General features: G+C 46.1%; 1 protein-coding gene across 4 annotated transcripts; it reads right to left on the bottom strand.

The window, feature by feature from the left end:
- Positions 1–11,795: 11,795 nt before the first annotated feature.
- LOC109886819 (SH3 and multiple ankyrin repeat domains protein 3) lies at positions 11,796–95,455 on the bottom strand. Of its 4 annotated transcripts, none has more exons than XM_031815369.1 (25): positions 95,343–95,455; positions 87,168–87,389; positions 80,653–80,856; positions 80,031–80,102; positions 79,727–79,835; positions 79,406–79,557; positions 79,159–79,326; positions 59,443–59,559; positions 59,024–59,101; positions 58,849–58,915; positions 57,923–58,160; positions 56,267–56,442; positions 54,501–54,614; positions 53,988–54,063; positions 53,756–53,838; positions 49,659–49,783; positions 41,939–42,071; positions 41,752–41,832; positions 41,637–41,660; positions 39,875–40,005; positions 39,095–39,200; positions 36,761–38,742; positions 27,437–27,639; positions 26,891–26,920; positions 17,072–18,320 (listed from the first exon to the last, which is right to left on the bottom strand). In XM_031815369.1, exons 2-25 carry the CDS (start codon positions 87,360–87,362, stop codon positions 17,726–17,728), a joined length of 5,259 nt encoding a protein of 1,752 aa, XP_031671229.1. In that variant the 5' UTR covers positions 87,363–87,389; positions 95,343–95,455; the 3' UTR covers positions 17,072–17,725. The 4 variants fall into 4 exon arrangements, with proteins under 4 accessions (XP_031671231.1, XP_031671229.1, XP_031671230.1 ...); XM_031815372.1 differs by having other exon boundaries at positions 18,210–18,320; positions 26,872–26,920; XM_031815371.1 differs by lacking the exon at positions 26,891–26,920 and having other exon boundaries at positions 11,796–18,320.
- Positions 95,456–103,363: the final 7,908 nt, after the last annotated feature.

Consider the following 103,363-nt stretch of genomic DNA (forward strand, 5'->3'; position numbering starts at 1 on the left):
TGTACACTTTGCAATAAACAATACATTGGAGAAACCAAACACACCATAGAAACCAGACTCAAACAACACCTGTATAACATTAAAAGGGCACACCTACAAACGGAACTCATAACCCACTTCCAGGAGCACCCCATCACTCACCTTACCATATCAGGGTTACAGTCACATATAGGCTGGACCTGTGGGCAGCGAAAGAGGGTAGAACGGAAGTGGATCCAGCACCTACAGACAATAACGCCAAATGGCCTGAACGAGAGGTTTTAGAAAATGGGTTTTAACAGACAGGAAAATGGATGGAGAAGAACATGGTTTTATTCATATTTTATTTTTTACTCTCTATATATTTATGGTTTGTTTGGTTTTAGTTTGGTATTTCCTCTTTTAGGTTTTTCCTTTCCTTTAACAAAACAATAAAACCATTTAAATGCACAATATGGCGTTTATGTTCAAATTTAACAACACTATGGTTGAATGAATCTCTCACCACATTGACTTCTGCACTGCCACCCAGAAAAAGAGGCAACTTGGAGCCTATCTCAGTTTAATTTATGATCCTAGGAGGACATCTACAGGCCTTTTTAAGTACTACACCTAATTATATTAGATCAGCAGAAAGGGGAGGGATAAACAGGAGATAGGCCTGTGCACCGTAAAACGAACTAGTTGAAACGAAACACATTTATATTCAAAACCTAACCCCTAACCCCTAACCCTAACCCCCCTAACCCTAACCCCAACCTTAACCATTCTGAAAAACTATACCTAACCCTAACACCTAACCTTAACCACTCTAAAAAACCCTTACCTAAACCTAACCTTAACCTCTCTAAAAAAAACTATTCCTTACCCTAACCTTAAACCTAACCTTAACCACTCTAAAAACTATACCTAAACCTAAAACCTACTGACAGACAGTCTTTTAACCCAACCAACGGGTTAATCTACAAGTGGGCAACCATGGGGCCTACTACTTTGGCCGGCCGCGCCCGGACCCACCCGGACCGCGCGTATATGATGTGGAGTGCACACCCCTCCCTTCCCCCCCTTCGGCTTCCACGTGTCAGAGATGGAAGTGGATCAACCGACTCAAAACTAGCCAAACAAACACTTGCCAGTCACCGTTGCATTGCCTGACGGGGGATCTGGACGCAGCAAGCCAAGGACATTTTTATCCCTTTAAATTACCCGGGATCATCTCAAATCAGGCCTTTTCTAGGGGTGTTGATTTTACGCCCAGTATACTCCTTTGGGAAATGGTTTGATGGTGAATAGGTTAAAAATAATCATTAGATTATATACCAACTAAAATAACCCTACTCTACTCCTGACCCCTGGATGTACACTACCTACTCTACTTTTTTTCAACTCAAAAGCGTTTTTTACTTTTTATTTCTTACTTTTTACTAAAGAACCTGGACTCTACTACAACATACTCAAAACCTTTTTTTTGATGAACACTACCCCCTCCATTTTTTCAACGAAAGAAGACTTCTTCTCCAAGATTTTACCTTTTTCAACTAAAGAGGATTTTCTCAAAGATACCACCTTTTTTTTACTCAAGACAAAGGTTATTTTTCTCAAGACACTACCCTTTTTCAGCTAAAGGGAAATACTTTTTTTCAACAAAGAACTGGACTTACTACACTGACACAGGTGTAAGATACTTTTTACCCATCCTGACGAACGTATCTCCCACTTAGGAGCAAAATGATACAAATTACATTATAGGCCCACCACACTCACACCCCTGCACCATACACCCACATACCAAAAACCTAGGTAAGACCCCCACCCATATTTAAAAAAAACTGGAAACAGCATAAAAAAGCTTTTTCGGATCCGTACATCCCATAATCCAAGTGGACTTGAACACCGCAAAACAGCCAAATCTACCGCATATCCCTGAACCCAAGTGGACACGAACGCGATCAAAGCTAAAACTCCGCTAAAAAGCGCCAACTAGAAAAGATAAAAACAACACCATTTTCGATCCGGGTAAAAGGAACACCCCCCTAGTTATCCTATCTGCCACTACCCCTTATTAAAGAAACAAGGTGCATGCCCTCTAACACCACAAAAATACCTAAAAACCACGGCCACTACTTTTCCCTGCACATCGCACCTTACTGCATATAAGCAACGTGACTCAACAAAAATCGGAGGAAAAATAACTCAACCACATTCAAAGACCTATCACCAGACCTATGGGTTACCCAGAACCCCAACTAAAAATTCTATAGGAACCCACAGATGTCCACTCTACCCTCTACCTTTCCTGGACCCACAGAACGTTACCTTTGGGTACTTCCAACCCCAAACCCCCTACCAGAGCAGACCGCTCCCAACGCTAACACACAAGTCAATGGTGACACGTAGGTCAAATACACACTTTTCACAGGAGGATCTATTATACTTCTACACATCACAGGAACTCCACGTATGGCTCCTCTTGACCCCCAGGACTTCTAGTCCTACTTAAAATTCACCTGGTACCTCTTGGACACCCACAACCCAAACAGCACCCCAAAAGCAAAGAGTCTACTTCTCCTATACAATTCCCCACAGGGATCCACGACAGAGGCCTTCCCAGAAATAAAACCTCTCTCACACGGGCAAAACACCAAAATATTCAACACTGAACCTAACCTTAGCCTTCTTACTTTGACCTTAACCCTAACCTGAATAACTCCAACCCTAACTGTAACTATTCCAACCCCAACCCTAACCTTAACCCTCACCTTAACCATCCTACTCTAAATCTAGCCCTGACCATTCTTATTTAGACCTCAACCTTAGCCTTAAACCACTCCAACTCTAACCTTGGCCAATCCAACCCCTACCATTCTTAATACCGTCTCTGACCTTAGCCCTGGCCCCTAACCCGAACTGCAACCCCAGTTCCAACCCCTCTGTGTATGTCTGTGTGTGTACATGTATCTGTACCTGACCTCATGTTGTTAACCCTGTCTGTCCCTTACAATGTATTGTGTCTCCTGTTTTGTCACACTCCACTCTTCATTCATACCAAATAACATTTGAAAAGCTTGTGTCACTACAAGGTTGAACATTTATCACATTGGGTCTCCATGGTATTGTTATTAGATGTGCTTGCCCATCCACTTTACTGCATCCCCATTCCACTCTCACCTTTATCTGATTCCTCCACACCACAACCTGTTAGCGGCTATCCTACCTAGTAACAGTACAGACCAATCGAAATAACCCTAAGCCATATTCCCACACGCATGCACACACCTGAGAGTTAGCTCTCCTCACAACTTTAGGAGGAGACCACCGGACAGTAAACATTTCGCTCCACACATCCAACCAGGACTACATTCAAGACAAGTAAATTGCACAGTACACCCTACTGTACATGTAGATATATATACATACATTTTTACTACTTTTTGCACCTTTTACTTCAATGTTATTTATATATTCTCCTCCCTGCTACCTGATGAAGCCGAGTAAGGCAGAAACGCGTCGTGGCTGGGCTGCCCCTAGACCTGTGTGAGACTGTGAGGAAAGCAGATTCCACATGGACTTCGGGGGTAGTTCCTTTTGGCTACTCTTTTATTTGTACACTTTACTTTCCTTAATTGGATTTTTACACTGCTCTCATATATATGCACACACTAGGATGTAGTGGAGTGTGACGTTGTATGCTATCCCTCACACCACTCAGTCTCAGGACCATTCGGGTCGAAACACTTCTTGGAGACACTTCACCTGGACAAGATGGAAGCTGGACCTCTACAAGAGAACTTCATCAACGACGACCATTCCTGCTGAACGACTAGACCCCAGCTCCATGCTACACCCTAGATACACCTCACCTGGACCAACCCGCCAGCTGGTACTCTACAAGAGAACTTCATCAACGACGACCATTCCTGCTGAACGACTAGACCCCAGCTCCATGCTACACCCTAGATACACCTCACCTGGACAAGATGCAAGCTGGACCTCTACAGGAGAACTTCATCAACGACGACCATTCCTGCTGAACGACTAGACCCCAGCTCCATGCTACACCCTAGATACACCTCACCTGGACCAACCCGCCAGCTGGTACTCTACAGGAGAACTTCATCAACGACGACCATTCCTGCTGAACGACTAGACCCCAGCTCCATGCTACACCCTAGATACACCTCACCTGGACCAACCCGCCAGCTGGTACTCTACAAGAGAACTTCATCAACGACGACCATTCCTGCTGAACGACTAGACCCCAGCTCCATGCTACACCCTAGATACACCTCACCTGGACCAAGCCGCCAGCTGGTACTCTACAAGAGAACTTCATCAACGACGACCATTCCTGCTGAACGACTAGACCCCAGCTCCATGCTACACCCTAGATACACCTCACCTGGACCAAGCCGCCAGCTGGACCTCTACAAGAGAACTTCATCAACGACGACCATTCCTGCTGAACGACTAGACCCCAGCTCCATGCTACACCCTAGATACACCTCACCTGGACCAAGCCGCCAGCTGGTACTCTACAGGAGAACTTCATCAACGACGACCATTCCTGCTGAACGACTAGACCCCAGCTCCATGCTACACCCTAGATACACCTCACCTGGACCAAGCCGCCAGCTGGTACTCTACAAGAGAACTTCATCAACGACGACCATTCCTGCTGAACGACTAGACCCCAGCTCCATGCTACACCCTAGATACACCTCACCTGGACCAAGCCGCCAGCTGGACCTCTACAAGAGAACTTCATCAACGACGACCATTCCTGCTGAACGACTAGACCCCAGCTCCATGCTACACCCTAGATACACCTCACCTGGACCAAGCCGCCAGCTGGACCTCTACAAGAGAACTTCATCAACGACGACCATTCCTGCTGAACGACTAGACCCCAGCTCCATGCTACACCCTAGATACACCTCACCTGGACCAAGCCGCCAGCTGGACCTCTACAAGAGAACTTCATCAACGACGACCATTCCTGCTGAACGACTAGACCCCAGCTCCATGCTACACCCTAGATACACCTCACCTGGACCAAGCCGCCAGCTGGTACTCTACAAGAGAACTTCATCAACGACGACCATTCCTGCTGAACGACTAGACCCCAGCTCCATGCTACACCCTAGATACACCTCACCTGGACCAAGCCGCCAGCTGGACGTCTACAAGAGAACTTCATCAACGACGACCATTCCTGCTGAACGACTAGACCCCAGCTCCATGCTACACCCTAGATACACCTCACCTGGACCAAGCCGCCAGCTGGACCTCTACAAGAGAACTTCATCAACGACGACCATTCCTGCTGAACGACTAGACCCCAGCTCCCTGCTACACCCTAGATACACCTCACCTGGACCAAGCCGCCAGCTGGTACTCTACACTCCCTACGAATATTTCATCTCCAAAGTCTACTCCTTTTGAACAAAAGTCCCCTAAAGCTTCATGCTACACCCTGAATCTGGACCACTCCGAGCCCCTTTTAAATCCTTGCGATTTCTTCCCTAATCCAGGTACTCCTATATCACGGAACCCACCTCCCAGAGAATCAACGCCCTTTTTGGCCTTTCTTCAACGGACCTTCATCGACCCACAGACCATCGAGCCTCAACTACACATATACCCACCCACACACCCCATTGTTTCCGGTCCAAAATACGGCCATTTTACCGTACTACGACCGAGTGCACTTATTTGCACCTTTTTCTCCTCCCTGAGTTGAAAGTATTTTTTTTTACTGTAATCCCAATCTGAATTCTGACCTTAACCCATAGCTCCTAAATCCTTACCATAATTCCTAACCTTATATCCCTAGACCCCCATATCTAATCCGAACCCCTGACTCCCTATATCTATTTTAACCCCTAGATCCTCATACCGAACCTTTCCTCCTAGACCACCGCTCTGACCTTGGCACTTGGCCTCTATTCTTAGTTTGGAATCTCTGGTTCTTAACCTAAGCCCTATTTTAGTATCTGATTCTGGTCTTCTTTTATAGCCTTTTTTAAAGTCATTTAAAGTATGAACTACACAAGTCTTACCATTTATCTTAAAGGGGTTGCCTGTGCCAGTGCACATCAGATTCGTCTGTCATTCATTGAACATAACCCTAACCCCCTAACCCTAACCCCTAACCCTAACGCCTAACCTTAACCTTTCCCTTAACCCCACGCCTAACCTTAACCTCAACCTTTCCCCAAACCCCACGCCTAACCCTAATGTGTACCATTACCCTAACCAGGGTTCTCATCCTAACTTAATCCCTATCTCCCTCCCTCACCCTAATCCTGACTCCCCTATGGGGAGTGATCTGCACCAATCACTAAACCGAAACACTTCCCCTGTCTCTTCTCCCTTGTCATCAATACTCAATCAACAGACAATTATTATCCCCCTAGTAACCACATTTTCACATAGAATTAGATCCCTACATCAATCAATCAAACACAACCTCTCTACAGTTCAGCACACTTACATACCACTCAAACCATACAGAATCATTTCAGCATTTAGGACCTCCTCACCAAAGCAAGATTCAGTAGTAAGCCACCACAGGACCTCAAAACTCACAATCTCCATTTTCGACAGATAAAGTTCATTACAAATATACACAGCCACACCTCAGTTTAATTCATGATCCTAGGAGGACATCTACGGGCCTTTTTAAGTACTACACCTAATATATCAGATCATCAGAAATGGGAGGGATAAACAGGAGATAGGCCTGTGCACCGTAAAACGAACTAGTTGAAACCCGGCACAGCCAGAAGAGGACTGGCCACCCCACATAGCCTGGTTCCTCTCTAGGTTTCTTCCTAGGTTTTGGCCTTTCTAGGGAGTTTTTCCTAGCCACCGTGCTTCTACACCTGCTACGTGCTTCTACACATTGCTTGCTGTTTGGGGTTTTAGGCTGGGTTTCTGTACAGCACTTTGAGATATCAGCTGATGTACGAAGGGCTATATAAATACATTTGATTTGATTTGAAACGAAACGAAACACAATTATATTCTAACCCCTAACCCCAACCCACTAACCCTAACCCATAACCCTAACCCTCTAAGACTAACCCTAACCCTAACCCACACCTCCAAGCTGTGTAAGGGCTATTTGACCAAGGAGGAGTGATGAAGTGCAGCATCAGATGATCTGACCTCCACAATCACCCAACCTCAATCCAATTGAGAAGGTTTGGGATGAGTTGGACCGGAGAGTGAAGAAAAAGCAGCCAACAAGTGCTTGGCAGGGTAGCCTAGTGGTTAGAGGGTTGGACTAGTAACCGAAAGATTGCAAGTTCAAATCCCCGAGCTGACAAGGTACAAATCTGTCATTCTGCCCCTGAACAGGCAGTTAACCCGCTATTCCTAGGCCGTCATTGAAAATAAGAATTTGTTCTTAACTGACTTGCCTAGTTAATAAAGGTAAAATAAAGAAATATGTGGGAACTCCTTCAAGACTGTTGGAAAAGCATTCCTCATGAAGCTGGTTGAGAAAATGCCAAGAGTATGTTAAACTGTCATCGAGACAAAGGGTTGCTACTTTGAAGAATCTCAATATATATTAACTTTTTATGGCTGCAGGGGCAGTATTGAGTAGCTTGGATGAAAAGGTGCCCATATCAAACGGCCTGCTCCTCAGTCAAAGTTGCTAATATTTGCATATTATTGTTAGTATTGGATAGAAAACACTCTGAAGTTTCTTAAACTGTTTGAATGATGTCTGTGAGTATAACAGAACTCATATTGGCAGGCAAAATCCTGAGTTGAAATCAAAACAGGAAGTCAGAAATCTGAGCTTGTGTGTATTCACCAGAGTCCCCAATGAAATCCCCTTGAGATATGAATGATGTTGCACTGCCTAGGGGTTCCACTAGATGTCAACCATCAATAGAAATTATAATGAGGCTTCTATGTTGTTGTGGGAGCAGAATATATCAGCTGTCCATCAAGCAGCCATTTTGTGATCACACTTTTTCCTCATGGTAGTCACTTGCGTTCCATTGCTCACGAAGACAAGAAAGAACACTTCGGTTGGAACTTTATTGAAGCTACATGTTAAAAACATCCTAATGATTGATTCTGTACTTAGTTTGAAATGTTTCTCCGACCTGTAATATCACTTTTTGAAGTTATTGTCCGATATAACGCTGACCAGAATTAACAAAAGAAGGTATTTGGACATAAATAACGGACATTTTCGAACAAAACAAACATTTATTGTGGACCTGGGATTCCTGGAGTGCTTTCTGATGTAGATCATCATTATGTTGACGCCATCTTTGTGGCTGTGGTGTTTTTAAATTGAGCGCCGTCTTTTCCGTAAAGTTTTTTTGAAATCTGACACAGCGGTTGCATTAAGGAGAGGTATATCTATAATTCCATATGTATAACTATATTATCATCTACATTTATGATGAGTATTTCTGTTGAATGATGTGGCTATGCAAAATCCCTTGATGTTTTTGTAATTAGTGAATCTAACGCGCCAATGTAAACTCAGATTTAAAAAAATATATAAATATGAACTTTATTAAACAAAACATGCATGTATTGTGTAACATGAAGTCCTATGAATGTCATTCGATGAAGATAATTCAAGGTTAGTGATTAATTTTATCTTTATTTCTCATTTTTGTTAAGGCTATATTTTGCTGGAAAATGGCTATGCTTATTGTGGTTTGGTGGAGACCAAACATAATCGTTTGTAGTGCTTTCGCTGAAAAGCCTATTTGAAATCGAACACTTTGGTGGGATTAACAACACAAATAGATTTAAAATGATATAAAACACATCTATGTTTTAGGAATTGTAATTATGAGATTTCTGTGGTTTGAATTTTGGCGGCGCCCTCTATTTTCACTGGTAGTTGTCATATCGATCCCGGTATTGGGATTGCAGCCATAACAGGTTTTAACACGCTTTTAGTTACTACATAATTCCATACGTGGTATTTCATAGTTTTGATGTCTTAGCTATTATTCTACAATATATAAAACAGGAAAAATAAAGAAAAAACCCTGGAATGAGTTGGTGTCAACTTTTGACTGGTACTCAAATCAAAGTTTGTATATGCACATGGTGTAGCTCTTGAAAAACATATCAGTTAACATAATGTTTTGTAAAGTCTGGGGTGGGATGTAGAGGGTTTAGTTGTTGAGGTATTCTAATGAAAGTGATATAGCCTTTAGACGAAAAACACTGTGTGGTTCTCTCAATTTAGCACTAGAACAAAAACACTGTGGTTCTCTCAATTTAGCCCTAGAACAAAAACACTGTGGTTCTCTCAATTTAGCACTAGAACAAAAAACACTGTTTGGTTCTCTCAATTTGGCCCTAGAACAAAAATCTCAAATTGTTCAAGTGAAAATGCTCAACAGTAAAATACCCCTAGTAGGATGTTTGTTTGTTTGCTAATGTAAACTGAAAAGAAAACAATAAGTTGGATTCTTTTGATAATTACTATACTTTATGTTGTTGATACTATTACTATTGCAATGAATTACTAATAATCTAAGGAGTCAAATACCACCACCTTTGCTTGTTATAATGATTTTGTTATTTTGTTCCTGAGAATAGTGCACAAATAAATATCCACAGGGTGGGGACATTCTGGAAATAATGACAATTCAGTCCCATGAAGTGGCAGGCGTCTATATTTTCATCGATCAATAGAATTAGACAAAGTATAGTCAGAAAGACTGTTCGCCAACGTGTTGATCACGTGACTACATCCGAGAACTTGTTTTTACCAAACGGCACCCTCGACAGTTGACAAAAAATCATGTCAAGTAGATCAGACACACATTATCCACACTGTTATAACCCTCAGGGACATGTGAATCCATAATGTAATTTCGTTTTAATAGAAACGCATATATATATATATATGGTCTACTTTCCATTATAAAAACTGAAATAACGTCAGATAGGGGGCAGTAATACGCTAGGTCCAGTAAATACAATACATAAATAGACACCAAGATTAGCAGGGTCATTCTACCAATAGTAGCAGGGTCATTCTACCAATAGTAGCAGGGTCATTCTACCAATAGTAGCAGGGTCATTCTACCAATAGTAGCAGGGTCGTTCTACCAATAATAGCAGGGTCGTTCTGCCAAGATTAGCAGGGTCGTTCTGCCAAGATTAGCAGGGTCGTTCTACCAATAGTAGCAGGGTCGTTCTGCCAATAGTAGCAGGGTCGTTCTGCCAATAGTAGCAGGGTCGTTCTGCCAATAGTAGCAGGGTCGTTCTGCCAAGATTAGCAGGGTCGTTCTGCCAAGATTAGCAGGGTCGTTCTGCCAATAGTAGCAGGGTCGTTCTGCCAATAGTAGCAGGGTCGTTCTGCCAATAGTAGCAGGGTCATTCTGCCAATAGTAGCATGGTCATTCTACCAAGATTAGCAGGGTCATTCTGCCAATAGCAGCAGGGTCATTCTGCCAATAGTAGCAGGGTCATTCTGCCAATAGTAGCAGGGTCATGCTGCCAATAGTAGCAGGGTCATGCTGCCAATAGTAGCAGGGTCATGCTGCCAATAGTAGCAGGGTCATGCTGCCAATAGTAGCAGGGTCATGCTGCCAATAGTAGCAGGGTCATGCTGCCAATAGTAGCAGGGTCATGCTGCCAATAGTAGCAGGGTCATGCTGCCAATATCAGCAGGGTCATTCTACCAAAACAGTGCCCTTTGGGTAGTCATTTGATTAAAAAAATAAGATTTTGTACGCCATATGTAAACATTGTCATAAAGAGCAAAAAACATTTTCACGGAACAACCCAGTATTAAAAGATGGATTAATACATATCCACACAGTGACCAATCAGGATCACTCAACACCTCTTGAGAAGCATTCTGGTGTGTCTGCCATAAAAATTTGGGTTATTGTCCCGCTGAAAAATAAAACTATGCCAGGTTTAGGTTTTCAGACGACTGAAGTGGGTTTTCCTCTAACTTTTTACCTGGGCTTTGCTCCTTTCATATTTATTTTTATCCTGACAAACTCCCAAGCCCTTGCTGGTGACAAGCATACCCATAACATGATGCTGCCACTACAATACCTCAAAATAGAAAGAAATATGAAAGCCCAGCTAAAAAGTTAAAGGAAAACCATCCATAGTCCTCTGAAAACCAAATCCTGGTGTAGTTTTATTTGTCAGCGGAACAATTACTCAAATGTCAATGCCAAAGACAGACCACAAGGGGTTTCCAAGATGTGGTGAGTGTTTCTGAACAGTCCAGTCTCAGTCCTGACTTAAATCAAGGTTCTAATATTCATGTCCATCAATGATTCCCAAGCAAATGTACTGAGTTTGAGCGATTTTGACAAAAACAATGGCGACAGTATATTATAGCAAATTCGGGGGGTAGACCCGGGCCGGGACTCAAACCCAGGTTCAGTAACTGTCAAGCCAACACCTTAACCATTATGTCAAAACGTCCAAACCTATATTAGGTCACTACATAACCGCCTCCCTTCAGGAGAGTGTGTCCCCACGCTTCTCTATACAACGTCCTTCACCGATAGCCTACCTGGTGCCGTCCTACTTCTGACACCAATGTAGCAATTTCAGGGAGTAGCCCCAACCGGGACTCGAATCCCAGTCCAGCTACCAGTCCAGCCATCTTAACCGTTATGTCCAAACCTCTTGCCAAGGTTGCTAGGTGTTTGGTTAATGTCGCTACAAAATGCCATAATAGGTTGGTAGAATCTGACTCAAAATGATTCACAGCTATGATGGCTGCTGAAGGTTCTTCCACAAAGTATTAACAAAAACAATGGCTAAAGGAAATTAGACATACGCCATCATTACATATTCATTTTAATGTTTTTATTCATTTGGAACATTCGGAACATTTTCTATAATTTTTCTTTCACTTAAAACATGTGGAGTAGGTAGTGTAGATTGGTGGGGAAAAAATCTAATGTAATCCCTTTTTAGATCACATTTTAAGGCAGCAAAATATGAAAGGGTGTGTATTCTTTCATTAGCGACTGTACATACAGACATTTTTTATTAATCGATTCAATGACACAGACACCATGGGCATTTTCAGTAGTAAATTGTATTATAAACTGTAAAGATTAGTCAGATCTCAGGTGTTCCTGTAAGAATGTCATCAGGCCCCAGAGGAACAGAACACTTACAGAGGAAAACAATGGTATGATACACCTTGATATACATCAGCCAGTTTATTAGGTACAGCACCTAGTTCTCCAAAACGGATCGCTCCAGACAGTGAACAACGTGGCCGTTGCTTGCTATATAAAGCATGCAGATAGGCATTTAGTCACTGTTTGATTGAACGTTAGAATAGGCAAAACGAGAGACCTAAGCAATGATCGTCAGTGCCAGGCACGCCGGATACAGTATCTCAGAAACAGCAGACCTCCTAGGCTTTTCACTTGCGACAGTGTCTAGGGGTTTACCGAGAATGGTTTGACAAACACAAAACATTCAGTCAGCGGCAGTCCTGTGGGAAACAAACAGCTCATTGATGAGAGAGGTTGAAGTAGAATGGCAAGAAACACGCAAGCGGACCACAAACAGACAAATAACAGCGGTGTGCAGAACGGCATCTCGGAACACACAACTCGTTGATCCTTCACGGATAGGCTATTGCAACAGATGACCACACAGGGCTCCAGTGGGCACGCGATCACCAACACTGAACAATTGAGAAGTGTAAAAAATATTGCCTGGTCCGAAGAATCCCAGTTCCTGTTGCGCCATGCTGATGGCAGAGTCAGGATTTGGCATAAACACCATGAGTCCATGGACCCATCCTGCCTGGTGTCAACGGTACAGGCTGGTGGTGGTGGACCGACATCCAATCTGCAGCAACTGCGTGATGCCATTGCGTCAGCATGGACCAACATCCCTGTGGAACGTTTCTGACTTGTAGAATCCATGCCCGAAGAATTCAGGCTGTTCTGGAGACAAATGGGTGTCCGACCCGGTACTAGATGGGTGTACCTAATAAACTGTACATACACCTGGAAATAATACATGTGGATACCCTCACCAAGCCCTTATTGGGTTAGGGGTTAGATAGTGTCATGAGGGAGGAGAATATGGCCCTTAAAAGAGAAAACACGATGTAATACACCTAAATACTCAACAAGCCTTATTGTAATAGACAAATAATAATCTAACCTTAATTAATCATCAAATAGAAATGGGAGTTCCTCCTTCACAACCAGAATAAAATGTACAGTCTTAAATCACAACCAGAATAAAACGTATAGTCTTGACAATCTGTCAAACAAAACTGCCACTTAACACATACAGTAACCTAACCTTAACCCAGTACAGGGGGGAGGGTACTATCCTAACGCAGTACAGGGGGAGGGTACTATCCTAACGCAGTACAGGGGGGAGGGTACTATCCTAACGCAGTACAGGGGGAAGGGTACTATCCTAACGCAGTACAGGGGGGAGGGTACTATCCTAACGCAGTACAGGGGGGAGGGTACTATCCTAACGCAGTACAGGGGGGAGGGTACTATCCTAACGCAGTACAGGGGGGAGGGTACTATCCTAACGCAGTACAGGGGGGAGGGTACTATCCTAACGCAGTACAGGGGGAGGGTACTATCCTAACCCAGTACAGGGGGGAGGGTACTATCCTAACGCAGTACAGGGGGGAGGGTACTATCCTAACCCAGTACAGGGGGGAGGGTACTATCCTAACGCAGTACAGGGGGGAGGGTACTATCCTAACCCAGTACAGGGGGGAGGGTACTATCCTAACGCAGTACAGGGGGGAGGGTACTATCCTAACCCAGTACAGGGGGGAGGGTACTATCCTAACGCAGTACAGGGGGGAGGGTACTATCCTAACCCAGTACAGGGGGGAGGGTACTATCCTAACCCAGTACAGGGGAGGCACCATCCTAACCCAGTACAGGGCGGGCACCATCCTAACCCAGTACAGGGCGGGCACCATCCTAACCCAGTACAGGGGGGAGCTACCATCCTAATCCAGTACAGGGGGGAGGTACCATCCTAACCCAGTACAGGGGGGAGGTACCATCCTAACCCAGTACAGGGGGGAGGTACCATCCTAACCCAGTACAGGGGGAGGGTACTATCCTAACCCAGTACAGGGGGGAGCTACCATCCTAACCCAGTACAGGGGGGAGGTACCATCCTAACCCAGTACAGGGGAGGTACCATCCTAACCCAGTACAGGGGGGAGGGTACTATCCTAACCCAGTACAGGGGGAGGTACTATCCTAACCCAGTACAGGGGGGAGGGTACTATCCTAACCCAGTACAGGGGGGAGGTACTATCCTAACCCAGTACAGGGGGGAGGGTACTATCCTAACCCAGTACAGGGGGGAGGGTACTATCCTAACCCAGTACAGGGGGGAGGGTACTATCCTAACCCAGTACAGGGGAGGCACCATCCTAACCCAGTACAGGGGGGAGGGTACTATCCTAACCCAGTACAGGGGGGAGGGTACTATCCTAACCCAGTACAGGGGGAGGTACCATCCTAACCCAGTACAGGGGAGAGGGTACTATCCTAACCCAGTACAGGGGGAGGTACCATCCTAACCCAGTACAGGGGAGAGGGTACTATCCTAACCCAGTACAGGGGGGAGGGTACTATCCTAACCCAGTACAGGGGAGGTACCATCCTAACCCAGTACAGGGGGGAGGGTACTATCCTAACCCAGTACAGGGGGGAGGGTACCATCCTAACCCAGTACAGGGGGGAGGGTACTATCCTAACCCAGTACAGGGGGGAGGGTACTATCCTAACCCAGTACAGGGGGGAGGGTACTATCCTAACCCAGTACAGGGGAGGGCGCAATCCTGCACAATAAAAAACATTTTGGAAGGAAGATAAAAATAAGACTAAACAAATTTGATTATGAGGTTGAATGTTTTATATGACAATGCATGTTCAAACACTGCAGATGAACCATGCTGGTGCCTTTCCCTACTGGACTAACTGGAACTTCCTGTACCCTGTCATGTGACTATGGAATTTCCTGTATCTGTGGTACACGTGTGTGTGTGTGCGCGTGCCTGCGTGCGCTATTGGACCATGGTAATATCCCAAGGCATTAGTGTTAGCTAGGTTTACATGTAGGTTTAGTTTTAGTGCTAGGTTTAAGCTTAGGTTAAGTGCTAGGTTTTAGGGTTAGGTTTAGGCGTAGGGTTGCTCTGTACAGATGGCTTTAGTGAAATAGCACCGTCTTCTGTGTAAAAATACTGTTCTGAACCTTTTACTCTGCCTTAGAGCATCACAGATAGGTATAAAATCCATACAAACTAGTAGCTAGGGATATTAGAAAACATATACTGGAAACTTTCCTGTCAACATTGCTTAAAATTCATATAAAACATGTATACTAGTGAGGTTCATTCGAGGTCTTCCTGACAGAATAAACTAATTTAGGCCAAAGATTTACACACATAGTAATGTAGCAGACTAACAGGGTAGTGTAGTAGACTAATGGGGTAATGTAGTAGCCTAACAGGGTAATGTAGAAGACTAACAGGGTAGACTAACATGGTAATGTAGTAGCCTAACAGGTTAGACAACCATGGTAATGTAGTAGACTAACAGGTTAGACAACAGGGTAATGTAGTAGACTAACAGGTTAGATAACAGGGTAATGTAGTAGACTAACAGGGTAATGTAGAAGACTAACATGATAGATAACATGGCAATGTAGTAGACTAACAGGTTAGACAACATGGCAATGTAGTAGACTAACAGGTTAGACAACATGGCAATGTAGTAGACTAACAGGTTAGACAACAGGGTAATGTAGTAGACTAACAGGATAATGTAGAAGACTAACAGGGCAGATAACATGGCAATGTAGTAGACTAACAGGATAATGTATTAAACTAACAGGGTAGACTAACAGGGTAGTGTAGTAGACTAACAGGGTAGACTAACAGGGTAATGTAGTAGACTAACAGGGTAGACTAACAGGGTAGTGTAGTAGACTAACGGGGTAATGTAGTAGACTAACATGGTAATGTAGTAGACTAACAGGGTAATGTAGAAGACCAACAGGATAGATAACACGGTAATGTAGTAGACTAACAGACAATAGGGTAATGTAGAAGACTAACATGATAATGTAGAAGACTAACAGGGCATATACCATGGCAATGTAGTAGACTAACAGGGTAATGTAGTAGACTAACAGGGTAATGTAATAGACTAACATGGTATACTAACAGGGTAGTGTAGTAGACTAACAGGGTAATGTAGTAGACTAACAGGATAATGTAGGAGACTAACAGGGCAGATAACATGGCAATGTAGTAGACTAGCAGGATAATGTATTAAACTAACAGGGTAGAATAACAGGGTAGTGTAGTAGACAAATAGGGTAGACTAACAGGGTAATGTAGTAGACTAACAGGATAATGTAGAAGACCAACAGGGTAGATAACATGGTAATGTAGTAGACTAACAGACAATAGGGTAATGTAGAAGACTAACAGGGTAGGGTAGGATACTAACAGGGTAATGTAGGAGACTAACATAGCAATGTAGTAGACAAACAGGGTAAGGCAGGAGACTAACGTTGTAGACTAACATGTTAGACTTACATGGCAATGTAGTACACTAACAGGGTAGACAGCATGGTAATGTAGCGGACGAGCAGAGTAGTGTAGTGGACTAACATGGTAATATAGTAGAATAACAGGGTAGACTAACATAGTAAGGTAGTAGAATAACAGGGAAGATAGGTAGATTAACATAGTAACGTAGTAGACTAACAGGGTAATGTAATAGACTGACAGGGTAGACTAACATGGAAATGTAGTAGACTAACAGGGTAATGTATTATACTGACAAGGTAGACTAACAGGGTAATGTAATAGACGAGCATGGTAATGTAGTAGACTAACACGGTAATGTAGTAGACTGACACGGTAATGTAGTAGACTAACACAGTAATGTGGTAGACTAACAAGGTAATGTAGTAGACTAACAAGGCAATGTAGTAGACTAACAGTGTAATGTAGTAGACTAACAGGGTAATGTAGTAGACTAACAGTGTAATGTAGTACACTGACACGGTAATGTAGTAGACTAACAGGGTAGTGTAGTAGACTAACAGTGTAATGTAGTAGACTAACACGGTAATGTAGTAGACTAACAGTGTAATGTAGTAGACTAACAGTGTAATGTAGTAGACTAACAGGGTAATGTAGTAGACTGACATGGTAATGTAGTAGACCGACACGGTAATGTAGTAGACTAACATGGTCATGTAGTAGACTAACAGGGTAATGTAGTAGTCTAACAGGGTAATGTAGTAGACTAACATGGTAATGTAGTAGACTAACAGGTTAACGATGAAGTCTCATCCACCACTTCTCATCCTTCCCTAAACAGAATAAAGTTGTTATGAAACACAAAATTGTATTTAAATATATCTATTCCTAATAAACATTTATCATCAATTTCATTATTGGAAAATATGTCGACATTGTAGATATTTCGATGGAGGAGGTATTTTCTTGTATATTCATAAAAAGTTCATACTAAATGCTCAACTCCATGTGATGCTGTCTTTGGAAAATAGATGTCTGAAAGCATACTGCCACTGGTGTTGCCAGGTTACAGCCACTGGTGTTGCCAGGTTACAGCCACTGGTGTTGCCAGGTTACAGCCACTGGTGCTGCCAGAATACCTCCAGAGGGTTAGGGTTCAGGTGTGACAGCCCTTCAGTGATATCAGGGGTTAGAGGTTCAGTTGTCCAGCAGTTGTCGGAGTGCTCTCTCAATGTTCATGCGGTGCCCGACTCGTGTCACACCTAGTTCAGCGAAGTCATCCTTGGTGAGGGCAGGGAGGTGGGAACCCTCAATCTCATGCTCCTGGAAGCGGGCACGATGCTCTGCCAAACCAACACTCTCCAGCCAGTCTCCCACATCATACTTACTCCACAGAGCTAGAGGGCGTTGGCGCCACGGCCGCAGGGCGAGCAAGGGGGAGCCCAGTACGGGGGAGGGGCAGGGGGAGGCGTGGGGGGAGGGGGAGGGCGAGCGGGAACGGGTTCGAGCGCTGGCACTCCGCATTACGAAGCGGACCTCTTTGGGCTCCGAAGGCAAGCTGAGGCTAGACGACTTGAGGATGGTGTGGTGGTGATGGGAGGAGCTAAGGCCAAAGCCCCGCCCAGGACTGACCTCTGACCTGTCTGGTGAGGGGACAGGGGCAGGTGAGGGGGAGGGGCTGGGACTGCGGCGAGGTGTGATTGGGTAGCGGCTCCCCGGGCGGACTGTGTAGGTGGTGCCACCAAAACCTCTCTGGGAGATGGTGTGGACATCCCCAAGACTACTAAACAACCTGAGAGAGAGGGAGAGGGACAGGGAGATGGAGGGGGAGAGGGACAGGGACAGGGAGATGGAGAGGGACAGGGAGATGGAGGGGGAGAGGGACAGGGAGATGGAGATGGAGGGGGAGAGGGACAGGGAGATGGAGGGGGAGAGGGACAGGGAGATGGAGGGGGGAGAGGGACAGGGAGATGGACGGGGGAGAGGGACAGGGAGATGTAGGGGGAGAGGGACAGGGAGATGGAGAGGGACAGGGAGATGGAGAGGGACAGGGAGATGGAGGGGGAGAGGGACAGGGAGATGGAGGGGGAGAGGGACAGGGAGATGGAGAGGGACAGGGAGATGGAGGGGGAGAGGGACAGGGAGATGGAGGGGGAGAGGGACAGGGAGATGGAGGGGGAGATGGAGGGGTAGAGGGACAGGGAGATGGAGAGGGACAGGGAGATGGAGGGAAAGAAGGACAGGGAGATGGAGGGAGAGAAGGACAGGGAGATGGAGGGAGAGAAGGACAGGGAAATGGAGGGAAAGAAAGACAGGGAGATGGAGGGGGAGAGGGACAGGGAGATGGAGGGGGAGAGGGACAGGGAGATGGAGGGAGAGAAGGACAGGTAGATGGAGGCAAAGAAGGACAGGGAGATGGACGGGGGAGAGGGACAGGGAGATGGACGGGGGAGAGGGACAGGGAGATGTAGGGAAAGAAGGACAGGGAGATGTAGGGAAAGAAGGACAGGGAGATGGAGGGAAAGAAGGACAGGGAGATGGAGGGAAAGAAGGACAGGGAGATGGAGGGGGAGAGGGACAGGGACAGGGAGATGGAGGGGGAGAGGGAGATGGAGGGAAAGAAGGACAGGGAGATGGAGGGGGAGAAGGAGGGGGAGAGGGACAGGGAGATGGAGGGAAAGAAGGACAGGGAGATGGAGGGGGAGAAGGAGGGGGAGAGGGACAGGGAGATGGAGGGACAGGGAGATGGAGGGACAGGGAGATGGAGGGGGAGAGGGACAGGGAGATGGAGGGAAAGAAGGACAGGGAGATGGAGGGGGAGAGGGACAGGGAGATGGAGGGAAAGAAGGACAGGGAGATGGAGGGAAAGAAGGACAGGGAGATGGAGGGAAAGAAGGATAGGGAGATGGAGGGAAAGAAGGATAGGGAGATGGAGGGGGAGAGGGACAGGGAGATGGAGGGGGAGAGGGAGAGGGACAGGGAGATGGAGGGAAAGAAGGACAGGGAGATGGAGGGGGAGAGGGACAGGGAGATGGAGGGGGAGAGGGAGATGGAGGGAAAGAAGGACAGGGAGATGGAGGGGGAGAGGGACAGGGAGATGGAGAGAAAGAAGGACAGGGAGATGGAGGCGGAGAAGGAGGGGGAGAGGGACAGGGAGATGGAGGGACAGGGAGATGGAGGGGGAGAGGGACAGGAAGATGGAGGGAAAGAAGGACAGGGAGATGGAGGGGGAGAGGGACAGGGAGATGGAGGGAAAGAAGGACAGGGAGGTGGAGGGAGAGAAGGACAGGGAGATGGAGGCAAAGAAGGACAGGGAAATGGAGGGAAAGAAGGACAGGGAGATGGAGGGGGATTCAACACAGGAGAAAGTCACTTCAACACAGGAGAAAGTCACTTCAACACAGGAGAAAGTCACTTCAACACAGGAGAAAGTCACTTCAACACAGGAGAAAGTCACTTCACTTCAAGAATGACTTACAGTTAGTGCATTCATCTTAACATCTACATACCAAGCATATATTAAGTTCCCTACAGGTTATAGTAAAGAGGAGAAGCCCCCAGTCCTACCTACCTACAAAAACACTATTGTAAATACTACAGTATACCACATTCTGCAAAAATGACAGTATACCACAGTCCACAAACACACTACTGTAAATACTACAGTTTACCACAGTCCACAAAAACACCACGGTAAATACTACAGTATACCACAGTCCACAAATACACTACTGTAAATACTACAGTTTACCACAGTCCACAAAAACACCACGGTAAATACTACAGTATACCACAGTCCACAAAAACAGTCCACAAAAACACCACGGTAAATACTACAGTATACCACAGTCCACAGCGGGGGCGGCAGGGTAGCCTAGTGGTTAGAGCGTTGGACTAGTAACCTGAGGTTGTGAGTTCAAACCCCCGAGCTGACAAGGTACAAATCTGTCGTTCTGCCCCTGAACAGGCAGTTAACCCATTGTTCCCAGGCCGTCATTGAAAATAAGAATGTGTTCTTAACTGACTTGCCTGGTTAAATAAAGGTAAAATTAAAAAATATATATATATACACTACTGTAAATACTACAGTATAAACTGGGTGTTTTGAGCCCTGAATTCTGATTGGCTGAAACCCATGCTATATCAGACCGTAACCACTGGTATGACAAACCATTTAGTTTTACTGCTCTAATTACATTGGTAACAAGTTTATAATAGCAATAAAGCACCTCGGGGGCTTGTGATATATATACCGGCACTCCGCATTGTGTCGTGCCTAAGAACAGTCCTAAGCCGTGGTGTATTGGTCATATACCACATCTCCTCGGGCCATATCACTTAAGTATACCACAGTCCTCAAAAACACTACTGTAAATACTACAGTATACCATAGTCTGCAAAAACACTACGAAAATATTCGAGTACTACAATCTGCAAAAACACTACATAAATTATGGTAACACTTTACTTGACACCCAGCAGCATAACACGTTATGACACGGTAATAACCATGTCATAATATGTCATACCAGCTGACATAACTTATCAACCTGTTACAATATGTCATAACAGCTGACATAACTTATCAACCTGTTACAATATGTCATAACAGCTGACATAACTTATCAACCTGTTATAATATGTCATAACAGCTGACATAACTTATCAAAACCTGTTATAATATGTCATAACAGCTGACATAACTTATCAACCTGTTATAATATGTCATAACAGCTGACATAACTTATCAACCTGTTATAATATGTCATACCAGCTGACATAACTTATCAACCTGTTATAATATGTCATACCAGCTGACATAACTTATCAACCTGTTACAATATGTCATAACAGCTGACATAACTTATCAACCTGTTATAATATGTCATAACAGCTGACATAACTTATCAACCTGTTATAATATGTCATAACAGCTGACATAACTTATCAACCTGTTACAATATGTCATAACAGCTGACATAACTTATCAACCTGTTATAATATGTCATAACAGCTGACATAACTTATCAACCTGTTATAATATGTCATAACAGCTGACATAACTTATCAACCTGTTACAATATGTCATAACAGCTGACATAACTTATCAACCTGTTATAATATGTCATAACAGCTGACATAACTTATCAACCTGTTATAATATGGTCATGACACGGTAATAACCATGTCATTATGTCATAACAGCTGACATAACTTATCAACCTGTTATAATATGGTCATGACACTGTCATGGCATATTTAAACCTGTTGTGACATATATTGAGTTATTTTACGGCTGGTTATGACACCTACATAAGAGTGTCAAAACCCACCACACAATACAAAACATTTCATTACGCATTGATGTCAGACATGCAGGGAACCACAATGCTCTGTTGCTGAATGACTGGGGTAAATGTTGCTAATGACTGGGGTAAATGTTGCTGATGACTGGGGTAAATGTTGCTGAATGACTGGGGTAAATGTTGCTGATGACTGGGGTAAATGTTGCTGGGTAAATGTTGCTGATGACTGGGGTAAATGCTGCTGATGACTGGGGTAAATGTTGCAGATGACTGGGGTAAATGTTTCTGATGACTGGGGTAAATGTTGCAGATGACTGGGGTAAATGTTTCTGATGACTGGGGTAAATGCTGCTGATGACTGGGGTAAATGTTGCTGATGACTGGGGTAAATGTTGCTGATGACTGGGGTAAATGTTGCAGGATTACTGGGGTAAATGCTGGGGCAGATTTCAGGAGCAGGACAAGACACCCTCTTATTTAGTTATTTTTTAATACTTTTTGTGTAGTACTTCTTACACCTTTTTCTCCCCAATTTTCAGTCTTGTAACATCGCTGCAATGCCCATATGGACTCGAGAGGGGTGAAGGTTAAGAGCCATGCCGAAACACGACCCTGCCAAGCCGCACTGCTTCTTGACACACTGCTCGCCTAAACCGGAAGCCAGCCACACCAATGTCGTGGAGGAAACATCGTACAACTGGAAACCATGTCAGCGTGCATGCGCCCGGCCAACCACAGGAGTCGCTAGAGTGCGTTGGGACAAGGACGTCCGGCTGGCCAAACCCTCCCCTAATCCGGACGATGTTGGGCCAATTGTCAGTCACCTCATGGGTCTCCCGGTTGTGAACTGGCTGCGACACAGCCCGGGATCGAACCCGGATGCAGTGCGTTAGACCGCTGAGCCACTCGGGAGGCCACACACCCTCTTTTTGACTGATGACTGATATAAGGGCCTGTATGTGATAGGCCTATCTGGCTTATATGATGGTCATAGTGATTTTTGACGGTGTCATTACGTGTATTTTCTACAAGTCATTCAAAATATAATGGAAAAAAACATGAGTAAAGAATTAAGTACAACAACTGATTTAAGAAACAAACTTTCAAAGAAAGGAGACGTCTTGGCAGGGAAAAAACTCATTTGAATAAATGTGGGTTTTGACACTCTCCTGTAGGTGTCATAAAATAACGCAATGTATGTCACAAAAGGTGTAAATATATGGGTCATGACAGTGATATGACATTATTATGACATGTTATGTCAGCTGTTATAATATATTATGACATGGTTATGACTGTGTCATAACATATGACACAGGGTGTCAGGTAAAGTGTTACCTAAATTACTATAGTAAATACTACAGTTTTCTTTAACTACAGTATTTATACTATAGTTAACTGTGAAAACTACAATATACTACAGTAAATATGACAGTATTTATACCAAAGTATACTAAAGTATTTTTTCATGTACGAGAACTGAGCACATAAATGTTTATTGATGTATATGAAATATTTAAAAAAAAACATTGCAAATGGCATTGCAAAATGTCAGTAAAAACGCAGCTAAATCATTGGGGCCGGCGGATATCACAACAACAAACATCACAAAACCTTGGAGGAACTGACTAGAGCACTAGTCTAGAGAGACAGTTATCATTAGGGCACTAGTTAGAGATAGATTATCATTAGGGCACTAGTCTAGAGAGACAGTTATCATTAGGGCACTAGTCTAGAGAGACAGTTATCATTAGGGCACTAGTTAGAGATAGATTATCATTAGGGCACTAGTCTAGAGAGACAGTTATCATTAGATCACTAGTCTAGAAAGGTTATCATTAGGGCACTAGTCTAGAGAGAGGTTATCATTAGGGCACTAGTCTAGAGAGACAGCTATCATTAGGGCACTAGTTAGAGATAGATTATCATTAGGGCACTAGTCTAGAGAGACAGTTATCATTAGATCACTAGTCTAGAAAGGTTATCATTAGGGCACTAGTCTAGAGAGAGGTTATCATTAGGGCACTAGTCTAGAGAGACAGCTATCATTAGAGCACTAGTCTAGAGAGACAGTTATCATTAGGGCACTAGTCTAGAGAGACAGTTATCATTAGGGCACTAGTCTAGAGAGACAGTTATCATTAGGGCACTAGTCTAGAGAGACAGCTATCATTAGGGCACTAGTTAGAGATAGATTATCATTGGGGCACTAGTCTAGAGAGACAGTTATCATTAGGGCACTAGTTAGAGATAGATTATCATTAGGGCACTAGTCTAGAGAGGTTATCATTAGGGCACTAGTCTAGAGAGAGGTTATCATTAGAGCACTAGTCTAGAGAGGTTTTCATTAGGGCACTAGTCTAGAGAGACAGTTATCATTAGAGCACTAGTCTAGAGAGACAGTTATCATTAGGGCACTAGTCTAGAGAGACAGTTATCATTAGATCACTAGTCTAGAAAGGTTATCATTAGGGCACTAGTCTAGAGAGGTTTTCATTAGGGCACTAGTCTAGAGAGACAGTTATCATTAGAGCACTAGTCTAGAGAGACAGTTATCATTAGAGCACTAGTCTAGAGAGACAGTTATCATTAGGGCACTAGTCTAGAGAGGCAGTTATCATTAGATCACTAGTCTAGAAAGGTTATCATTAGGGCACTAGTCTAGAGAGAGGTTATCATTAGGGCACTAGTCTAGAGAGACAGCTATCATTAGGGCACTAGTCTAGAGAGACAGCTATCATTAGGGCACTAGTTAGAGATAGATTATCATTAGGGCACTAGTCTAGAGAGACAGTTATCATTAGGGCACTAGTTAGAGATAGATTATCATTAGGGCACTAGTCTAGAGAGACAGTTATCATTAGGGCACTAGTTAGAGATATATTATCATTAGGGCACTAGTCTAGAGAGACAGTTATCATTAGATCACTAGTCTAGAAAGGTTATCAATAGGGCACTAGTCTAGAGAGACAGTTATCATTAGATCACTAGTCTAGAAAGGTTATCATTAGGGCACTAGTCTAGAGAGAGGTTATCATTAGGGCACTAGTCTAGAGAGACAGCTATCATTAGGGAACTAGTTAGAGATAGATTATCATTAGGGCACTAGTCTAGAGAGACAGTTATCATTAGGGCACTAGTCTAGAGAGACAGTTATCATTAGATCACTAGTCTAGAGAGGTTATCATTAGGGCACTAGTCTAGAGAGAGGTTATCATTAGAGCACTAGTCTAGAGAGGTTTTCATTAGGGCACTAGTCTAGAGAGACAGTTATCATTAGGGCACTAGTTAGAGATAGATTATCATTAGGGTACTAGTCTAGAGAGAGGTTATCATTAGGGCACTAGTCTAGAGAGACAGTTATCATTAGGGCACTAGTTAGAGATAGATTATCATTAGGGCACTAGTCTAGAGAGACAGTTATCATTAGATCACTAGTCTAGAAAGGTTATCATTAGGGCACTAGTCTAGAGAGAGGTTATCATTAGGGCACTAGTCTAGAGAGACAGCTATCATTAGAGCACTAGTCTAGAGAGACAGTTATCATTAGGGCACTAGTCTAGAGAGACAGTTATCATTAGGGCACTAGTTAGAGATAGATTATCATTAGGGCACTAGTCTAGAGAGACAGTTATCATTAGGGCACTAGTCTAGAGAGACAGCTATCATTAGGGCACTAGTTAGAGATAGATTATCATTGGGGCACTAGTCTAGAGAGACAGTTATCATTAGATCACTAGTCTAGAAAGGTTATCATTAGGGCACTAGTCTAGAGAGGTTTTCATTAGGGCACTAGTCTAGAGAGACAGTTATCATTAGAGCACTAGTCTAGAGAGACAGTTATCATTAGAGCACTAGTCTAGAGAGACAGTTATCATTAGGGCACTAGTCTAGAGAGACAGTTATCATTAGATCACTAGTCTAGAAAGGTTATCATTAGGGCACTAGTCTAGAGAGAGGTTATCATTAGGGCACTAGTCTAGAGAGACAGCTATCATTAGGGCACTAGTTAGAGATAGATTATCATTAGGGCACTAGTCTAGAGAGACAGTTATCATTAGGGCACTAGTTAGAGATAGATTATCATTAGGGCACTAGTCTAGAGAGACAGTTATCATTAGGGCACTAGTTAAAGAGACAGATATCATTAGGGCACTAGTTAAAGAGACAGATATCATTAGGGCACTAGTTAAAGAGACAGATATCATTAGGGCACTAGTTAAAGAGACAGTTATCATTAGGGCACTAGTTAAAGAGACAGTTATCATTAGGGCACTAGTTAAAGAGACAGTTGTCATTAGGGCACTAGTTAAAGAGACAGATATCATTAGGGCACTAGTTAAAGAGACAGATATCATTAGGGCACTAGTTAAAGAGACAGATATCATTAGGGCACTAGTTAAAGAGACAGTTATCATTAGGGCACTAGTTAAAGAGACAGTTATCATTAGGGCACTAGTTAAAGAGACAGTTATCATTAGGGCACTAGTTAAAGAGACAGTTATCATTAGGGCACTAGTTAAAGAGACGGTTATCATTAGGGCACTAGTTAAAGAGACAGTTATCATTAGGGCACTAGATAAAGAGACAGTTATCATTAGGGCACTAGTTAAAGAGACAGTTATCATTAGGGCACTAGATAAAGAGACAGTTATCATTAGGGCACTAGTTAAAGAGACAGTTATCATTAGGGCACTAGTTAAAGAGACGGTTATCATTAGGGCACTAGTTAAAGAGACAGTTATCATTAGGGCACCAGTAAAAGAGACAGTTGTCTTTAGGGCACTAGTTAAAGAGACAGTTATCATTAGGGCACCAGTCTAGAGAGACAGTTATCATTAGGGCACTAGATAAAGAGACAGTTATCATTAGGGCACTAGTTAAAGAGACAGTTATCATTAGGGCACCAGTAAAAGAGACAGTTGTCTTTAGAACACTTCTTTAGAGAGGAAAGAGTTTTCATTAGGCTACTGGTGTAGCGAATAGAGAGTTAGTTCATGTTAGTTTATTATGTAGATAGCAAGAGGCGGTGTTTACCCAGCAATCTAAAACCTACGCTTTACTCTCTCCATTGTCTTGGCGACATCTGCAAGAACACAGAGAAATACATGCTAACTCTGTTGTTACCTAGAACACATAAATACATGCTAACTCGATTGTTACCTAGAACACAGAAATACATGCTAACTCAATTGTTACCTAGAACACAGAAATACATGCTAACTCTGTTGTTACCTAGAACACAGAGAAATACATGCTAACTCTGTTGTTATCTAGAACACAGAAATACATGCTAACTCTGTTGTTACCTAGAACACAGAAATACATGCTAACTCTATTGTTACCTAGAACACAGAAATACATGCTAGCTCTGTTGTTACCTAGAACACAGAAATACATGCTCACTGTCCTGTTACCTAGAACACAGAGAAATACATGCTCACTGTGCTGTTACCGAGAACACAGAGAAACCACATGCTAGCTGTGAAATGACCTATGACACAGAGAAACCACATGCTCACTGTGCTGTTACCTAGAACACAGAGAAATACACGCTCACTGTGCTGTTACCTCGTGGAATATATTAATGCAGTGAGGTTACCTTGCTCCGCCCACAGGGGACCTGTGTCCAGGGTCCAGCAGTCCTGCAGGCTCCTCTCCGAGTGAGTGGGAGTCTTTACTGAGTAACTGGAGACGTGAGGCCAGCTCCAGCCCACCACCCCCCACGGCAGTTGGCCTGCCCTCCTCAGGGCTACTCTGCCTGGGTCGAGACTCGGACACCTCCCCCCAAAGTTTAGATCTCCTCTGTAACACACAACAATCAACAAACCAATATCAACAACAACTGGAAAGAAAGAGCAAAGTCATGCGACTGAAATCCATGAACACCAAAAAGTAGTAGCAATGCACCACATTAAAGGAGTATATTACTGGATAATACAGTAGGAAATGGGGTTAGGGCATATCAATGACCCAAGCCCAGTTCATTTAATCCCTACCATTGTGTCGCTGAGTTGTCGTAATGCTGCAGCAAATGTACATTATACCCTTATATGTCCCTCTTACTGCCCTGAATGTCTCTGCTGATCCTACAGCTATTGTATGCAGTAATCATGTATGATTTGTTCAGGGTTCAGAACGACAGATATGTATGTTGTGCTTGGGGATTTGAACTTGCAACCTTTTAGTTACTAGTCCAACGCTGCCGCCCCAATTATAGTCTGCTGCTGGAAAAACGTATGTGCTATAAATAGATAGATAAATAGTTACCTGTAAAACAGAACACAGAGGGTGTTCTTTAATGGAAGCCTCTCCAACATTATCCAGGTAGAATCAGGAATTCCCCAGGGCAGCTGTCTAGGCCCTTACTTTTTTCTATTTAATTTTTTAACCTTTATTTAACTAGGCAAGTCAGTTGAGAACAAATTCTTATTTATAATGATGGCCTACACCAGCCAAATGCGGACAATGCTGGGCCAATTGTGCGCCGCCCTACGGGACTCCCAATCACGGCCGGTTGTGATACAGCCTGGATTCGAACCAGGGTGTCTGAAATGACGCCTTTTGCACTGAGCTGCAGTGCCTTAGACCGCTATGCCAATCTTACTAATGACATGCCACTCACTGGCTTACAGTACTGCAACACTTAAAGAGCTACAGGGTGTTTCAGAAAAGTTGGCAAGAAATAAGTTAGCTCTAAATATTTCAAAAACTAAAAGTATTGTATTTGAGATAAATTATTCACTAAACCCTTAACCACAACTAAATCTTGTTTTCTTGCACCTGGACTACTGTTCAGTCATGCGTTCAGGTGTTCGAGATCCGAGAAACCTCGGAAATTACTATTGGCTCAGAACAGGGCAGCACGGCTGGCTCTTAAATGAACACAGAGAGCTAACATCCTAGCATGTCAATCTCTCCTGGCTCAAAGTAGGGGACAGATTGACTTCATCAATATTTGTTTTGTAAGAAGTATTGACATTCTGAATGCACTGAGCTGTCTGTTTAAACTACTAGCGCACAGCTCGGACACCCATTCATACCCTACAAGACATGCCACCAGAGGTCTCTTCACAGTCCCTAAGTCCAGAACAGACTATGGGAGGGGCATAGTCCTACATAGAGCCATGACTACATGGAACTATATTCCACATCAGGTATCTGATGCCAGCAGAGGTCTCTTCACAGTCCCTAAGTCCAGAACAGACTATGGGAGGGTCATAGTCCTAAATAGAGCCATGACTACATGGACCTATATTCCATGTCAGGTATCTGATGCCAGCAGAGGTCTCTTCACAGTCCCTAAGTCCAGAACAGACTATGGGAGGGGCATAGTCCTACATAGAGACATGACAAATTGGACCTATATTCCATGTCAGGTATCTGATGCCACCAGAGGTCTCTTCACAGTCCCTAAGTCCAGAACAGACTATGGGAGGGGCATAGTCCTACATAGAGACATGGACCTATATTCCATGTCAGGAATCTGATGCCACCAGAGGTCTCTTCACAGTGCCTAAGTCCAGAACAGTGGCCGGAACAATCACTCTGGACCACCAGAGTATGCAGCCATCCTGCACACTCAGCTCAGTTTTGCACTTTGCGTAAGGTCTCAGTCCCTCATCCTCTATGACGGGAGGCCAACCCTGCATAAGGAATCTTTTCACTTGGGCCAGGATAGGATCCCGGTCTGTCCACTGTTTGATCTATTTGGCATTCACATGTGAGTTTAACAATCTTTCCATTAGGAAAATTGTCTCGAGAGGCACCACAGTTGTGGCAGGCATCTCTGGTAGCGGGAGACGGCTGAGTGTGTCTGCGTTTGCATTGTCCTTCCCTTCTCTGTACACTATAATGTACAGGTAAGCTGACTGTGTGAGGGCCCAGTGCTGTATCCTTGCTGAAGCCATTGGAGAAATGCATCTTGATTCACTGAACAGGCTCATCAGTGGTTGCTGGTCAGTGCATATGGTGAAATGACGACAGTAGAGGTACTGATGAAAGCGTTTCACAGCCAAAACTATGGCCAGACCTTCCTTGTCTAACTGTGAATAACTCTTCTCAGAACTCGTCAGCGTGTGTGATGCGAATCCAATGGGTTTCTCCTCCATCTGATGACAGAGTACTGCCCCGACGCCATAGGGCGAGGCGTCACATGACAGAATGATCTCTTTGTCTTGATCAAAATGAACAAGCAGTTTGGTGATTGTAGTAGTGCTTTCACTTCTTTGAAAGCTTTCTCTTGAGCATTTCCATTTACAGTCGTTTTGGAGCAGCTGAGGAACTTAAAACTTTCCACTACTGTCCCGTCGATGTGGATCGGGGGGTGATCCCTCTGCTGTATCCTGAAGTCCACGATCATCTCCTTTGTTTTGTTGACGTTGAGTGTGAGGTTATTTTCCTGACACCACACTCCGAGGACCCTCACCTCCTCCCTGTCAGCAGGGTGGATATGTTGTTTCCTACCCTCACCACCTGGGGGCGACCCGTCAGAAAGTCCAGGACCCAGTTGTACAGGGCAGAGTCGAGACCCAGGGTCTCGAGCTTAATGACACGTTTGGAGGGTTCTATGGTATTAAATGCTGAGCTGTAATCAATGGGTATTCCCATACAGTGTGGTTGCGATTGCATTGTCTGTGGACCTATTGGGGCGGTAAGCAAATTGGAGTGGGTCTCGGGTGTCATGTAGGGTGGAGGTGATATGATCCTTGACTAGTCTCTCAAAGCACTTCATGATGACGGAAGTGAGTGATACGGGGGCGATAGTCGTATAGCTCAGTTACCTTAGCTTTCTTGGGAACAGGAACAATGGTGGCCCTCTTGAAGCATGTGGGAACAGCAGACTGGGATAGGGATTGATTGAATATGTCCGTAAACACATGCTCTGAGGACGCGGCAAGGGATGCCATCTGGGCCGCAAGCCTTGCGAGGGTTGACACGTTTAAACGTTTTACTCACATTGGCTGCAGTGAAGGAGAGCCCGCACGTTTTGGTAGCGGGCCGTGTCAGTGGCACTGTATTGTCCTCAAAGCGAGCAAAGAAGGTGTTTAGTTTGCCTGGGAGCAGGACATTGTGGTTCGCGATGGGGCTGGTTTTCTTTTTGTAGTCCGTGATTGACTGTAGACCCTGCCACATACGTCTCGTGTCTGAGCCATTGAACTGCGGCTCTATTTTGTCTCTATACTGATGCTTAGCTTGTTTGATTGCCTTGCGGAGGGAATAGCTACAGTGTTTGTATTCGGTCATGTTTCCGGTTGCCTTGCGATGCACTTGTTAATAAACTCGCTCACCGAATCACCGTATACATCAATGTTAATGTCCGATGCTATCCGTAACATATCCCGGTCCACGTGATCGAAGCAATCTTGAAGTGTGGAATCTAGGTGGCGTGCTGCTGACTCTGGCTTCATTGCTGTGAACTTGTCCTGCCCAGTCTGTCCACCCTCTGGCTTGCTCCTAGGACGCCTGCATGTTTTAGCTAAATGTCTCTTTTTGTTGCAATTGTGGCAGACAGACTCATTGAACTTACAGTTGTTTAAAACATTCCACTGCTTTTCCCCTTTTTCCTGCTGCCTCTTTTGTCACCTGCACAACTTACACGGTTGGCCTTTTGAATATTTTTGACATTACTGGTGGCCATCTCCATCCCTTGAGATTGAAAGTCGGTGTGGCTTCACCCAGCAAACGGCGCCGTATGCTGTCCTCATTAATGCCACAGGCTAATCTATCACGGAGCATGTCCTCTAACATAGCCCCAAACTCAGTGTTCACAGAGCTCACGTAATTCAGCAACAGATTGACCTGTTTTCTGAAAATGGCAGTTGAATTTGAATCACTGAAGGCATTGGATTGTGGTGAGTCTGAACAAGAGCAACTCCCGGTGTCCGTGGTGTAGCCAAATTCCTCATTAGCTTGTAGGTTTTAGTCCCACACACACACAAGAGAATAAAGCGCTGTTTAGCCTCATCTGTAATTCCATTTGCCAAGAAAAAGTGTCCCAACCATTCCACAAATTCCATCCAGTCCTCATTCTCTTCCACAACCTCAGTGATAGTCCCAAACATTGCCATTATTAAGCCAACTTGTCCTTGATCCTCGTTAGCAATTTCCACATGCTGCTGATTGTCACCGTCAGCGTTTCTCTCCAGCGGTGCCTGCTCTCCGTCGCTCATTTATAAGGATCGGCCCCTTTTAAAAACTGTTTGGCCGAAAATGACATACCAAAATCTAAATGCCTGTAGCTCAGGCCCCGAAGCAAGGATATGAATTTTCTTGGTACCATTTGAAAGGAAACACTTTGAAGATTGTGGAAATGTGAAAGGAATGTAGGAGAATATAACACAAAAGATAATACAAAGAAAAAACCAACCCTTTTTTATATGTTTTTTGTACCGAGAAAGGCCATAATGTATTATTACAGCCCAGATGCAATTTAGATATTGGCCACTAGATAGCAGCATGTGTATGTGCAACGTTCACCTGATCCAATGAACCATTGCATTTCTGTTCAAAGTTTTGTATCAAGACTGCCCAAATGTGCCTAATTTGTTTATTAATAACTTTTCATGCTCCAAACTGTGCACTCTCCTCAAACAATAGCATGGTATTCTTTCTCTGTAATAGCTACTGTACATTGGACACCCTAGATTAACAAGAATTTAAGCTTTCTGCCAATATCAGATATGTCTATGTCCTGGGAAATGTTCTTGTTACTTACAACCTCATGCTAATCACATTAGCCTACGTTAGCTCAACTGACTACCTCCACTGTTTCTTAGCTAGCTAGCACATCGCCCTGTACATGCTGATCAAGTGTTATCCTTCACCAAAAAGATGTAGTAACTTGACAAGGAATGCCCACACGCAATTCAATATTACTTTCCTTGACTTTGAACCTAATAAGTACAAAATACTTAAACATGGTGAAGCCCTCAATGACGCTGTACATATTAAAACAGGCTTTCTGGCACAAGAGCCCTGAATCCATCTATATGGTTTAGTAGGGTTACTGTCATAGTGTGGACACTATATCAATAATGACATTCAATATGTTATTGTACTTAGTATAGTATGTTAGTAGTATGTTAGTATAGTATGTTATTGTACTGCAGTATAGTATGATTACTATTCATGTGTTCATGGTTATTATTGGCCTTGACCTTTCCCCTTTGATGATGTCATCACCCAGAGTTGTACCTGTTCAATGTGACTCTACCACAGGATGAGTGGGCTGTATCGGTTTCCTGTGTTTGTACCGTTTCTACATGGCTGTACACCTTTAATTTATTAGGTTCAAAGTAAAGGAAAGTAATATTGAATTGCGTGTGGGCATTCCTTGTCAAGTTACTACAGTTACCTGGAAGAGGTATCGATGTGGGTTTGGGTCAGGGTTACCTGGAAGAGGTATCGATGTGGGTTTGGGTAACCTGGAAGAGGTATCGATGTGGGTTTGGGTCAGGGTTACCTGGAAGAGGTATCGATGTGGGTTTGGGTCAGGGTTACCTGGAAGAGGTATCGATGTGGGAATGGGTCAGGGTTACCTGGAAGTGGTATCGATGTGGGTTTGGGTCAGGGTTACCTGGAAGAGGTATCGATGTGGGTTTGGGTCAGGGTTACCTGGACGTGGTATCGATGTGGGTTTGGGTCAGGGTTACCTGGAAGAGGTATCGATGTGGGTTTGGGTCAGGGTTACCTGGAAGAGGTATCGATGTGGGTCAGGGTTACCTGGAAGAGGTATCGATGTGTGTCAGGGTTACCTGGAAGAGGTATCGATGTGGGTCAGGGTTACCTGGAAGAGGTATCAATGTGGGTCAGGGTTACCTGGAAGAGGTATCGATGTGGGTCAGGGTTACCTGGAAGAGAGGTGTCAGGGTCTGGTCGTCGCCATGGTGGAACAGGGCTACTCATTTCTCATACCTGAAGATTCTCTTTTCTCCGTCTCTCACCTGTCCATCTCCTCATTTAAATTCCATGTTGTCACTGTCTCCTGTCCACTCAAGCTTAACATTATTGTCATCTATCATCCACCAGGTGCCCTTGGAAAGTTCCTCAATGAGCCTGGAACATTGATAAGCTCATTTCCTGACGATGGCTCACTGCTCTTCGTTTTGGAAACATCAACCTCTCTCTGACTGCCTTCGATGAATTTCTATCCAACTCTTTCTTTCCCCTCCTTGCCTCTTTTGACCTCACCGTTTCCCAGTCCCCTCCCACTTTCCCAGTCACCTCCCACTTTCACAGTCCCCTCCCACTCCCACAAGGCAGGCAATACACTTGACCTCATCTTTACTAGAGGCTGTTCTCCTACTAATCTCACTGCAACACCCCTCCAGGTCTCTGTTCGCCTACTAATCTCACTGCAACACCCCTCCAGGTCTCTGTTCGCCTACTAATCTCACTGCAACACCCCTCCAGGTCTCTGTTCGCCTACTAATCTCACTGCAACACCCCTCCAGGTCTCTGTTCGCCTACTAATCTCACTGCAACACCCCTCCAGGTCTCTGTTCGCCTACTAATCTCACTGCAACACCCCTCCAGGTCTCTGTTCGCCTACTAATCTCACTGCAACACCCCTCCAGGTCTCTGTTCGCCTACTAATCTCACTGCAACACCCCTCCAGGTCTCTGTTCGCCTACTAATCTCACTGCAACACCCCTCCAGGTCTCTGTCCGCCTACTAATCTCACTGCAACACCCCTCCAGGTCTCTGTTCGCCTACTAATCTCACTGCAACACCCCTCCAGGTCTCTGTTCGCCTACTAATCTCACTGCAACACCCCTCCAGGTCTCTGTTCGCCTACTAATCTCACTGCAACACCCCTCCAGGTCTCTGTTCGCCTACTAATCTCACTGCAACACCCCTCCAGGTCTCTGTTCGCCTACTAATCTCACTGCAACACCCCTCCAGGTAACTGTTCTCCTAATAATCTCACTGCAACGCCCCTCCAGGTCTCTGATCGCCTACTAATCTCACTGCAACACCCCTCCAGGTCTCTGTTCTCCTAATAATCTCACTGCAACGCCCCTCCAGGTCTCTGATCGCCTACTAATCTCACTGCAACGCCCCTCCAGGTCTCTGATCGCCTACTAATCTCACTGCAACACCCCTCCAGGTCTCTGTTCGCCTACTAATCTCACTGCAACACCCCTCCAGGTCTCTGTTCGCCTACTAATCTCACTGCAACACCCCTCCAGGTCTGCCTTTAACCCTGGGAAACTATTTTCCATATCCTCCCTCCTTAATCCTCTACCTCCTCCCTCTATGCGGACAACTTTGTCAACCACTTTGAAAAGAAGGTTGACGACATCACTTCCTCATTCACTCAGCCTATAGAGTTCTCTGGTCCCACTCACACAGAACTACTCTACACCTTGACCCCTTTCTCTCCTCTTTCTCTAGATGAAATACTGCGATTAGTGAGGTCTGGCCACCTGACAACCTGCCTGTTCAACCCCATCCCCTCCTCCCTTCTCCAGACCATCTCTGGAGACCTTCTCCCATTCCTCACTTCCCTCTTCCATGACCACCTTCCCCCCTCTGACTTCAAAAGGGCCCTAGTCGCTGTGGAGAGGATCTGTGTTTGCACAATGTACTCTCACTACTGGTGTCCCCCAGGGCTCGGTTCTAGGCCCTCTCCTCTTCTCTCTATAAAGCAAGTCACTCAGCTCTGTCATATCCTCTCATTGGTCTGTCCTATCACTGCTATGAGGATGACACTTAACTATTTTTCTCCTTCCCCCTTCTGACACCCAGGTGGCAACACGCATCTCTGCGTGCCTGGCAGATATCTCAGCTTGGATGTCGGCCCTCCATCTCAAGCTCAACAAAACAGAGCTGCCTTCCCGCTCAAAGACCTCGCCATCATGGGTGACAACTCTACAGTGTCACCCTCCCAGAGTGCAAAGAACTTTGGCGTGACCCTGGACAACACACTGTCGTTATCTGCAAAGATCAAAGCAGTGACTCACTCCTGCAGATTCATGCTTTACAACATCCGTAGAGTATGACCCTACCTCACACAGGAAGCTGTGCAGTTCCTAATCCAGGCACTTGTCATCTCTCGTCTGGACTACTGCAACTCTCTCTCTCGTCTGGGCTCCCTGCTTGTGCCATCAAACCCCAGCAACTTATCCAGAACGCTGCAGCCCACCTGGTTTTCAACCTTCCCAAGTTCTCTGCACCCTCCACTGGCTTCCAGTCAAAGCTCGCATCCACTACAAGACCATGGTGCTTGCCTACAGAGCAGCAAGAGGAACTGACCCTCCCTACGTTCAGGCTACGTGAAAATCCTACACCCCAACTCGAACATTCCTTTCTGCCACCTCAGGTCTCTTGGCCATCCGACCCTTACAGGAGGGCATCTCCCGCTCAGCCCAGTCCAAGCTCTTCTCTGTCCTGGCACCCCAATGGTGGAAGCAGCTTCCCCCTGAAGCTAGGACAGCAGAGTCCCTGCCCATCTCCCGAAAGCCCCTGAAATCCTACCTCTTCAAAGAGTATTTTATATAATCCCACTCACCTCGAATCCCCCCCCCCCCTTATACTTGCACTTGACTCCTTCTCGCTAACTTTGCTGATAGCCAATGTATTGAGTAAACATGTTCTTTCTATGCCTGTGGTATGTGGTTGTCCCACCTAGATATCTTCAGATGAATGCACTAACTGTAAGTCACTCTGGACTGTCTACTAAATAACTCAAATGTAAAATGAAATGTCGGGGTCAGTTACCTGGAAGAGGTAGGGTGGGTTAGGGTCAGGGTTACCTGGAAGAGGTAGGGTGGGTTAGGGTCGGGGTTACCTGGAAGAGGTAGGGTGGGTTAGAGTCAGGGTTACCTGGAAGAGGTAGGTTGGGTTAGGGTCAGGGTTACCTAAAGAGGTAGGGTGGGTTAGGGTTACCTGAAGAGGTAGGGTGGGTCAGGGTCAGGGTTACCTGGAAGAGGTAGGGTGGTGGGCGTCCAGGTCCACAGCCAGATGGAAGCAGATCGCTGTCTGAAGACTGTTTCAGTAGAGGATCCCTGAGAGCAGAGCGACCACGGCCCAGGGGAGAACGCAGCCTGGGCTTCAGGCTCTGGGAGTCTGAGGTGGTGGAGGGCAGGGTTTTCGGGGTGGCAGTGAAAGGCTGTGGGGGTTCTGGGGAGGGCAGGGTGGGGGGCAGGCTGGGGGCCGGGGTGCTGCTGGGGGATAAGATGTTCTCTATGTGAGGGTCTCCCTCCTCCACCCCTGAGTCTGGAGCTGACTCCCCTCCTCCCCTTCCCTCACCTGCCTGGGGTCTCCGTGGTGACAGGCTGAGGGAGGAGGGGGGCTGGGTGGGGGAGGGGGGCGTGGCAAACACCAGGGGAGGAGACACCAGACCAATCTTACGAAGCTCCTCCCTCGTCTCCTCATCACTGGATGACAGCAGTGCAGGGGGCAGGGTCACCGTGTAAGGCCCGCCCTCCAGACTCTTCCTCCTCTCTGATTGGCCCTGGGTTACCGTATAAGGCCCGCCCTCCTCCTCTGAGCTGCCAACGGTCAGACTTCTCCTCCTCTGTAATTGTCCATGCAGCGCCTCAATCAGCTCTTCCCCCAGACCCCGTCCTGCCGGCTGGCTTTCATTGGTTATATTGATGGTCACCTGACTGATGGGAGGGAGGGGCATAGCCTGCCAACGCTCGGGGGAGGGCACAGCAGGAGATGTGACTCCGCCCTCTGTCTCTGGCCGCTCTACGACTGGCCGCTCCAGCTGTCCTTCAAGGAAAATGGGTGGGTTGATACGTTTATGATGGAGCTCAGGGCTGGTCAGGGGAGGAGGGGTTCGTTTGGGCCTGGGCTCGGGGCTGGGTGAGTGTGCGTGTTTCGGCCTGGGCTCGGGGCTAGGTGAGTGTGCGTGTTTGGTTCTGGGTTCAGGGCTGGGTGTGCGTGCAGTGAGAGCTCGTTCGCGGGCAGCGAGGGCCAGGGCGAGGGGGGAGGAGGGGTCCAGAGGCTTGCCTGTCAGTGGGTGGAGAAAGGTGGAGTGGGGGGAGGAGGAGGGGGAGAGGACGGGGATGGGGGGGGGCAGCTCCCCCAGGTCATCTACAGAGTGGGACTGGGTCAGTAGGATGGGAGGGGGCTCTGAACCCCCTCCCTCCACAGACAGGAAGAAGGAGGACCTACGGCCCTGAGGGGGCGTGACCCGTATCTGAGCACGCTCAGTGAGCACCTGCTGCTGGTATAGCTCTGCCCTGCTGGGCCCCTCCTCCACCTGCAGCTGTTTGAGGAGCGGAGACTTGCGGCGCTGAGGCTTGCTGGGGGGGGCAGGCAGCTGACCCACGTTGGCATACGGGTTCTCTACTGGTCGGCCACGCCTCCTGTTGCTGCTGCGCTCCCCTGGAGGGTTAGGGCTGGGGGCAGGGCTGGTTCTGGAGAGGATGCTGGGACTGGGGACAGGGCTGGTTCTGGAGAGGGGGCTGGGGGCAGGGCTGGTTCTGGAGAGGGGGCTGGGGGAGGCAGCAGGGCTGGTTCTGGAGAGGGGGCTGGGAGAAGCAGCAGGGCTGGGTCGGGACAGGCCCAGCCCTACTGTAGCCCCAGAAGGTCGGCCTAGGGGGGCAAACTCTGCAGGTAGATAGCCTGGTACAGGTGAGTCCTGCAGGATGATCATGGAGCGAGCTTTCCTCTGCCGCTCTGCATGGCTCCGAGACGTTGGCGAATCACAGACCTCGTGCAGCCTAGGTTCCGCCCCCGGCTTGAAGCTGGAGTGTGATTGATCGGCTGCTCGCTGCGGGGGAGGTGGAGGGCAGAAGGCCGGTGGCGGGCCAGAGTCCAGGAAGTAGTGAGAGGGGGGAGGAGGGGGGGCAGTCTGGGGAGGAGGAGGTATGAAGCCATCAGTCATCGAAGAGCTCCTTGGAAACCGATGCTCTCCAATCAGTGCAGAGATCCTGTCATCCTCTGGTGCACCTGCAGGGGAGAGACTGGGATATTATAACCTGAATATAACCTTAACCTCTAAAGGTATAAGCCTTGGGTGGGGGGGTTATCAGTCTGCTTATTAAACAGAATCTCTGTATTCCCACGTGGACACATTTTGACGGGAGTGGACCCTCTTGCTTCGCCTCTTCCTCTCTACCATAGGTTGTGTAAGCAGTTTGGTTGTTGTTGCTGGTAACATTATCTGAGCGGGTGCTGTCTATGTGTGAGTAGTGGCCCGTAGCATGGCTCAGCCTCAGGCCTGTTTCATGAGCGCCTAGGTCCAATAGCCATGGTTCACCACTGGATTCTGGTAATAGTTAGAGTAATGTAATTGTCTCACCGAAGGACTTGGTCCGAGACATTCCACGAGGCAGCTGCATGGTGGCTTTCTCCAGACCCAAGGAAACCCCTGGAGGAACAGGCAGGCCCTGCCGCTCAAACAAAGACTACCACACACCACACACCACACCTCACCACACCACACCACACACACACACACACACACACCACACACACACACACACCCACACCACACACACAGTGAGAGAATACCTGGGATCACATGCGTTTTAAAGAAACAGCATTTGTCTGGACCAGTAGTGAATCGTGACTGAGTGAATCAGCAGTAAATCGTGACTGAGTGAATCAGCAGTGAATCGTTACTGAGTGAATCAGCAGTGAATCATGACTGAGTGAATCAGCAGTAAATCGTGACTGAGTGAATCAGCAGTAAATCGTGACTGAGTGAATCAGCAGTAAATCGTGACTGAGTGAATCAGCAGTAAATCGTGACTGAGTGAATCAGCAGTAAATCGTGACTGAGTGAATCAGCAGTAAATCGTGACTGAGTGAATCAGCAGTGAATCGTTACTAAGTGAATCAGCAGTAAATTGTGACTGAGTGAATCAGCAGTAAATCGTGACTGAGTGAATCAGCAGAATCAGCAGTAAACCGTGACTGAGTGAATCAGCAGTAAATCGTGACTGAGTGAATCAGCAGTAAATCGTGACTGAGTGAATCAGCAGTAAATCGTGACTGAGTGAATCAGCAGTAAATCGTGACTGAGTGAATCAGCAGTAAATCGTGACTGAGTGAATCAATAGTGACTCATCCGACTTACGTTGATCTCTTGTTGAGTAATTCGTCTGCTGGTTGGCCGCTGCTTCACGGTGGCCGCTCTGTAGTCCGCCTCCAAGGGGCATTTTCTCATCATAGCCTCCTGGGACCCAGTCAACATCTCGTCCAGCTTTTCTGAAATACAACAAAGTACATAGCACTACACAGTACTACATAGACCTACACAGTACTACAACACAGTACTATAACACAGTACTACAACACAGTACCACATAGCACTACAACACAGTACTACAACACAGTACTACAACACAGTACTACATAGCACTACAACACAGTACTACATAGCACTACAACACAGTACTACAACACAGTACTACAACACAGTACCACATAGTACTACAACACAGTACCACATAGCACTACAACACAGTACTACATAGCACTACAACACAGTACTACAACACAGTACAACACCACACAGCACTACAACACAAGACCAATTAGCACTACACAGTACTACATAGCTCTACAACACAGTACTACAACACAGTACTACAACACAGTACCACATAGGACTACAACACAGTACTACAACACAGTACTACATAGCAATACAACACAGTACTACATAGCACTACAACACAGTACTACAACACAGTACCACATAGTACTACAACACAGTACCACACATAACTACAACACAGTACTACATAGCACTACAACACATAACTACAACACAGTACAACACAGTACTACAATACAGCACTACAACACAGTACAACACAGTACTACAACACAGTACCACATAGTACTACAACACAGTACCACATAGTACTACAACACAGTACTACAACACAGTACCACATAGCACTACAACACAGTACCACATAGCACTACAACACAACAACAACAACACAGTACCACATAGCACTACAATACAATATAACAGAGTACTACATAGCACAGCAACACAGTACAAGACAAAACTACTACACAGTACTACATAGCACTACAACACAGTACCGCATTTCACTACAGATAACTACAACAGTACTACAAGACAGTGCCACATAGCACTACAACACAGTACTACAACACAGTACTACAACACAGTACTACATAGCACTACAACACAGTACTACATAGCACTACAACACAGTACTACAACACAGTACTACAACACAGTACCACATAGTACTACAACACAGTACCACATAGCACTACAACACAGTACTACATAGCACTACAACACAGTACTACAACACAGTACAACACCACACAGCACTACAACACAAGACCAATTAGCACTACACAGTACTACATAGCTCTACAACACAGTACTACAACACAGCACTACAACACAGTACCGCATATCACTACAGATAACTACAACAGTACTACAAGACAGTGCCACACATAACTACAAAACAATACAACACAGTACTACAAGACAGTACCACATAGCACTATAACACAGTACAACACAGTACCTGACATAACTACAACACAGTACTACAACATAGTACTACATAGCACTACGCAGTAAAACACAGTACTACATAGCACTACAAAGTACTACATAGCACTACACAGTAAAACACAGTACTACATAGCACTACACAGTAAAACACAGTATTACATAGCACTACAACACAGCATTACATTGCACTACAAAGTACTGCATAGCACTACACAGTAAAACACAGTATTACATAGCACTACAACACAGAATTACATAGCACTACTACACAACATTACATAGCACTACAACACAATACAATTCCAACACAACACACACTCACCCCCTCGTCTCCTCCTGGCAGAGGCTTACAGGAGAAAGTACAGATCAGGTCACTCACTGTGTGTGTGTGTGTGTGTGTGTGTGTGTGTGTCTCTCTCTCTTTCTCTCTCTCCTACCTATCTCTTCCAGTTCAGCAGTCATAGATTTGGAGCGCAGTGTGAGCGACGTGCTGGGCGCTCTCTTAGGCGGAGGAGGTGCTGTTGGGGGATGTCAGCCAATCAAATGAGTCCCAGCATGACCAAAACCCATCCATTCACCTTTATCACAGAAATCACACAGAAACACACACACACTATCCCGTACCTTTCTTACGGACTAAGTCGGACTCAGGTTTGCGTGTGACTGAAACAACCTTCATCAGCAGCTGACTTCCTCCCTGACGGATCAGCGACACCACCTGTCTATGACCCACCTTCACCACATCACTACCATTTACCTGACACACACACACACACACACACACACATTCAACATAGGGTTAGGGTTACATAGCACTGCAGAGTACAACCTGTCTATGACCCACCTTCACCACATCACTACCCTTTACCTGACACACACACACACACACACACACACACACACACACACACACACACACACACACACACACACACACACACACACACACACACACACACACACACACACACACACACACACACACACACACACACACACACACACCATTCCACCACTGGCCATTGTATTAATAGAATGTACTTCTGCGTCTGTATTTAGTTGTGTGCCATAAACATGTATAGAGGACTCTAGTGCCCAAAAGCATATTTTAGCCCGGGCATTCCAATTACGACTACGACTTTCACCATTTTGAAGTAGTCTGGGTGGGACTTCCTGTGGGTTAAAGAAGGATCATCATCAAATAAAATAAAATAAAATGTATTTGTCACATACACATGGTTAGCAGATGTTAATGGTCACATACACATGGTTAGCAGATGTTAATGGTCACATACACATGGTTAGCAGATGTTAATGGTCACATACACATGGTTAGCAGATGTTAATGCGAGTGTAGCGAAATGCTTGTGCTTCTAGTTCCGACAATGCAGTAATAACCAACAAGTAATCTAACTAACAATTCCAAAACTACTGTCTTATACACAGTGTAAGGGGATAAAGAATATGTACATAAGGATATATGAATGAGTGATGGTACAGAGCGGCATAGGCAAGATGCAGTAGATGGTATCGAGTACAGTATATACAGTGCCGGCCCCCTTGTACTTTGCGACCTTTTGCCAAATTTCAGGCTTCAAACATAAAGATATAAAACTGTATTTTTTTGTGAAGAATCAACAACAAGTGGGACACAATCATGAAGTGGAACGACATTTATTGGATATTTCAAACTTTAACAAATTATTCAGCCCCTTTACTTTCAGTGCAGCAAACTCTCTCCAGAAGTTCAGTGAGGATCTCTGAATGATCCAATGTTGACCTAAATGACTAATGATGATAAATACAATCCACCTGTGTGTAATCAAGTCTCCGTATAAATGCACCTGCACTGTGATAGTCTCAGAGGTCCGTTAAAAGCGCAGAGAGCATCATGAAGAACAAGGAACACACCAGGCAGGTTTTTTTTTAACCTTTATTTAACTCGGCAAGTCAGTTAAGAACAAATTCTTATTTTCAATGACGACCTGGGAACAGTGGGTTAACTGCCTGTTCAGGGGCAGAACGACAGATTTGTACCTTGTCAGCTCGGGGGTTTGAACTCGCAACCTTCCGGTTACTAGTCCAACGCTCTAACCACTAGGCTACGCTGCCGCCCCGATATGAGATGAGTATGTAAACAAAGTGGCATAGTTTAAAGTGGCTAGTGATACATGTATTACATAAAGATGCAGTAGATGATATAGAGTACAGTATATATGTATACATATGAGATGAATAATGTAGGGTATGTAAACATTACATTAAGTAGCATTGTTTAAAGTGGCTAGTGATATATTTTACATCAATTCCCATCAATTCCCATTATTAAAGTGGCTGGAGTTGAGTCAGTGTGTTGGCAGCAGCCACTCAATGTTAGTGGTGGCTGTTTAACAGTCTGATGGCCTTGAGGTAGAAGCTGTTTTTCAGTCTCTCGGTCCCAGCTGTAGCACCTGTACTGACCTCGCCTTCTGGATGATAGCGGGGTGAACAGGCAGTGGCTCGGGTGGTTGTTGTCCTTGATGATCTTCATGGCCTTCCTGTGACATTGGGTGGTGTAGGTTTCCTGGAGGGCAGATAGTTTGCCCCCGGTGATGCATTGTGCAGACCTCACTACCCTCTGGAGAGCCTTACGGTTGTGGGCAGAGCAGTTGCCGTACCAGGCGGTGATACAGCCCGACAGGATGCTCTCGATTGTGCATCTGTAGAAGTTTGTGAGTGCTTTTGGTGACAAGCCGAATTTCTTCAGCCTCCTGAGGTTGAAGAGGCGCTGCTGCGCCTTCTTCACGATGCTGTCTGTGTGGGTGGACCAATTCAGTTTGTCTGTGATGTGTACTCCGAGGAACTTAAAACTTACTACCCTCTCCACTACTGTCCCATCGATGTGGATAGGGGGGTGTTCCCTCTGCTGTTTCCTGAAGTCCACAATCATCTCCTTAGTTTTGTTGATGTTGAGTGTGAGGTTATTTTCCTGACACCACACTCCGAGGGCCCTCACCTCCTCCCTGTAGGCCGTCTCGTCGTTGTTGGTAATCAAGCCTACCGCAAACTTGATGATTGAGTTGGAGGCGTGCATGGCCACGTCGTGGGTGAACAGGGAGTACAGGAGAGGGCTCAGAACGCACCCTTGTGGGGCCCCAGTGTTGAGGATCAGCGGGGTGGAGATGTTGTTACCTACCCTCACCACCTGGGGTCGGCCCTTCAGGAAGTCCAGTACCCAGTTGCACAGGGCGGGGTCGAGACCTAGGGTCTCGAGCTTGATGATGAGTTTGGAGGGTACTATGGTGTTAAATGCTGAGCTGTAGTCGATGAACAGCATTCTCACATAGGTATTCCTCTTGTCCAGATGGGTTAGGGCAGTGTGCAGTGTGGTTGAGATTGCATCGTCTGTGGACCTATTTGGGCGGTAAGCAAACTGGAGTGGGTCTAGGGTGTCAGGTAGGGTGGAGGTGATATGGTCCTTGACTAGTGTCTCAAAGCACTTCATGATGACGGAAGTGAGTTCTACGGGGCGGTAGTCTTTTAGCTCAGTTATCTTAGCTTTCTTGGGAACAGGATCAATGATGGCCCTCTTGAAGCGTGTGGGAACAGCAGACTGGGGTAAGGATTGATTGAATATGTCCGTAAACACACCAGCCAGCTGGTCTGTGCATGCTCTGAGGGTGCGGCTAGGGATGCCGTCTGGGCCTGCAGCCTTGCGAAGGTTAACACGTTTAAATGTTTTACTCACCTCGGCTGCAGTGAAGGAGAGTCCGCATGTTTTGGTTGCGGGCCGTGTCAGTGGCACTGTATTGTCCTCAAAGCGGGCAAAAAAGTTATTTAGTCTGCCTGGAAGCAAGACATCCTGGTCCGTGACTGGGCTGGTTTTCTTTTTGTAATCCGTGATTGACTGTAGACCCTGCCACATACCTCTTGTGTCTGAGCCGTTGAATTGCGATTCTACTTTGTCTCTATACTGACGCTTAGCTTGTTTGATTGCCTTGCGGAGGGAATAGCTACACTGTTTGTATTCGGTCATGTTTCCGGTCACCTTGCCCTGATTAAAAGCAGTGGTTCGCGCTTTCAGTTTCACGCGAATGCTGCCATCAATCCACGGTTTCTGGTTTGGGAATGTTTTAATTGTTGCTATGGGAACGACATCTTCAATGCCCGTTCTAATGATCTCGCTCACCGAATCAGCGTATTCGTCAATGTTGTTGTTTGACGCAATACGAAACATATCCCAGTCCACGTGATGGAAGCAGTCTTGGAGCGTGGAATCAGATTGGTCGGACCAGGGTTGAACAGACCTCAGCGCGGGAGCTTCTTGTTTTAGCTTCTGTCTGTAAGCAGGGAGCAACAAAATGGAGTCGTGGTCAGCTTTTCCGAAAGGAGGGCGGGGGAGGGCCTTATATGCGTCGCGGAAGTTAGAATAGCAATGAATCATGGTTTTACCAGCCCTGGTTGCGCAATCGATATGCTGATACAATTTAGGGAGTCTTGTTTTCAGATTAAAATCCCGAGCTACAATTAATGCAGCCTCAGGATATGTGGATTCCAGTTTGCAAAGAGTCAAATAAAGTTCGTTCAGAGCCATCGATGTGTCTGCTTGGGGGGGAATATATACGGCTGTGATTATAATCGAAGAGAATTCCCTTGGTAGATAATGTGGTTGACATTTGTGAGGAATTCTAAATCAGGTGAACAGAAGGACTTGAGTTCCTGTATGTGGTTGTGACCACACCACGTCTCGTTAACCATAAAGCATACGCCCCTGCCTAATCATATGTTTCCATCCAGGTCATTAGGAGGGATCAGCCAATTAATTAGACTGGTGAGAAAACATTCCATACAGAAGGTGGCAGTAAATCACCAACCTTGTCTTTAAACCTGTTCAGACTACACCCTCCAGGGGGCAGTAAATCATCAACCTTGTCTTTAAACCTGTTCAGACTACACCCTCCAGGGGGCAGTAAATCATCAACCTTGTCTTTAAACCTGTTCAGACTACACCCTCCAGGGGGCAGTAAATCACCAACCTTGTCTTTAAACCTGTTCAGACTACACCCTCCAGGGGGTAGTAAATCACCAACCTTGTCTTTAAACCTGTTCAGACTACACCCTCCAGGGGGCAGTAAATCATCAACCTTGTCTTTAAACCTGTTCAGACTACACCCTCCAGGGGGCAGTAAATCACCAACCTTGTCTTTAAACCTGTTCAGACTACACCCTCCAGGGGGCAGTAAATCATCAACCTTGTCTTTAAACCTGTTCAGACTACACCTTCCAGGGGGCAGTAAGCACCCTTTCAGTTTGTTAACCAACTCGTAGAAGTAGTAGAACAAGAACATCGGCTACTTGGTCTCAATGGCACTGTGGCAGCGGCGGATTTAGGTATGGGAGACATGGGCGGCCTCCCGGGGAGACATGGGCGGCCTCCCGGGGAGACATGGGCGGCCTCCCGGGGAGACATGGGCGGCCTCCCGGGGAGACATGGGCGGCCTCCCGGGGAGACATGGGCGGCCTCCCGGGGAGACATGGGCGGCCTCCCGGGGCGGCATCTTGTCGGGCACCCGCACCAAAAAATTTGGAATGGTGACATTTGCTCGATCGGTTTTCAATCGCTCATTTGCACATCACATCAATTAAATCATGTCACCGTGTGGGAATGTGGGTCAATTAACCTTGTTGGAGTGGGTGACCTGATTCTAGTTTGTGAACTAGGCAGGCTACTGCCTGGGAAGGTCTCCCACTCAGAAGTGCCAGATGGGGAGGGGGTAGGTTAACCTCAGGTCTCCCCACTGGAAGCCCGAGGTAGGGGGGGGGCGGGGGTAGGTTAACCTCAGGTCTCCCCACTGGAAGCCCGAGGTAGGGGGAGCGGGGGAATCTATCAAATAGTGAACCTCTATCTTTGTACAGTACTAATGCAATTAATAAAATCAGACACATTGTGAAATGCTACCAAATAAACCACAATTCATTCATAATACTGTGAATATATCGTTTCAGAGACATATTGTTGCATTTTTTTTCTGGTTTCTGTGAAATGAAAGGTATCAGGCAGCCACGGTGAGAGAGCCACTGAGGTATCAGGCAGCAGCGGTGAGAGAGCCACTGAGGTATCAGGCAGCCACGATGAGAGAGCCACTGAGGTATCAGGCAGCAGCGGTGAGAGAGCCACTGAGGTATCAGGCAGCAGCGGTGAGAGAGCCACTGAGGTATCAGGCAGCAGCAGTGAGAGAGCCACTGAGGTATCAGGCAGCCACGGTGAGAGAGCCACTGAGGTATCAGGCAGCATGAGGTATCAGGCAGCCACGGTGAGAGAGCCACTGAGGTATCAGACAGCCACGGTGAGAGAGCCACTGAGGTATCAGGCAGCAGAGGTGAGAGAGCCACTGAGGTATCAGACAGCCATGGTGAGAGAGCCACTGAGGTATCAGGCAGCCACAGTGAGAGAGCCACTGATTGAGGTGAGGGATCAAACCAAAGACCCTGTGATAAAGATTGAGGCCCAGTCCTTGTCAGAGGAGGTGGGATCATACCGCTTCAGCATCTGTACAGTGGTGTGGCATGACATCTTGAGCCAGATCCAACATGTGAGCAAGCTGATGCCGTCTCCCAGTATGCATTTGGATGTTGCAGTAAGTCTTCTCAGAAAGACAGAGAGAGGTCTCAGCAGCTACAGGGCAACGGACTTTATGACTGCACAAACTTCAACCAAGGATATTTGCGAGGGTATGAATGTAGAGGCCCGTTCTACAACAAAAAAGGCTGAGGTCCACAAAGCAGCACTTTTCATTCAAATCATTTGATGAGTCTTTGAGTGATGCCCTGAAGACTCTTGTGGTGACATTTTTTCAATGTCGTTGTTGACGCTGCAACCTCAGCCCTTTTTTTCCACAATGTGGGAAATGTGGGAGAGAAGTTTGGAGTGCTGTCAACCTTCCAAAGTCTCTCAAATGAGGAGCTGACAGAACATTGTGAGGCCCTGAGTATGACACTGCACTAAAAGAACACTCAGACTTGGATGGCAGAGAGCTTGCACAGGAACGGAAGAACTTGCCATCGAAGATCATGACCCTGCTTGAGCTGCTGATATTTCTACACGAAATGGAGCTCTCAGAAATGTATCCAAATTTGTGGACTGCTCTCAGAATTTGTCTCACTCTTCCAGTGACCGTAGCTGAAGCAGAGAGGACCTTTTCAAAGCTGAAGCTCATCAAATCCTACCTGAGGTTCACCATGTCATAGGAACGCCTTAGTGGCCTTGCTGTCATCAGTATTAACCATATAATTGCTGAGAAGACTTCTTATGATGATGAAATTGATGACTTTGCATCAAGGAAGGCAAGAAAGGTCAGGGTTTAGATGGCATTTGTGCAATTTAGTTTGTTTCTTGTTTGAAGACCAATAGTGTAATAATCAGGTTCTCTTCTTTATAAGTTTGTATTTGTGTGATGTTGTATTTGTGCAATTGTAGTTTTATTTGTGTGTTTTTGTTAGTATTAGTGCAATAATTAGATTATCTTTTTATTTGTATTTATAAACTACAAGTTGTTTCTATTTGTCTTCGTTATTTCCTTTTGATGTTTATGAGTCTTGTTTTTGTATTTATAAACTACAAGTTGTTTCTATTTGTCTTCGTTATTTCCTTTTGATGTTTATGAGTCTTGTTTTTGTATTTATATACGTTTCAATGTTACAATTATTTATTTGTGTTGTTCCAAATGTCTGAATAACAATTACAGTTCGTGAAGAATGGTGATTTATTTTTTGGGGGGGGTTAGGGGGGGGGGGGGGGGTTCGAGCCATACAAGTTAGAACTGCCACTGCTGTCATAATGAGACAGGTGCAATGTTGTGATCTCTATACATCTCTATGGTGAGGAGTATGAGGGAACAGAAACACTGTGATACCTATACATCTCTATGGTGAGTATAATGGAATAGATACGCTGTGATACCTATACATCTCTATGGTGAGTATAATGGAATAGATACCCTGTGATATCTATACATCTCTATGGTGAGTATAATGGAATAGATACCCTGTGATCTCTATACATCTCTATGGTGAGTATAATGGAATAGATACGCTGTGATATCTATACATCTCTATGGTGAGTATAATGGAATAGATACCCTGTGATCTCTATACATCTCTATGGTGAGTATAATGGAATAGATACCCTGTGATCTCTATACATCTCTATGGTGAGTATAATGGAATAGATACGCTGTGATATCTATACATCTCTATGGTGAGTATAATGAACAGATACAACATTGTGATATCTATACATCTCTATGGTGTGTATAATGGAATAGATACGTTGTGATCTCTATACATCTCTATGGTGTGTGTTTACCTCAATGAGGAAGTCCCCAGTGCGAAGCCCTGCCCTCCAGGCCACGCCCTCCAAGTCCACAGACTCCAGGTACTGCAGCGCCGGGAACGCTGGCGTAGGAGCAAACTCCTCTATTGGGGTCTCCGCTACACACACACACAGACACACACACACAGACACACACACACACACAGACACACACACAGACACAATCTATGTGTCTTAAATTTGAGTTATGTTACTGATTTAATATCATTGTCTAGACATTCTCCTAACCTAGATACATTCTTCTAACCCTGATACATTCTCCTAACCCTAGACACTGACAAGTCAGTTAAGAACAAATTCTTATTTTCAATGACGGCCTAGGAACAGTGGGTTAACTGCCTGTTCAGGGGCAGAACGACAGATTTGTACCTTGTCAGCTCGGGGATTCGAACTTGCAACCTTTCGGTTACTAGTCCAACGTTCTAACCACTGGGCTACCTTGCCGCCCCACATTCTCCTAACCTAGATACATTCTCCTAACCCTAACCCTAACCCTAGATACATTCTCCAAACCGTAGATACATTCTCCTAACCTAGATACATTCTCCTAACCCTAACCCTAGATACATTCTCCAAACCGTAGATACATTCTCCTAACCCTAGGTACATTCTCATAACCCTAGGTACATTCTCATAACCCTAGGTACATTCTCATAACCCTAGGTACATTCTCATAACCCTAGGTACATTCTCCTAACCCTAGGTACATTCTCCTAACCCTAGGTACATTCTCCTAACCCTAGGTACATTCTCCTAACCCTAGGTACATTCTCCTAACCCTAGGTACATTCTCCTAACCCTAGGTACATTCTCCTAACCCTAGATACATTCTCCAAACCGTAGATACATTCTCCTAACCCTAGATACATTCTCCTAACCCTAGAGACATTCTCATAACCCTAGGTACATTCTCCTAACCCTAGGTACATTCTCCTAACCCTAGATACATTCTCCAAACCGTAGATACATTCTCCTAACCCTAGATACATTCTCCTAACCCTAGATACATTCTCCTAACCCTAGAGACATTCTCCTAACCCTAGGAACATTCTCCTAACCCTAGAGACATTCTCCTAACCCTAGGTACATTCTCCTAACCCTAGATACATTATCCTAACCCTAGGTACATTCTCCGAACCCTAACCCTAGATACATTCTCCTAACCCTAGAGACATTCTCCTAACCCTAGATACATTCTCCTAACCCTAGATACATTCTCCAAACCGTAGATACATTCTCCTAACCCTAGATACATTCTCCTAACCCTAGATACATTCTCCTAACCCTAGAGACATTCTCCTAACCCTAGGAACATTCTCCTAACCCTAGATACATTCTCCTAACCCTAGATACATTCTCCTAACCCTAGATACATTATCCTAACCCTAGGTACATTCTCCGAACCCTAACCCTAGATACATTCTCCTAACCCTAGAGACATTCTCCTAACCCTAGAGACATTCTCCTAACCCTAGAGACATTCTCCTAACCCTAGAGACATTCTCCTAACCCTAGATACATCCTCCTAACCCTAGATACATTCTCCTAACCCTAGATACATTTTCCTAACCCTAGATACATTCTCCTAACCCTAGATACATTCTCCTAACCCTAGATACATTCTCCTAACCCTAGGTATATTCTCCTAACCCTAGAGACATTCTCCTAACCCTAGAGACATTCTCCTAACCCTAGATACATTCTCCAAACCCTAGATACATTTTCCTAACCCTAGATACATTCTCCTAACCCTAGGTACATTCTCCTAACCCTAGATACATTCTCCTAACCCTAGATACATTCTCCTAACCCTAACCTTAGATACATTCTCCTAACCCTAGGTACATTCTCCTAACCCTAGGTACATTCTCCTAACCCTAGGTACATTCTCCTAACCCTAACCCTAGATACATCCTCCTAACCCTAGATACATCCTCCTAACCCTAGATACATCCTCCTAACCCTAGATACATTCTCCTAACCCTAGATACATTCTCCTAACCCTAGATACATTCTCCTAACCCTAGGTATATTCTCCTAACCCTAGATACATTCTCCTAACCCTAGAGACATTCTCCTAGCCCTAGATACATTTTCCTAACCCTAGATACATTTTCCTAACCCTAGATACATTTTCCTAACCCTAGATACATTTTCCTAACCCTAGATACATTCTCCTAACCCTAGGTACATTCTCCTAACCCTAGGTACATTCTCCTAACCCTAGGTACATTCTCCTAACCCTAGGTACATTCTCCTAACCCTAACCTTAGATACATTCTCCTAACCCTAACCTTAGATACATTCTCCTAACCCTAACCTTAGATACATTCTCCTAACCCTAACCTTAGATACATTCTCCTAACCCTAGGTACATTCTCCTAACCCTAGGTACATTCTCCTAACCCTAGGTACATTCTCCTAACCCTAACCCTAGATACATTCTCCTAACCCTAACCCTAGATACATTCTCCTAACCCTAACCCTAGATACATTCTCCTAACCATAGATACATTCTCCTAACCATAGATACATTCTCCTAACCTAGATACATTCTCCTACCCCTAACCCGAGATACATTCTCCTAACCCTAACCCTAGAAACATTCTCCTAACCCTAACCCTAGAAACATTCTCCTAACCCTAGATACATTCTCCTAACCCTAGATAAATTCTCCTAACCCTAGATACATTCTCCTAACCCTAGGTACATTCTCCTAACCCTAGGTACATTCTCCTAACCCTAGGTACATTCTCCTAACCCTAGGTACATTCTCCTAACCCTAGGTACATTCTCCTAACCCTAGGTACATTCTCCTAACCCTAGGTACATTCTCCTAACCCTAGGTACATTCTCCTAACCCTAACCCTAGGTACATTCTCCTAACCCTAGATACATTCTCCTAACCCTAACCCTAGGTACATTCTCCTAACCCTAGGTACATTCTCCTAACCCTAGGTACATTCTCCTAACCCTAACCCTAGATACATCCTCCTAAACCTAGATACATCCTCCTAACCGTAGATACATTCTCCTAGCCCTAGATACATTTTCCTAACCCTAGATACATTTTCCTAACCCTAGATACATTTTCCTAACCCTAGATACATTTTCCTAACCCTAGGTACATTCTCCTAACCCTAGGTACATTCTCCTAACCCTAGGTACATTCTCCTAACCCTAGGTACATTCTCCTAACCCTAGGTACATTCTCCTAACCCTAACCTTAGATACATTCTCCTAACCCTAACCTTAGATACATTCTCCTAACCCTAACCTTAGATACATTCTCCTAACCCTAGATACATTTTCCTAACCCTAGATACATTTTCCTAACCCTAGATACATTCTCCTAACCCTAGGTACATTCTCCTAACCCTAGATACATTCTCCTAACCCTAACCCTAGATACATTCTCCTAACCCTAACCCTAGATACATTCTCCTAACCATAGATACATTCTCCTAACCATAGATACATTCTCCTAACCTAGATACATTCTCCTACCCCTAACCCGAGATACATTCTCCTAACCCTAGAAACATTCTCCTAACCCTAGAAACATTCTCCTAACCCTAGAAACATTCTCCTAACCCTAGAAACATTCTCCTAACCCTAGAAACATTCTCCTAACCCTAACCCTAGATACATTCTCCTAACCCTAGATAAATTCTCCTAACCCTAGATACATTCTCCTAACCCTAGGTACATTCTCCTAACCCTAGGTACATTCTCCTAACCCTAGGTACATTCTCCTAACCCTAGGTACATTCTCCTAACCCTAGGTACATTCTCCTAACCCTAGGTACATTCTCCTAACCCTAGGTACATTCTCCTAACCCTAGGTACATTCTCCTAACCATAGATACATTCTCCTAACCTAGATACATTCTCCTAACCTAGATACATTCTCCTAACCCTAGAAACATTCTCCTACCCCTAACCCGAGATACATTCTCCTAACCCTAGAAACATTCTCCTAACCCTAGGTACATTCTCCTAACCCTAGGTACATTTTCCTAACCCTAGATACATTTTCCTAACCCTAGGTACATTCCAACCCTCTTTACCTTTAGCTCCACGGAGGACGAAGCCAAATCCTTCACTGTCTCTCTTCTGTAGCACAGAACTCTTCTCCTCGATGACATAATCACTGGGGTCAGAGGGCAAGGATCAGTTATACAATAGAAGTGGACTTATAATGTGTGTGTGTGTGTGTGTGTGTGTGTGTGTGTGTGTGTGTGTGTGTGTGTGTGTGTGTGTGTGTGTGTGTGTGTGTGTGTGTGTGTGCACATTAGCTACCTGTAGGAAGTGTAGTTGTCATAGGAACCCACGGTGTAATGTCTGAAAAGCCTCTTGGTGCGATCCTCTCGTGTTTCTACATACACCAGCCAACGCACATGCACGCAAGCACACACGCACACAAATCACACACACTTCAGTCAAGAGACATGTCCTCATTCTCTGAAACATGTCCTCCTCTTCCATTAGAGGGAGAATGTGGGTTAGAGGACCTGCAATAGGCTAAGCAGAACACACAGTATGATGTGTATGAGGGTTGGTTCTCCTGTCCTTGTGGGGACTTTAAATCCCCAAAATTCCCACACAAGGATAGTAAAACAAGGAAAACTCTCCCTCGTGGGGACATTTCCCAAGTCCCCGTGAGGAAAATTGCTTTGGGGTTAGGTTTAGGGATAGGGGTACAATTAGGACCAGGGTTAGAGTTAGAGTTATATTTAGGGTTTGGGGTTAGGATTTTGGAAGTAAATCACTTTTAGGTCCCCACGAGGAGAGAACAAAACGTTTGTGTGTTACCTAGGCGTGGGTCGTACTGTCTCATCTGGACCTCTTCAACACAGTCAGCAGGAAACCATCCGGTCCGTCCTTTAACTGAACCCTCCCAGAACCCTCCTTCTCCTATACTCAGCACTGGAACAGTAGAATATATTAACATAGGAATATATGCATAATACTATACTGTATAAACTATTGCATTCCCCCCTTCTCCTATACTCAGCACTGGAACAATTTTACATATTAATATAGGAATGTTGGTCCCTGTAACCCTGTCTGTTAGTTCCCTGTCTGTTAGTACCTCTAACCCTGTCTGTTAGTTCCCTGTCTGTTAGTACCTCTAACCCTGTCTGTTAGTTCCCTGTCTGTTAGTACCTCTAACCCTGTCTGTTAGTTCCCTGTCTGTTAGTACCTCTAACCCTGTCTGTTAGTTCCTCTAACCCTGTCTGTTAGTTCCCTGTCTGTTAGTACCTCTAACCCTGTCTGTTAGTTCCCTGTCTGTTAGTACCTCTAACCCTGTCTGTTAGTTCCCTGTCTGTTAGTTCCCTGTCTGTTAGTTCCGTCTGTTGGTTCCTCTAACCCTGTCTGTTGGTTCCTCTAACCCTGTCTGTTACTTCCCTGTCTGTTAGTTCCTCTAACCCTGTCTGTTAGTTCCTCTAACCCTGTCTGTTAGTTCCCTGTCTGTTAGTTCCTCTAACCCTGTCTGTTAGTTCCCTGTCTGTTGGTTCCTCTAACCCTGTCTGTTAGTTCCTCTAACCCTGTCTGTTAGTTCCCTGTCTGTTAGTTCCTCTAACCCTGTCTGTTAGTTCCCTGTCTGTTAGTTCCTCTAACCCTGTCTGTTAGTTCCCTGTCTGTTAGTTCCTCTAACCCTGTCTGTTAGTTCCTCTAACCCCGTCTGTTAGTTCCCTGTATGTTAGTTCCTCTAACCCTGTCTGTTAGTTCCTCTAACCATGTCTGTTGGTTCCTCTAACCCTGTCTGTTGGTTCCTCTAACCCTGTCTGTTAGTTCCCTGTCTGTTAGTTCCTCTAACCCTGTCTGTTAGTTCCTGTAACCCTGTCTGTTAGTTCCCTGTCTGTTAGCACCTCTAACCCTGTCTGTTAGTTCCCTGTCTGTTAGCACCTCTAACCCCGTCTGTTAGTTCCTCTAACCCTGTATGTTGGTTCCTCTAACCCTGTCTGTTAGTTTCCTGTCTGTTAGCACCTCTAACCCTGCCTGTTAGTTCCCTGTCTGTTAGCACCTCTAACCCTGTCTGTTAGTTCCCTGTCTGTTAGTTCCCTGTCTGCAAGTTCCTCTAACCCTGTCTGTTAGTTCCTCTAACCCTGTCTGTTAGTTCCCTGTCTGTTAGTTCCTCTAACCCTGTCTGTTAGTTCCTCTAACCCTGTCTGTTAGTTCCTCTAACCCTGTCTGTTAGTTCCTCTAACCCTGTCTGTTAGTTCCACTAACCCTGTCTGTTAGTTCCACTAACCCTGTCTGTTAGTTCCTCTAACCCTGTCTGTTAGTTCCCTGTCTGTTAGTTCCTCTAACCCTGTCTGTTAGTTCATCTAACCCTGTCTGTTAGTTCCCTGTCTGTTAGTTCCTCTAACCCGGTCTGTTGGTTCCTCTAACCCTGTCTGTTAGTTCCCTGTCTGTTAGTTCCTCTAACCCTTTCTGTTAGTTCCCTGTCTGTTAGTTCCTCTAACCCTGTCCCTGTCTGCTGGTTCCTCTAACAACTGATTGGACAGTGAGGAGGAGACAGCAAATTGGACAGTGTGGAAAGACAGCCGATTGGAGAGAGAGGAGTGTCTGACCTTTGACCCTCTCCCCACGATGCAGGCTGATCTCTCCGGGGCCCTGCGGTGTGTGAGAGCGGGTAGCGATGAACGTCCTCCCCGGCACGGCGCTGTACAGCCTACGTTTCCCATGCTGCACTGGGCTGGGGGGAGATGGGGGCGGGCTGGGGTCCCTCTGTAGCCTGCCACTCGGGCTATACAAACACACATGAAAACACAGACATACACACACGCGCACACACAGACATACACACACATAAGCATGGACACACAGACATACACACACAAGCACGGACACACAGACATACACAAGCACGGACACACAGACATACACACACAAGCACGCAGGCAGGTGTGTATCTCTGTCTGTCTGCCTGTGTGTGTGTGTGTGTATACGTCTGTGTATACGTCATCCTCGGATGGGGCCACAGTGTCTCCTGACCCCTCCTGTCTCAGCCTCCAGTATTTATGCTGCAGTAGTTTATGTGTCGGGGGGCTGGGGTCAGTTTGTTATATCTGGAGTACTTCTCCTGTCCTATTCGGTGTCCTGTGTGAATCTAAGTGTGCGTTCTCTAATTCTCTCCTTCTCTCTTTCTTTCTCTCTCTCGGAGGACCTGAGCCCTAGGACCATGCCCCAGGACTACCTGACATAATGACTCCTTGCTGTCCCCAGTCCACCTGGCCATGCTGCTGTTCCAGTTTCAACTGACCTGAGCCCTAGGACCATGCCCCAGGACTACCTGACATGATGACTCCTTGCTGTCCCCAGTCCACCTGGCCATGCTGCTGCTCCAGTTTCAACTTCCACCTGACTGTGCTGCTGCTCTAGTTTCAACTGTTCTGCCTTATTATTATTCGACCATGCTGGTCATTTATGAACATTTGAACATCTTGGCCATGTTCTGTTATAATCTCCACCCGGCACAGCCAGAAGAGGACTGGCCACCCCACATAGCCTGGTTCCTCTCTAGGTTTCTTCCTAGGTATTGGCCTTTCTAGGGAGTTTTTCCTAGCCACCGTGCTTCTACACCTGCATTGCTTGCTGTTTGGGGTTTTAGGCTGGGTTTCTGTACAGCACTTTGAGATATCAGCTGATGTACGAAGGGCTATATAAATAAATTTGATTTGTGTGCCTGTCTGCCTGTCTGCCTGTCTGCCTGTCTGCCTGTCTGCCTGTCTGCCTGTCTGCCTGTCTGCCTGTCTGTCTGTCTGTCTCTGTCGGTCTGTGTGTGTCTGTGTGTGTATCTGAGGCGTCGTGTCTGCCTACGAAGGCTGTGTGTGTACCTGAGGCCTCATGTCTGTCTGCGAAGTCTGTGTGTGTATCTGAGGCGCCGTGTCTGTCTGCGACCGCTGTGTGTGTACCTGAGGCGCCGTGTCTGTCTGCGAATGCTGTCTGTGTACCTGAGTTGCCGTGTCTGTCTGCGAAGGCTGTCTGTGCACCTGAGGCGCCGTGTCTGTCTGCGAAGGCTGTCTGTGCACCTGAGGCGCCGTGTCTGTCTGCGAAGGCTGTCTGTGCACCTGAGGCGCCGTGTCTGTCTGCGAAGGCTGTCTGTGCACCTGAGGCGCCAAGTCTGTCTGCGAAGGCTGTCTGTGCACCTGAGGCACCGTGTCTGTCTGCGAAGGCTGTCTGTGTATCTGAGGTGCCGTGTCTGTCTGCGACAGCTGCGTGTGTACCTGAGGCGCCGTGTCTGTCTGCGAAGGCTGTGTGTGTCTGCCTGCCGGTTGGAAGTGTTTGTGTTCTCCAGGCTGTGGAGGGAGGGGCCGGGGGAAGAAGAGGCGGGGCTTTCCAGAGCGTTGTCGCTGGCTGAGCGAATCAGAGAACGGGGAGATGATGAGCCACACACACCAACATTATTGGCCCCACCCAGACGTCGGCGCTTTGAGGAATAGGAAGGGCTCTCTCTGAAAGGCACTGAGAAACAGAGAAGGGTTAGGGTTCCACATGGTTAAACACAGACATTAACACACAGAGAAGGGTTTGGGTTCCCAACATCCACATGGTTAAACACAGACATTAACGCACAGAGAAGGGTTAGGGTTCCACATGGTTAAACACAGACATTAACACACAGAGAAGGGTTAGGGTTCCACATGGTTAAACACAGACATTAACACACAGAAGGGTTAGGGTTCCTAACATCCACATGGTTAAACACAGACATTAACACACAGAAGAGTTAGGGTTCCCAACATCCACATGGTTAAACACAGACATTAACACACAGAGAAGGGTTAGGGTTCCCAACATCCACATGGTTAAACACAGACATTAACACACAGAGAAGGGTTAGGGTTCCCCATGGTTAAACACAGACATTAACACACAGAGAAGGGTTAGGGTTCCACATGGTTAAACACAGACATTAACACACAGAAGGGTTAGGGTTCCTAACATCCACATGGTTAAACACAGACATTAACACACAGAAGAGTTAGGGTTCCCAACATCCACATGGTTAAACACAGACATTAACACACAGAGAAGGGTTAGGGTTCCCAACATCCACATGGTTAAACACAGACATTAACACACAGAGAAGGGTTAGGGTTCCCCATGGTTAAACACAGACATTAACACACAGGGTCCAGGATGGACTCACCTACGTCTGAGGCCTTATGGATCTTAATGATCTCTGCCAGGTCAAAATTCCCAGCAATGATGGCCACCTACACACACACATATATCTTTCTATTTGGATCCACAGTGAACCATTGTCAGAAACAAGCATTAAAACTATACCAAATCACACTGCATTCTGTGTTGTAGTTCATTACCTGAAAAGCTGTTTGGTTGTTGTAGTTCTTAATGTCTTTATTTGTTCCTCTGAACAGCAGAACTCTGGCACAGCCGTCCTGAGAAAGGAAACATCACAGTCAGTCACACATAACAGCCCTGCTTACCTGGTTGTATAGACCACAGGTGTAGTGTTACCTGGTTGTATAGACCACACAGGTGTTGTATTACCTGGTTGTATAGACCACACAGGTGTAGTGTTACCTGGTTGTATAGACCACACAGGTGTAGTGTTACCTGGTTGTATAGACCACACAGGTGTAGTGTTACCTGGTTGTATAGACCACACAGGTGTAGTGTTACCTGGTTGTATAGACCACACAGGTGTAGTATTACCTGGTTGTATAGACAACAGGTGTAGTGTTACCTGGTTGTATAGACCACACAGGTGTAGTGTTACCTGGTTGTATAGACCACACAGGTGCAGGGCAGTGTTCCCTGAGGCATTCTGAGAGCTCATATCGGCTCCGTAAAACAGCAGATGTTCCAGGTGCTGCACGTTCCCATGACGACATGCCTGGAGAGAAACCACATGCACGTTACCATGACGAAACGCCTGGAGAGAAACAACCTGTCACATAGATGATCTAATCTTCCCATGTTTTTGTAGACAACAGGGATGCCTTTTGATGAAATAGATTCTTCAGGAGTTTCCTTTACCTAATTCCCCAGAGTCAGATGAACTGGCGGATACCATTTGTATGTCTCTGGGTGACCCCAAATTCACATAGAAATAGAAGTTATAGATATGTGACTCATTGAAAGCAAATCTACGAAGCGGTAGATCTATTCTATGTGCACTTCTTCTATGCTTCCCATTCTTAAGTTTCATTTTTGCGTCTTGTACTTTCGGGTTGTACACCAGCTTCAGTTTCCTGTCTGTTAGCACCTCTAACCCAGCTTCAAACAAAATATTTTTGGTTATTGAAGAGATATTTCACAGAAGTTTAGAGATTAATTTAGTACAATGATTCTCTACACCAGTGGTCTCCAACCGTTCTCCAAGGCATTCCTAGTCGATCACCAAACATTTTTGTAAAAATCCCAACTGTAAAGCCTTGCATTCAAATTGGTTTTATTTGTTTGGCACTGTTGGCTGTGGGTGCACTTGATTCTACATCCCTAGTGATGTTGGCTATGGGTGCACTTGATTCAGCAGCACTAGTGATGTTGGCTGTGGGTGCACTTGATTCAGCATCCCTAGTGATGTTTGCTATGGGTGCACTTGATTCAACAGCCCTAGTGATGTTGATTGTGGGTGCACTTGATTCAGCATCCCTAGTGATGTTGGCTGTGGGTGCACTTGATTCACCAGCCCTAGTGATGTTGACTGTGGGTGCACTTGATTCAGCATCCCTAGTGATGTTGGCTGTGGGTGCACTTGATTCAGCAGCCCTAGTGATGTTGACTGTGGGTCCACTTGATTCAGCAGCCCTAGTGCTGTTGGCGGTAGGTGCACTTGATTCAGCAGTGCACCTACAGTGCTGTTGGCTGTGGGTGCACTTGATTCAGCAGCCCTAGTGATGTTGACTGTGGGTGCACTTGATTCAGCATCCCTAGTGATGTTGGCTGTGGGTGCACTTAATTCAGCAGCCCTAGTGATGTTGACTGTGGGTGCACTTGATTCAGCAGCCCTAGTGCCGTTAGCTGTGGGTGCACTTGATTCAGCAGTCCTAGTGCTGTTGGCGGTAGGTGCACTTGATTCAGCAGTGCACCTACAGTGCTGTTGGCTGTGGGTGCACTTGATTCAGCATCCCTAGTGATGTTGGCTGTGGGTGCACTTGATTCAACAGCCCTAGTGATGTTGATTGTGGGTGCACATGATTCAGCATCCCTAGTGATGTTGGCTGTGGGTGCACTTGATTCAGCAGCCCTAGTGATGTTGACTGTGGGTCCACTTGATTCAGCAGCCCTAGTGCTGTTAGCTGTGGGTGCACTTGATTCAGCAGTCCTAGTGCTGTTGGCGGTAGGTGCACATGATTCAGCAGTGCACCTACAGTGCTGTTGGCTGTGGGTGCACTTGATTCAGCAGCCCTAGTGATGTTGACTGTGGGTGCACTTGATTCAGCAGCCCTAGTGCCGTTAGCTGTGGGTGCACTTGATTCAGCAGTCCTAGTGCTGTTGGCGGTAGGTGCACTTGATTCAGCAGCCCTAGTGCTGTTGGCTGTGGGTGCACTTGATTCAGCAGTGCACCTACAGTGCTGTTGGCTGTGGGTGCACTTGATTCAGCAGCCCTAGCGCCGGTAAGGCAAAGTGTTTCCATTTTTAACCATTTAATGAGTCAGAAGATAGAAATCAATTGGCCAATCAGATAGCTCAGAACACCTTGTCTGCACAGTTTCCTCAAGCCATTGACTGTAAAAAGAAGCCTTGAACTCACAGCAAAGTTGATACTGTGAGATTTAAAAACTAAAACCATGACTAGAAAGACTCAACGAATACAGCACCGAGCTAATGTTTTCATGTTTAAGTTGTTATTCAGCCTGTCAACACTTTATTCAACACCTTTATAAGCCATAAAATGCAAATTTTGCCAACTTCCACATCCTAAAATCAGCACTGCAGCTGTAATGAATGAGTATATCAAAGTGGTCTCTCCAATTTTGAGATATTACGATCTTGTCTCATTGCTGCAACTCCCCAACGGGCTCGGGAGAGTAGAAGGTCGAGTCCTCCTCTGAAACATGACCCGCCAAGCCGCTCTCCTCTTAACCCGGGAGCCAGCTGCACCAATGTGTCACCATCCGAATGACGACCGAAGTCAGCCTGCAGGCGCCCGACCCGCCACAAGGAGTCGCTAGAGCACGATGATCCAAGTAAAGCCCTCCCTGCCAAACCCTCCCCTAATCCGGACGACGCTGGGCCAATTGTGCGCCGCCCTATGGGACTCCCGGTCCCGGCCAGTTGAGACACTGCCTGGGATCAAACCCCAGGCTGTAGTGATGCCGCAACACTGCAATGCAGTGCCTTAGGCCTTAGACCTTAGACCTCAGACCTCAGGGCTTAGACCTTAGACCTCAGACCTTAGACCTCAGACCTCAGACCTCAGACCTTAGACCTTAGGCCTTAGACCTTAGACCTTAGGCCTCAGACCTTAGACCTCAGACCTCAAACCTTAGACCTTAGACCTCAGGCCTTAGACCTTAGACCTCAGGCCTTAGACCTCAGAACTTAGACCTCAGACCTTAGACCTTAGACCTTAGACCTCAGGCCTTAGACCGCTGGCCCTGGCTTTTCTCTGGTCATAGGAGTAACAACATTAATTAGCGCATGAGGCAGAAATAATGCAGTGCGACTTGAGTTTCGCCATCAGCTGGAAGACTGTGTCCCCTTTTCTCAGTGGAGGGAAGGATGGCAGAGGGACGCTGAGTCGGGTGAGAGGCAGCCTATAGCCTACTGAGCATAGCCAATATGCAGGGATAATGTATTGGTTCTATAGGCTCCTTAGCATAGCCAATATGCAGGGATAATGTACTGGGTCTATAGCCTACTGAGCATAGCCAATATGCAGGGATAATGTACTGGGTCTATAGCCTACTGAGCATAGCCAATATGCAGGGATAATGTACTGGGTCTATAGCCTACTGAGCATAGCCAATATGCAGGGTTAATGTACTGGGCCTATATCCTACTGAGCATAGCCAATATTCAGGGATAATGTACTGGACCTATAGCCTACTGAGCATAGCCAATATGCAGGGATAATGTACTGTGCCTATAGTCTACTGCACAGACCTCATTGCTCCAGAACTGTTTTTAATTGGTTAATGTTGCATAGGCTTACGCTGTTTAATCAGTAGATGGCGGCTTGCATTTTGACTCCGAGCAGGAACTTTATTCAGAAAAGGTAGGTGACCGCTGACGTAGATCCATGTAGTAAACAGTAGGTTAATTTCTGCAATTACCAGGAGCGTTGAAGCATGAGGCTTAACTTCTCCCCTGTCTTGTCCCATAGCTACCACATTGTGGCAGTGTGAAGGGCACCGTGTAGATACACATATAGATACCACGTTGTGGCAGTGTAAAGAATCACATATAGATACCACGTTGTGGCAGTGTGAAGAATCACATATAGATACCATGTTGTGGCAGTGTGAAGAATCACATATAGATACCACGTTGTAGCAGTGTGAAGAATCACATATAGATACCACGTTGTGGCAGGGTGAAGGGCACCGTGTAGATACACATATAGATACCACGTTGTGGCAGTGTGAAGGGCACCGTGTAGATACACATATAGATACCACATTGTGGCAGTGTGAAGGGCACCGTGTAGATACACATATAGATACCACGTTGTGGCAGTGTGAAGGGCACCGTGTAGATACACATATAGATACCACGTTGTGGCAGTGTGAAGGGCACCGTGTAGATACACATATAGATACCACGTTGTGGCAGCGTGAAGAATCACATATAGATACCACGTTGTGGCAGTGTGAAGAATCACATATAGATACCACGTTGTGGCAGTGTGAAGGGCACCGTGTAGATACACATACAGATACCACGTTGTAGCAGTGTGAAGAATCACATATAGATACCACGTTGTGGCAATGTGAAGAATCACTTATAGATACCACGTTGTGGCAGTGTGAAGAATCACATATAGATACCACGTTGTGGCAGTGTGAAGAATCACATATAGATACCACGTTGTGGCAGTGTGAAGATTCACATATACAGTGCCTTGCGAAAGTATTCGGCCCCCTTGAACTTTGCGACCTTTTGCCACATTTCAGGCTTCAAACATAAAGATATAAAACTGTATTTTTTTGTGAAGAATCAACAACAAGTGGGACACAATCATGAAGTGGAACGACATTTATTGGATATTTCAACTTTTTTAACAAATCAAAAACTGAAAAATTGGGCGTGCAAAATTATTCAGCCCCCTTAAGTTAATACTTTGTAGCGCCACCTTTTGCTGCGATTACAGCTGTAAGTCGCTTGGGGTATGTCTCTATCAGTTTTGCACATCGAGAGACTGACATTTTTTCCCATTCCTCCTTGCAAAACAACTCGAGCTCAGTGAGGTTGGATGGAGAGCATTTGTGAACAGCAGTTGTCAGTTCTTTCCACAGATTCTCGATTGGATTCAGGTCTGGACTTTGACTTGGCCATTCTAACACCTGGATATGTTTATTTTTGAACCATTCCATTGTAGATTTTGCTTAATGTTTTGGATCATTGTCTTGTTGGAAGACAAATCTCCGTCCCAGTCTCAGGTCTTTTGCAGACTCCATCAGGTTTTCTTCCAGAATGGTCCTGTATTTGGCTCCATCCATCTTCCCATCAATTTTAACCATCTTCCCTGTCCCTGCTGAAGAAAAGCAGGCCCAAACCATGATGCTGCCACCACCATGTTTGACACTGGGGATGGCGTGTTCAGGGTGATGAGCTGTGTTGCTTTTTTGCCAAACACAACGTTTTGCATTGTTGCCAAAAAGTTCAATTTTGGTTTCATCTGACCAGAGCACCTTCTTCCACATGTTTGGTGTGTCTCCCAGGTGGCTTGTGGCAAACTTTAAACAACACTTTTTATGGATATCTTTAAGAAATGGCTTTCTTCTTGCCACTCTTCCATAAAGGCCAGATTTGTGCAATACACGACTGATTGTTGTCCTATGGACAACCTCAGCTGTAGATCTCTGCAGTTCATCCAGAGTGATCATGGGCCTCTTGGCTGCATCTCTGATCAGTCTTCTCCTTGTATGAGCTGAAAGTTTAGAGGGACGGCCAGGTCTTGGTAGATTTGCAGTGGTCTGATACACCTTCCATTTCAATATTATCGCTTGCACAGTGCTCCTTGGGATGTTTAAAGCTTGGGAAATATTTTTGTATCCAAATCCGGCTTTAAACTTCTTCACAACAGTATCTCGGACCTGCCTGGTGTGTTCCTTGTTCTTCATGATGCTCTCTGCGCTTTTAACGGACCTCTGAGACTATCACAGTGCAGGTGCATTTATACGGAGACTTGATTACACACAGGTGGATTGTATTTATCATCATTAGTCATTTAGGTCAACATTGGATCATTCAGAGATCCTCACTGAACTTCTGGAGAGAGTTTGCTGCACTGAAAGTAAAGGGGCTGAATGATTTTGCACGGCCAATTTTTCAGTTTTTGATTTGTTAAAAAAGCTAGAAAAATCCAATAAACGTCGTTCCACTTCATGATTGTGTCCCACTTGTTGTTGAATCTTCACAAAAAAATACAGTTTTATATCTTTATGTTTGAAGCCTGAAATGTGGCAAAAGGTCGCAAAGTTCAAGGGGGCCGAATACTTTCGCAAGGCACTGTAGATACCACGTTGTAGCAGTGTGAAGAATCACATATAGATACCACGTTGTGGCAGTGTGAAGAATCACATATAGATACCACGTTGTGGCAGTGTGAAGAATCACATAGATACCACGTTGTAGCAGTGTGAAGAATCACATATAGATACCACGTTGTGGCAGTGTGAAGAATCACATATAGATACCACGTTGTGGCAGTGTGAAGGGCACCGTGTAGATACACACATAGATACCACGTTGTGGCAGTGTGAAGAATCACATATAGATACCACGTTGTGGCAGTGTGAAGAATCACATATAGATACCACGTTGTGGCAGTGTGAAGGATCACATAGATACCACGTTGTGGCTGTGTGAAGGGCACCGTGTAGATACACATATAGATACCACGTTGTGGCAGTGTGAAGAATCACATATAGATACCACGTTGTGGCAGTGTGAAGGGCACCGTGCAGAATCACATATAGATACCACGTTGTAGCAGTGTGAAGAATCACATATAGATACCACGTTGTAGCAGTGTGAAGAATCACATATAGATACCACGTTGTGGCAGTGTGAAGAATCACATATAGATACCACGTTGTGGCAGTGTGAAGAATCACATATAGATACCACGTTGTGGCAGTGTGAAGGGCACCGTGTAGATACACATATAGATACCACGTTGTGGCAGTGTGAAGAATCACATATAGATACCACGTTGTGGCAGTGTGAAGAATCACATACAGATACCACGTTGTGGCAGTGTGAAGAATCACATATAGATACCACGTTGTGGCAGTGTGAAGAATCACATATAGATACCACGTTGTGGCAGTGTGAAGAATCACATATAGATACCACGTTGTGGCAGTGTGAAGGGCACCGTGCAGATACACATATAGATACCACGTTTTAGCAGTGTGAATAATCACATATAGATACCACGCTGTAGCAGTGTGATGGGCACCGTGCAGATACACATATAGATACCACGTTGTGGCAGTGTGAAAGGCACCGTGTAGATACACATATAGATACCACGTTGTGGCAGTGTGAAGAATCACATATAGATACCACGTTGTGGCAGTGTGAAGAATCACATATAGATACCACGTTGTGGCAGTGTGAAGAATCACATATAGATACCACGTTGTGGCAGTGTGAAGAATCACATATAGATACCACGTTGTGGCAGTGTGAAGGGCACCGTGCAGATACACCTACAGATACCACGTTGTGGCAGTGTGAATAATCACATATAGATACCACGTTGTGGCAGTGTGAAGAATCACATATAGATACCACGTTGTGGCAGTGTGAAGGGCACCGTGCAGATACACATACAGATACCACATTGTGGCAGTGTGAAGAATCACATATAGATACCACGTTGTGGCAGTGTGAAGAATCACATATAGATACCACGTTGTGGCAGTGTGAAGAATCACATATAGATACCACGTTGTGGCAGTGTGAAGAATCACATATAGATACCACGTTGTAGCAGTGTGAAGAATCACATATAGATACCACGTTGTGGCAGTGTAAAGGGCACCGTGCAGATACACATATAGATACCACGTTGTGGCAGTGTGAAGGGCACCGTGCAGAATCACATATAGATACCACGTTGTGCCAGTGTGAAGAATCACATATAGATACCACGTTGTGGCAGTGTGAAGGGCACCGTGCAGATACACATAGATACCTGTCTCCAAGGTGGCATAGCAGTTCAGACGTCTTTTGTCCTCGTCTTGTCGTGTCCTGTATATATATATATTTACAACTTTTTCACATACATTTTATTTTTATTTTCCATCAACTCATCTTCAAAACACTCTCCTGCAACCCGCCTCACCAATGTATATTTATAAAAAAGTATTATTTACCTCAGATCTGTAATCCTCCAAGAAGCTAGCCAGAAACTCCAAGAAGCTAGCCTGAAACTAGCCAGAAGCTAATCCAGAAGCTAGTTCAGAAGCTAGTTAGCTCCTTTACTGGCAAATCGTTAATATTCAGCTAACCACGGTTTGTGGTCATCAGCTATCCTTTAGCTCGAAAATCTATCGCCAGTTCTGTACGGCGCAGCGCGGCTCGGAACGGAACATACCGGACCAATTTTTCTCTCCATGTCCCTGGACATTCATACCCGGATCTCACAGCTAGCTAGCTGCTATCCGTGTGACCATCGGAGCTAGCAAGCTCCGTCAATCACTCCTGAGTTCCATCAATCACACCTGGGCTGCAGTCACCTATCCGGACCCGTTTTACTGCCTTCGCGGAGCCCCACCGGGCCTTCACAACTGGACTGCCGACGTTATCTACCCGAAGGAGTTATTCGGCCGGCTCCTCCGTCGCGACGTTACCTGAACGCCCATCTGCGGCCTGCTAACCGTTAGCTGTCTTACCGGCTGCTATCTGAATAGACAATCGGACAATTTTTTTATTATTATTTTTTTTAAATTATTTTTTTAATTATTATTATTATATTTTCTTCTTGGGCCTCTATAACTATATCTATTGTTTTTATTTTTGTTGTTGTTGTGTGATTTGGATTAATCCCCTCTACCACACGGAACCCCACTAATCTACTGACGGAACGTAAGGGGTGGCTAACAGACCTCCATCCTATGCTAGCTTGCTACCGATGCCCTGGCTAGCTGTCTAAATCACCAACCAACCTCTCCACTCACCGGACCCTTTTGATCACTCGACTAAGCATGCCTATCCTTAATGTCAATATGTCTTGTCCATTTCTGTTCTGGTTAGTGTTTATTGGCTTATTTCACTGTAGAGCCTCTAGTCCTGCTCACTATACCTTATCCAACCTATTAGTTCCACCACCCACACATGCAATGACATCTCCTGGTTTCAACGATGTTTCTAGAGACAATATCTCTCTCTTCATCACTCAATACCTAGGTTTACCTCCACTGTATTCACATCCTGCCATACATTTGTCTGTACATTATACCTTGATGCTATTTTATCGCCCCCAGAAACCTCCTTTTACTCTATGTTCCAGACGTTCTAGACGACCAATTCTCATAGCTTTTAGCCGTACCCTTATTCTACTCCTCCTATGTTCCTCTGGCGATGTAGAGGTGAATCCAGGCCCTGCAGTGCCTAGCTCCACTCCTATTCCCCAGGCGCTCTCTTTTGACGACTTCTGTAACCGTAATAGCCTTGGTTTCATGCATGTTAACATTAGAAGCCTCCTCCCTAAGTTTGTTCTATTCACTGCTTTAGCACACTCTGCCAACCCGGATGTTCTAGCTGTGTCTGAATCCTGGCTTAGGAAGACCACCAAAAATTCTGAAGTTTTAATTCCAAACTACAACATTTTCAGACAAGATAGAACTGCCAAAGGGGGCGGTGTTGCAATCTACTGCAAAGATAGCCTGCAGAGTTCTGTCCTACTATCCAGGTCTGTACCCAAACAATTTGAACTTCTACTTTAAAAAATCCACCTCTCTAAAAACAAGTCTCTCACCGTTGCCGCCTGCTATAGACCACCCTCTGCCCCCAGCTGTGCTCTGGACACCATATGTGAACTGATTGCCCCCCATCTATCTTCAGAGTTCGTGCTGCTAGGCGACCTAAACTGGAACATGCTTAACACCCCAGCCATCCTACAATCTAAACTTGATGCCCTCAATCTCACACAAATAATCAATGAACCTACCAGGTACCTCCCCAAAACCTTAAACACGGGCACCCTCATAGATATCATCCTAACCAACTTCCCCTCTAAATACACCTCTGCTGTCTTCAACCAAGATCTCAGCGATCACTGCCTCATTGCCTGCATCCGTAATGGGTCAGCGGTCAAACGACCTCCACTCATCACTGTAAAACGCTCCCTGAAACACTTCTGCGAGCAGGCCTTTCTAATCGACCTGGCCGGGGTATCCTGGAAGGATATTGATCTCATCCCGTCAGTAGAGGATGCCTGGATATTTTTTAAAAATGCCTTCCTAACCATCTTAAATAAACATGCCCCATTCAAGAAATTTAGAACCAGGAACAGATATAGCCCTTGGTTCTCCCCAGACCTGACTGCCCTTAACCAACACAAAAACATCCTATGGCGTTCTGCATTAGCATCGAACAGCCCCCGTGATATGCAGCTGTTCAGGGAAGCTAGAAATCATTATACACAGGCAGTTAGAAAAGCCAAGGCTAGCTTTTTCAAGCAGAAATTTGCTTCCTGCAACACTAACTCAAAAAAGTTCTGGGACACTGTAAAGTCCATGGAGAATAAGAACACCTCCTCCCAGCTGCCCACTGCACTGAAGATAGGAAACACTGTCACCACTGATAAATCCACCATAATTGAGAATTTCAATAAGCATTTTTCTACGGCTGGCCATGCTTTCCACCTGGCTACTCCTACCCCGGACAACAGCACTGCACCCCCAACAGCAACTCGCCCAAGCCTTCCCCATTTCTCCTTCTCCCAAATCCATTCAGCTGATGTTCTGAAAGAGCTGCAAAATCTGGACCCCTACAAATCAGCCGGGCTAGACAATCTGGACCCTTTCTTTCTAAAATTATCTGCCGAAATTGTTGCCACCCCTATTACTAGCCTGTTCAACCTCTCTTTCGTGTCGTCTGAGATTCCCAAAGATTGGAAAGCAGCTGCGGTCATCCCCCTCTTCAAAGGGGGGGACACTCTTGACCCAAACTGCTACAGACCTATATCTATCCTACCGTGCCTTTCTAAGGTCTTCGAAAGCCAAGTCAACAAACAGATTACCGACCATTTCGAATCTCACCATACCTTCTCTGCTATGCAATCTGGTTTCAGAGCTGGTCATGGGTGCACCTCAGCCACGCTCAAGGTCCTAAACGATATCTTAACCGCCATCGATAAGAAACATTACTGTGCAGCCGTATTCATTGATCTGGCCAAGGCTTTCGACTCTGTCAATCACCATATCCTCATCGGCAGACTCGACAGCCTTGGTTTCTCAAATGATTGCCTCGCCTGGTTCACCAACTACTTCTCTGATAGAGTTCAGTGTGTCAAGTCGGAGGGTCTGCTGTCCGGACCTCTGGCAGTCTCTATGGGGGTGCCACAGGGTTCAATTCTTGGACCGACTCTCTTCTCTGTATACATCAATGAGGTCGCTCTTGCTGCTGGTGAGTCCCTGATCCACCTCTACGCAGACGACACCATTCTGTATACTTCCGGCCCTTCTTTGGACACTGTGTTAACAACCCTCCAGGCAAGCTTCAATGCCATACAACTCTCCTTCCGTGGCCTCCAATTGCTCTTAAATACAAGTAAAACTAAATGCATGCTCTTCAACCGATCGCTACCTGCACCTACCCGCCTGTCCAACATCACTACTCTGGACGGCTCTGACTTAGAATACGTGGACAACTACAAATACTTAGGTGTCTGGTTAGACTGTAAACTCTCCTTCCAGACCCATATCAAACATCTCCAATCCAAAGTTAAATCTAGAATTGGCTTCCTATTTCGCAACAAAGCATCCTTCACTCATGCTGCCAAACATACCCTTGTAAAACTGACCATCCTACCAATCCTCGACTTTGGCGATGTCATTTACAAAATAGCCTCCAATACCCTACTCAACAAATTGGATGCAGTCTATCACAGTGCAATCCGTTTTATCACCAAAGCCCCATATACTACCCACCATTGCGACCTGTACGCTCTCGTTGGCTGGCCCTCGCTTCATACTCGTCGCCAAACCCACTGGCTCCATGTCATCTACAAGACCCTGCTAGGTAAAGTCCCCCCTTATCTCAGCTCGCTGGTCACCATAGCATCTCCCACCTGTAGCACACGCTCCAGCAGGTATATCTCTCTAGTCACCCCCAAGACCAATTCTTTCTTTGGCCGCCTCTCCTTCCAGTTCTCTGCTGCCAATGACTGGAACGAACTACAAAAATCTCTGAAACTGGAAACACTTATCTCCCTCACTAGCTTTAAGCACCAACTGTCAGAGCAGCTCACAGATTACTGCACCTGTACATAGCCCACCTAAAATTTAGCCCAAACAACTACCTCTTTCCCAACTGTATTTAATTTTTATTTATTTATTTATTTTGCTCCTTTGCACCCCATTATTTTTTTATTTCTACTTTGCACATTCTTCCATTGCAAAACTACCATTCATGTATTTTACTTGCTATATTGTATTTACTTTGCCATCATGGCCTTTTTTTGCCTTTACCTCCCTTCTCACCTCATTTGCTCACATTGTATATAGACTTGTTTATACTGCATTATTGACTGTATGTTTGTTTTTACTCCATGTGTAACTCTGTGTCGTTTTATCTGTCGAACTGCTTTGCTTTATCTTGGCCAGGTCGCAATTGTAAATGAGAACTTGTTCTCAACTTGCCTACCTGGTTAAATAAAGGTAAAATAAATAAAATAAAATAAATAAACATATAGATACCACGTTGTGGCAGTGTGAAGAATCACATATAGATACCACGTTGTAGCAGTGTGAAGGGCACCGTGTAGATACACATACAGATACCACGTTGTAGCAGTGTGAAGGGCACCGTGCAGATACACATACAGATACCACGTTGTAGCGGTGTGAAGGGCACCGTGTAGATACACATACAGATACCACGTTGTAGCAGTGTGAAGGGCACCGTGTAGATACACATATAGATACCACGTTGTAGCAGTGTGAAGGGCACCGTGTAGATACACATACAGATACCACGTTGTAGCAGTGTGAAGAATCACATACAGATACCACGTTGTGGCAGTATGAAGAATCACATATAGATACCACGTTGTGGCAGTGTGAAGGGCACCGTGTAGATACACATACAGATACCACGTTGTAGCAGTGTGAAGAATCACATATAGATACCACATTGTAGCAGTGTGAAGGGCACCGTGTAGATACACATACAGATACCACGTTGTAGCAGTGTGAAGGGCACCCGTGCAGAATCACATATAGATACCACATTGTAGCAGTGTGAAGAATCACATATAGATACCACGTTGTAGCAGTGTGAAGAATCACATATAGATACCACGTTGTAGCAGTGTGAAGAATCACATATAGATACCACGTTGTGGCAGTGTGAAGAATCACATATAGATACCACGTTGTGGCAGTGTGAAGAATCACATATAGATACCACGTTGTGGCAGTGTGAAGGGCACCGTGTAGATACACATATAGATACCACATTGTAGCAGTGTGAAGAATCACATATAGATACCACGTTGTAGCAGTGTGAAGAATCACATATAGATACCACGTTGTAGCAGTGTGAAGAATCACATATAGATACCACGTTGTGGCAGTGTGAAGAATCACATATAGATACCACGTTGTGGCAGTGTGAAGAATCACATACAGATACCACGTTGTGGCAGTGTGAAGAATCACATATAGATACCACGTTGTGGCAGTGTGAAGAATCACATATAGATACCACGTTGTGGCAGTGTGAAGAATCACATATAGATACCACGTTGTGGCAGTGTGAAGGGCACCGTGCAGATACACATATAGATACCACGTTTTAGCAGTGTGAATAATCACATATAGATACCACGCTGTAGCAGTGTGATGGGCACCGTGCAGATACACATATAGATACCACGTTGTGGCAGTGTGAAAGGCACCGTGTAGATACACATATAGATACCACGTTGTGGCAGTGTGAAGAATCACATATAGATACCACGTTGTGGCAGTGTGAAGAATCACATATAGATACCACGTTGTGGCAGTGTGAAGAATCACATATAGATACCACGTTGTGGCAGTGTGAAGAATCACATATAGATACCACGTTGTGGCAGTGTGAAGGGCACCGTGCAGATACACCTACAGATACCACGTTGTGGCAGTGTGAATAATCACATATAGATACCACGTTGTGGCAGTGTGAAGAATCACATATAGATACCACGTTGTGGCAGTGTGAAGGGCACCGTGCAGATACACATACAGATACCACATTGTGGCAGTGTGAAGAATCACATATAGATACCACGTTGTGGCAGTGTGAAGAATCACATATAGATACCACGTTGTGGCAGTGTGAAGAATCACATATAGATACCACGTTGTGGCAGTGTGAAGAATCACATATAGATACCACGTTGTAGCAGTGTGAAGAATCACATATAGATACCACATTGTGGCAGTGTAAAGGGCACCGTGCAGATACACATATAGATACCACGTTGTGGCAGTGTGAAGGGCACCGTGCAGAATCACATATAGATACCACGTTGTGCCAGTGTGAAGAATCACATATAGATACCACGTTGTGGCAGTGTGAAGGGCACCGTGCAGATACACATATAGATACCACGTTGTGGCAGTGTGAAGAATCACATATAGATACCACGTTGTAGCAGTGTGAAGGGCACCGTGTAGATACACATACAGATACCACGTTGTAGCAGTGTGAAGGGCACCGTGCAGATACACATACAGATACCACGTTGTAGCGGTGTGAAGGGCACCGTGTAGATACACATACAGATACCACGTTGTAGCAGTGTGAAGGGCACCGTGTAGATACACATATAGATACCACGTTGTAGCAGTGTGAAGGGCACCGTGTAGATACACATACAGATACCACGTTGTAGCAGTGTGAAGAATCACATATAGATACCACGTTGTGGCAGTGTGAAGGGCACCGTGTAGATACCCATACAGATACCACGTTGTAGCAGTGTGAAGAATCACATATAGATACCACGTTGTAGCAGTGTGAAGGGCACCGTGTAGATACACATACAGATACCACGTTGTAGCAGTGTGAAGAATCACATACAGATACCACGTTGTGGCAGTATGAAGAATCACATATAGATACCACGTTGTGGCAGTGTGAAGGGCACCGTGTAGATACACATACAGATACCACGTTGTAGCAGTGTGAAGAATCACATATAGATACCACATTGTAGCAGTGTGAAGGGCACCGTGTAGATACACATACAGATACCACGTTGTAGCAGTGTGAAGGGCACCCGTGCAGAATCACATATAGATACCACATTGTAGCAGTGTGAAGAATCACATATAGATACCACGTTGTAGCAGTGTGAAGAATCACATATAGATACCACGTTGTAGCAGTGTGAAGAATCACATATAGATACCACGTTGTAGCAGTGTGAAGAATCACATATAGATACCACGTTGTAGCAGTGTGAAGAATCACATATAGATACCACGTTGTAGCAGTGTGAAGGGCACCGTGTAGATACACATATAGATACCACGTTGTAGCAGTGTGAAGGGCACCCGTGCAGAATCACATATACAGTATATCACAAAAGTGAGTACACCCCTCACATTTTTGTAAATATTTGAGTATATCTTTTCATGTGACAACACTGAAGAAATGACACTTTGCTACAATGTAAAGTAGGGAGTGTACAGCTTGTATAACAGTGTAAATTTGCTGTCCCCTCAAAATAACTCAACACACAGCCATTAATGTCTAAACCGCTGGCAACAAAGTGAGTACACAGTGAAAATGTCCAAATTGGGCCCAATTAGCCATTTTCCCTCACCGGTGTCATGTGACTCGTTAGTGTTACAAGGTCTCAGGTGTGAATGGGGCGCAGGTGTGTTAAATTTGGTGTCATCGCTCTCACACTCCCTCATACTGACTGTTCACTGGAAGTTCAACATGGCACCCCATGGCAAAGAACTCTCTGAGGATCTGAAAAAAAGAATTGTTGCTCTACATAAAGATGGCCTGGGATATAAGAAGATTGCCAAGACCCTGAAACTGAGCTGCAGCACGGTGGCCAAGACCATACAGCGGTTTAACTGGACAGGTTCCACTCAGAACAGGCCTCACCATGGTCGACCAAAGAAGTCTATATGCCAATTTTAATTCATTTATTTATTTTGTCACTGTTTCTCCCCAATTTCTGGTAATTACAATCTTGTCTCATCGCTGCAACTCCACAACTGGCTCGGGAGAGGAGAAGGTCGAGTCACCAAGGGTTAGGCTAACCCTAACCCTAACCCTTAGGCTAACCCTAACCCTTAGGCTAACTCTAACCCTAACCCTTAGGCTAACCCTAATCCTAACCCTTAGGCTAACCCTAACCCTAACTGGCTCAGGAGAGGAGAAGGTGGAGTCACCAAGAAATCACTTCCACATTTCCTGAATGATAAAAGTCTAATAGTTCCAAAACAAATTAGATGTTAATGGTCACATGGATAACAGATGTTAATGGTCACATGGTTAACAGATGTTAATGGTCACATACACCGCATGGATAACAGATGTTAATGGTCACATACACCACATGGTTAACAGATGTTAATGTGAATGTAGAGAAATGCTTGTGCTTCTAGTTCCGACAGTGCAGCAACATCTAATCTAACAATTCCACAACTACAACCTAATACACACAAATCTAAGTAAAGGAATGGAATAAGAATATATACATATAAATGTATATAAATAACGACAGGGCGGCATAGACAAGATCCAATAGATGGTATAAAATACCGTTTTTAGATTTGAGATGAGTAATGCAAAATATGTAAACATGATCCATTTGTTAAAGTGGCCAGTGATGTCAAGTCTGTATGTACAGCCCGACAGGATGCTCTCATATGTGCATCTGTAAAAGTTTGTGAGTATTTTAGGTGACAAGCCAAATATCTTCAGCCTTCTGAGGTTGAAAAGGCACTGTGGATAGGGGGGTGCTCCTTCTGCTGTTTCCTGAAGTCCACGATCATCTCCTTTGTTTTGTTGACGTTGACTGAGAGGTTGTTTTCCTGACACCACATTCGGAGTGCCCTCACCTCCTCCCTGTAGGCTGTGTCGTCGCTGTTGGTAATCAAGCCCACTACTGTTGTGTCGTCTGTAAACTTGATGATCGAGTAGGAGGTGTGCATGGCCACGCAGTCATGGGTGAACAGGGAGTACAGGAGAGGGCTGAGAACACACCCTTGTGGGGCCCCAGAGTTGAGATGTTGTTTCCTACCTTCACCACCTGGGGGCGGCCCGTCAGGAAGTCCAGGACCGAATTGCACACAGCGGCGAACCAGAGACCTAGGGCCTCAAACTTAATGATGAGCTTGGAGGGTACTATGGTGTTGAATGCTGAGCTATAGTCAATGAACAGTATTCTTACATAGGTATTCCTCTTGTCCAGGTGGGATAGGGCAGTGTGCAGTGTGATGGTGATTGCATCGTCTGTGGACCTGTTGGGGCGGTAAGCAATTTGAAGTGGGTCTAGGGTGACAGGTAAGGTGGAGGTGATCCTTGACTAGTCTCTCAAAGCACTTTATGATGACAGAGGTGAGTGCTACAGGGCGAAAGTAATTTAGTTCAATTACCTTTGCATTCTTGGGTACAGGAACAATGGTGGCCATCTTGAAGCATGTGGGGACAGCAGACTGGGATAGGGAGCGATTAAATATGTCCGTAAGCGCACCAGCCAGCTGGTCTACGCATGCTCTGAGGACGCGGCTGGGGATGCCATCTAGGTCAGCAGATTTGGAAGGTTAACACATTTAAATGTCTTAATAATCACGTTGGCCACGGAGGAGGAGAGCCCATAGTCCTTGTAGTGGGCCACGTCGGTGGCACTGTATTATTCTCAACGCGTGCAAAGGTGTTTAGTTTGTCTGGAAGCAAGACGTCGGTGTCCGTGACGTGGCTGGTTTTCTTTTTGTAATCTGTGATTGTCTGTAGACCCTGCCACATACGTCTCGTGTCTGGACCATTGCATTGCGACTCCACATTGTCTCTATACTGAAATGTCACTTGTTTGATAGCCTTGTAGAGGGAATAACTACACTGTTTGTATTCAGCCATATTCCCAGTCACCTTCCCATTGTTAAACTTTGAGGTTCGCGCAAATGTCGCCATCTATCCACGGTTTTTGGTTAGGGTAGGTTTTAATAGTCATGGTAGGTACATCTTCTCGTATACACTTCCTTATAAACTCACTCACCGAATCAGCGTATACGTCAATATTATTCTCTGAGGCTACCCGAAACATGTCCCAGTCCGTGTGATAAAAACAATCTTGAAGAGTGGTTTTCTGATTGGTCAGACCAGTGTTGAATAGTCCTTAGCACGGGTACATCCTGTTTGAGTTTCTGCCTATAGGAAGGGAGGAGCAAAATGGAGTTGTGGTCAGATTTGCCGAACGGAGAGTGGGAGGGGGGGCTTGTATGCATCTGGGAAGTTAGAGTAGCAGTGATCTGTGTATTTTCCAGCTTGAGTGCTACAGTCAATATGCTGGTAGAATTTAGGTAGCCTTAAAATCCCCAGCTACAATAAATGCAGCTCAGGATATATGGTTGCCAGTTTGCATAAAGTCCAGTGAAGTTCCTTGAGGGCCATCGTGGTATCGGCTTGAGGGGGATATACAGTGGGGAGAACAAGTATTTGATACACTGCCGATTTTGCAGCTTTTCCTACTTACAAAGCATGTAGAGGTCTGTAATTTGTATCATAGGTACACTTCAACTGTGAGAGACGGAATCTAAAACAATAATCCAGAAAATCACATTGTATGATTTTTAAGTCATTAATTTGCATTTTATTGCATGACATAAGTATTTGATACATCAGAAAAGCAGAACTTAATATTTGCTACAGAAACCAGCTGGTCTGTGCATGCTCTGAGGACGCGGCTGGGGATGCCGTCCGAGGAGAATTCCCTTGGGAGATAATACGGTCAGCATTTGAATGTGAGGAATTCTAGGTCAGGTGAACAAAAGGAGTTCCTGTATGTTGTTACAATTACACCATGAGTTGTTAATTATGAAACATACACCCCTGCCCTTCTTCTTCCTGGAAAGACTCCAACAGCATATACCCAGAGAGCCATGTGTCCGTGAAACAGAGTATGTTACAATCCCTGATGTCTCTCTGGAAAACAACCTTTGCCCTAATTTCGTCTACCTTGTTATCTAGAGACTGGACATTAGCGAGTAATATACTCTGAAGCGGTGGGTGGTGTACGCGCCTCAGAAGACCGCTTCGTCTACCTCTTCTCTGGCAGCGTTGTTTTGGGTTGGCCTTCGGAATCAGTTCAAATGCCCTGGATGGTTCGGACAAAGGATCCGCTTCGGGAAAGTCATATTTCTGGTCGTATTCCTGGTCGTAGTTCTAGTAATTTGACGTCGCTCTGATATCCAATACATTAAAAACACAAAATACTGCTAAGTTTCCTAAGGACTAGAAGCGAGGCAGCCCTCTCTGTCGGCGCCATCTTACCTCATTTCTGTTTCTGTGACAAAAAAGCAACGTACTGTATAGTGTAGAGCAGTGGTCAACAGACTTTTCTGATTCAAGAACACTTGTCTCGGCTTGCAGTCATAATGGCAGAGACATGACTTAAAACACGTAAGATGTTGTTACTCCTATGACCAGAGAAAGGACAATATTCCTAATTCATGTTGTTAATCCTATGACCAGAGAAAGGTAAATATTCCTAATTCATGTTGTTACTCCTATGACCAGAGAAAGGTAAATATTCCTAATTCATGTTGTTACTCCTATGACCAGAGAAAGGACAGTATTCATAATTCATGTTGTTACTCCTATGACCAGAGAAAGGACAGTATTCATAATTCATGTTGTTACTCCTATGACCAGAGAAAGGTAAATATTCCTAATTCAACAAAATATTAGAAAAAGTAAATAGAAAATGTTTACTTAGTTTTCAGAAAAACAAACTAATTACAAACTGGTCAAGTGGATCTGAAAACAAACAAATTAAAATCTGAATTTCTAGAACAAAAAAGACATCTAAAAACACACAACTATAATAACCTTGGTGTGTCTGTGTGTGTTTTACCTGGTGGATCTCCTGCCAGCCATTCTCGTCGGTGCTGCCTATGACAGCATGTTCATGCAGCAGCAGTTCACAGCAGTACGGGTCTCCCCCCACCATGGCACAGTGGTACAACGGAGTTAACCCACGACTGTCCCTATAGTCTGGAGACGCACCCAGGTCCAACACAGTCTGCAACACACACACATTATGCTTAAAACAGAAACACACAGGGGTGTGTATGCATGTGTGTGTGTGTGTGCGTACTCACTGTGAGTGCTGTGTGGTTCCTAGAGAGAACAGCTCTGTGCAGCGCTGTGATTCCGTCTCTAGTCCTGAAGTCCAGGTGAGCTCCTCCACTCCTCAGAACTTTAATCAGCTCTGAACTGCCCTCTAGCTGAACCGCCAGGGTCAGGGGGCATTCTATAAACACACACATTCAGATTGAAAAATACTGAGGCTTAGTCGTGAGGGATAGATATCACTCACTTTCAGACACTGAGTGTGTGTGTGTGTGTGTGTGTGTGTGTGTGTGTGTGTGTGTGTGTGTGTGTGTGTGTGTGTGTGTGTGTGTGTGTGTGTGTTTCCTCACCTCCTGTGTCTGCATCATGAAAATTAGGATCAAGGCCTTTCTCCAAGAACCTGGAGACTTTGTCAACGCTGAGCTGATAAACATACTCCATGAACTTCTTAAGGTTGGCCTGAGAGACAGAGAAAGGGACAGCGAGAGTAGGGCTGGCACGTTAGTGTGTGTGTGTGTGTGTGTGTGTGTGTGTGTGTGTGTGTGTGTGTGTGTGTGTGTGTGTGTGTGTGCGTGTGCGCGTATGCATGTCTGTATCTGTGTGTGTGTCTGTGTGTGTGTGTGTGTGTGTGTGTGTGTGTGTGTGTGGTCTTACCTTGGTATGGAGCTTTGCTAGCTGCTTGTCGTCCACATAGCTCTGAGTGTAAACACGCCTCTTATAGCGAAACTACAATCACACACACACACACACACACACACACACACACACACACACACACACACACACACACACACACACAGCCCTATGAGTTAAAACAGTTTTAGTTTCAGCATTTAGGTTGAATGTATGGTATAGGTAGTGGTGTAGGTAGTGGTGTCTAGGGTGTAGGTATAGGTAGTGGTGTAGGTAGTGGTGTCTAGGTTTTAGGGTGTAGGTATGGTATAGGGCGTAGTGTGTAGAGGGTAGCTCTAGATAGGGAATAGGGGTGATGGGGTAGAGGGTACCTCTAGGCAGGGAATAGGGGTGATGGGGTAGAGGGTACCTCTAGATAGGGAATAGGGGTGATGGGGTAGAGGGTACCTCTAGATAGGGAATTGGGGTGATGGGGTAGAGGGTACCTCTAGATAGGGAATAGGAGTGATGGGGTAGAGGGTACCTCTAGATAGGGAATAGGGGTGATGGGGGGTAGAGGGTACCTCTAGATAGGGAATAGGGGTGATGGGGGGTAGAGGGTACCTCTAGATAGGGAATAAGGGTGATGGGGGGTAGAGGGTACCTCTAGGTAGGGAATAGGGGTGATGGGGGGTAGAGGGTAGTCTTTCAGCAGTCGTTCCTCGTCTAGGAACTTCCCAGCTCGTCCGTTGAAGGCCGGTTGAAACAGACCGTAGTTCAGAACATCAGTCAGACTCTGTGTTAGAGTCACTAACACACGCTGCTTACTGCTCCACACTGCTGCCTCGGGATCCAACCGCAGACACTTCTACACACACAAATAAAATGTTATTTGCCACATGCGCCCAATACAACAGGTGTAGACCTTACAGTGAAATGCTTACTTACAAGCCCTTAACCAACAATGCAGATTTAAGAAAATTAAGCGTTAAGTAGAAAATAGATAAGTAAAAATAAAATAAAAAACAGTCAGGATGCTCTCGATGGTGCAGCTGTAGAACCTTTTGAGGATCTGATGACCAATGCCAAACTTTTTCAGTCTCCTGTGGGGGAACAGGCTTTGTTGTGCACTCTTCACGACTGTCTTGGTGTGTTTGGACCATGATCGTTTGTTGGTGATGTGGACATCAAGGAACTTGAAGCTCTCAACCTAATCCACTACAGCCCCGTTGATGAGAATGGGGGCGTGCTCAGTCCTCCTTTTTCTGTTGTCCACAATCATCTCCTTTGTCTTGATCACGTTGAGAGAGAGGTTGTTGTCCTGGCACAACATGGCCAGGTCTCTGACCTCCTCCCTATAGGCAGTCTCGTCGTTGTCGGTGATCATCCCTACCCATTGTATCGTCGGCAAACTTAATGATGGTGTTGGAGTCATACCTGGCCATGCAGTCATGAGTGTAAAGGAGGGGACTGAACACGCACCCCTGAGGGGCCCCCGTTTTGAGCATTAGCGTGGCGGATGTGTTATTACCTACCCTTACCACCTGGGGTTAGCCCGTCAGGAAGTCCAGGATCCAGTTGCAGAGGGAGGTGTTTAGTCCCCGGGTTCTTGTTTTAACGATGAGCTTTGAGGGCACTATGGTGTTGAATGCTGAGCTGTAGTCAATGTATAGCATTCTCACATAGGTGTTCCTTTTGTTCAGGTGTGAAAGGGCAGTGTGGAGAGCAATAGAGATTGCATCATCTGTGGATCTGTTTGGGCGTTACACAAATTGGAGTGGGTCTAGGGTGTCTCCGAGGATGCTGTTGATGTGAGCCATGACCAGCCTTTCAAAGCACTTCATGGCTACAGACGTGAGTAGTCATTTAGGCAGGTTATCTTAGTGTTCATGGGCACAGGGACTATGGTGGTCAGCTTGAAACATGTTGGTGTTACAGACTCGTTCAAGGAGAGGTTGAAAATGTCAGTGAAGACACTTGCCAGTTGGTCAGCGCATGCTCGGAACACACGTCCTGGTAATCCGTCTGGCCCTGCGTCTTGGTGAATGTTGATCTGTTTAAAGGTCTTACTCACATCGGCCAAGGAGAGCATGATCAATCAGTCATCCGGTACAGCTGATGCTCTCATGCATGCTTCAGTGTTGCTTGCCTCAAAGCGAACATAGAAGTAATTTAGCTCGTCTGGTAGGCTCATGTCACTGGGAAGCATGCGGCTGTGCTTCCCTTTGTAGTCTGTAATAGTTTGCAAGCCCTGCCACTTTCGACGAGTGTCGGAGCCAGTGTGGTATGATTCAACCTTAGCCCTGTATTGACGCTTTGCCTGTTTGATGGTTCCTCGCAGGGCATGGCGGGATTTCTTGTAAGCTTCCGGGTTAGAGTCCTGCACCTTGAAAGCGGCAGCTCTATCCTTTAGCTCAGTGCGAATGTTGCCTGTAATCCATGGCTTCTGGTTGGGGTATGTACGTACAGTCACTGTGGGGACGACGTCCTCAATGCACTTATTGCTAAAGCCAGTGACTGATGTGGTGTATTCCTCAATGTCATCGGAAGAATCCCGGAACATGTCCAGTCTGTGCTAGCAAAGCAGTCCTGTAGTTTAGCATCTGCTTCATCTGACCACTTCTTATTGACAGAGTCACTGGTGCTTCCTGCTTTAATTTTTGCTTGTAAGCAGGAATCAGGAGGATAGAGTTGTGGTCGGATATATCAAATTGAGGGCGAGGGAGAGCTTTGTACGCGTCTCTGTGTGTGGAGTACAGGTGATCTAGAATTATTTTCCCTCTGGTTGCACATTTAACATGTTGATAGAGATTTGGTAGAACTAATTTAAGTTTCCCTGCATTAAAGTCTCCGGCCATTATGAGCGCCACCTGTAGGTGAGTGGTTTCCTGTTTGCTTATTCCCTTATACAGCTGACTGAGTGCGGTCTTAGTGCCAGCATCTCTCTGTGGTGGTAAATAAACAGCCACGAAAAATATAGCTGAGAACTCTCTAGGCAAGTAGTGTGGCCTGCAGTTTATCACAATATATTCTACTTCAGGTGAGCAAAATCTAGAGACTTCCTTAGATTTGGTGCACCAGCTGTTGTTTACAAATATGCACAGTCCGCCCCCCCTCGTCTTACCGGTGTGGGCTGTTCTATCCTGCTGGTGCAGCGTGTATCCCGCTAGCTTAATATCCATGTCGTTATTCAGCCATGATTCCGTGAAGCATAGGATATTACAGTTTTTTATGTCCCGTTGGTAGGATATTCGTGATCTTACCTCGTCTAGGCTTAACGGAGGCAGCTGTTTATTCTTGCTGATGCACCGAAAACCCAGCCAGCTGTATGTTATTCATGTCAGCCATGACTCGGTGAAACATAAGATATTACAGTTAATGTCCAGTTGGTAGGATACTTGTGATCGTAGCTCATCTATTTTGTTATCCAATGATTGTACGTTGGCTATGTCACACCTGCTGACCCCTCTCTGGCGCTCAAGGTCGCCAGGCTACTTATCATTACTCACACCTGCCACCATCGTTACACGCATCATCTGACTCAACTGGACTCCATCACGTTATTAAGTAACCCCCCTATACAGTGGGGCAAAAAGTATTTAGTAAGCCACCAATTGTGCAAGTTCTCCTACTTAAAAAGATGAGAGAGGCCTATAGAGATAGGTACACTTCAACTATGACAGACAAAATGAGAAAAAAAATCCAGAAAATCACATTGTAGGATTTTTTATGAATTTATTTGCAAATTATGGTGGAAAATAAGTATTTGGTCACGTACAAACAAGCAAGATTTCTGGCTCTCACAGGCCTGTAACTTATTCTTTAAGAGGCTCCTCTGTCCTCCACTCGTTACCTGTATTAATGGCACCTGTTTGAACTTGTTATCAGTATAAAAGACACATGTCCACAACCTCAAACAGTCACACTCCAAACTCCACTATGGCCAAGACCAAAGAGCTGTCAAAGACACCAGAAACAAAATTGTAGACCTGCACCAGGCTGGGAAGACTGAATCTGCAATAGGTAAGCAGCTTGGTTTGAAGAAATCAACTGTGGGAGCAATTATTAGGAAATGGAAGACATACAAGACCACTGATAATCTCCCTCGATCTGAGGCTCCAACGCAAGATCTCACTCCGTGGGGTCAAAATGATCACAAGAACGATGAGCAAAAATCCCAGAACCACACGGAGGGACCTATTGAATGACCTGCAGAGAGCTGGGACCAAAGTAACAAATCCTACCATCAGTAACACACTACACCGCCAGGGACTCAAATCCTGCAGTGCCAGACGTGTCCCCCTGCTTAAGCCAGTACATGTCCAGGCCCGTCTGAAGTTTGCTAGAGAGCATTTGGATGATCCAGAAGAAGATTGGGAGAATGTCATATGGTCAGATGAAACCAAAATATAACTTTTTGGTAAAAATTAAACTCGTCGTGTTTGGAGGACAAATAATGCTGAGTTATATCCAAAGAACACCATACCTTCTGTGAAGCATGGGGGTGGAAACATCATGCTTTGGGGCTGTTTTTCTGCAAAGGGACCAGGACGACTGATCCGTGTAAAGGAAAGAATGAATGGGGCCATGTATCGTGAGATTTTGAGTGAAAACCTACCTATTTTGGGTGACCTCTGTCATTGCCAACAAAGGGTATATAACAAAGTATTGAGAAAAACTTTTGTTATTGACCAAAAACTTATTTTTCACCATAATTTGCAAATAAATTCATAACAAATCGTACAATGTGATTTTCTGGATTTTTTCTTCTCATTTTGTCTGTCATAGTTTACCTATGATGAAAATTACAGGCCTCTCTCATCTTTTTAAGTGGGAGAACTTGCACAATTGGGGGCTGACTGTCACTTCCTCAGTTTCTTTCCCGAATTAGGGTTAGGTAGGGGTAGGTAGTATGTGGACCAGGGGTAGGTAGGGGTAGGTAGTATGTGGACCAGGGTTAGGTAGGTGTAGGGGTAGGTAGTATGTGGACCAGGGTTAGGTAGGTGTAGGGGTAGGTAGTATGTGGACCAGGGTTAGGTTAGGTAGGGGTAGGTAGTATGTGGACCAGGGTTAGGTAGGGGTAGGTAGTATGTGGACCAGGGTTAGGTAGGGGTAGGGGTAGGGGTAGGTAGTATGTGGACCAGGGTTAGGTAGGGGTAGGTAGTATGTGGACCAGGGTTAGGTAGGGGTAGGTAGTATGTGGACCAGGGTTAGGTAGGGGTAGGTAGTATGTGGACCAGGGTTAGGTTAGGTAGGGGTAGGTAGTATGTGGACCAGGGTTAGGTAGGGGTAGGTAGTATGTGGACCAGGGTTAGGTAGGGGTAGGGGTAGGTAGTATGTGGACCAGGGTTAGGTTAGGTAGGGGTAGGTAGTATGTGGACCAGGGTTAGGTAGGGGTAGGTAGTATGTGGACCAGGGTTAGGTAGGGGTAGGGGTAGGTAGTATGTGGACCAGGGTTAGGTAGGGGTAGGTAGTATGTGGACCAGGGTTAGGTAGGGGTAGGTAGTATGTGGACCAGGGTTAGGTAGGGTAGGTAGTATGTGGATCAGGGTTAGGTGGGGTAGGTAGTATGTGGACCAGGGTTAGGTAGGGGTAGGTAGTATGTGGGCCAGGGTTAGGTGGGGTAGGTAGTATGTGGACCAGGGTTAGGTAGGGGTAGGTAGTATGTGGACCAGGGTTAGGTAGGGGTAGGTAGTATGTGGACCAGGGTTAGGTAGGGGTAGGTAGTATGTGGACCAGGGTTAGGTAGGGGTAGGTAGTATGTGGACCAGGGTTAGGTAGGGGTAGGTAGTATGTGGACCAGGGTTAGGTAGGGGTAGGTAGTATGTGGACCAGGGTTAGGTAGGGGTAGGTAGTATGTGGACCAGGGTTAGGTAGGGGTAGGTAGTATGTGGACCAGGGTTAGGTAGGGGTAGGTAGTATGTGGACCAGGGTTAGGTAGGGGTAGGTAGTTTGTGGACCAGGGTTAGGTAGGGGTAGGGGTAGGTAGTATGTAGAGCATTAATGTCGTTTTGACACCAATGTTGGAAGCATCAGGAAGTTTTTTTGTCGGGTCCGGGTACGGCTGCCGAAGAAACAATGGATGCCTCAGCTGGCTCGTCGGGCTTCCATGCCTCAGCTGGCTCGTCGGGCTTCCATGCCTCAGCTGGCTCGTCGGGCTTCCATGCCTCAGCTGTCTCGTCGGGCTTCCATGCCTCAGCTGGCTCGTCGGGCTTCCATGCCTCAGCTGGCTCGTCGGGCTTCCATGCCTCAGCTGGCTCGTCGGGCTTCCATGCCTCAGCTGGCTCGTCGGGCTTCCATGCCTCAGCTGGCTCGTCGGGCTTCCATGCCTCAGCTGGCTCGTCGGGCTTCCATGCCTCAGCTGGCTCGTCGGGCTTCCATGCCTCAGCTGGCTCGTCGGGCTTCCATGCCTCGGCCGGCCCATTGGGCTCGCCCAGGTGGGACGCCGAGTGGCGCCCTTAGAGGGGAGGTACTGTCACATCTGCTCCTGTTCTCCCTCTCTGGAGCTCAAGGTCACCAGGTTGCTTATCATTACATATATCTGTCACCATCGTTACACGCATCAGCGCGTCATCAGACTCACCTGGACTCCATCATGTTATTAATTACCTCCCCTATATCTCTTAGTTTCTTTCCCGAGTCAGCATCAATGTCGTTTTGTTTCCCGTCCAGATGCTGTCCGTGTTTTGTTTCATGTCCGTTATTTATTAAATGTTCACTCCCTGTACTTGCTTCTTGTCTCCTAGCGTCTGTCCTTCCAGGCTAATAGGTAGAGGCAGATTACCCACTCGCCATCAAATCCTTACAAGGCACCCCAACCTACGTCCCTGATATCTCTGTCTCTTTCTCCTGCGAATGACGAGGATGAGGCCTTGTCGGGTGTCTGAAATAAAGCCTTCAAGTCCAACTCATTAAAAAAAAATCGTTGTCCAGTACGAGGTGAGTAATCGCTGTCCTGATATCCAGAAGCTCTTTTCGTCATAAGAGACGGTGGCAGAAACAAAGTAGGCTACAAATAACGCGAAAAAACACACACAACAGCACAATTGGTTAAGAGCCCGTAAAACGGCAGCCATCTCCTCCGGCGACATTCTTCACACACCTGTGAATTTATGAATCAATTTCTTAGGTAAGAGTTTTCATATGTGTGTGTGAGTGTGTTTGTGTGTTTGCGTGTACCGTCTGCTGCAGGTCAGGGATGCCAATACGGATGACGATGCTGTTTCCAGAGCCGTCGTCAGGAGGATCTGGGGAGGAAGTCCTCCCGTCGTCCCTGGCAAGGGCGGAACCTGGCTGGTTGCCATTGGTAGTGGCTGGTTGCCGGGGATGATCAGGGGGGTCATGCTTAGCGTTGGCAGCCGGACTCAGAGGCATGGGGTCACTCACTGTCCAGTCACAGCCCTACACACACACACACACACACACACAAAGGAATCAACAGGAGTCTACAGCTGTTGTATTAGGCATATGTGACTGATAACATTTGATTTTATTACCTGTTACCAACACTGCTACACAGTATAGTATTAGTACTCATCATAATAGTAAAATAATAAAGGATCAACAATGACACAGAATGTACTAAAGTGAAGTGAGAGAGATACAGAGAGAGAGAGAGAGAGACAGAGAGAGACACAGACAGAGAGAGAGAGACAGAGCGAGAAAGATACAGGGAGAGAGAGAGAGAGAAATACAGAGTGAGAAAGATACAGGGAGAGAGAGAGATACAGAGTGAGAAAGATACAGGGAGAGAGAGAGAGATACAGAGAGAGACACAGACAGAGAGAGAGAGACAGAGAGAGAGAGACAGAGCGAGAAAGATACAGGGAGAGAGAGAGAAATACAGAGTGAGAAAGATAAAGGGAGAGAGAGAGAGATACAGAGCAAAGAAAGATACAGAGAGAGAGAGATACAGAGTGATAAAGATACAGGGAGAGAGAGAGATACAGAGAGAGAGATACAGAGAGAGAGATACAGGGAGAGAGAGAGATACAGAGAGAGAGATACAGGGAGAGAGAGAGATACAGAGTGATAAAGATACAGGGAGAGAGAGAGAGAGATACAGAGAGAGAGATACAGGGAGAGAGAGAGAGACAGAGCGAGAAAGATACAGGGAGAGAGAGAGAGATACAGAGAGAGAGATACAGGGAGAGAGAGAGATACAGAGAGAGAGATACAGGGAGAGAGAGAGAGATACAGAGAGAGAGATACAGGGAGAGAGAGAGATACAGAGAGAGAGATACAGGGAGAGAGAGAGAGAGATATAGAGAGAGAGATACAGGGAGAGAGAGAGAGCAAGAGTGAGAAAGATACAGGGAGAGAGAGAGAGATACAGAGAGAGAGAGAGAGAAATACAGAGTGAGAAAGATACAGGGAGAGAGAGAGAGAGAGCAAGAGAGAGATACAGGGAGAGAGAGAGAGATACAGAGAGAGAGAGAGAGAGAGAGAGAGCAAGAGAGAGATACAGGGAGAGAGAGAGAGATACAGAGCGAGAAAGATACAGGGAGAGAGAGAGAGAGATACAGAGCGAGAGAGATACAAGGAGAGCGAGAGAGATACAGGGAGAGAGAGAGAGACAGAGTGAGAAAGATACAGGGAGAGAGAGAGAGATACAGAGCGAGAAAGATACAGGGAGAGAGAGAGAGCAAGAGCGAGAAAGATACAGGGAGAGAGAGAGAGATACAGAGCGAGAAAGATACAGGGAGAGAGAGAGAGATACAGAGCGAGAAAGATACAGAGAGAGAGAGAGAGATACAGAGCGAGAAAGATACAGGGAGAGAGAGAGAGATACAGAGCGAGAAAGATACAGGGAGAGAGAGAGAGCAAGAGCGAGAAAGATACAGAGAGAGAGAGAGAGAGAGAAATACAGAGTGAGAAAGATACAGGGAGAGAGAGAGAGAGAGCACGAGAGAGATACAGGGAGAGAGAGAGAGATACAGAGAGAGAGAGAGAGAGATACAGAGCGAGAAAGATACAGAGAGAGAGAGAGAGATACAGAGCGAGAAAGATACAGAGAGAGAGATACAGAGCGAGAAAGATACAGGGAGAGAGAGAGAGATACAGAGCGAGAAAGATACAGGGAGAGAGAGAGAGCAAGAGCGAGAAAGATACAGAGAGAGAGAGAGAGAGAGAAATACAGAGTGAGAAAGATACAGGGAGAGAGAGAGAGAGAGAGCACGAGAGAGATACAGGGAGAGAGAGAGAGATACAGAGAGAGAGAGAGAGAGATACAGAGCGAGAAAGATACAGGGAGAGAGAGAGAGAGAGCAAGAGAGAGATACAGGGAGAGAGAGAGAGAGAGAGCAAGAGAGAGATACAGGGAGAGAGAGAGAGATACAGAGCGAGAGAGAGAGAGAGAGCAAGAGAGAGATACAGGGAGAGAGAGAGAGATACAGAGCGAGAAAGATACAGGGAGAGAGAGATACAGAGTGAGAGAGATACAGGGAGAGAGAGAGATACAGAGTGAGAAAGATACAGGGAGAGAGAGAGAGATACAGAGCGAGAAAGATACAGGGAGAGAGAGAGATACAGAGCGAGAAAGATACAGGGAGAGAGAGAGATACAGAGAGAGAGATACAGGGAGAGAGCGAGATACAGAGCGAGAAAGATACAGGGAGAGAGCGAGAGAGAGCAAGAGAGAGATACAGGGAGAGAGAGAGAAATACAGAGTGAGAAAGATACAGGGAGAGAGATACAGGGAGAGAGAGAGAGAGAGCAAGAGAGAGAAATACAGAGTGAGAAAGATACAGGGAGAGAGAGAGAGAGAGAGAGCAAGAGAGAGAAATACAGAGTGAGAAAGATACAGGGAGATAGAGAGAGAGAGAGCAAGAGAGAGATACACCCAGCTAGCACATTTGGTTCCTTGGAAGTTGTGGGAACGTACTTGTTTGGTTTCCCATTGGTTCTAGAAACAAAGCCATAAGTAACCTGACCGGTGAAATGGAAAGTGTTTTAAACGTTCTGAGAATGGAAGTGAAAATGTTCCCTGTTCTGGCAAAGCTGTTCATTTTAGTCTATTCAAACAGACCCCATTTCAAAGGAAACAAGCACTCAGGCGTGGCCAATTAGTGGCGAAGCCAACACACCAGAACACACTTAACAAGATAGAGGATAAGAGACAGTTTTGTTGATTCTGAGAATGGAATATATGTTTTTAAATAAAAATGTAAAATATTACGAATGTTTCCTGGTGTGTTTTTGGGGAACATTTTTCTTAATGTTCTGAGAACATGATTAAAAAGAACAATGACAAAACCTGTAGAAAAGTGCTGAATTTGAGAAGGATCCTGCCAGAACAGCAGCGGTGAGGAAAGTTCCTGTTATACTGGAGTAAGAATAAAGATCCATGAATAGAAAATGACTCAAGTAAAAGTGAAAGTCATACAGTAAAATACTACCTGAGTAAAAGTCGAAAGTACTTCGTTTTAAATAAAGTTAAGTATCTAACTAAATGTAATTGTTAAAATATACTTAAGAATTAAAAATAAAAGTATAAATAATTTCAAATTCCTTATATTAAGCAAACCAGACAGCACCATTTTCGTACAGAACAGATAGCCAGGGGCACGCTCCAACACTCAGACATCATTACAGATAGCCAGGGGCATGCTCCAACACTCAGACATCATTACAGATAGCCAGGGACACGCTCCAACACTCAGACATCATTACAGATAGCCAGGGACACGCTCCAACACTCAGACATCATTACAGATAGCCAGGGGAACGCTACAACACTCAGACATCATTACAGATAGCCAGGGGAACGCTCCAACACTCAGACATCATTACAGATAGCCAGGGACGCGCTCCAACACTCAGACATCATTACAGATAGCCAGGGACACGCTCCAACACTCAGACATCATTATAGATAGCCAGGGGCACGCTCCAACACTCAGACATCATTACAGATAGCCAGGGACACGCTCCAACACTCAGACATCATTACAGATAGCCAGGGGCACGCTCCAACACTCAGACATCATTACAGATAGACTGGGGCACGCTCCAACACTCAGACATCATTACAGATAGATAGCCAGGGGAACGCTCCAACACTCAGACATCATTACAGATAGCCAGGGGAACGCTCCAACACTCAGACATCATTACAGATAGCCAGGGGAACGCTCCAACACTCAGACATCATTATAGATAGATAGACTGGGACACACTCCAACACTCAGACATCATTACAGATAGATAGCCAGGGACACGCTCCAACACTCAGACATCATTATAGATAGCCAGGGGCACGCTCCAACACTCAGACATCATTACAGATAGCCAGGGACACGCTCCATCACTCAGACATCATTACAGATAGCCAGGGACACGCTCCAACACTCAGACATCATTACAGATAGCCAGGGACACGCTCCAACACTCAGACATCATTATAGATAGCCAGGGGCACGCTCCAACACTCAGACATCATTACAGATAGCCAGGGACACGCTACAACACTCAGACATCATTACAGATAGCCAGGGACACGCTACAACACTCAGACATCATTACAGATAGCCAGGGACGCGCTCCAACACTCAGACATCATTATAGATAGATAGCCAGGGGCACGCTCCAACACTCAGACATCATTACAGATAGCCAGGGACACGCTCCAACACTCAGACATCATTATAGCTAGCCAGGGACACGCTCCAACACTCAGACATCATTACATATAGCCAGGGGAACGCTCCAACACTCAGACATCATTATAGATAGCCAGGGGAACGCTCCAACACTCAGACATCATTACAGATAGATAGCCAGGGACGCGCTCCAACACTCAGACATCATTACAGATAGATAGCCAGGGACGCGCTCCAACACTCAGACATCATTATAGATAGATAGCCAGGGGCACGCTCCAACACTCAGACATCATTATAGATAGCCAGGGACACGCTCCAACACTCAGACATCATTACAGATAGCCAGGGGAACGCTCCAACACTCAGACATCATTACAGATAGCCAGGGACACGCTCCAACACTCAGACATCATTACAGATAGCCAGGGACACGCTCCAACACTCAGACATCATTACAGATAGCCAGGGACACGCTCCAACACTCAGACATCATTATAGATAGCCAGGGACACGCTCCAACACTCAGACATCATTACAGATAGCCAGGGACACGCTCCAACACTCAGACATCATTACAGATAGCCAGGGACACGCTCCAACACTCAGACATCATTATAGATAGCCAGGGGCACGCTCCAACACTCAGACATCATTACAGATAGCCAGGGACACGCTCCAACACTCAGACATCATTACATATAGCCAGGGGAACGCTCCAACACTCAGACATCATTATAGATAGCCAGGGACACGCTCCAACACTCAGACATCATTACAGATAGCCAGGGGCACGCTCCAACACTCAGACATCATTACATATAGCCAGGGGAACGCTCCAACACTCAGACATCATTATAGATAGCCAGGGACACGCTCCAACACTCAGACATCATTACAGATAGCCAGGGGCATGCTCCAACACTCAGACATCATTACAGATAGCCAGGGACACGCTCCAACACTCAGACATCATTATAGATAGCCAGGGACACGCTCCAACACTCAGACATCATTACAGATAGCCAGGGACACGCTCCAACACTCAGACATCATTACAGATAGCCAGGGGCATGCTCCAACACTCAGACATCATTACAGATAGCCAGGGGCACGCTCCAACACTCAGACATCATTACAGATAGCCAGGGACACGCTCCAACACTCAGACATCATTACAGATAGATAGCCAGGGACACGCTCCAACACTCAGACATCATTATAGATAGCCAGGGACACGCTCCAACACTCAGACATCATTACAGATAGCCAGGGACACGCTCCAACAATCAGACATCATTATAGATAGCCAGGGGAACGCTCCAACACTCAGACATCATTACAGATAGATAGACTGGGACACGCTCCAACACTCAGACATCATTATAGATAGCCAGGGACACGCTCCAACACTCAGACATCATTACAGATAGCCAGGGACACGCTCCATCACTCAGACATCATTATAGATAGCCAGGGACACGCTCCAACACTCAGACATCATTACAGATAGATAGACTGGGACACGCTCCAACACTCAGACATCATTATAGATAGCCAGGGACACGCTCCAACACTCAGACATCATTATAGCTAGCCAGGGGCACGCTCCATCACTCAGACATAATTACAGATAGCCAGGGACACGCTCCAACACTCAGACATCATTATAGATAGCCAGGGACACGCTCCATCACTCAGACATCATTATAGATAGCCAGGGGAACGCTCCAACACTCAGACATCATTACAGATAGCCAGGGGCACGCTCCAACACTCAGACATCATTATAGATAGCCAGGGGAACGCTCCAACACTCAGACATCATTACAGATAGCCAGGGGAACGCTCCAACACTCAGACATCATTATAGATAGCCAGGGGCACGCTCCAACACTCAGACATCATTATAGATAGATAGCCAGGGGCACGCTCCAACACTCAGACATCATTACAGATAGATAGCCAGGGGCACGCTCCAACACTCAGACATCATTACAGATAGATAGCCAGGGGCACGCTCCAACACTCAGACATCATTACAGATAGATAGACAGGGACACGCTCCAACACTCAGACATCATTACAGATAGCCAGGGACACGCTCCAACACTCAGACATCATTATAGATAGCCAGGGGAACGCTCCAACACTCAGACATCATTACAGATAGATAGCCAGGGACGCGCTCCATCACTCAGACATCATTACAGATAGCCAGGGACACGCTCCAACACTCAGACATCATTACAGATAGCCAGGGGAACGCTCCAACACTCAGACATCATTATAGATAGCCAGGGACACGCTCCATCACTCAGACATCATTATAGATAGCCAGGGACACGCTCCAACACTCAGACATCATTACAGATAGATAGCCAGGGACACGCTCCAACACTCAGACATCATTATAGATAGCCAGGGGAACGCTCCAACACTCAGACATCATTACAGATAGCCAGGGGCACGCTCCAACACTCAGACATCATTACAGATAGATAGCCAGGGACACGCTCCAACACTCAGACATCATTATAGATAGCCAGGGACACGCTCCAACACTCAGACATCATTACAGATAGACTGGGACACGCTCCAACACTCAGACATCATTACAGATAGACAGGGACACGCTCCAACACTCAGACATCATTACAGATAGACAGGGACACGCTCCAACACTCAGACATCATTATAGATAGCCAGGGGAACGCTCCAACACTCAGACATCATTACAGATAGCCAGGGGCACGCTCCAACACTCAGACATCATTACAGATAGATAGCCAGGGACACGCTCCAACACTCAGACATCATTACAGATAGCCAGGGACACGCTCCAACACTCAGACATCATTATAGATAGCCAGGGACACGCTCCAACACTCAGACATCATTATAGATAGATAGCCAGGGGAACGCTCCAACACTCAGACAGGTAGTAGGGTTAGGTTAGGTAGGGGTAGGTAGGTAGTATGTTGACCAGGGTTAGGTAGGGGTAGGGGTAGGTAGTATGTGGACCAGGGTTAGGTAGGGGTAGGTAGTATGTGGACCAGGGTTAGGTAGGGGTAGGTAGTATGTGGACCAGGGTTAGGTAGGGGTAGGTAGTATGTGGACCAGTGTTAGGTAGGGGTAGGTAAAATGTGGACCAGGTTTAGGTAGGGTTAGGTAGTATGTGGACCAGGGTTAGGTAGGGTTAGGTAGTTTGTGGACCAGGGTTAGGTAGGTGTAGGGTTAGGTAGTATGTGGACCAGGGTTAGGTAGGGTTAGGTAGTATGTGGACCAGGGTTAGGTAGGGGTAGGTAGTATGTGGACCAGGGTTAGGTAGGGGTAGGTAAAATGTGGACCAGGTTTAGGTAGGTGTAGGGTTAGGTAGTATGTGGACCAGGGTTAGGTAGGGGTAGGTAGTATGTGGACCAGGGTTAGGTAGGGGTAGGTAAAATGTGGACCAGGTTTAGGTAGGGGTAGGGGTAGGTAGTATGTGGACCAGGGTTAGGTAGGGGTAGTAAGTATGTGGACCAGGTTTAGGTAGGGGTAGGTAAAATGTGGACCAGGGTTAGGTAGGGGTAGGTAGTATGTGGACCAGGGTTAGGTAGGGGTAGGTAGTATGTGGACCAGGGTTAGGTAGGGGTAGGTAGTATGTGGACCAGGGTTAGGTAGGGGTAGGTAGTATGTGGACCAGGGTTAGGTAGGGGTAGGTAGTATGTGGACCAGGGTTAGAGAATATACACCATCAGGACATCATAGTCACCTCTGGTCTGGGATTCCCATCAAAATGATCCTGCTGGTTCCACTGTCACCAAACTGGTCTGTGGTAGTAATGTGCTGGTCTGTAGTACTTCTGTGCTGGTATGTAGTAGTGTGTAGTACTCTACTGTGCTGGCATGTAGTACTCCTGTGCTGGCATGTAGTACTCCTGTGCTGGTCTGTAGTACTCCTGTGCTGGTCTGTAGTAGTGTGTATTACTCCTGTGCTGGTATGTAGTACTCCTGTGCTGGTATGTAGTAGTCCTGTGTTCAAATCAAATGTATTTATATAGCCCTTCGTACATCAGCTGATATCTCAAAGTGCTGTACAGAAACCCAGCCTAAAACCCCAAACAGCAAGCAATGCAGGTGTAGAAGTCTGGTCTGTAGTAGTCCTGTGCTGGTATGTAGTACTCCTGTGCTGGTATGTAGTACTCCTGTGCTGGTCTGTAGTAGTCTGTAGTACTCCTGTGCTGGTCTGTAGTACTCCTGTGCCTGTCTGTAGTAGTCCTGTGCTGGTCTGTAGTAGTCCTGTGCTGGTCTGTAGTAGTCCTGTGCTGGTCTGTAGTAGTCTGTAGTACTCCTGTTCTGGTCTGTACTAGTCCTGTGCTGGTCTGTAGTAGTCCTGTGTTGGTCTGTAGTAGTCCTGTGCTGGTCTGTAGTACTCCTGTGCTGGTCTGTAGTAGTCCTGTGTTGGTCTGTAGTAGTCCTGTGCTGGTCTGTAGTACTCCTGTGCTGGTCTGTAGTACTCCTGTGCTGGTCTGTAGTACTCCTGTGCTGGTCTGTAGTACTCCTGTGCTGGTCTGTAGTACTCCTGTGCTGGTCTGTAGTACTCCTGTGCTGGTCTGTAGTACTCCTGTGCTGGTCTGTACTAGTCCTGTGCTTGTCTGTAGTACTCCTGTGCTGGTCTGTAGTAGTCTGTAGTACTCCTGTGCTGGTCTGTCGTAGTCCTGTGTTTGTCTGTAGTACTCCTGTGCTGGTCTGTAGTAGTCTGTAGTACTCCTGTGCTGGTCTGTAGTAGTCCTGTACTGGTCTGTAGTAGTAAGGTACTGGTCTGTAGTAGTCCTGTAGTCTGTACTTCTCTGTGTCTAGGGCTCTACAGTGTCTTGATAACTCTCTTGTCTTTCTGAAGGGAAACCAGAGGAGGGAGGATTGGGAAGGAACACACTTCCCCCTCATTTCCTCCTTAACCACCAGTAGGACGGCTCCAGCTCCTCACATCTGACTAATAGAAAGGCTAGCAATATTGGTCCTCAGTGATAGGTTGGTACTCAGTGACCACAACAAAATCAAGTGACATGGTGACATCCTGTACTCCTTTTAGAGCTCACTGATTGGTTAATGGCAGCTCTACAACCCTAAACCCTGACCATAACCCTTAATACAACCCATAACTACAACGCCTAACGGCAACCCATAACCCCTGACCACAACCACTAACTACAACCCTAAACCCTGACCACAACCCTAACCCTAAACCCAAACCCGAACCACAACCCTAAACCCTAACCACAACCCTAAACCCTAACTACAACCCTAACTACAACCCTAAAACCTGACCACAACCCACAACCCATAACCCTAACCACAACCCATAACCCTAACCCCTAACCACAACCCTAAACCCTAACCACAACCCCAAACCCTAAAAACAACCCTAAAATCTAACCACAACCCTAAACCCTGACCACAACCCTAAACCCTAACCACAACCCTAAACCCTGATCACAACCCTAACCACAACCCTAAACCCTAAATACAACCCTGAACCCTAACCACAACCTTAACCACATACCTACCCACAACCCAACGACAACCCTAACCACAACCATAAGCCCTGACCACAACCCTAAACCACAACCACAACCCTAAACCCTAACCACCACCCTAAACCCTGACCCTAACCCTAACCACAACCCAACAACAACCCTAACCCCTAACCACAACCCTAAACCCTGACCACAACCCTAACCCTAACCACAACCCTAAACCCTAACCCTAAACCCTAACCCTGACCACAATCCTAAACCCTAACCATAACCATAAACCCTAACCCTAACCAGAACCCTAAACCCTGACCACAACCCTAAACCCTGACCACAACCCTAAACCCTGACAACAACCCTAAACCCTGACCACAACCCTAACCACCACCATAAACCCTAACCACAACCCTAAACCCTAACCATAACCCTAAACCCTGACCACAACCCTAAAACCTGACAACAACCCTAAACCCTGACCACAACCCTAACCCCTAACCACAACACTAAACCCTGACCACAACCCTAACCACCACCATGAACCCTAACCACAACCCTAACCCCTAACCACAACCCTAACCCCTGACCACAACCCTAAACCCTGACCACAACCCTAAACCACAACCCTAACCCCTAACCACAACCCTAAACCCTGACCTCAACCCTAAACCCTGCCACAACCCTAAACCCTGACCTCAACCCTAACCCCTAACCACAACCCTCAACCCTGACCTCAACCCTAACCCCTAACCACAACCCTAAACCCTGACCTCAACCCTAACCCCTAACCACAACCCTAAACCCTGACCTCAACCCTAACCCCTAACCACAACCCTAAACCCTGACCTCAACCCTAAACCCTGCCACAACCCTAACCCCTAACCACAACCCTCACCCCTAACCACAACCCTAAACACAACCCTAAACCCTGACCACAACCCTAAACCCTGAACACAACCCTAACCTCAACCCTAACACCTAACCACGACCTTAAACCATAACCACAACCCTAAACCCTAACCACAACCCTAACCCCTAAACACATCCTTTGACATCTTTTTAATCTTTCCTCTCCTACCTACCGTACCCTACTGTCTTCCCCTCCTCCCTCTCCTCCTGTTCTAAAAGTTTCCTATTAGCTCACACTTCCTCTTTCCTGTCTGTGTTCCCGTGGAGACGGATGTTGGCAGGAAAAACTGGAGGAGCTGCAAGGCCCAGATAACCCAGACAACCACACACAAAGTACATCACACAAACACACTACATTACACACAAACACACTGTTACACACAAACACACTGTTACACACAAACACACTACATTACACACAAACACACTGTTACACACAAACACACTGTTACACACAAACACACTACATTACACACAAACACACTGTTACACACAAACACACTACATTACACACAAACACACTGTTACACACACACACTGTTACACACAAACACACTGTTACACACAAACACACTACGTTACACACAAACACACTGTTACACACAAACACACTGTTACACACAAACACACTACGTTACACACAAACACACACAAACACACTGTTACACACAAACACACTGTTACACACAAACACACTACATTACACACAAACACACTGTTACACACAAACACACTGTTACACACAAACACACTGTTACACACAAACACACTACATTACACACAAACACACTGTTACACACAAACACACTACGCTACACACAAACACACTGTTACACACAAACACACACAAACACACTACATTACACACAAACACACTACATTACACACAAACACACTACGTTACACACAAACACACTGTTACACACAAACACACTACATTACACACAAACACACTGTTACACACAAAAACACTGTTACACACAAACACACACAAACACACTACATTACACACAAACACACTGTTACACACAAACACACTGTTACACACAAACACACACAAACACACTACGTTACACACAAACACACTGTTACACACAAACACACTGTTACACACAAACACACTGTTACACACAAACACACTGTTACACACAAACACACACAAACATACTACATTACACACAAACACACTACATTACACACAAACACACTACATTACACACAAACACACTACGTTACACACAAACACACTACATTACACACAAACACACTACATTACACACTACATTACACACAAACACACACAAACACACTACATTACACACAAACACACTACATTACACACAAACACACTACATTACACACAAACACACTACATTACACACAAACACACTACGTTACACACAAACACACTACATTACACACAAACACACTACATTACACACAAACACACTACATTACAAACAAACACACTACGTTACACAAAAACACAAAAACACAGACACATTCCATCTCTTTCCTAGGTTCCTGGCTGAACAACCAGATTCACAAACACACTACATTACCCACATAACCCCTGAACTAACCCACCTACCTAACCCCTGAACTAACCTACCTACCTAGCCCTAACCCCTGAACTTACCCACCTACCTAACCCCTGAACTAACCTACCCACCTAGCCCTAACCCACCTACCTAGCCTTAATCCCTGAACTAACAAACCTACCTAGCCCCTGAACTAACCCAACCACCTAACCCTAACCTCTGAACTAACCCACCTACCTAGCCCCTGAGCTAGCCCACCTACCTAGCCCCTGAACTAGCCCACCTACCTAGCCCTAACCCCTGAACTAACCCACCTACCTAGCCCTAACCCCTGAACTAACCCACCTACCTAGCCATAACCCCTGAACTAACCTACCTACCTAGCCCTAACCCCCGAACTAACCCACCTACCTAGCCCTAACCCCTGAACTAACCCACCTACCTAGCCCTAACCCCTGAACTAACCCACCTACCTAGCCCTAACCCCTGAACTAACCCACCGACCTAGCCCTAACCCCTGAACTAACCCACCCACCTAGACCTAACCCCTGAACTAACCCACCTACCTAGCCCTAACCCCTGAACTAACCCACCTACCTAGCCCTAACCCCTGAACTAACCCACCTACCTAGCCCTGACCCCTGAACTAACCTACCTACCTAGCCCTAACCCCTAAACTAACCCACCTACCTAGCCCTAACCCCTGAACTAACCCACCTAGCCCTAACCCCTAAACTAACCCACCTACCTAGCCCTGACCCCTGAACTAACCCACCTACCTAGCCCTAACCCCTGAACTAACCCACCTACCTAGCCCTAACCCCTGAACTAACCCACCTACTACCTAGCCCTGACCACTGAACTAACCTACCTAGTCCTAACCCCTGAACTAACCCACCTACCTAGCCCTAACCCCTGAACTAACCCACCTACCTAGCCCTAACCCCTGAACTAACCCACCGACCTAGCCCTAACCCCTGAACTAACCCACCCAACTAGACCTAACCCCTGAACTAACCCACCTACCTAGCCCCTGAACTAACCCACCTACCTAGCCCTAACCCCTGAACTAACCCACCTACCTAGCCCTGACCCCTGAACTAACCTACCTACCTAGCCCTAACCCCTGAACTAACCCACCTAGCCCTAACCCCTAAACTAACCCACCTACCTAGCCCTGACCCTGAACTAACCCACCTACCTAGCCCTAACCCCTGAACTAACCCACCTACCTAGCCCTAACCCCTGAACTAACCCACATACCTAGCCCTAACCCCAGAACTAACCCACCGAACTAGCCCTAACCCCTGAACTAACCCACCTCGCCCTAACCCCTGAACTAACCCACCCACCTAGACCTAACCCCTGAACTAACCCACCAACCTAGCCCCTGAACTAACCCACCTACCTAGCCCTAACCCCTGAACTAACCCACCTACCTAGCCCTGACCCCTGAACTAACCTGCCTACCTAGCCCTAACCCCTAAACTAACCCACCTACCCAGCCCTAACCCCTGAACTAACCCACCTAGCCCTAACCCCTAAACTAACCCACCTACCTAGCCCTGACCCCTGAACTAACCCACCTACCTAGCCCTAACCCCTGAACTAACCCACCTACCTAGCCCTAACCCCTGAACTAACCCACCTACTACCTAGCCCTGACCACTGAACTAACCTACCTAGTCCTAACCCCTGAACTAACCCACCTACCTAGCCCTAACCCCTGAACTAACCCACCTACCTAGCCCTAACCCCTGAACTAACCCACCGACCTAGCCCTAACCCCTGAACTAACCCACCCACCTAGACCTAACCCCTGAACTAACCCACCTACCTAGCCCTAACCCCTGAACTAACCCACCTACCTAGCCCTGACCCCTGAACTAACCTACCTACCTAGCCCTAACCCCTAAACTAACCCACATACCTAGCCCTAACCCCTGAACTAACCCACCTAGCCCTAACCCCTGAACTAACCCACCTACCTAGCCCTGACCCCTGAACTAACCTACCTACCTAGCCCTAACCCCTAAACTAACCCACCTACCTAGCCCTAACCCCTGAACTAACCCACCTACCTAGCCCTAACCCCTGAACTAACCCACCTAGCCCTAACCCCTAAACTAACCCACCTACCTAGCCCTGACCCCTGAACTAACCCACCTACCTAGCCCTAACCCCTGAACTAACCCACCTACCTAGCCCTAACCCCTGAACTAACCCACCTACTACCTAGCCCTGACCACTGAACTAACCTACCTAGTCCTAACCCCTGAACTAACCCACCTACCTAGCCCTAACCCCCGAACTAACCCACCTAGCCCTAACCCCTAAACTAACCCACCTACCTAGCCCTAACCCCTGAACTAACCCACCAACCTAGCCCTAACCCCAGAAACTAACCCACCGACCTAGCCCTAACCCCTGAACTAACCCACCTCGCCCTAACCCCTGAACTAACCTACCTAGCCCTAACCCCTGAACTAACCCACCCACCTACCTAGCCCTAACCCCTGAAATAACCCACTGACCTAGCCCTAACCCCTGAACTAACCCACCTACCTAGCGCTAACCCCTGAACTAACCTACCTATTCTTAACCCCTGAACTAACCCACCTAGCCCTAACCCCTGAACTAAACCACACACCTAGCCCTAACCCCAGAACTAACCCACCGAACTAGCCCTAACCCCTGAACTAACCCACCTAGCCCTAACCCCTGAACTAACCCACCTACCTAGCCCTGACCCCTGAACTAACCTACCTACCTAGCCCTAACCCCTAAACTAACCCACCTACCTAGCCCTAACCCCTGAACTAACCCACCTACCTAGCCCTAACCCCTGAACTAACCCACCTAGCCCTAACCCCTAAACTAACCCACCTACCTAGCCCTGACCCCTGAACTAACCCACCTACCTAGCCCTAACCCCTGAACTAACCCACCTACCTAGCCCTAACCCCTGAACTAACCCACCTACTACCTAGCCCTGACCACTGAACTAACCTACCTAGTCCTAACCCCTGAACTAACCCACCTACCTAGCCCTAACCCCCGAACTAACCCACCTAGTCCTAACCCCTGAACTAACCCACCTACCTAGCCCTAACCCCTGAACTAACCCACCTACTACCTAGCCCTGACCACTGAACTAACCTACCTAGTCCTAACCCCTGAACTAACCCACCTACCTAGCCCTAACCCCTGAACTAACCCACCTACCTAGCCCTAACCCCTGAACTAACCCACCTACCTAGCCCTAACCCCTGAACTAACCCACCCACCTAGACCTAACCCCTGAACTAACCCACCTACCTAGCCCTAACCCCTGAACTAACCCACCTACCTAGCCCTAACCCCTAAACTAACCCACCTACCCAGCCCTAACCCCTGAACTAACCCACCTAGCCCTAACCCCTAAACTAACCCACCTACCTAGCCCTGACCCCTGAACTAACCCACCTACCTAGCCCTAACCCCTGAACTAACCCACCTACCTAGCCCTAACCCCTGAACTAACCCACCTACTACCTAGCCCTGACCACTGAACTAACCTACCTAGTCCTAACCCCTGAACTAACCCACCTACCTAGCCCTAACCCCTGAACTAACCCACCTACCTAGCCCTAACCCCTGAACTAACCCACCCACCTAGACCTAACCCCTGAACTAACCCACCTACCTAGCCCTAACCCCTGAACTAACCCACCTACCTAGCCCTGACCCCTGAACTAACCTACCTACCTAGCCCTAACCCCTAAACTAACCCACATACCTAGCCCTAACCCCTGAACTAACCCACCTAGCCCT

Source organism: Oncorhynchus kisutch, unplaced genomic scaffold, assembly GCF_002021735.2.
Source record: "Oncorhynchus kisutch isolate 150728-3 unplaced genomic scaffold, Okis_V2 Okis09a-Okis19a_hom, whole genome shotgun sequence".
NCBI lineage: Eukaryota > Metazoa > Chordata > Actinopteri > Salmoniformes > Salmonidae > Oncorhynchus > Oncorhynchus kisutch.

Coding starts and splice junctions, on each gene's coding strand:
- LOC109886819 (XM_031815369.1), bottom strand. CDS start 87,362: ATGCCTCTGAGTCCGGCTGCCAACGCTAAGCATGACCCCCCTGATCAT. Junction 59,560..79,158: donor GCTGGCAGGAGATCCACCAG/GTAAAACACACA, acceptor GTTTCTCTCCAG/GCATGTCGTCATGGGAACGT. Junction 41,661..41,751: donor TGCTGAACTGGAAGAGATAG/GTAGGAGAGAGA, acceptor TTCTCCTGTAAG/CCTCTGCCAGGAGGAGACGA.